The 107,428-nt window shown below is 43.3% G+C and overlaps 5 protein-coding genes, 1 long non-coding RNA gene, 3 other non-coding genes and 1 pseudogene across 13 annotated transcripts; 5 read left to right on the top strand and 5 right to left on the bottom strand.

Annotated features, from left to right (window-relative positions):
* The first annotated feature begins 372 nt into the window (after positions 1-372).
* On the top strand, positions 373-21,173 carry LOC121554384 (immunoglobulin-like domain-containing receptor 2). Of its 4 annotated transcripts, none has more exons than XM_041867949.2 (10): positions 373-513; positions 7,225-7,554; positions 9,116-9,235; positions 15,256-15,312; positions 16,271-16,417; positions 16,518-16,682; positions 17,099-17,212; positions 18,334-18,538; positions 18,771-19,512; positions 20,108-21,173. In XM_041867949.2, the coding sequence occupies exons 1-10, from the start codon at positions 447-449 to the stop codon at positions 20,141-20,143; spliced, it is 1,983 nt and encodes a 660-aa protein (XP_041723883.2). In that variant the 5' UTR covers positions 373-446; the 3' UTR covers positions 20,144-21,173. The 4 variants fall into 4 exon arrangements, with proteins under 4 accessions (XP_041723883.2, XP_041723891.2, XP_041723905.2 ...); XM_041867957.2 differs by having other exon boundaries at positions 18,337-18,538; XM_041867971.2 differs by lacking the exon at positions 17,099-17,212 and having other exon boundaries at positions 18,337-18,538.
* A 3,992-nt stretch (positions 21,174-25,165) lies between these two features.
* Positions 25,166-39,684, top strand: LOC121566664 (annotated as a pseudogene).
* A 6,320-nt stretch (positions 39,685-46,004) lies between these two features.
* On the top strand, positions 46,005-64,224 carry me3 (malic enzyme 3, NADP(+)-dependent, mitochondrial). 2 transcript variants are annotated; one of them, XM_041867990.2, is made up of 15 exons: positions 46,005-46,330; positions 47,167-47,387; positions 52,103-52,233; positions 52,486-52,635; positions 52,735-52,810; positions 52,946-53,107; positions 53,530-53,633; positions 53,735-53,844; positions 54,116-54,213; positions 54,987-55,100; positions 55,395-55,500; positions 55,700-55,842; positions 56,040-56,213; positions 61,243-61,341; positions 61,495-64,224. In XM_041867990.2, the coding sequence occupies exons 2-15, from the start codon at positions 47,172-47,174 to the stop codon at positions 61,654-61,656; spliced, it is 1,845 nt and encodes a 614-aa protein (XP_041723924.2). In that variant the 5' UTR covers positions 46,005-46,330; positions 47,167-47,171; the 3' UTR covers positions 61,657-64,224. The 2 variants fall into 2 exon arrangements, with proteins under 2 accessions (XP_041723924.2, XP_041723915.2); XM_041867981.2 differs by having other exon boundaries at positions 46,005-46,316.
* Positions 63,171-63,244, bottom strand: trnaa-cgc. The gene has a single exon. It is a non-coding gene; the product is annotated as a tRNA-Ala (tRNA).
* An 8-nt stretch (positions 64,225-64,232) lies between the features above and the next one.
* Positions 64,233-65,723, bottom strand: LOC121554416. The gene is made up of 3 exons (XR_005997690.2): positions 65,606-65,723; positions 65,172-65,280; positions 64,233-64,471 (listed from the first exon to the last, which is right to left on the bottom strand). It is a non-coding gene; the product is annotated as an uncharacterized LOC121554416 (long non-coding RNA).
* A 5,917-nt stretch (positions 65,724-71,640) lies between these two features.
* On the bottom strand, positions 71,641-71,714 carry trnat-ugu. The gene has a single exon. It is a non-coding gene; the product is annotated as a tRNA-Thr (tRNA).
* A 2,897-nt stretch (positions 71,715-74,611) lies between these two features.
* LOC121554421 (centrosomal protein of 97 kDa-like) lies at positions 74,612-85,437 on the bottom strand. Its single transcript, XM_041868010.2, has 11 exons — positions 85,300-85,437; positions 84,470-84,612; positions 83,576-83,734; positions 83,383-83,484; positions 83,139-83,252; positions 82,847-83,013; positions 82,375-82,539; positions 79,425-79,597; positions 78,602-79,307; positions 76,015-76,090; positions 74,612-75,931 (listed from the first exon to the last, which is right to left on the bottom strand). Exons 1-11 carry the CDS (start codon positions 85,331-85,333, stop codon positions 75,488-75,490), a joined length of 2,283 nt encoding a protein of 760 aa, XP_041723944.2. The 5' UTR covers positions 85,334-85,437; the 3' UTR covers positions 74,612-75,487.
* A 1,014-nt stretch (positions 85,438-86,451) lies between these two features.
* On the top strand, positions 86,452-90,968 carry LOC121554430 (60S ribosomal protein L24). The gene is made up of 6 exons (XM_041868021.1): positions 86,452-86,544; positions 86,671-86,746; positions 87,441-87,551; positions 88,141-88,277; positions 88,687-88,750; positions 90,849-90,968. Exons 1-6 carry the CDS (start codon positions 86,540-86,542, stop codon positions 90,927-90,929), a joined length of 474 nt encoding a protein of 157 aa, XP_041723955.1. The 5' UTR covers positions 86,452-86,539; the 3' UTR covers positions 90,930-90,968.
* Positions 87,688-87,868, top strand: LOC121556500. The gene has a single exon (XR_005998183.1). It is a non-coding gene; the product is annotated as a small nucleolar RNA SNORA23 (small nucleolar RNA).
* Positions 90,969-96,822: 5,854 nt separating the features above from the next.
* Positions 96,823-105,429, bottom strand: LOC121554438 (mitochondrial pyruvate carrier 2). The gene is made up of 5 exons (XM_041868033.2): positions 104,778-105,429; positions 98,077-98,117; positions 97,884-97,968; positions 97,657-97,768; positions 96,823-97,379 (listed from the first exon to the last, which is right to left on the bottom strand). Exons 1-5 carry the CDS (start codon positions 104,869-104,871, stop codon positions 97,325-97,327), a joined length of 387 nt encoding a protein of 128 aa, XP_041723967.1. The 5' UTR covers positions 104,872-105,429; the 3' UTR covers positions 96,823-97,324.
* Positions 105,430-107,428: the final 1,999 nt, after the last annotated feature.

A 107,428-nucleotide genomic window follows, 5' to 3' on the forward strand; every position in this document is an offset into this window, starting at 1 on the left:
ATAGCATTTTTTGAATGATAATAAAGTGAAGAAGTGGAGGAAAAGCAGAACTGTCTCAGGATTATTTTCGTTTAAATTCTTAAAATTGCAAAGGATCACACCGGAGTTAGTATGACCTGATTTTATATATTTTTAAATAAATACAAAAGTTTTCAATTTTAGTTTTTGTAGACCCGTTTATGTAGTGTTTTATGTAGTGTTTTAAATCACGAAACTGTTTAAACGCGTGCTTGTACGATTATTCTAGGTAAAAGGATGGTAAAACATATTTGTTTACATTTATTTGTTGGAGTGCAGTTGGAGCACACCCGCTGGTGAAGTGGTACACTCCCCCTGGTCTCAGATTAAAGACTTTTGCTCTCCGCATTTATTCTTGTGCGCACTCAGCGGACCAAAGAATGAGGCGAACAATGGGCAGGACGAAAATGTGGATTAATTCTATCTGAATGCGAAACGTTTTTTTCCGAAAAATGAACTTGCTGTTAGGTCGATGGATTATTTTGTCCATAACAGGTAAATGTTTTTTTCTTTACTCATTCAGCATGTTGTTTTGTCATTTGTCTGCGAAAGCCTTGGATGCAGCCAGCAACAGTTTGATCCCTTCACTTTATTCCATGAACTAACGGGTCTACCTTTACAGTAGGCTATGACCTCAACAGTCAACATGACTTTTGGATTCCCTTTATTTTTATTTATATAAACATACTTTTGTCTGCCCACTTGTTTTGGGGGATTCATCTGATTTGCTTTAGTGTTGAATCTGTGCAGTGATAATAGGCCTTAGCTGGCCTACTCTTGTTTTTCTCTATTGTATTTTGTCGTAAATTACAGGAGGAATGTGTGGAATGAGGACGCTAGTGAAAACCCGGTTATTCTTAATATATTTTGTAATTGTGTATATTGTGTGTTTGTATTTATGCAGGGCTTATCTGTAAAATATACCATAGTCTCAGTATGACTTCCCTGTCAAAATAAAGGTTAAATAAAAAATAGAAATAGGTCCCGTTATTCAGACAAGATCCATGTTATGCCTGCACCCCAATGACCCACATACACATTTACTAGGCAGAGATACACAGGTCCTCTATTATAACACACTTAGAACTTTCATTCTGAGAGCCCAATTTCCCACCTTTAATTTGGTAAATGAATAGTAATTTAACCATTATTTAATTTAGTATTTTGGAGAGGTATTTCTGTAGACCTATACAAGAACAAAAAACAGCCCTCTAGGGAGTCAAGTCATTGTGTTGGAATGCCTGGCAGGAAAACGTGTCAGTTGTTTGGAATGAAAGGGCCTGATGTGGTCAGGAAGCATGGAGTGACTCGGAGCTTTGACCAAGAAGAGCCTAGTAGACTGGTTAAACTATAACTTGAATGGTAAACCTCAGTTTGTGTTGTCTACTCTTCAAGAAAAGAGAACACTATTTGATGGAGTAAAAAGAGAACACTATTTGATGGTGTACCACTGAGTTACAGTTCATATAAGGAAATTAGTCAATTTAAATAAATTCATTAGGCCCTAATCTATGGATTTCACTTGACTTGGAACACAGATATGCATCTGTTGGTCACAGATACCTTAAAAAAAAAAGTAGGGGCGTGGATCAGAAAACCAGTCAGTATCTGGTGTGACCACCATTTGCCTCATGCAGCGCGACACATCTCCTTCATATATAGTTGATCAGGCTGTTGATTGTAGCCTGTGGAATGTTGTCCCACTCCTCTTCAATGACTGTGTGAAGTTGCTGGATATTGGCGGGAACTGGAACACGCTGTCGTACACGTCAATCCATAGCATCCCAAACATGCTAAATGGGTGACATGTCCGGTGAGTATGCAGGTCATGGAAGAACTGGGACAGTTTCAGCTTCCAAGAATTGTGTACAGATCCTTGTGACATGGGGCTGTGTATTATCATGCTGAAACATGAGGTGATGGCAGCGGATGAATAGCACGACAATGGGCCTCACGATCTCGTCACGGTATCTCTGTGCATTCAAATTGCTATCGATAAAATGCAATTGTGTTAGTTGTCCGTAGCTGATGCCTGCCCATACCATAACTCCACCGTCACCATGGGATACTCTTTTCACAACGTTGACATCAGCAAACCGTTCGCCCACATGAAGCCATACACTCTATCTGCCATCTGCCCGATACAGTTGAAACCGGGATTCATCAGTGAAGAGCACACTTCTCCAGCGTGCCAGTGGCCATCGAAGGTGAACATTTGCCCACTGAAGTCTGTTACGACGCCTGAACTGCAGTCAGGTCAAGACCCTGGTGAGGATGACGAGCACGCAGATGACGTTCCCTGAGATGGTTTTTGACAGTTTGTGCAGAAATTCTTCGGTTGTGCAAACCCACAATTTCATCAGCTGTCCGGGTGGCTGGTCGCAGACGATCTCACAGGTGAAGAAGCCGGATGTGGAGGTCCTGGGCTGGCGTGGTTACACGTGGTCTGCGGTTGTGAGGCCGGTTGGACGTACTGGCCAAGTTCTCTAAAACGACTTGGAGGCAGTTTATTGTAGAGAAATGAACATTCAATTCTCTGGCAACAGCTCTGGTGGACATTCCTGCAGCCAGCATGCTAAATGTACGCTCCCTCAAAACTTGAGACATCTGTGGCATTGTGTTGTGTGACAAAACTGCACATTTTAGAGTGGCCTTTTATTGTCCCCAGCACAAGGTGCACCTGTGTAATGATCATGCCGTTTAATCAGCTTCTTGATATACCACACCTGTCAGGTGGATGGATTATCTTGGCAAAGGAGAAATGCTCATTAACAGGGATGTAAACAAAGTTGTGCACAACATTTGAGAGAAATAAGCTTTTTGTGCATATGGAACATTTCTGGGGTCTTTTATTTCAGCTCATGAAACATGGGACCAACACTTTACATATTGCGTTTATATTTTTGTTCAGTGTAGTTGCAAGTGTTTTTGGTATTCTGTTGTTGTGAAAATGGATTAGGAAATGTATATTTTGTGAGTTGAATCAGGATCATAGGTATAAATGTGTCATTATTTTTATGTCACACTTGTGGGTATTTTTAGAGGTTTATAAAGATGTGTTTTGGAGTGCCTGGTTACATGCATGGACAGTTTTTGTGTTGTTCTCCATTAGAGATCAAAGGTCCCAGAATAGTTTTCTTGGTGGTACGTGAATCCTGAGGTTACCAAGGTGTCCCACCCTGTCCATTCTCTCTGTCCCTCTCTTTCTCCCTCGCTAGAATGTAAGAAACTCTTCTTCAAATCTCTAACCGCTAATTGGCTGTTTACACCCGACTGGGCCAGATGATATAATCTCATTGGTTGGAGTCCTCCCATCCCCCTCCTCCATTCTGTTGTCCACATACATTGCCTTCATAAAGTATTCATACCCCTTGACTTATTCCACATTTTGTTGTATTACAGCCTGAATTCAAAATGGATTAAATATGGGTTTTTTCTCACACATCTACGCAAAATACTCCATAATGACAAGGTGAAAACATGTTTTTTGAAAATTTCGCAAATGTATTGAAAATGAAAAACAGAAATATCTAATTTACATAAGTATTCACACCCCTTTGCTATGACACTCCAAATTGAGCTCAGGTGCATCTAATTTCTACAACTTGATTGGAGTCCACCTGTAGCCAATTCAATTGTTTGGACATGATTTAGAAAGAAACACACCTGTCTATACTGTATAAGGTCCCACAGTTGACAATGCAGAATGTCAGATCAGAAACTATACCATAAAGTCCAAGGAACTGTCCGTAGATCTCCGATATAGAATTGTGATGAGTATAAAACTATTTCTAGAGTGTTGAAAGTTTTTCCAAGAGCACAGTCTCCATCATTGGGAAATAGAAAAAATATGGAACTACCCAGACTCTGCCTAGAGCTGGCCGTCCGACCAAACTGAGCAACCGGGCAAGAAGATCCTTGGTCAGGTAGGTGACCAAGAACCCAATGGCCACTCTGACAGAACTACAGGGTTTATTGGCTGAGATAGGAGAACCTGCCAGAAGGACAACATTCTCTATAGCACTTCACCAATCTGGGCTTTATGGGAGAGTGGCAAGACTGAAGCCATTCCTGAGAAAAAGGCACATGATAGCACGCCTGGAGTTTGCAAAAAGGCACGTGAAAGACAGATCATAAGGCAAAAGATTCTGTGGTCTGATGAGACAAAAATGTAACTCTTTGGCCTGAATGCAAAGCGCTATGTCTGGAGAAAACCAGACACAGCTCCTCACCCGTCTAACACCATCCCTACTGTGAAGCATGGTGGTGGCAGCATCATGCTATGGTGATGCTTTTCAGCGGCAGGGACTGGGAGACTGGATGGAGGAAACAATAAATGGAGCCAAATACAGGCAAATCCTTGGTGAGAACCTGTTTCGGAGTGCAAACGACCTTGGACCAGGGCAAAGATTTACATTCAACAGGACAATGACCCCAAACATACAGCCAAAACAAAGCTGAAATGGCTTCAGAACAAGAATGTGAAAGTCCTTGAGTGGCCCAGCCAAAGCCCAGACTTGAAACCCATTGAAAATCTGTGGAAAGACTTGAAGATTGCTGTTCACGTCGCTCAAAATCTAACTTAACAGAGCTTGAGAAAATCTGCAAGGAAGAATGGAAGAAAATCGCCAAATCCAGATGTGCAAAGCTGATACAGTAATACCCAAGATGACTCAAAGCTGTAATCGCCGCCAAAGGTGCTTCTACAAAGTGTTGACTCAGGGGTGTGAATACTTATGTAAATAAATGTTTTCTGTATTTCATTTTCAATAAATTTGCCCAAAATTCTAAAAACATGTTTTCACTTTGTCATTATAGGGTTTTGTGTGTAGATGGGTCATTTGTTTTGCACTGTCCAGAGGTAACTGACATCTACCTCTGACTCAGTAGGAGGAGTTGGTGAACTGTTGGTGCAGGGTCAGATATTTATTTAGCCTGATCCTAGATCTGTAGTTAGCGGCAATGTCTAATTGGAGCTCTGTAGGTCATTTGAAGGCCATCATCATGAATCACCCTGGCTCCTCTTCAGTACAAAGTGTGAATCTCAATCTGTGTAAAACTGCTTCCCCTCCTTGTCACATTCCCTTCATCTGCACTAAACTGAAAACTTGGGAAAGTGCTGCTAAGGAGAGGGCCGCTCTGTAGAACCGTTTGCTGTGATTTCCTCTTTTCTGGGAAATGTTTGGAGTGAGTTCCTGCTGCCTGCCCCACCCAGACCTAACAAGACTGGCTACAGAGGATACTGCTCTGGCCACGACCCCCTCACTGTTCCCCTTTATTATGACAACCCCCTACCTCCCTACTACAGTCCTGTCCCTGCCCCCCACACCCGGCGGAATGTAACCTCTGTGACCTCCCGTGTACTGGAGAGAGGAGCCCCCATCCCATCTCTGTCTCTCTCTCCCCCTTTAGATATTATGCAAGTCACCACTTGGCAATCTCCCAGTTGGGGATTGAGTTGGAGTCATCATTACGCATACACACACACACACACATGGTTCTCAGTGGAACCAGACCAGATGTTTTTTGGCATTGGTGAAATCAGGTCATCACTTCCACAACAGAGACAGACCCTCTCCTGAGTTTTGTGGTTTAATTAACTGAGAGGGTATGTCTGGAATCCACCTTAACCTGTTGGATGTGTAGGGGGTATGTAAGGGTGAGTTGGACTGAAATACTTTCGGTTTCTACTGTGGGCTCTACTATGGGTAGAGGCTATGTGTTTGGTTCAAGTGGTGATGGACTGGGTGCTTCTCAAAGCTGGTGTTGGAGAGCGTTCAACTGTAAAGTCTAATCTCCTTACCATTTGTATGTTTCTCTGGCTATTCAAAAGATGCACTACATGGCCAAAAGTATGTGGACATCCCTTCAAATTAGTGGATTCGGCTATTTCAGCCACACCTGTTGCTGACAGGTGTAGAAACTCAAGCACACAGCCATGCAATCTCCAAAGACAAACATTGGCAGTAGAATGGCATTACTGCAGAGCTCAGTGACTTTCAACGTGGCACCGTCATAGGATGCCACCTTTCCAACAAGTCAGTTCGTCAAATTTCTGCCCTACTAGAGCTGCCCCGGTCAACTGTAAGTACTGTTATTGTGAAGTGGAAACGTCTCGGAGCAACAACGGCTCAGCCGCGAAGTGGTAAGCCACACAAGCTCACAGAACGGGACCGCTGAGTGCTGAAGAGCGTAAAAATCATCTGTACTCGGTTGCAACACTCACTACTGAGTTCCAAACTGCCTCTGGAAGCAACGTCAGCACAATAACTATTTGTCGGTAGCTTCATGAAATGGGTTTCCGTGGCCGAGCAGCCGCACACAAGCCTAAGATCACCATGCGCAATGCCAAGCGTCGGCTGGAGTGGTGTAAAGCTCACCGCCATTGGACTCTGGAGCAGTGGAAACACGTTCTCTGGAGTGATGAATCACGCTTCACCATCTGGCAGTCAGACGGAGTAATATGGGTTTGGCGGATGCCAGGAGAACACTACCTGCCCCAATGCATAGTGCCAACTGTAAAGTTTGGTAGAGGAGGAACAATGGTCTGGGGTTGTTTTTCATGGTTCGGGCTAGGCTCCTTAGTTCCAGTGAAGGGAAATCTTAACACTACAGCATACAATGACATTCTAGACGATTCTGTGCTTCCAACTTTGTGGCAACCGTTTGGGGAAGGCCCATTACTGTTTCAGCATGATAATGACCCCGTGCACAAAGAGAGGCCCATACAGAAGAAATGGTTTGTTGAGATCGGTGTGGAAGAACTTGACTGGCCTGCACAGAGCCCTGACCTCAACCCCATCAATTACCTTTGGGATGAATTGGAACGCCGACTGTGAGCAAGGCCTAATCGCCCAACATCAGTGCCCGACCTCACTAATGCTTTTGTGCCTGAATGGAAGGCTGTTATAGCAGTAGAGGGGGGACCAACTCCATATAAATGGCCATGATTTTAGAATGAGATGTTCGATGAGCAGGTGTCCACATACTTTTGGTCATGTAGTGTACGTTAAAGGCCTTATATGCAGACTGCCGTTAGATATTTAAAATGTGATGCCTACTTCTCCAGTCATTGGACTGTGTTAACTTTATATCGGCATAATATAACATAAATATATTGTTTTGATTATTGTATTATTAAATTACCTCTTCCCCTCTATTTTCTCCCTAATTTTCTCACACCCTGTCTGTCTGTGTGTGTATCAGTCTGTGTGTGTGCGGGGGTGCAGGTGAGCGTTCGGGAGAAGAGGCGTTTCGCCATGCTCTTCCAGTCGGTGGTGCTCGAGTGCCAGTACCACACGCCTTCCTCCCAGACCCCTGTGGTGCAATGGTGGTACAAATCCTACTGCCGCGACCGCACACGAGACTCCTTCACCTTCCCCGAGAGCCTGAGGGTCCAGGGGTCCGAGTTGGGCACCGCGGCCCACCTGGAGTGCTCCGACAGCAGCCGCACCGTCCGCATCGTAGCCTCCAGCCAAGGACCCTCCATGACGCTGGCTGAGCACTACAAGGGCCGAGACATCGCCATCGTCAACAGTACTGTGAAGATTTGTTAAGGAGTAGATTTGTGTTGTGATTGGAAGTTGTGTGTGTGTGTGGCGGTGTTTGTAGTTTTAAGAGCTTCTATGACTAGAAGGCTGTGCTTGTGGAAATGTTGTCAGGGAAGACATACGACATGTCCACACACACGCTTCAATGCTGTTTACTTCAGTGTTATAGGCGGTGGCCTTGTCCGTCATAGCCTGTCTATTATCCCAGTCTCTCTACTGTTTATGATCCATCTCCCAACAGGAAACATGGCTGCTTGTGCTCTGCTTCTCCTGTTCCTGAAATAGTCCTTCTCTGTCTCTGCTTCACAATAGACCAGGCCATACACTCACACTCACACACACATTAACGACACTGCCCCCTGTTCACAATGGAGTGGTCTCTTCACACACTGCCCTCTCTTATCCTATTTACAATAAACCATTGAGCTTCTTATCCAAATGAAATACCCACCTTTTTTCTGCCTTTCAATAGAGAGCACCCACATACTTTTGTGTCTCTTTTAACAAAACACCCTCCTGTTGTCATAAATCTTAATAGGAAGCTGTAGGATGTATGAATGTGTCAAATGTCAATGTAATGTATCTTTGAGGTTTGTTCAGTATATTGTTTGACTAACGCCGGGTGTACACTACACGACTTTCAAAATCTTAACTTCACTGAGCCTCTCACATTAAACGACCGTCTTTCCTGTAGTTTTGTAGGTTTGGCACAGACAGGGTGTCACACACTACAAGATTCTTCACTTGGTCGTGAGGATTCTCAATACCACCACGCTGTCTCGCGAAAACAATGATGTGATGATGTGATTAGATTGTTAACATAGCTACAGTAGAACGAGCTGTGGTTCAAACCAGCCTCAAACATTTTCAGTCAGACATTTACGCTTGCCATACAGAGTTGAAATATCTAGCCAACATTTTGAATTAAGTAACATTGCCTGTGAACTTTAGAGGTGTAACGATTTGACACTTTGGTTAAAGGCAAGTACCAACACACATTCTGTGTGATGCGAAACAACGTCATCATCTCACTGGCTTCTTCTCTGCCGAGCTCTCTTTGTCTATCGCTGATCACCTTCCTTAAAAGTTGTCGTTGTACATCTTACACTACAAGAGCATTGTAGATTTTGTGCTGGTGAAATCAAACATGTTTGAAAATATCGGGACGTCTGGGACTGCTCAAAGACGGGATCGGTAGCCCTCAGATTGCGTCTCTGACCCGCTCACATTAAACGAGCACCAGTGACGGCCGCACGCCCCGAGTAGGCAACGACATGGGGATTTTGTCTCCGACCTCAAAAACTTGTTTGGGACAGCTAAATCGGGGCCAAAATCATGTAGTGTACACCTGGCTTAACAGTATATAATTTTGTTACAGTATGCAGTTGTCAATTATTTGTTAAATGGGTTTCATATGTATCGTTTTTCAGAGCTTTTATAGGTTTATAGTTTTTTCATAGGAGATACTGACCATGCTCTCATATCATTTGACCTCTCACCTATGACCCTTGTCCTGACCTCTGACCCTGTGTCCTGTCCCTGTCCAGAGGCGGACCTGCGGATCGGGAAGCTGCAGTGGGGTGACAGCGGTGTGTACTTCTGTAAGATAGTCATCGCTGACGACCTGGAGGGGAAGAACGAGGGACAGATGGAGGTACTGGTGCTGGGTGAGTGACCACAGGAAGTGAACCCTACACACACAGGAAGTAAACATTAAACACAGGAATTCAACCACCTCAACATCAAAGAGGAAGGGATAGAACGGAAATTAACAGAAATCTGAACATTCTGCTGGGGCTTTCTTATTTCGAGGTCCTCTCTGGTTTGAAAGGATTTGGGAATTGAGGAAGTAGGAAACAAGTATACTCATATGTATTGTCTTGTGTCTCACTTTCTGAACCTTACCACAGCAGTAAAACCAATGCACACACTAAAACCAATGGATTTGTGCCATTGCACCAGTCTCATATGCTGACTGTGGTGTGTGTGTTCACGTGTGTGTGTGTGTCGGTGTGTAGGGTAAGTGTATTTGTTTGTTTGATATGGTTCATAATGGAGTGCTTAAATATAAACATCCTTGCTCTAGAGGGCATCTGCCTTCCAAAGTGCACTTACAAGTGCTGCCATGACGACAGGCAGAATGGCGTGCGCTGCTCTACACACGCTTCTGATCCTCTCTGAGAGGACCCATTGTTTGGCAGAGCTTACCCTTGTAGAACAGCTGACATAACCCTGACATAGCCATACATAAACCCTTATAACCTCAGATATAGGCCAGGTAGACTGTTGTGCCACACCATTGAACATAGGCTACATAATAGAGAGTTTACAACATACATTACAGAGAGTAGTTCTATGTAATTGTTGTGAGCTATGTAATCCACTTCTTAAGCTGTTGCCATGGCAACATTCCTTTATTTGGGGGAACGGGACTAAAGCATGTTAAGGGTCAGTGGTGTAGACGTAAAAGGAGAGAGTGAAAGACAGAGCGTTTTGTTGTAACACAGGAGAGGAGCTGACTTTGGCCTTGTACACACACCACCAGAGTTTGAGTTGTTGAACCCATTGTAATTCCTTCAGGGTTAGTCTGTGTGTCTTAGCACCCCCTCCTACTCCTCTCACTCAAGAGGCACCAGTCTCCCTTCTCTCTTTCATGTTACCGTCTGCTGTATTTATGACTGTCGAGGGCTAGGAGAGTTTAGAGGATGACTTTGTCCTTATGGTGGGACTGAGACTGAGTTCCTGAACTCTCTCCTTCTCTTCTTGTTCCTCTTTCCTTCCCTCTCTCCCCTTCTCATGTCCTCTCTTTCTCCTAACTCCCTCTCTCACTCAGTGGCATGTATTCATGGATGTCAAGGGAAGCCAGGCTTCCCAAAATATTTGTCCAATAAAAAAATACAATTGATTAAATTATTTAATCTTTCGTCTCTGCGTTTTCATAATTTTCCATCAATTCGCAAGTGGCTGAATCTCATCAGAAATCATCAGAGCGAGGGGAAACAGCGCCCCTCTGTCTCAGTATATGTAGTCCATATATCTGATGCTGTCTGGAACAAAATAATATGGCATGTTGCCACCGTAGCATTTCATTGATTGATTGATGCCAGCAAGCATTTGGCCTCCCTTGATAAAAAATAAATAAAATAATTAGCCAATCAGCGTTGACCTGAGCTCAACTGTGGGTTGTCCTGGTGCAGCAAAACGCCCCCAAGGGAGGCCAGTTTGGATTTTGCTTCACACCAATCAAATCACATCCTAAGCAAAACGTCATCATTGTTAGAAACACGTGTCAGTTTCTGGTCTGCTTTTGTTGATGTCCTGCAGTAGCTAGCTTGCTAAATCGGCCCTTTCCTAAGCCATGGATGGAGATGTGGATTTGGACTTGTGGTTTTAACGATTGGCGATTCTGATCTAACCATAAATTCAAATATTGTGCCACTGGCCTGAGACGATTGAAGTTCAATATGTAGCCTAGTAGGCTCACGTTAACTAGCTAGCTAACTTAGCTGGTTCATTGTTGCCCATATGAGGAAGTTAGGCTAGCAAGCATTTTAGCTAGGTAGCCTAAAAAACTAAAACTAAAAGTATGACAGCGCCATTTTGCCAAATTGAAAGAGTGGAGGATGGCATTGGCATTCAACTAGTCTACAAGTAGGATGAGTCAACTTTAATTTTTTTCTTGCGCACGCCCGCACGCACACGCACGCACACACACACACAGAAATAAGTACCATGGACAGCCACATGATATTTAGCAACATTGATTGGACTAAATTGTTTTTGGTATCTTTAAGTTTGTTTTCAGTGTATTAAACTAAGCATGTATAGCCTTGTTAATTTGATGATGTTTAAATGTTTAAGTTGAAATGGTGCTGGAATAGCGGAGGCAGTCCTCCTGTTGTCTTTGTGCTGACTTGCGGTAACGCCGTAGTTCTAAATCAGAAGTTGTTTATAAACTGTCAAACATTAACTTGCTTGACCATGCTGCAGGTCATATACAGTGGCTTGCGAAAGTATTCACCCCCCTTGGCATTTTTCCTATTTTGTTGCTGCAAAACACCAGTCTCAACGTCAACAGTGACTCCGGGATGCTGACCTTCTAGGCAGAGTTACAAAGAAAAAGCCATATCTCAGACTGCCCATCTTAATCTTTTCTTTTTATTGGCCAGTCTGAGATATGGCTTTTTCTTTGCAACTCTGCCTAGAAGGTCAGCATCCCGGAGTCGCCTATTCACTGTTGACGTTGAGACTGGTGTTTTGCGGGTACTATTTAATGAAGCTGCCAGACACTCTAATGTATTTGTCCTCTTGCTCAGTTGTGCACCGGGGCCTCCCACTCCTCTTTCTATTCTGGTTAGAGCCAGTTTGCGCTGTTCTGTGAAGGGAGTAGTACACAGCGTTGTACGAGATCTTCAGTTTCTTGGCAATTTCTCGCATGGAATAGCCTTCATTTCTCAGAACAAGAATAGACTGACGAGTTTCAGAAGAAAGTTCTTTGTTTCTGGCCATTTTGAGCCTGTAATCGAACCCACAATTGCTGATGCTCCAGATACTCAACTAGTCTCAAGAAGGCCAGTTTTATTGCTTCTTTAATCAGCACAACAGTTCTCAGCTGTGCCAACATAATTGCAAAATGGTTTTCTAATGATCAATTAGCCTTTTAAAATTATAAACTTGGATTAGCAAACACAACGTGCCATTGGAACACAGGACTGATGGTTGCTGATAATGGGCCTCTGTACGCCTATGTAGATATTCCATTATACACTGCTCAAAAAAATTAAGGGAACACTTAAACAACACAATGTAACTCCAAGTCAATCACACTTCTGTGAAATCAAACTGTCCACTTAGGAAGCAACACTGATTGACAATACATTTCACATGCTGTTGTGCAAATGGAATAGACAACAGGTGGAAATTATAGGCAATTAGCAAGACACCCCCAATAAAGAAGTGGTTCTGCAGGTGGTGACCACAGACCACTTCTCAGTTCCTGGCTGATGTTTTGGTCACTTTTGAATGCTGGCGGTGCTTTCACTCTAGTGGTAGCATGAGACTGAGTCTACAACCCCACAAGTGGCTCAGGTAGTGCAGCTCATCCAGGATGGCACATCAATGCGAGCTGTGGCAAGAAGGTTTGCTGTGTCTGTCAACGTAGTGTCCAGAGCATGGAGGCGCTACCAGGAGACAGGCCAGTACATCAGGAGACGTGGAGGAGGCTGTAGGAGGGCAACAACCCAGCAGCAGGACCGCTACCTCCGCCTTTGTGCAAGGAGGAGCAGGAGGAGCACTGCCAGAGCCCTGCAAAATGACCTCCAGCAGGCCACAAATGTGCATGTGTCTGCTCAAACGGTCAGAAACAGACTCCATGAGGGTGATATGAGGGCCCGACGTCCACAGGTGGGGGTTGTGCTTACAGCCAAACACCGTGCAGGATGTTTGGCATTTGCCAGAGAACACCAAGATTGGCAAATTCGCCACTGGCGTCCTGTGCTCTTCACAGATGAAAGCAGGTTCACACTGAGCACATGTGACAGACGTGACAGAGTCTGGAGACGCCGTGGAGAACATTCTGCTGCCTGCAACATCCTCTGGCATGACCGGTTTGGCAGTGGGTCAGTCATGGTGTGGGGTGGCATTTCTTTGGGGGGCCGCACAGCCCTCCACGTGCTCGCCAGAGCTAGCCTGACTGCCATTAGGTACCGAGATGAGACCCTCAGACCCCTTGTGAGACCATATGCTGGTGCGGTTGGCCCTGGGTTCCTCCTAATGCAAGACAATGCTAGACCTCATGTGGCTGGAGTGTGTCAGCAGTTCCTGCAAGAGGAAGGCATTGATGCTATGGACTGGCCCGCCCGTTCCCCAGACCTGAATCCAATTGAGCACATCTGGGACATCATGTCTCGCTCCATCCACCAACGCCACGTTGCACCACAGACTGTCCAGGAGTTGGCGGGTGCTTTAGTCCAGGTCTGGGAGGAGATCCCTCAGGAGACCATCCGCCATCTCATCAGGAGCATGCCCAGGCGTTGTAGGGAGGTCATACAGGCACATGGAGGCCACACACACTACTGAGCCTAATTTTGACTTGTTTTAAGGACATTACATCAAAGTTGGATCAGCCTGTAGTGTGGTTTTCCACTTTAATTTTGAGGGTGACTCCAAATCCAGACCTCCATGGGTTGATAAATTAGATTTCCATTGATAATTTTTGTGTGATTTTGTTGTCAGCACATTCAACTATGTAAAAAAAAAAGTATTTTAATAAGATTATTTCATTCATTCAGATCTAGGATGTGTTGTTTAAGTGTTCCCTTTATTTTTTTGAGCAGTGTATATCAGCCGTTTCCAGCTACAATAGCCATTTACAACATTAACAATGTCTACACTGTATTTCTGATCAATTTGATGTTATTTTAATGGACAAATAAATGTTTTTTCTTTCGAAAACAAGGACATTTCTAAGTGACCCCAAACTTTTGAACGGTAGTGTAGTTTCTCTCAGGTTACTGAGCTCAGCTGGGTTTATATGACTCAGTGCCAGAGCAGGGTGGTAGGATCTGTGTGTGTGTGTGTGTGTGTGTGTGTGTTTTTTTTGTATCAGAGGAGAGGAGTGTGCTATTTATCTTCATGACTACTGGAGCCTGTCTGGCTGTGGGAGTTCAGTCTACCCCGACAGCTAGCAGGCCTGTTAAATCAAAGAGCCCTTTAGATTGATATGTAGAGACACACACACACACACACTTAATGTGTGTAAACCAGGTATTTTAGCAACCCTGTTGAACCTATCTAGAGAGATAAACATAGAGATTAGAATCAGTTTATTTTGGCGTTTGGGTGAGGCCACAGACCGGTCCCACTATTATTTTTCTCTGTCTCTCCCTCTTTCTCTCTATCTCCATTGCCCTTTATCGTTCTCTCACTCTGTCTCTATCTCCCTTAACTTTTCCCTCCCTTCCTCTGTCTCGCTCACGTTTAGCAAAAACAAAGCTGCCATTGTTACCATGGCGATATTGTTCGTCTGGCCCTCTTTCCCTGATGAGCTCTAATGGTTAATTGGTGTCCCAGAATGCTTCAGAAGTGTCTGTCCCCGTTACACCCTGCCCCATACGGTAACATCACAAAAATACAGCACCCTGCTAAAATTAGGTTCAGTGTGAGATGAGAGGTGAGAGTTTGACCCCTGACCTCAGAACTCGTGGCCTTTAAGACTGGGTTAGTGTGTGTGGAGATCAATAACCCTAAAGAAGGCACTGCGTGCCGCAACGTTGGTTAGGTGTACCCATTGAATTGTTAGGAGCATATTTAGAGTGTGCGACTTTCTTTATATTTATACAGTTTACCCTCCGTTAGCCAGCACCTCAACAAAAATATGTGGGTTTGCGTCAGCTCATGCTTTTTATTACATGAAGATCAATAAGCGACACACTTTGAACTTTGTTTTCACCTCCATTTTTAATCATGGGAAATTATTAATGATGATTATCACTTTGGCTTTAGCATCAGGTGTTGACGAATTGTACTGTTTTCCCCTGGTTCCTCTGTTGATTAATCTCTGCCGGTCTCAATGCATGATCCTCAGTCAATAACTCCATCTGATTGGCTGATTTGCCTCACCTTTGACCTCTGCCCTCTGCTACTTCCTGTCTGCTGCGCCTCACCTCTGATGTCCCTCTCTCTGCAGGTAGGACAGGTGTGCTGGACGATCTCCTGCCAGAGTTTGATGTGGAGATTATGCCAGGTACGGCTGCTTGCCTCCTCATTCGCTGGCTACTGTCTGTCTCTCTCTGTCTGTCTGTCAATCTGTGTGTGATTATGCCTTTTCACCTCACCTGTCCCTTCCTTACCTGTTCCCCTCGGTGACATCCCCGGCTCTGGCTCTGCTACCCCGCCCCCATGCTGATCTCTCACTGTCCAATCATCTTCTGGGAATCTTGATTGATTTAACAACTACAGAGGAAAGAACCAATCAGCTCGTGGCCTCATCTTATATTCTGCCTCTCCACAGTCATGCATTAACTCACTCTCGCTAGCTAGGTTTCCGTCCAATTTGCGACAGATTTTCATGCGAATATTCTCGAATCTGCATTAAACAATATGCACATTTTCCCACCAGAGATCAGAACAAATCAAATGTATTTATAAAGCCCTTTTTACATCAGCAGATGTCACAAAGTGCTTATACAGAAACCCAACAAATGATCTGTCGGCATTTATAAAATGGAAACCTTACTGTCCCAATCATATTCTTACTACAGTACTAAATGCATGGTGTCCTCAATGGAGCAGTGTTATTCACAAGAAACCCTACCCCCAATCTCTTTCGAAAATTAGATGTCTCTCTGAAGAGGTATACTTGGGATGTGTTTTTTCACAAGGGGCTGACTGAAGTATTGAGTTTTTAATTTCTGCTTATGCCCTGACGAAGTTCATCATTAGTGTTGAGAGCCTTCTCGTGATGTGAGGCTGCAATAGGAGTGCAGGCCCAAGCCAGCAAGCTCTGCCTCTCTACACCCTGAGCGTTGGGGGGTTAATATTACCTTTTATGTCAATGATTATTACAGATGTGGAGAGAGGACAGAGATGCAGAAGGTGTAACTTGAGTGAGTCACATGTAGTTACTAACTCAAGTAACAAGATGTGTATCTCTACTGTTTGTGGGATCTGTAGTCTTATTAATCTCTGTGTTTGTGTTCCAGAGTGGGTGTTTGTGGGATCTGTAGTCCTGGGCAGTATCTTGTTCCTTTTGTTGATGGGGATCTGCTGGTGTCAGTGCTGCCCTCACTCCTGCTGCTGCTACCTCCGCTGCTGCTGCTGCCCCGACACCTGCTGCTGCCCACGCCACCGTGAGTAACACACACAACCACAAACACACACAGTCTTACATTCACTTGCTTCCCTTTTTAAAAGTTTAGGATTTTAATATAGTTTTTTATTGTTTTCCAGTGTATGAGGCGGGGAAGATGGCAAAGAGTGGCCAGCCCCCCCAGATTGCTGTGTACCCCCCCTACTACATCCCTGGGGTCCCCACCATGGTCCCGTTTGCCCCTCCATCCCTCGCGGACCCTAAGATGGTCTCCTTCCCCTCAGTGGAGAAGAACCTAGCTGGGGGTGAGTGACCCAACCCACACCTGCGCTCGTCCTTTCAGTCTGCAGGACCTGGACAAGCCATTCTGCATTGTGGGAAATGTCGTTTTGCATGATATATCACAGTAACACTAACTACCATTTGTAGAGGGTCATCTGAGTTAACTAACCCTCTTCTTATGTCACTCTTTATTTTCTGTCTCTATACTGGGTGGAGTTGTATATGACCAGACCTGTGTGGGGGTGCGTGTATGTGTGTGGGTAGGTGGGCCAGGTGTGTGTACATGTGTGCATTCGTATGTTCATGTGTGTGTGTGTGTGTGTGTGTGTGTGTGTGTGTTTTTATGTGTTTTTGTTTGTGTAATTGGGTTTTTACTGTGCCCATAGTGGCTTTTATCCTTAATATAAGTGGGCGTGGGTGTGTGCGTCCGTGTCCACAGTACGCAGTGGCTATCGTCTCCAGCCCAATCACAGTCAGGACTCTATGAAGGTTCTGTACTACGTAGAGAAGGAGCTGGGACAGTTTCCCTCTGCTAAGATGGCTCCTCCACAATGTAAGCCTGTACGGAGTCAGTAGTTCCTCTATAATCCCTGTGTTTGTGTGTGTGCGTGTCTGCGTATTTGTCTCTGTCTGTGTTTAATGTGTGTGTTTGTATGTAAGTATCTTTGTTAGTGCTTGTGTAAAAGTTTGTCATCCTCATCAGAAACCCTCCGTTACATTCTCCATTAACTTGATTTCGCCATTAATAACAAACTAACCCTAAATACACTGAATGTCATTAATTCCATCTACTGAGAGAATCCATCTGTGTTGAATCAGTCAAATGTTGTTTGGTAACTTTTTAAGGACTACTTATAAACTGCTTATAAACCATTATTAAATTATTTATTATCCATTTGTAAACTTTTATCAACATTAGTAAGTACAACACATTTTTGGACGATGTTATCTGTATTATCATAATGTTTTAAAGCAGTTTTTAGTAGATAATCAAATAGTAATACCATGAGGTTACACAGACCATTGGGGCAGGATGATGTCACTAGAACACATTTGGCCATGGATGGTGATTTACTGTAGACAAAAGACATCAGTGCACTGTATTGATTGGACTGTTGCATTTTTATCAGATACTATGAGATGGCATGGTTCTCTATTTCACATGACAGTTCATTTCCAAACCAGTGGCAATGTAAGAAGGTATAGTAATTTTTTGTAAACACACATTTATTTATGGATTGCCGTGGAAAGCATTTTGTCATTGGAAATTCCAATAAGGCGGAGGAAGACAGCCCTTTGGCTGGTGTGTTCCATGGAACGCATTCCCATTCTATGCATTCTGTTTCTATGGGTGGCATATTGTAATTTCATAATTGGCTCAGATTCCTTCTATAATGTCTCTCCCAAGATGCAAACTAAGAGCAACAGACCATGAGCGCCATCAGCAAAAGCATTTACTTTGAAAATGGCCAGTCTATATTTACACTCTGGCTATCAGATGTTGTTTGTGTTAGTTTGGGTGATATTTGATGATGTGTCTGTGACTCAATTAGAAGTGTTGATGCATAGTGATGATGGTGGTGTAGAGGTCGTAGATCAATTCAGATTCAAAACACTATTGTAAAAACTTTTCTTGAAAGCAGTAACGGTCTCCATAGTGATGTGTTGTCCCAGCAGCCAGTAGCCTATCAGAGCTCAGCTCTCTGCATGAGGGAGGGGACACGGATTTCCGGCGGACCTATCGGACAGTCCAGATGAAAGCTCTCCCGCCCATCGCCGACCTAGATGACCAATCAGAACTCATGGCAGCTCCCGTGCACAACAGTCGTCGACCCAGGCATTACCGTGGCAACGACACGGATGACGAACAAGACAGCAGGTACCACTGAGTGTGTGACTGTAACTCTGTAAGACTGTGTGAGGACTGTCTCTAAGGTACTCAATATATTTTGTGTGTCTGTGTGTGAAAGAAAGAGAAGAGGATGTTGTATTGTATATTGTATTCCTGATTATCTTGTATTTAGTGTAGGACTAAAATGTTAGTTAGCACTGTGCCTGCATTTGTGTATATGTTATGTACTCTGATCCCCCCTGTCTTCCCTATGTTTCAGGTGGAACCCTCGCTCTGTGCACCTGGAGAGGAAGACATTGGGCACAAGGGGGCGTACCGGCTCTCTGGATGAGCTGGAGGAGTTTGCTATATCCTACGGCCCCCGTGCCCGGAGGGGCGAGCCCCGAGACCAGGACAGGGACTACGACCTGGAGCTACGGGGGCGAGAGCACTACCCTCCCTACTGGGACCACAGCCCCCCTCGCCATTTCCATGGAGACCGGGACAACGACTGGCACCCCCGCCGCAGCCCCCCTCCCTCGCCGCAGAAGAGGAGGGACACGTGGGATGGCGATCGCGATCGCCCCTCTCGCCCCCACCAGCACGCCCAGGGGGGGAGGGGTTACGATTACGCTTTCCTTAATGACCTATTGGAGCGTAAGGTGAGGGGGGCAGGAGAGAGGGGGGAGAGGGGTGAGAGAGGAAAGTGGCGGGCTGATGAGGATAGTGACACTCCCTCCAAGGGCAGTTCGAAGGGCAAGGGCAGCGATGGTTTCTACAGCCAGTCATCTAGCAACCGGCCCGAGGAGGAGGACTCTTTGCCTCCGTACTCAGAGTGGGAGGTGGAAAGGTATCGGACGGTCGACCCAACCGCTGAACGTTACCGCACTGTCGAACCACCCTCAGACCGGTACCGGACCACTGACCCGGCCATGCAACCGTTCTCCTATACCCGTCCCCCTAAAGGACTGGCACACACCGTACAGGGGGACAGAGAGGACAGGGACCAGAACCGAAATATGGTGAGTTACCTGTAGGAGGGTCACGTTGAAGAACACCCCCCTAACTGTTGTCACAGATAGAAGAGCTCAGACGTAGAAAGCCCAGCAACTCTAACAGTCTCTAACAGACTGCCAACTGTATACCCACCCAAGTGTCTTAGTATTAAAACCAACTGGCCATGGTTAGCATCTTTATTTTTTTATCAGTGGGTGTTTAACTTTTTTTTTTACTATATAAATCAAAACATTTTCTACAAGTATTTCATGTTGATTGATTGTTATGTGAAAAAATAGGCAGAAAGCACTATTTTGATGTTTTAATTTAGTAAATTAGTATATATTTTGTAAATAATGTACTCAAGAATACATTCTCAAGTGTAATGCTTTATTTTAGAGGAAAAGGGTCAAATCTTAATGCCAACAAGAATGTATGTTACTGTATGTGATTGTATCATCATTCTTGTGGAACTCACTCACAGACATTACTAACAGACCATGATCTGCATGATTGGTGTAGATCCCCACACTGCCTCACTGACCAGGCCTGACTAATCGAGCATGAGCAACATGTTTGCAGGGTATCTAACGTGTGGCTCTTGGTGTATTTCTTTAACAGACCCCTGCTCTGAGCAGAGACTCTCTCATAGTGTGATACACCAGAGAGAACCCAAGCCTGTACCTGCACTGCACTGCCAGTATTGAGAATCACGCATCACTCACTTAAAACATCATGCATCAGCCTGGTAGAGACTAACTGCACATCAGGCATCAACCACATGGAGAAAGGCTTATCCAATAGAATGCTTCTATCCACAGAAGGATTGGAAGGCACCTTGCATGGATCATGAAATGACAATGGAATGTGCATTGTTTATGCATGAATTGAGGAACATTTGGAAAATATGATTGTTTGTATGTGTGTTGAGCGTGCATGCATACATACACACCATTTGAATGGGTATGTATGGGTGCAGCGTGTGTGTGTGAAGCATTTGTGTGTATGTGCACTGAATGCCCGTATTCAGGTTAATCTGTCATCTCAAACCAAGCATTCCACAGAGCAGTCCCGCTCTCTCACCTATACAGCATGGTTACAGTTCCCATGAAGTTACCCTGACAGCAATGATGCAATTAGGGGTTAGGGATATTTGTATGTATCGGTAGGTATTATTAGGTGTGGGGAGAGCTAGGACAAGGGGTTAGAAAAAAGGTAGGTAAAGAAGTAATCAAATAACCTTAATGGGATCATTTCATGTGTGTTAAAGTGCAGGATTGTTTTCAGAAATTATCTATATTCTATATCTATATTTACCAATTGGCCATTATAATTGTACCTCCAATACTCCCCCACATGCCAAACATTTTATCACACTATAGGTGTCAATTGGGCCTATAAAATGGCAACTCAGGTTCACCTGCCTTCATTGTGTGTGTGTGGGTGTGTGTGTGTGTGTGTGTGTGTCATATACTGTACCTATTGTAAGTGTACTATACCTACTGAGCTTGAATTTGTATTACAGATTTGCAATTTCACTGTAATGTTATTCTGTATTAGCCCACAGTATTAATTGAACGGGCCCCAGTTAACTGGTTTGAAACTGTGCCATTCAGCCAGAGCAGATGTTTGTATTTCACTTGTTTGACATTTATGATTTTCATATAAACACCTGTTGCCTATCATAGATTGTGCAATTGTGTGTGATTATTACTTCATTTTATGTGTGTGTACATTGGGGTTGGAATCTGTATCTTATCTCTTATCTATGTTAACTGCTTAATACACACAGTGCTTGCTCACAACTTTATCTACACACAAAAACACAACAGATATTCACAACTCTTAACACCCTTCTCTGACAATGACCATTCATTTTGCACATTTTCACACATGCACAGGTGAAACAACAAACAATTTATACCATAGTATCTCTTATTCCCCAAGACACATACAGTGAGGGAAAAAAGTATTTGATCCCCTGCTGATTTTGTACGTTTGCCCACTGACAAAGAAATGATCAGTCTGTAATTTTAATGGTAGGTTTATTTCAACAGTGAGAGACAGAATAACAACAAAAAAATCCAGAAAAACGCATGTCAAAAATGTTATAAATTGATTTGCATTTTAATGAGGGAAATAAGTATTTGACCCCTCTGCAAAACATGACTAAGTACTTGGTGGCAAAACCCTTGTTGGCAATCACAGAGGTCAGACGTTTCTTGTAGTTGGCCACCAGGTTTGCACACATCTCAGGAGGGATTTTGTCCCACTCCTCTTTGCAGATCTTCTCCAAGTCATTAAGGTTTCTAGGCTGAAGTTTGGCAACTCGAACCTTCAACTCCCTCCACAGATTTTCTATGGGATTAAGGTCTGGAGACTGGCTAGGCCACTCCAGGACCTTAATGTGCTTCTTCTTGAGACACTCCTTTGTTGCCTTGGCCGTGTGTTTTGGGTCATGGTCATGCTGGAATACCCATCCATGACCCATTTTCAATGCCCTGGCTGAGGGAAGGAGGTTCTCACCCAAGATTTGGCGGTACATGGCCCCGTCCATCATCCCTTTGATGCGGTGAAGTTGTCTTCTCCCCTTAGCAGAAAAACACCCCCAACGCATAATGTTTCCACCTCCATGTTTGATGGTGTTCTTGGGGTCATAGGCAGCATTCCTCCTCCTCCAAACACGGCAAGTTGAGTTGATGCCAAAGAGCTCCATTTTGGTCTCATCTGACCACAACACTTACACCCAGTTTTCCTCTGAATCATTCAGATGTTCATTGGCAAACTTCAGACGGGCCTGTATATGTGCTTTCTTGAGCAGGGGGACCTTGCGGGCGCTGCAGGATTTCAGTCCTTCACGGCGTAGTGTATTACCAATTGTTTCTTGGTGACTATGGTCCCAGCTGCCTTAAGATCATTGACAAGATCCTCCCGTGTAGTTCTGGGCTGATTCCTCACCGTTCTCATGATCATTGCAACTCCACGAGGTGAGATCTTGCATGGAGCCCCAGGCCGAGGGAGATTGACAGTTATTTTGTGTTTCTTCCATTTGCGAATAATCGACTGTTGTCACCTTCTCACCAAGCTGCTTGGCGATGGTCTTGTAGCCCATTCCAGCCTTGTGTAGGTCTACAATCTTGTCCCTGACATCCTTGGAGAGCTCTTTGGTCTTGGCCATGGTGGAGAGTTTGGAATCTGATTGATTGATTGCTTCTGTGGACAGGTGTCTTTTATACAGGTAACAAGCTGAGATTAGGAGCACTCCCTTTAAGAGTGTGCTCCTAATCTCAGCTCGTTACCTGTATAAAAGACACCTGGGAGCCAGAAATCTTTCTGATTGAGACGGGGTCAAATACTTATTTCCCTCATTAAAATGCAAATCAATTTATAACATTTTTGACATGCGTTTTTCTTGATTTTTTTGTTGTTATTCTGTCTCTCACTGTTCAAATAAACCTACCATTAAAATTATAGACTGATCATTTCTTTGTCAGTGGGCAAACGTACAAAATCAGCAGGGGATCAAATACTTTTTTCCCTCACTGTATCTGTGGCTGAAATACAGTGAGCTCCAAAAGTATTGGGACAGTGATAATTGTATTTGTTGTTTTGGCTCTGTACTCCAGCACTTTGGATTTGAAATGATACAATGACTATGAGGTTAAAGGTATTTTGATTCGTATCGGGTGAACCGTTTTGAAATTACAGCACTTTTTGTACATAGTCCCCCCATTTTAGGGGACTAAAAGTATTGGGACAAATTCACTTATGTGTATTAAAGTAGTCAAACGTTTAGCATTTGGTCCCATATTCATAGCACGCAATGACTACATCAAGCTTGTGACTCTACACATTTGTTGGATGCATTTGCTGTTTGTTTTGGTTGTGTTTCAAATTATTTTGTGCCCAACAGAAATGAATGGTAAATCATTTATTGTGTCATTTTGGAGTCACTTTCATTGTAAATAAGAATAGAATATGTTTCTAAACACTTCTACATTAATGTGGACGCTACCATGATTACAGATAGTCCTGAATGAATTGTGAATAATGATGAGTGAGAAAGTTAAAGATGCACACACACCCAGACATGATATTTTTGCGTCTGTAACTTTCTCACTCATCATTATTCATGAGGAATATGGGACCAAATACAAAACGTTTGACTACTTTAATACACATAAGGGAATTTGTCCCAATACTTTTGGTGGGGGGACTATGTACAAAAAGTGCTGTAATTTCTAAACAGTTCCCCTGAAAATACACTCAAATTAAAGCTGACAGTCTGCACTTTTAACCTTATAGTCATTGTATCATTTCAAATCCGAGGTGCTGGAGTACAGAGCCAAAACAACAACCAAAAATGTCACTGTCCCTATACTTTTGGAGCTCACTGTATCTGTCCCTTCTGAATGTGGGACAACACTGAACATTGATCAGTATGCTGACCATGACAAGGGGAAATAGAGTGTAGCAGGAAATATGACAGGATTATAGATTCCACAAGGTCGGACCAAGATGCATCCTTTCCAGGATAACATCACAATACCAGGAAGGAAGCTTTCACTTCAACATCTGGTCTTCACAGATGCAGAAACCCTTTTCACTGTAAAATGGAGTGCATTGCATTTATAAAGCACTTTTCACAAGGTCTCAAAGCGCTTTACTTTGGGTCCAGAAAAGCTCTTGAGAGTGGAGCTCAAGCTGGCATGTTGTTGTGTTGAGTGAATAAAGCTTGCTTACATGTTGGAGAGAAAGGGGGGAAACTATTAACACAAAAGCACTCCCACGCTTGTTTAACATCACCACCCTTCAACGCTGGGGCTTGGCCAAACTTCATAGAGCGACTGTCTACCTGTATGAATAGAGCATTCAATATAAAACCACCCACAAACAACCAACCTTCATTTCAGAGCAGGATGGTCTGTGACATAACTGTGACCTCTCCACAGTGCCTTTTTCTTCCTGCCTGTAGAAATCCTGATTCACATGGACATTTTGTGTTTTGTTGACATGGAATTCCCACCCTGCTGAGAGTACAAACAAGCTTGGCATTAAGACACAAACCCAGGGCAGGACAGACACTGAAGAGGAGATAGCTGGGGGCCGTTCATTGTAAATCATATAGCCAAGTTGAATAGGCTGGCTGACAGTCCACAACTACTGCACAAATGCTAATACATCCATCTAATGTTGTAAATTAAGTTCTGGTCACGTCAGGGGTTGCATTGTATTGGAGCCTTCCCACAGAGCATACAAAAGGCCAAACATGAGTCACTGTACTTGGACCCTAACTGTTCAATGTATCTGTATGTTCTCCATTATCTGGACACATCCTTTGATACAATTTATTTCACATGGGTCTAGATTATTTCCAAGCAGGTCAAGTTCCTTGCCTCAGCCAGGGTACAATATAAAATACAATATTCCAGTGGTAGACAACACAAGTCGATGCTGTATGCCTTGGTTGCTTCCTTGTGGAGGTTGTGATGTATTGGAAGCATTGGATATAATCAGATGTTTGTACAGTCGTGTTGATTTTGAGTTGATATTATATAGAAATATATATCTGATTTTCTCAAGACACTATGTAAAAGGCATTTCCAGAGGCTTTATCTTGTGAAGATAATCCATTTTAAAGTCCTAGTTCCCTGAACTATTTGATACATTTAGGCCTATATGTATTTCAAAATTCGTTTCCACGTGCACGAGTCTTCCATACGCACCTGCATTGTGTTACACCTGTTACCGGAACCCGCAGACGCATTCTGCATGGTAAAGTTCCCTTGACACCTGGGGTGTATTCATTACGTCTTGCAACAGAAATAGTTTACCGTTTAAGAACCAAACGGAAGCAAACAGAGCAAACGGAACGAAACGGAGAGGGACCGACTAGAATATGTCCAATAGAAACTCTGGTTTTCATTTCCAGTAAATGGTTTGATTCGTTTTGCAACAGAATCGGCGTAATGAATACACCCCCTAATCGTTCGAATGAATTTATTTGAAGGACTATTATTTAAATAAAATGAAGAAAGTACGCGTATGAAGCGTTGCATCGACAAATGTCTCATGGTTTGATCAAATAGTTTATTTCTGTATCGATTGACTAAAGGTTAGTCGTCTTTTAGAGGCTTCTGCGTTGGAATGGTGAAGAACAAAATGGGAAATATGATCTTGCTTGCGCTTCTTGGTTGGTTTCCTACGGACAGTTAAGGTTTTATCTAAAAAAAAACTTTCAGACACGCCTCTACCATTTCTTAAACAAAAAAACAAAAAAAATGAGATGTGCGTTTTCTTGTTTCTTTCCAAAATAAGCATGGTGAATGGTGTAAACATGACAAGGCCAACCCAAATCGTGGTCACGTTTGAACTTTTAACATTAAATGTTGCTAAAAATTATTACACGATAGCACTTATATGCGAATTAAGCAGTTTGAAAAACCGTTGCTATTAAACATTTGAATGCTCACAAACAGATGTCTTAACAATTTACTATCCTCTCTTTCTTTCTCTCTCTCTCTTTCAGAGGTGTTTTCCATCCAGGTGATTGTTCCTCAGACAGAGAGGAGTACAGCTGTCACACTCTGGCTCCAGGACTTGTGTATTTGAGCCAGGGTGTATGTTGTTTTGGTGGGTTTTGGGTGATTGTTTATGTTTGCATGTCTGTCACGTTTATTTCTAGGTTGGGAGTTCTGGGTGTCTATTTCTAGGTCGTTGATTGGTGTCGTGTGACTCCCAATCGGAGGTAACGAGTGTCAGCTGTCGGCTCGTTATCTCTGATTGGGAGCCATATTTAAACTGTTGTGTTTCACTGTTTGTTTGTGGGTTTTTGTTCCATGTTTCTGTCAGTGTTACAGAGGACTTCACTATCGTCATTTGTTGTTTTTTCGTGGTTGCTTTATTTAATAAAGTCATTATGTTCACTCCACGCGCTGCGTATTGGTCCGCTTCCTCAGACGATCGTGACAGAAAAACCCACCATAAAAGGACCAAGCAGCGTGTCAAGCGGCAACAGGATCCACCTACACAGGATTTATATCCACCCATAAAGGATTCATGGACATGGGAGGAGATACTGGATGGTAAGGGTCCTTGGGCACAACCGGGAGAATATCGCCTCCCTCGTGAAGAGCTGGAGGCAGCTAAAGCCGAGAGGAGGCGATATGAGGAGGCAGCACGGAGGCAAGGCTGGAAGCCCGGGAGTACTACCCAAAAAATTTTTTGGGGGGGGCACATGGCTTGGGCGCCTGGGCAGCAGGAGGCTGCCACAGGGAGATGTGGAGAGAAGGCTATCGGATTACGGGAGCCATTGGCGAGTAGAGGGAGGGAAGTTGTCGCACGGCATGAGAGACTGAAGTGTGTTACCAGTCCGGTCCGGCCCGTTCCTGATCCCCAGTTAAGGCCAGTGGTGTGTGTTCCCGGTACGGACCGGCCTGTTCCTGCTCCACGCACGTATCCTACGGGGTGCGTCACCAGCCCAGCCCGGCCTGTTCCTTCAGAGCCGTCCGCCAGACCGGAGCCGCTAGAGCCTTCCGCCAGACAGAATCATACACCTGCTATGGAATCAGCAGGAGCCGACGCAGCCTATGCTGGACTGGAGGCTCGGGTTCGTGACCGGCAGGAGCGGCTCATGCGGATGGGAGCCGTCCTGCTGGAGGTGATGACTGCAATCCGAGGCTGGGGTCCGCCTCCACCGCTAGCCGCCCAGCCAGCACCATCAGCCAGCCATGAGCAGCCAGACCCGTCAGCCAGCCATGAGCAGCCAGATCCGTCAGCCAGCCATGAGCAGCCAGATCCGTCAGCCCGCCATGAGCAGCCAGATCCGTCAGCTAGCCATGAGCAGCCAGATCCGTCAGCCAGCCATGAGCAGCCAGATCCGTCAGCCAGCCATGAGCAGCCAGATCTGTCAGCCAGCCATGAGCAGCTAGATCTGTCAACCAGCCATGAGCAGCCAGATCCGTCAGCCAGCCATGAGCAGCCAGATCCGTCAGCCAGCCATGAGCAGCCAGATCCGTCAGCTAGCCATGAGCAGCCAGATCCGTCAGCCAGCCATGAGCAGCCAGATCCGTCAGCCAGCCATGAGCAGCCAGACCCGTCAGCCAGCCAGGATCCGCCAGAGCCGTCTAGCCAGGATCCGCCAGAGCCGTCCAGCCAGGATCTGCCAGAGCCGTCCAGCCAGGATCCGCCAGAGCCGTCCAGCAAGGATCCGCCAGAGCCGTCCAGCCAGGATCCGCTAGAGCCGTCCAGCCAGGATCTGCCAGAGCTGTCCAGCCAGGATCCGCCAGCCAGCCAGGATCCGCCAGAGCCGTCCAGCCAGGATCCGCCAGAGCCGTCCAGCCAGGACCCGCCAGAGTCGTCCAGCCGGGACCCGCCAGAGCCGTCCAGCCGGGATCCGCCAGTGCCGTCCAGCCGGGATCCGCCAGAGCCGTCCAGCCGGGATCCGCCAGAGCCGTCCAGCCGGGATCCGCCAGAGCCGTCCAGCCGGGATCCGCCAGAGCCGTCCAGCCAGGAGCCACCAGAGCCGTCCAGCCAGTATCCGCCATTCAGCCTGGTACTGCCCCTTAGTCCGGTACTGCCCCTTAGTCCGGTACTGCCCCTTAGTCCGGTGCTGCCCCTTAGTCCGGTGCCGCCCCCTTAACCCAGTGGGGGTTTAGTTGGGGGGTGGTCATGTGGAGGAGGCTAGGGAAGCGGGTGGTGACTAAGGTGGGATGGGGACCACGACCAGGGGCAGAACCGCCACCGTGGACAGACGCCCACCCAGACCCTCCCTAGACTGTATGCTGGTGCGCCCGGAGTTCGCACCTTTAGGGGGGGGTACTGTCACACTCTGGCTCCAGGACTTGTGTATTTGAGCCAGGGTGTATGTTGTTTTGGTGGGTTTTGGGTGATTGTTTATGTTTGCATGTCTGTCACGTTTATTTCTAGGTTGGGAGTTCTGGGTGTCTATTTCTAGGTCGTTGATTGGTGTCGTGTGACTCCCAATCGGAGGTAACGAGTGTCAGCTGTCGGCTCGTTATCTCTGATTGGGAGCCATATTTAAACTGTTGTGTTTCACTGTTTGTTTGTGGGTTTTTGTTCCATGTTTCTGTCAGTGTTACAGAGGACTTCACTATCGTCATTTGTTGTTTTTTCGTGGTTGCTTTATTTAATAAAGTCATTATGTTCACTCCACGCGCTGCGTATTGGTCCGCTTCCTCAGACGATCGTGACAACAGCTCTCTTTGCCTCGGTCATCATACGCTGTGACTACTCCACCTCCCACCTCGGCCAACCAACAGGAGGTCCTGGTCACCTGGCGCTATAAGTCCTTCTGCAAGGACCCCGTGCTGGAGTTCTACTCCACAGGTGAGATACATGTATTACAGGACAGACGAAGGAGTGAAACCTGAGTGACCATGTGAACCATGAGTGGACACTAGTGTAGCCCTCCCGCTGTCTATACGGTATCATGTCTTCTTATAATGGGGCTCTAGCCATTGTCTTATCATAAATCGTAACAACAGGGCTGTGGAGATTGATGTCATACTGTAATAGAGCAGTGAAGATTGTGCTGCTACCATGTTGTGTTGCTACCATGCTGTGTTGCTACCATGCTGTGTTGCTACCATGCTGTGTTGTCATGTGTTGCTGCCATGCTATGTTGTTATTTGTTGCTGCCATGCTATGTTGTTGTCTTAGGTCTCTCTTTATGTAGTGTTGTGGTGTCTCTCTTGTCGTGATGTGTGTTTTGTCCTATATTTTTATTTTATTTTTTATTTTAAATCCCAGCCCCTGTCCGCACAGGAGGCCTTTTGGTAGGCTGTCATTTTAAATAAGAATTTGTTCTTAACTGACTTGCCTAGTTAAATAAAGGTTAAATAAATAAAAGATTGTGATGTAATAATAGAAATGTGTAGCTTTGGGCTGTGGCAATTGTAATGTCATGCTGTGGAGATTGTGCTGACATAATGGGAATATGACAATTGTGACTATAATGGAGCCTCAGAGATTTAATGGGATGTCATAATTGTATAGGAATGTCATAATGAGGCTTTGAAGATTGTATGATGTCATAATGGGGCTGTTGAGCTTGTACTGTCATAATGGGGATGTGGAGATTGTGATATCATAATGGTGCTGTGGAGATTGTGATGTCATTGTGGTGCTGTGGAGATTGGGACACCAATATTATAAGGGAGCTGTGTGTGTATAATGGTGATAATGCTCCCATTCTCCTCCTGCTGTAGCCTATCAGGCTGCTCTGCAGCTGGGCCAGGACCCAACCAATGACTGTCCAGACCGCCAGCGCACCAATGAGGTCATGCTTGGCTCTGAGTATCGGGAGCGCAAGATATCCATCCAAAACAGTGAGTCTGTGACCCCAACATACCCAAAATCTCTTCAGCTGAAACACAAGGAGATGTGTAAATGTTATCATGCACATGTACAGTAAGTGTTTCTGTGTGTGTGTCCACAGAGGCCGACCTGGTTATCAATGACGTAATGTGATGGGATAACGGTGTGTACTTCTGCTCCTTCGACGCGCCCGGAGATACTTCAGGAGACTCAGACCGCGAGGTCAAACTCATTGTTTACCGTAACTGACTATTAGACATAGGCCTAGTAGTGTATATTTAGGGCAAGTTTTAATTGCAAGTTCTACCAATGCTTTACTTTAATTGACAAACTATGGGTTGTCTTTGGCGCATCATTAAAAAGGACCCTCGGGCTTAAGACGAACTGTGCAGCTAAGATGTTACGCAATATTGGATCATGTTTCATTCTTACATAACAACTATCATGTAAACTTCCTCAAATTATTTTGAGGTTCAGAGGTTCTCTATGTAAAACATGCAACGGGTATATAATGTAATGGGCTATTTTGTCTTTATAAGAATATAAGTGACATTATATCAGGGTAGAGACTTGCTATAGTTGTCTGTGTGGCACTTTAAAATCAATGTGAGTAACACAGGCCTTTTTGGCACTAGCGTCATTTTTATGCTTTTAAAATTGCCCAATCCCAAATTAACTCCACTACCCCCTATGCATTTCTGTAGATCTAAAAGTATAAACAAAATGGTAGTCGCTCCAACACCATGCGTGGCATACGGCGGAGGCACGCGTGAACATACAAATCGAAATGAGAGGGGCGAGGGGAAGGGGTTAGTTTGGGATTCAGCATCCTGCTGTATCCACTGTGGTGGTATGTGTCCTAGTATGTGACCCGTGACCTCTGACCTTGGTCCAGATTGGCTGACGGTGCTGTTTATCATCATCGGGGCTTTGCTTCTCATCATGCTGTTCTGCATCTGCTGCTGCCAGTGCTGCCCCCAGAAGTGCTGCTGCTACATCCGCTGTCCCTGCTGCCCACAGACCTGCTGCTGCCCAGAGAAAGGCGCGCACACACACACACACACACACACACACACACACACACACACACACACAGTGTACACACACACACACACACACAGTGTATACACACAATTATTCACACCTCTCCTCTCTTCTAAGCGGTGATGCAGCACAAGATGATGCAAGAGGCCCAGAAAGCCATGGCCCCCTGGATTCACATCCAGCACATCTACGCCCCCATCAGCAATCACTCCTCCCTGGGCAACGCACGGATGTACTCGGGTCAGTCTTATAATCTTGAAACCCAACCCTAGGAAACAACAGTGACTAGGGTCTGGGAATCATGACAGATTCACTCTCCCATGACAGACAACTCTCCCAACAAATCACAAGGCAGACCTTTGCAGTGGTTTTATGGAAGGTAGTTTATGCAAACTAGCCACTTGCGAAAGGCACTCATTAAAAATAACCTCCGTGATCTCCATCTTTTTTTGTGACCAACTTTGTATTTATTTAGCCATTTTTTCAGAAGGGGGTTACAGGTATAACATACAAAATCATGTTAATTCAGATATATTCATACATTCAGTTAAAATATTTGCATTTCATACTTTCCTGTACCTGTGAGTTGCCACTTGAAAGAAGCAGAAAAAAAAATCTGAGAAATGCATACAAAGACAAAGAACAGCATCAACAGTTTTGTAATATTCTGTATGCAAGGAAATTAAACTAAAAAGGCTCCCCATTCCCCCCCAACCCCCTCAGTCCCCATCCACCCACCCGGATCCTCTCTCCCCATCCGGAAACCATGTTTCCCACCCCGCCGATCCCTCCTCCTCCTGCATCTTCATCTGCCGCCCCCCCCACCCACCCCCCCACCCAAAGAAAGCATGCCTCCCACCCCCTCCTGTCCCACCCAGCAATCGAGGTTGCTTATCAGTCCCCCGCCCACCCACGCATCCATCCATCCATCACCTTACAGTGCCTTCAGAAAGTATTCACACCCCTTGACTTTTTCCACATTTTGTTGTGTTACAAAGTGGGATTACAATGGATTAAATTGTTATTTTTGGTCAAGGATCTACACAAAAATACTCTATCAAAGTGGAAGAAAAATTCTAACATTTATTTAAAAAAAAAAATTAAAAAAAATACTAATATATCTTGATAAGATAGGTATTCACCCCCTGAGACAATACATGTTGGAAACACCTTTGGCAGTCTTTTTGGGAAGTCTCTAAGAGCTTTGCACACTGGGATTGTGCAATATTAGCCTATTATTCTTTTGAAAATTCTTCAAGCTCTGTCAAGTCGGTTGTTGATCATTGCTAGAAAGCTTTTTTCTTTGACTGGGTGTATTGATACACCAATCAAAGCCTAATTAATAACTTCACCATGCTCAAAGGGATATTCAGCGTCTGCTTTTTTTTTTACACATCTACCAATTGGTGCCCTTCTTTGTGAGGCATTGAAAAACCTACCTGGTCTTTTTGGTTGAATCTGCGCTTGAAATTCACTACTCGATTGAGGGACCTTACAGATAATTGTATGTGTGGGGTACAGAGATGGGGTAGTCATTAAAAAATCATGTTAACCACTAATATTGAATTCAGAATGAGTCCATGCAACTTGTGTGATTTGTTAAGCACATTTTTACTCCTGAACTTATTTAGGGGTTGAATATTTATTGACTCGAGACATTTTCATTTTCATTTTATTTAGAACATTTTCTACAAACAAAATTCTGCTTACATTATTGGTTATTGTGTGTGGATCAGTGACACAAAATCTAATTTTAATAAATTTTCAATTCAGGCTTTAACACAACAAAATGTGGAAAAAGTCAAGGGGTGTGAATATTTCTGAAGGCACTGTACATCCCCCCCAATCCCCCTGCCCTCCCCACACAATGACCACCGCTGCCTACCAGCAGTAATCTTCTCTGATTGAGAGATTCAAGGGGCTAACATCATTAAGTAACATAATGGTTGGGGAGCATTGAATATTTACATTAATCCTCTGACATAAATTGTAACTTTGTCCCAAAAGCATTTAACCGCAGGGCACTCCCACATCGTATGAAGGAATGTGCCTACCTGATTTAGGGTACATTTGGAAGTTCGGGCCAATTTTATTATAAAACATTTATTGGGTGTTAGATAAAGTCTGTGAACAAACTTTAAGTGAATAAATTGATTGTTCGGATTACAGGTTGCAAAGGTCATATTTTTCCATATTCTGGTCCAGTTAAAGGATGATTCAGTTACACTTAGATCTGTGGGCCATACTTTTTGAATGGCTAGCTCAGAGTATGAGCTTTCCAATAGTTTATACTTTATATTACAGAGATTAGTCCTTTCGGGAGACCATATAATCTCTTTATAAATTCTGCAAACCATTACTATCCATTATATCGCCAAGGGTACGGATACCACATTTGGACAATTGGGGCAATGTGAAAGGCCGTCCAATAACGGTCATTCCTTCCAGTTCTCTGCTGCCAATGACTGGAACGAATTGCAAAAATCTCTGAAGCTGGAGACTCTTATCTCCCTCAATAACTTTAAGCATCAGTTGTCAGAGCACCTTACCGATCACTGCACCTGTACACAGCCCATCTGAAATTAGCCCACCCAACTACCTCATCCCTATATTGTTATTTATTTTGCTCATTTGCACCCCAGTATCTCTATTTGCACATAATCTCTTGCACATCTAGCATTCCAGTGTTAATACTATTGTAATTATTCTGCACTATAGCCTATTTATTGCCTTACCTCCATAACTTGCTACATTTGCACACACTGTATATATATTTTCTGTTGTATTTCTGACTTTATGTTTTTTACCCCATATGTAACTCTGTGTTGTTGTTTTATTGCACTACTATGCTTTATCTTGGCCAGGTCGCAGTTGTAAATGAGAACCTGTTCTCAACTGGCTTACCTGGTTAAATAAAGGTGAAATAAATAAAATAAAAAAATAATAACGCATGGCGTTATTGTTCAATCTTGGAGTCTGGGCGTGCCATTTCGTTTTCCAGTTGCATGGTTTTTCAATTTTGCGCCAAATTGAAATTGTGTGAGCAATAATAGGACCAAAGCGTAGTTTACATTGTTTAAGAGAGTGATCAATGAACACCACTTCTTCCAGGGCAATGGGAGCCACCATATTTCTCTCTATTCTCAGCCAGGGAGTGGAAGGGTCATGTCTCAACTAATGTATAATTGGGCAAAATGCGAGTGCTTGAAAATACTATTTAAAGTTTGGAACAGATAGCCCTCCAGTGTCTTTCCCTCTCTGTAAATTTATTAATTTAATCCGGGATCTCTTACCTTTACATATACCATTTGAAAAGACACTGTGGATTTTATCCCAATATCTGGAAGGGGGAGACATAGGAAGCATTGAGCTCACGAAATTCAATTGAGGTAATATATTCATTTTCACAATAGAAATTCTGCCGGTTATAGCTACTACTACTACAGCTACTATTTTGTGTCCAGGGGGTGTGGGCAACAAGCGGATGAGGCAGTGATGTAGGCAGTGACGTAGTTTCTCTATGCCAAACTGACGTTCTATTATGTACAGATGTGTTAAGCTGGAACATTGGTACATTGCCGGAAGCAACATGTCTGTCTAGAGCAGGGGTGTCAAACGTACGGCCCGCGGGCCGGATCAGGCCCGCAAACGGGTTTAATCCGGCCCGCGAGATGATTTCGGAAAAAAAAAAAACATAAAAAAAAAACATTTTTTTAAAGTATAAAAATGCGCTGCAATTTTTCAATAAAATAAACTGCTGTTCCAATTGCGTCCACTGGATGGCGCAATAGCAATTGTGTTAAGCAAGCAAACTGTTTATACCGGGGCAGAGCAAGTAGGTCAAGCACGTGCAGCCAATGAGCTACTTTGTTTTGCCCGCGATATTTATTACGGCTTCTACTTTTAACATTATGTGCTTTGGCACCCTCATTGCCCCAATATGTCTCTGTCAAAAAAGAGAAAAGTGGACGCAGAGTGCAGAGTGTTCCAAGAAAAATGGTCATCCTATTTAATCACGGAATTGAATGGGAAAGCTGTATGTTTGGTGTGTTCAGAGCATGTTGCAGTGCTGAAAGAATATAACCTTCGTCGCCACTATGTGAGTCTTCATGCCGACAAATATGACAACTTTCAAGGACAGCGGAGATGAGAGAAGGTGAATGAACTGTTGGCGGGTCTGAAGAAACAGCAGTCTGTGTTTACTCACAGCCGAGACATCAGTGACGCTGCAGTGAATGCTAGCTACCTCATTGCTAATGAAATCGCAGTGGCTTCAAAACCATTTAGTGAGGGTGAATTTGTAAAAACATGCATGATGAAGGCAGCGGAGATTGTGTGCCCTGAAAAGCGGCAGGCTTTTGCAAATATCAGCCTGACAAGAAACACAGTTGCAGACAGGATTTCCGATCTTTCAGTGGATTTGGACAGCCAGTTGAAGCAAAAAGTAAAGTCATTTATTGCGTTTTCGGTTGCAATTGATGAAAGCACGGACATTACAGATGTTGCACAACTGGCCATTTTTTCATCCGCGGAGTTGATGACACATTGACCGTCACCGAGGAGTTCGTGGAGTTGGTGCCGATGACAGATACAACGACAGCAGCTGATATTTTTACCGCACTCGTCGGCGCGCTGGACAGGGTCGGAGTGGACTGGTCCCGCGCTGTCAGCCTGGCTACAGATGGTGCGCCCTCAATGATCGGGAAAAAAGCAGGCGTTGTGACAAAGTTCAGAGAGAAAGTGCAATCTGCAAATGGAGGACGTGATTTTTTTTTGTTAGAATTTCATTCCGCAGAATGGATGCCGGACCTTGCAAATCGCTCCGCCATTTCCTGGTTGCAAAAATGCTAATAGTTCGCTTAACTTCCAGTTATGTGACAAAACAAGCAAGTATAGTGTAGAGAATCAGTGTACTATCTAAACCGCTGTGAAATATATTTTCCATAACCAAAAATATTGTATTTTCAGCTGTTTAAAGCTGGTGTTAAAAATCGAAAGTAAAAGATGCAAAAACAAAATGTAAGAACGGAAAGCATAGAAATAGCACACACAGAACAGATCTACGCTTCATAGACTTGCTTTCAATGAGAATGACAGATCTATAACCAACATTTCTATGTGAATATTGCAGCTTTAAGTCTTAGTCACATTTTTGTCATTTGAATAATGATTTAGTCTAGTTATTTTCAAAATGATGAAAACTGGGCCAATTTTGTCAACTTAAATACCCTTTCATTTTAGTCACATTAACCTATAGTAAACATAAATCACTGACTTCCATGTGCACAAACATACATAGCTTTATCCTACAACATATCTTTCTCCATAACATCCTATCGCATGATTCTCTTCCCAACAGCCAAATTGGCATAACAAATTACTCTGCAGCAGATTTTAAAAAATCACACCCCTTGACATACTGTAGCTATATTGTAATCAAAGCTGTGTCATAAGTAGTAGTCTGATAGGTTGCAGCAAACAAACTAGCTAGCATTATCAATCTGTTATTACCTGAGCGTATATATTGGGATGACACTTTTTTTTTTTTTTTTCTTGAGGTTGGTAGTATTTTTCACTGTCAACTTGTGGGTAAATATGATGCATCGGTCTTGTTTGAATAAGTAAAGTGGCTCCAAACGTCGGCTCTTTTTCTACCGGGAGCTTGTTCCACCGGGAGAGTTGCCATGTTTGCATCAATGATTTGTTGCCGCTAGGGTAGCAAAATTCAGAGAACTTCCAATAAATTCCCTGCTTATTCCCTCCTGATTCTGGTAATGCTACAACCGGGATTTCGGGGAAACCAGGGAATTTATTGAACGTTCAAGGAATTTTGCAACCCTAGATTGGAGAAGTGTTATTAGGCAGAGAGCTGACTTGTGAATGACCTGGGCATGGTATTTATTTTCCACCAATAACAGCATTGCAACATTGCAATGAGAAAGCCCTACAATTCTGCTAATGTCATGCATGCTTTTGATTGGACCAAACAAATAATACTGAAAAACTCTCAATCTCACCAAAAACTATTGTCCAGTCCACTTACTGGTCAGATTTTAGTCAGAGAATTTAGTCTCATCTCGTTTTCGTCAGCCGAAATGAAAAATCATTTTTGGTTAGTTATTGTTTTTTCTGGGTCTATTTAATCAGTTATCATCTCGTCAATTGCCACCGAAAAATAGGTGTTTGTTGAAATTCACTGCCCTGCATGCTGTAAAACTATCTACTGAACTCAGGTCAGTCTTATAATGGTGCTAATGCTGTGTCATCCATTATGTCTCTAGGCTCGTTCTCTGATGGGTACCCTACCAAGTCCAACTTTGCCATGGCCCCGATGGGCTCCTCACCCCTGCCCCTCCAGCAGCAGCCTCCCCCTATCCCCCACCACCACCACGGTAACGGCAGCGTGCACGGCACCAACCAGATGTTGGACTTCCTAGAGAGCCAGATGAGGGGGATGGACGTGTACGGTCAGATGCCTGCCCCTCATCATCAGCACCTGCCACCCCAGGCCCACCAGTACCAGCCCCAGTCTCAGCCTCAGCCCCAGGGGGTCCCCTTCACGGCCGGCCCCCCGAGTATGCTGTCTGCCCTGGATGAGAAGGGGGTGAGGGGGGTGGCGAGGAGGGTGATCACTTTGCCCCCTATCGTCCAGCGGGTCCCCAGCTTCTCCTCTCGCAGGGGGACTAGAAGGGGAGGAGGAGGGACCAGGGGGTTCCCCAGAATATCCAGTCAATCCAGTGGCAGCTCCAACCGGACCAGCGTTGACGGAGGGGGGGGGGGCGACAGTGGGCATTACCGTGACACGCTGTGTGAAAACCGCCACCCCTCTCCTCCGCGGCGAGGCATTCTGCATAGCTACAGCGATGAGTCGGACTGGGACAACAGGAGAGGAGGGCCGAGGAGGGAGGGGCGAGGTTCGGCCGGGAGTAGGACGGGTTGGTCCGGGTCAGCACAGCGGTCCTGTAGTCGCGATGACCTGATGAAGGAGCTGCATCGGTCGGCCCCAGCCAGGCAAGACGGGAGCTACTCACCTCCTCCCCTTCTACAAGGGTCCTTGAGCTCGGATGAGGAGGACAGCAGGAGAGGGGGAGGAAGGGACGGGACAGGGGGAGGCAAGGGGAAGCTGTGGCCAGAGAAACGCCCCAGCTACTCCTCCATCGATATCCAGAACGACAACAGGAGGAACTACGACCGCTACTCGGTAAGAAACACACACGAGTGCTGATGTACGACTCCTACCCATATACAGTGCATTCGGAAAGTATTCAGGCCCCTTGACTTTTTCCATATTTTGTTACGTTAAAGCCTTATTCTAAATTGGATTAAATTATTATTTTTCCTCATCAATCTTCACATAATACCCCATGATGACAAAGCAAAAACAGGTTTTTAGAAAATTTTGCAAATGTATAAAGATATAATAATACAGAAATATACATTTACATAAGTATTCAGACCCTTTACTCAGTACTTTGTTGAAGGACCTTTTCTCATGGTCTGAGAGACCTTTAAGTGCCTTTTGGGAAACTCTTTTACTGAGGAGTGGCTTCCATCTGGCCACTCTACCATAAAGGCCTGATTGGTGGAGTGCTGCAGAGATGGTTGTCCTTCTGGAAGGTTCTCCCATCTCCACAGAGGAACTCTGGAGCTCTGTCAGAGTGACCATCGGATTCTTGGTCACCTCCCTGACCAAGGCCCTTCTCCCCCGATTGCTCAGTTTGGCCAGGCGGCCAGCTCTAGGACGAGTCTTGGTGGTTCCAAACTTCTTCCATTTAAGAATGATGGAGGCCACTGTGTTCTTGGGGACCTTCAATGCTGCAGACATTTTTTGGTACCCTTCCCCAGATCTGTGCCTCAACCCAATCCTGTCTCGGAGCTCTATGGACAATTCCTTCGACCTCATGGCTTGGTTTTTGCTCAGACATGCACCGCCAACTTTATATAGACAGGTGTGTGCCTTTCCAAATCATGTCCAATCAATTGAATTTAGCACAGGTGGACTCCAATCAAGTTGTAGAAACATCTCAAGGATGATCAATGGAAACCGGATGCACCTGAGCTCAATTTCGAGTCTCATAGCAAAGGGTCTTAATACTTATGTAAATAAGGTATTTCTGTTCTTTAAAAAAAAAGAAATTTACAAACATTTCGAAAAACCTTTGTCATTATGGGGTATTATGTGTAGATTGATGAGAAGAAAAAATAAATTTTATAATAAGGCTGTAACGTTATAAAATGTGAAAAAAGGGAAGGGGTCTGAATACTTTCCGAATGCTCTGTAACATTGTGTACTCACACATACACTACATTCGGGATCGTACTGTCCTGGAACGGACATACTGTACATACAGAATGGTACAGTACACACACGCATCCAGACATTCACATGCACTCTTTTGACCACACAAATTACACTAGCGTAATAAACAGATTTCGTTACCCTCTCCTCTCCTCTTTCTCTCTCCCCATCCCTTTCTCTGTTTCCCTCTCCCTGTCTTTTTCTCTTTTTCAGGATAAGAGCTCTCGTTGTGGTACCAGTGTGGTGATCTGAAACCTACCTACCTACCTGAAACCTACCTGCCTTTCTGACTTTTCCTCAGTGTAAAATGATGGTTTGTGTCTCCACAAACTGTCTGTCTGTCTTCGGAAGAGAATTGAAGAAAATGGGTTCGTAAACCAAAATCATTAAAAGGATATGCTGTAGTTAGGTGGCTCAAATGCCTTTTATACCTGTATAGACTTACAGCTTTAACAGTACCTACACTCCCCTAAGTATTTATTTGGACAGTGAAGCTATAACTTTTAATTTGGCTCTGTACTCCAGCAGTTTGTATTTGAGATAAAATGTTTTATGAGTTGACATTACAGAATGTCACCTTTTATTTGAGGGTATTTTCATACATATTTGTTTTACCGTTTTAGAAATGAAAGCCCTTAATGTATCTAGTCTCCCCATTTGAAGGTGTCATAAGTATTTGGACAAATTAAATTATAGTGTATTAAAGTTGTATTTGGTCCCATATTCCCAGCACACAATGACAACATCAAGCTTGTGTCTACACACTTGTTGAATGCATTTGGCAGTTTGTTTTGGTTATGTTTCGGATTATGTTGTTTCTGAACAGTTCTACATTAATGTGAATGCTACCAGGATTACTGATGATCCTGAATGAATCGTGAATAATAATGAGTGTGAAAGTTACAGATGCACAAAGATCATGGCCCCAAAACATGCTAACCTCTCACCATTACCATTACATTAACAGGGGAGGTTAGCATTTTTGTGGGGGTATGATATTTATGCCTCTGTAACTTCCTCATTCATTATTATTCACGATTTATTCATGATTATCCGTAATCATGGTAGCATCCAACTTAATGTAGAAGTGTTCAGAAACATATTATATTCTTATTTACAATAAAAGTGACTGCAAAATGACACTACATTATTTACCATTAATTTCTATTGGATACAACATCATCTGAAACACAACCAAAACAAACTGCAAATGCATCCAACAAGTTTGTAGTCACAAGCTTGATAGTCATTGGGTGCTAGGAATATGGGACCAATTACTAAACTTTTGTCAAAATGTATTACACTAGAAGTGAATTTGCCCAAATACTTGACACCTTCAAATGGGCGGACTAGATACATAAAGTGCATTCATTTCTAAACAGTAAAACATATGTAGAAAAATACCTTGAAATAAAAGGTGACATTCTGTACTGTCACCTTATATAAAACATTTGATCCTCAATCCAAAATGCTGGAGTATAGAGCCAAATTAAAAGTATAGCTTCACTTTCCAAATAAATACGTAGGGAAGTGTATGTAGTAGTCCTGTATATTGAATGGGATTGAAGGGCAAGGTCTATATGCAAAGGGTTTATTTTTATTTTATTTATTTAACCTTTATTTAACTAGGCAAGTCAGTTAAGAACAAATTCTTATTTACAATGACTGCCTACACCGGCCAAACCCGGACGACGCTGGGCCAATTGTGCGCCGCCCTATGGGACTCCCAATCACGGCCGGTTGTGATACAGCCTGGAATTGAACCAGGGGGTCTGTAGTGACGCCTCAAGCACTGAGATGCAGTGCCTTAGACCGCTGTGCCACTCGGGAGCCCAAGGGAGAAGATGGAGGGAGGGTGGCTACAGGAAGACCTTGCAAGTAAGCATTTCACTGTGGTGTTTACACCTGCTGAATCCTGTGCACATGATAAATACACTTTGATTTGATATGATTTAGAATACAGGAACCGGAAGGCACATATTTTACCTTTTGAAATCATGTACGTTTTTATTATTTTAGAATACGTTTTTTTTTACCATATAATTTACGTATAGGACAATGAAGAACATATAGCACGTTTATCATCAGTTGAAGGAATATAATTTGTTTATTATTGTACAATTTGTCAAGTGTGTTTCTCTCTTTTCTTTATAGATATAGTTTTGTATAGAGTATTTTGTTGTAGATTCTGTAGTGTGAGACTGTTTCTTGTTCAGGTTTGCCCAAGTAGGCCTACCTCTCTCTGTCTGTTGTTTATACAGTTGTCTGTTGTATGGTGAAAGTGAAGTGAAATCTTCATTGGCCTTGCTTTGTGTGGCATGTTCGAGCGTACTGTACAGTGAAAATTGTTATACGTCTATTACATTTTTACATTTCAAACCTGTCTGAAGTTTTTATAAAATATATTACAGATGGAGATGCTTTAGGTAAACAAAGTGCTGTGTGTACATGTGAGTCTTTTTACTTCTGCCTATGTACAGTATATGTAGGTTTCGCATCAATTAGGTTCGAACAAATATTTTCTACAGGGAATATACTATAAATGTAACACATTTTAAATAAATAGGTTTAGAGAACTGATGTGTGCCTTTTTAATTCTTAATACCATCGTTTTCATCTACACTGGTTCTCAGATGTTATTAAACTAATAATAGCTTGAGACATGCATAAGATAGAAATGCTGGTAGAGCAGTTGGTAGAGCATGGCGTTTGCAACGCCAGGGTTGTGGGTTTGATTCCCACGGGGGGCCAGTATGAAAAAAAATTAAAAATAATGTATGCACTCTGGATAAGAGCGTCTGCTAAATGACTAAAATGTAAATGTAAATATTGGTCCAGCAGAGGGAGACATTGACTTAACACGCTGCAGTACTTCTCTGCATGGTGGTGCACTCCTTGGAACAGCTGCACTTTTTCTCAATGTCGCTGTGGGTATACAGTGCATTCTGAAAATATTCAGACCCCTTGACCTTTTCCACATTTTGTTACATTACAGCCTTATTCTAAAATTGATTCAATCGTTTTTCCCCCCTCATCAATCTACACACAATACTCCATAATGACAAAGCAAAAACAGGTTTTTAGAAATGTTTGCTGATAACACTCATTTACATAAGTATTCAGACCTTTTACTCAGCACTTTGTTGAAGCACCTTTGGCAGCCTATACAGCCTCGGGTCTTCTTGGGTATGACCCTACAAGCTTGGCACACCTGTATTTGGGGAGTTTCTCCCATTCTTCTCTGCAGATCCTCTCAAGCTCTGTCAGGTTGGATGGGGAGCGTCGCTGCACAGCTAATTTCAGGTCTCTCCAGAGATGTTCGATCGGGTTCAAGTCCAGGTTCTGGCTGGGCCACTAAAGGACATTCAGAAACTTGTCCCGAAGCCACTCCTGCGTTGTCTTGGCTGTGTGCTTAGGGTCGTTGTCCTGTTGGAAGGTGAGCCTTTGCCCCAGTCTGAGGTCCTGAGCGCTCTGGAGCAGGTTTTCATCAAGGATCTCTCAGTACTTTGCTCTGTTCATCTTTCCCTCGATCCTGACTAGTCTCCCAGTCCCGTCCGCTGAAAAACATCCCCACTGCATGACGCTGCCACCACCTTGCTTCACCGTAGGGATGGTGCCAGGTTTCCTCCAGATGTGATGCTTGGCATTCAGGCAAAGAGTTCAATCTTGGTTTCATCAGACCAGAGAATTTTGTTTCTCATGGTCTGAGAGTCCTTTAGGTGCCATTTGGCAAACTCCAAGCGGGTGGTCATGTGCCTTTTACTGAGGAGTGGCTTCCGTCTGGTCACTCTACCATAAAGGCCTGATTGGTGGAGTGTTGCAGAGATGGTTGTCCTTCTGGAAGGTTTTCCCATCTCCACAGAGGAACTCTGGAGCTCTGTCAGAGTGACCATTGGGTTCTTGGTCACCTCCCTGACCAAGGCCCTTATCCTCCAATTGCTCAGTTTGGCCAGGCGGCCAGCTCTAGGAAGAGTCTTGGTGGTTCCAAACTGCTTCCATTTAAGAAAGATAGCGGACACTGTGTTCTTGGGAACTTTCAATGCTGCAGAAATTTGTTGGTACCCTTATCTCTGCCTCGACACAATCCTGTCTCAGAGCTCTACAGATAATTCCTTTCGACCTCATGGTTTGGTTTTTGCTCTGACATGCACTGTCAACTGTGGGACCTTACAGTGAGGAAAAAAAGTATTTGATCCCCTGCTGATTTTGTACGTTTGCCCACTGACAAAGAAATGATCAGTCTATAATTTGAATGGTAGGTTTATTTGAACAGTGAGACACAGAGTAACAACAAAAAAATCCAGAAAAACGCATGTCAAAAATGTTATAAATTGATTTGCATTTTAATGAGGGAAATAAGTATTTGACCCCTTCTCAATCAGAAAGATTTCTGGCTCCCAGGTGTCTTTTATACAGGTAACGAGCTGAGATTAAGAGCACACTCTTAAAGGGAGTGCTCCTAATCTCAGCTTGTTACCTGTATAAAAGACACCTGTCCACAGAAGCAATCAATCAATCAGATTCCAAACTCTCCACCATGGCCAAGACCAAAGAGCTCTCCAAGGATGTCAGGGACAAGATTGTAGACCTACACAAGGCTGGAATTGGCTACAAGACCATCGCCAAGCAGCTTGGTGAGAAGGTGACAAAAGTTGGTGCGATTATTCGCAAATGGAAGAAACACAAAAGAACTGTCAATCTCCCTCGGCCTGGGGCTCCATGCAAGATCTCACCTTGTGGAGTTGCAATGATCATGAGAACGGTGAGGAATCAGCCCAGAACTACATGGGAGGATCTTGTCAATGATCTCAAGGCAGCTGGGACCATAGTCACCAAGAAAACAATTGGTAACACACTACGCCGTGAAGGACTGAAATCCTGCAGCGCCCGCAAGGTCCCCCTGCTCAAGAAAGCACATATACAGGCCCGTCTGAAGTTTGCCAATGAACATCTGAATGATTTAGAGGTGAACTGGGTGAAAGTGTTGTGGTCAGATGAGACCAAAATCGAGCTCTTTGGCATCAACTCAACTCGCTATGTTTGGAGGAGGAGGAATGCTGCCAATGACCCCAAGAACACCATCCCCACCGTCACACATGGAGGTGGAAACATTATGCTTTGGGGGTGTTTTTCTGCTAAGGGGACAGGACAACTTCACCGCATCAAAGGGACGATGGACGGGGCCATGTACCGTCAAATCTTGGTTGAGAACCTCCTTCCCTCAGCCAGGGCATTAAAAATGGGTCGTGGATGGGTATTCCAGCATGACAAAGACCCAAAACACACGGCCAAGGCATTAAAGGAGTGGCTCAAGAAGAAGCACATTAAGGTCCTGGAGTGGCCTAGCCAGTCTCCAGACCTTAATCCCATAGAAAATCTGTGGAGGGAGCTGAAGGTTTGAGTTGCCAAACGTCAGCCTCGAAACCTTAATGACTTGGAGAAGATCTGCAAAGAGGAGTGGGACAAAATCCCTCCTGAGATGTGTGCAAACCTGGTGGCCAACTACAAGAAATGTCTGACCTCTGTGATTGCCAACAAGGGTTTTGCCACCAAGTGCTAAGTCATGTTTTGCAGAGGGGTCAAATACTTATTTCCCTCATTAAAATGCAAATCAATTTATAACATTTTTGACATGCGTTTTTCTGGATTTTTTTGTTGTTATTCTGTCTCTCACTGTTCAAATAAACCTACCATTAAAATTATAGACTGATCATGTCTTTGTCAATGGGCAAATGTACAAAATCAGCAGGGGATCAAATACTTTTTTCCCTCACTGTATATTCCAAATCATTTCCAATCAATTGAATTTACCACAGGTGGACTCCAATCAAGTTGTAAAAACATCTCAAGGATGATCAATTGAAACAGGATGTACCTGAGCTCAAATCCAAGGCTCATAGCAAAGGGTCTGAATACCTATGTAAATAAGGTATTTCTATTTGTTGTTGTTTTTTTAACTTGTTTTCGCTTTGTCATTATGTGGTATTGTGTGTAGATTGATGAGGGGAAAAATTATGTTATCCATTTTAGAATAAGGCTGTAATGTAACAAAATGTGGAAAAAGTCAAGGGGTCTGAATACTTTCCGAATGTACTGTAAATCTGAATCTGCAGACTGGACAGGAACATCCCAGCAGGGCAATAAAGTAGCATATGGCTGGAAAATATATTTAGTTTTGTCTAGAATTTTTTTTTTTTAATTACAGAGATGGGGTTGATTGTCCTCTTCAATTTATTTTCATGTATTCTTAAAATATATATATGTTTTACTCCCACTGCAATGGTCTGTATGGTATTAATTATGACAGAAAGAAGTAGTGCACTTTCCTCTCTAGCTTCCAAAATAGACAACACCCCCAGTCAGTGAATTAGAGGTATAAAGAGCATCTGTTCAATTCAGTTATGTGGATATGATCAAAGACTCCTACACTAGTACCGAAGATAGTTCATCTATGTCGTTTACAGTGGAAGCAAATGAAGCATAGTGGGCGGAACAAGCAAGTAGGTAGTGCGCGTGTGCACAAACTCGACATTGCACTCCTAAACAACGCAATTTTTGAAAACTTTGGCAAAGCGTCTATAAAACAGTGCACTGTGTTTGTAACAGATTTAAGTTTTGGGAACAGAAAATGTATTGAGATCAGAAGTTTCATCGATGAGAAAATTATCTAAACGTAGGCACAGTTTCACCTAGTTCCATCCTCTCCCACTACCCGCGACTGGACTTCCTCTCACTACCATATTTGGTGGTGAGAAAACGTTCTAAACGGATGCTTCAGCTTTATAGCCCCTGTGATGTGTCTGGGTTATCCCTTCTGTCTGTGCTAGTAGGATACAGGAAGAGCTACAAATTATAACAATGGAAAATACAGTACACAGAAACAGGAGGGGAGGAGCGTAGGGTAAGGACATGAACCACATTTCGCTTTATCTGATTGGACGGTCTTGACGAAAAGGGCGGTTCTTCTACAGATTCAATGGGAAGTGAAAGCCTCAATGTCAACGAAGCTTGTATCAGCTGTTTCACACTGTTCTCAACATCCACTGATAAAAACATCGCGACGGAGAGAGATAGTCGTCTGCCACCAAACCATATGAAGATTGAAGCTTTTTGCAGATAGGAACTCAAGGGCAGCGTCAACGTTTTCAGGTAGCGAGTTTAAGGTACTTTGTTTTGTAAATAACACAATGTGTTCTGCTGCCTATATTTGGAGCGCATATATATAGCTCACCATTGCCTAACAAGATGCAAAATTAACTTGTCGATTAGGATGGATACTGATAAACACCGTATTTACACTGCCATCATCATCATCGTGGCACCTGTTGTTTACCAACTGCGAGTGTTGAATTACATATTGAATTAAATACTTTGCCATAATTGATAGATTCAAGGCCTAACGTTGTTTAGGCTACTGTATGTGGAGGCCAACTGTATGCTGAAATTGGATGGTATGCATATTGCGTGCATGGAATTCTAGGTCTTTTTTTAATTAAACAATAGTGTGTAACTGCAGCCCCAATTCGGGGCGTTCCTGCATGTGCCCTCGAGCATCCCATTGGTTACTGCATATGAACGCCCGCTCCGGCCTGCCTTCTGTGTACCCGTAGTCCTCCTTAGGACTAGTTAACACAGTGTCCTTCGCTCATGCCTACAGAACCCCTGCCTTCATTAACAGAACAGCAGGAAAACAGTGCCCATATAGCTAGCAACTGTTGTCGCCCCCGCGTTTTATTGTGGGGTTTATCAACAGTTTGCAACCAACTTTATACTGCATTACCGCCACCTACTGTAATGGAGCTCCCCCAGCCTCCCGCCTATGTACCGGAGTCATAGCTTAAAAATGGACCAATAGAAGTATATAGAGGGGTTTCTGCAGATGCAGGAATGCCCACATGCAGGAACGCCCTGAATTGCGGGCTGCAGTTGCACCCTTCTCTTTTTAAACGGGTGATTTAGGAAAAGTCAACATCCCCTCTCCCGCCCTCTCTCTTCACAGGAAATATGAACTCCCTAACAGGCAGGAGTGTGTCGCTTGGCAGACGCATGACAGCGGGCGCTATGAGGGTCCTCGCGGGCGCAACGGGCCACCCTGACACCGTGGCCCGTGCGACCTGCCTCGAGGCAGTCAGAGTGTGTCACTCTGGCTCGAGCCGAAAGGGCAGCGTCAACACCAAGAAGCGCGGCTATGACATCACCAGAAACCCCCACCTGAACAAGGTAAAACCCTAGACCTCTACAGACAGTCCAGTGCCATCAGATGAAAAGCCACTGCTCTCGTTTAGAAAATCTAGATTATAGGTTGCTTTACAAAGGGTAAAGATGCACCGTACACTAAACAGGTGATCTTCTAAGGCAGCACAGGTGTCACAAAGTTAAAGTGTGTGTGGCTAGTTGATGCATAGTATCTCTGATATGTGCACTATCTAGAATAAGATGTGTAGGAGTTTAGTGAGGGAGAGTGTTCTGTTCATGTGCAATATGCCACGTGTGTGCGTCAGAGAGCCAGGGTACAGTATTTGTTTATATTAATGGTCCGTACCCAGGTTAAAAATACATGCTGTTGAGAAGTCATAGTTAAAGGGATACTTCCCCAGTGTCAGATGAACTCGTGGATACCATTTTTATGTCTGTCTCCAGTATGAAGGAAGTTGGAGGTAGTTTTGCGGACCAATGCTAACTAGCGTTCGTGCAATGACTGGAAGTCTATGGGTATAGTCATTGCGCAAAAGCTAGTTAGCATTGGCTCGCAAAACTACCTGTAGATATCAGGCCAATCAAAGTTCCCATTCAAAGTTCCCATTGATAAGAGAGCTTTAGGTTAAGGGGGTGTCTAGTGTGGCTGTCTGGTGTGGGACGTCGTAGTAACATAGACATAAAGGGTGAAGAGTGAAATGCTAGTATGGTTCAGGTTCTGATTCTGATATTGTTTGCCCCTTCAGATGTAGGTTCAATTGGGCCCTGGGATCTCTATAGCCCGGTCCAAAATGGGCCATGTGACACACACCTCTTCAGGTTATTCTAGGTCATTGTGTTGAAGCCAATGAGACTAAACTGGACAGGAAGTGTCCATTGTTAAAACTGCTATTCTGCACTTTCTATGTGAGCAAAACATGATTTAAAAAACACTCAAAGCACCTGATGGCCTTTTTAGACTGCCTGTTTTGTACACCAGACGTTTTCATATTATAGGGCATAGGTCTATATGTTAATGTTAATCAGAACATGTGTTTTTAGCCTGCTCTTTGCATTACCCACCTCTCTCTCCATCTACTTATCTATCTATCTATCTATCTATGAAGGTGTAATTGCCGTGACTACATTTTTACATTTTACATTTTAGTCATTTAGCAGACGCTCTTATCCAGAGCGACTTAGTTAGTGAGTGCCTACATTTTCATACTAGTCAGCTGTGCTTCCTTAATGGGTTTACTTTAGGGCCTCCTTAACTGCTCTCTATCTCACAGGGTTACTTTAACTCTGTTAATCTGTGTGTGTGTATGTGTGTCAGATTGATATATAAGTGTGCGAATAATGTATTTCCATCTTGTGGTTGAATTACTTATGTGTTTGTTTGCACTTAATTTCATTTTTTGTGAATTTAAGTTGTAGAAAGGGACCAATATATGACCTTTCATCCTCTAGGCTACTGTTCCAAAGTCTGCTCTCAATTATGATCATTAATCTCTAACACAGTCCCATTCACCCCTCAGCGTATTGAAGGATTTGCCAAGGATATATTACTGGACATTTTATATCACCAGTTATCAAACAATTTTAACAATCACACCATCAAACAGTTCTTAGATTCCTGAAACAATGCACTCAAGTTCAAATTCCCCACTAAAATTAGGTTCCATAGCAGATACCCATAGACTTCCAGTCATTGCACTAACACTAGTTAGCATTGGCTTGTGAAACTACCTCTAACTTCCTTCATACTGGACACAGACACATAAAAATGGTATCCACGAGTTCATCTGACTCTGGGGAAAATCCCCTTTAACATCACATAGTAGGAGAGAGTAGCAATTTATCCGCCATTGAAATCCTTGGGCAGGCCATCTAAGCATTTTTTCAGGGCACCTAAATCCAAACAGTGTAAAAAAACAAACACATATAATGTATGTAGAAAAGATTATGGACAAGAAAGTATTCACACCCCTTGACTTTTTCCACATGTTGTTGTGTTACAGTCTGAATGTAAACTTGATTTAAATTGATATTTTGTGTCACTGGCCTACACACAATACCCCATCATGTCAAGGTGAAATTGTGTTTTTAAAGCCTAAATAAGTTCAGGAGTAAAAATGTGCATAACAAGTCACATAATAAGTTGCATGGACTCACTCTGTGTGCAATAATAGTGTTTAACATGGTGACGTTATTAATTACAATTGGGATGGTGTAGCAATACACCCATTCCCTACAAAGATACAGGTGTCCTTCCTCGGTTGCCGGAGAGTTAGGAAAGCACTCAGGGGATTTCAGTATGAGGCCAATGGTGACTTTAAAACAGTTACATGGCTGTGATAGGAGAAAACTGAGGATGGATCAACAACATTTTAGTTACTCTACAATACTAACCTTAATGACAGAGTGAAAAGAAGGAAACTTGTACAGAATACAAATATTCAAAACCATGCATCATGTTTGCAAAAAGGCACTAAAGTAATACTGTAAAACATGTGGCAAAGGAATTACCTTTTTGTCCTGAATACAAAGTGTTTGGGGCAAATTCAATACAACACATTACTGAGTACCACTCTCCATATTGGCTGCATCATGTTATGGGTATGCTTGTAATCGTTAAGGACTGGGGATTTTTTCAGGATGAAAAAATAAACGGAATGGAGCTAAGCACAGGCAATATCCTAGAGGAAAACCTGGTTCAGTCTGCTTTCCACCAGACACTGGGAGATGAATTCACCTTTCAGCAGGACAGTAACCAAAAAACGACACTGGAGTTGCTTACCAAGAAGACAGTGAATGTTCCTGAGTTAAAATGGTTGTCTAGCAATGATCAGCAACCAATTTGACAGAGCTTGAAGAATTTTGAAAAGAATAATGTGCAAATGTTGCACAATCCATGTGTGGAAACCAGTTAGAGACTTACCCAGAAAGACTCACAGCTGTAATCACTGCCAAAGGTGCTTCTACAAAGTATTCGCTCAGGGGTGTGAATACTTATGCAAATGAGATAGCATTTACATTAAATTAGCAAAAATATCTAAAAACATATTTTCACTTTGTCATTATGGGGTATTGTGTGTAGATGTGTGAGAATTTTTTAAATATTTAATCCATTTTGAATTCAGGCTGTAACACAAAAGAAATGTGGAATAATTCAAGGGGTATGAATACTTTCTGAAGGCACTGTATATATTTTTTCATAATATAATCTTTGAGTACTAACAATTACCAAAATAAAAGCTAGACAGTCAGGGTGAATTGAAAATTCCAAGAAGAACACGGAATTAGCCATGGCAAAATGCATGGAATTGCAGGAAATTAACTTTAAAACTGCAAAATTTTCTTTCAGCTCCATGTGAAAATGTGTAGAATTGCAGCAAATCTGCTTTAAAACGGCAAAACAATTCTCTGAACTTTTTTTATTTTTGTATTAATTAATTAATTTATAGGGGACAATGCACATTAATCAACATCAATATTACAATAATGCAACATCCATGTAAATGTGCCGGGGTTAGCCAAAAGCTAATTTACACCCGTGGTCCCAGGGCAGGTAAGGGCAATTACACAGCCACAATACAAATACTCACTAAAACAATACAAAATACAAATATATTACATCCAATAATATATCATTCTAACAACAATTTATTCGTAATAAAAACACTATCATCAACTGTTGTCTTTACATATGAGGAACCACAGATAATTCATGTGTACAGGTTTGGATAGATTTGATCCATGTTTTCAATTTAAATTTAAAAGTACAATAATCAGTGCAGGTTCTCAAGTCCCTAGGCATTGCATTCCAGTATATTGTAGCTCTAACAGAGAAGGCCAATTTGATCGAATTTACTGTGTCGAAAAGGGACAATGCAATCCCCTCTAGTTACTTCCCTTGCTATCCTGGAGGTGCTTTCCTTGAGCATGATATGCCGGCATAGGGGTGGAGGGGCAAGACCATGCAGATCTTAAAGACTTAATTTCATGGAGAAATTAGTAGAATTGTACAAAATTGGCTTCAAAATTCTACGATTTCTCTACACCGCCAAGATGGGGACCTCTAAAATGTTCTCTTAAATTCAGCCTCACCAACATTGCAACGCCCCCTGCCACGCCCACCACCTAAGTCCCTTTTTGATCCAGAAAACCCCCGGAGATTGTCACTGTGATTAACATATTAGCCGTTTATTATTAATGGACCAAACCCCAGGTGCAAGTGTCACATTAGACTATCACAACTTGACATAGTGACACTACAATAGTGGTACATTTACAGTAGCAAGTTCCTGAAAACGTTTAAAAATGCGATTTATTTCCATGACGCACCTCTTGCTTTCAGAATAATTATTTCCATTGAAGAAAGAAAGAAGAGGTAGAGTGAGTGTGTGAGAAAGAGGGAACGCCAGAATACTGACATGACAGAGTAGTGGCACTAACCACAACCAGACCACAAAGTCGGGGTCCGGTCAGCCCACTGAGCAACTATATGAATTTCCCTTCATGCAATGACCTAATTAAAGGAATGCTCAAGACATGATCAGAACCACAACACAGCTAACGATCTAAAGCTTCTCTATTGAAGACAATAATTGTAAAGGCCTGATAACTGGGTGTTTATGTGAACCAGAGCTAGCTAGATCAATGCTAGCTAGACCAATGCTACAACATTGGATGGTGTCTGTGACACAGAGCGATCGTTGACCCTTATGTTGGATGTGTGCTCCTCCAATCTTCTGCAGGGCATGGCCTTCACCCTGCAGGAGCGCCTGCAGCTGGGCATCCACGGCCTGCTGCCCCCCGTCTACCTCTCCCAGGACGTCCAGGTGCTCCGCATCATGAAGAGCTACGAGGGCCGCAACCCCCTTGACAAGTGAGCACACACACTCTGATACAAATAAAACACACACACAACACACATAGTCTATGATGGCTAAAAATACACAGAAATACAGTAGCTTTCCTCCCTCTCTTATCACTTACTGCTCTCTGTTTCACCTTGTCCTACATCTCCTTCTGCTCTCTCTCTCCTCTCTCTCTCTCTCCATTTCCAACTCTCTCAATCTCTCACCATTTCTCTCTCTCTGTCTCTCTCTCTCTCTTCCTCTATCTCTCTCTCTCTCAGGTACATCTTGCTGATGACTCTGCAGGACAGGAATGAGAAGTTATTTTACCGCCTGCTGACGTCTGATGTAGAGGAGTTCATGCCCATCGTCTATACCCCCACTGTAGGGCTGGCCTGCCAACAGTATGGACTGGCCTTCAGGAGACCACGGTAGGCATGAAACGCACGCACACACACACGCACACACAGTGAATTGTTGTGTGATGATAGTGGCTCAGTGGTTCTGAAGTGTTAGCATGTATCCCACAGAGGTCTCTTCATCACCATCCATGATAAAGGCCACATTGCCACCATGCTCAACTCCTGGCCTGAGGAGAACATCAAGGTAAGGAGTACCTAACACACACACTTTACTCCGTGGTACAGGATGTTGACATAAGGATGTAAACAGCATAAGGCTCCCATAGGTGGAGACTACAAGTTTCACCATGTGAACCAAACCATGTGTGTGTATCCCCAGGCCATTGTGGTGACGGACGGAGAGCGTATCCTGGGTCTGGGCGACCTGGGCAGCTACGGCATGGGCATCCCCGTGGGTAAACTGGCCCTGTACACGGCCTGCGGAGGAGTGCCACCCCAGCAGTGTCTGCCAGTTCTGCTGGACGTAGGCACCGACAACCAGGTACTTCTACCGGGACACTCCATCAGGAAACACCCAGGCCTGATGGACCTCCGTAGGCCAATATCATGGTCCTTATCATTTGATCCAGCCATATAGAAGAAAAAAAGTATCTTACCTATGCTAAATGACTTAAATGTAAATGAACTAAATATGCTGCTGGAAGTTGTATGGCAGTGAGATCTAAGTAGGCTCAAGGTAAGAATACAATAATTTAGGGATTCACCAAGATTGCATAACAGTGTTGTTCAATTCCAAATGGACCCCTAGCCCCTCCCCCCTATCCCCTCCTGTAGCTCTGAAGGGGTTGGACAGGTGCTAGATGTTGATTTGGAATTCAGGGCTCCACTATCACTTAGTTACTTCCCTTATTTCCTAGAGGCCCTCGTCATAGAGCTTGAGGGTGACATTTTATCTTTGATCAGGCACTCCTGGAAGACCCCCTGTACATCGGCCTGAAGCACAAGAGGATCAGAGGAAAGGAGTACGATGACCTCATCGATGAGTTCATGCAGGCAGTTACTGACAAGTGGGTAGTGTGTGTGTGTGTGTGTGTGTGTGTGTGTGTGTGTGTGTGTGTGTGTGTGTAATTTGACCATCAGACCGACTGTTCACTGCTCCACGCTGCAGGTACGGAATGAACTGTCTGATCCAGTTTGAGGACTTTGCCAACTCCAACGCCTTCCGCCTCCTCAACAAATACCGCAACCACTACTGCACCTTCAACGACGACATCCAAGGTAACTCTCTCTCTTTCTCTTTGTCCCTGTAGAAAATCTACTCGCACTCCATACCCCCTATTTGCTATATGGATTACTGATGCCCTCCTGTGGTCTTAGTCAGAAACACATTATAGAGTTTTGTGTACTGTTGAAAGATGGATGTGCCAAACCATTCTGACTTCTGAACGCAACTGTAAAAACCCATCCCTTGTGTTTCTCACCCTCTCCCTTCTTTCTCCTGTGCTTGTCTCTTTCTCTCCCTGTCTCATTCACTCTCTCCCTCTCCCAGGCACAGCCTCAGTAGCAGTAGCTGGGGTCTTGGCTGCTCTGAAGATGACCAAGAACAAACTGTCAGACCACACCTTTGTGTTCCAGGGGGCAGGGGAGGTAAGAGGACAAACGTGCTGATCTGTGTTAATTATAAACTCCAAAACTTGTTAACGTTTGGAAACCTCACTCTCTTGAATCAAGCCTTGAAAGATAACACAAGCATGCAGATGAAATGGCTTGATAATCATCATGTTGCATGGCAGTGATTGGGTAGATTGCTTGGTAGCAGGATGCATCATGTCTTGGAAAAAGTACCCAATTTGTCATACTTGAGTAAAAGTAAAGATACCTTAATAGAAAATGACTCAAGTAAAAGTGAAAGTCACCCAGTAACATACTACTTGAGTAAAAGTGTTTGGTTTTAAATATACTTAAGTATCAAAAGTAAATGGAATTGCTTAAATATACTAAAGTATCAAAAGTATAAGTTATTCAAGGTCCTTATATTAAGCGGACCAGACGGCATCATTTTATTTTTGTATTTTATTTACGGATAGCCAGGGGCACACTCCGACATAATTTACAAACAAAGCATGTGTGTTTAGTGAGTCCGCCAGATCAGAGGCAGTAGGGATGACCAGGGATGTTCTCTTGATAAGTGCGTGAATATGACCATTTTCATGTCCTGCTAAGTATTCAAAATGTAATAAGTACTTTTGGGTATCAGGGAAAATGTATGGAGTAAAAAGTATGTTTTTTTCTTTAGGAATGTAGTGAAGTAAAAGTTGTAAAAAATAGAAATAGTGAAGTACAGATACCCCCAAAACTACTTAAGTAGTACTTTAAAGTATTTTTATTTAAGGACTTTACCACTGCTTTTTTTTACCCAGGCTGCACTGGGCATCGCCCACCTGCTAATCATGGCCATGGCGAAGGAGGGCGTGTCAGCCACGGAAGCCGCAAAGAAGATCTGGATGGTCGACTCCAGGGGCCTCATCGTCAAGGTAACGGCAATACCATAATATCATAGATAACCTCCTAATACACTTGAATAGCTTCAAAACGCTGATCTGATCAGCCTTCTCCTGAGCTGTCCACCAAGACATGGGTCGTGTTCAGTAGGATGCAATGTTACAGAACTTTCAGATAGAAATATCATGTAGATCAGTTATGCTGCACTGTCATGTAGAATAGGGAATAATGTCAGTCAGTTCTATGGGCAACGTTCAGAACGCTACCCCCTCCTGAACTGGATCCAGTTGTATGTCAGACTGACGTTTCCATGGTGTGACCCACAGGGCAGAGGAAACCTGAACCATGAGAAGGAGGAGTTTGCCCACGACCACGCCCATATCAAGACCCTGGAGGAGGTGGTGCACACCGTCAAGCCCACTGCCATCATCGGTCAGTCACCATGATCACTTATTGGCTAACCTGTGTAAATAGGGCTCATCTGTCATGGACTCTAGGCACAAAACTTCTTCAGAATGTTTCTTTAGAAATGGACCAGAAATGGACACTGGACAGATAATCAACATTGCAGAGCATCTCAGGAAGATATGCTTGTTTTGTTCTCACACTCAGTACTCTTTCCTATGTGCAGGAGTGGCGGCCATCGGAGGGGCTTTTACTGAGAATATCATCAAGGACATGGCGTCCTTCAACGAGAGGCCCATCATCTTCGCCCTGAGCAACCCCACCAGCAAGGCAGAGTGCACCGCCGAGCAGTGCTACCAACTAACCGAGGTACTGAAACTCTGACCCTAACCTAGAGAATAGACATTCACTTACTGTTCCCTTGTTTGAGTGCCAATCAATGTGCGCTTACTAAATATGCTTGCTGTCATAGAAATAGAATGATCTGAAATAGAATGAATGCTCTCTCTCTTTGCCTCTTTTGCTCCCTCTCTCACTTTCTGTCTCGCTCGCTCCCTCTCTCCCAGGGGCGGGGCATCTTTGCGAGTGGCAGCCCCTTTAATAAGGTGACCCTGGCTGACGGGCGCTCCTTCATCCCCGGCCAGGGGAACAACGCCTACGTGTTCCCTGGCGTGGCGTTGGGGGTCATCGCCTGCGGGGTGCGCCAAATCTCTGACGACATCTTCCTCACCACAGCCGAGGTAACTGTTTGTCTTTTAATTTGACATTTTCAAATAAAGACATAAAACATTCGTAAAACATTTCAACTAAAGACATACAAACATTCCCAAACAGTAGAGGTAAAGGGTGCGTGTAATACTTATCAATCCAATTATCTAATACTATTGTTGAAGTTGAATAATATAATATTAGTTTCAATTTCAACATTTTCTGATCCACTTGTAAAATTGAAACAGTTTCTATTTCTAATTTTTCTACCCTGTAAAAATTAAATGTTGATATTATTTTTCTAATTTACCTTGTGTCGTTTGAAAAATGAAAGTAGAAATATTGGTGCGGTTGGAAAACTGGGTGATTTCTAAATACGTGGTTAAAGTGTGCAGGGAGACACATCCAAAATGCTAAATGAATGAGAGGCGAGGTTTGGCGCACATGCACGTATAACCGGCGTCACTGTGCACACACACACACCAATTTCCCCCTGGCAACTTCAGACTATTGGCATACACTCTAGTAAAACGGCCATGATGCGTTATTAGCACAACCAAATGAAGAAACTCTCTTGTCACTGACTGCGAAGAGACCTACGTCTGAGTCCCTGTCAGTCTGCCCTCCGAATTCACTGCAACGTTCTGCTGCGTAGCCTAGACGAACAGCTAGGCCTAAATTATGAAAGGGATGTTCAGAATAGGGGGAGGGAACAAAACATCTGTGCATAATTGCAAATAATGACCTTATCAATGGTGCTTAACTAACAGTAATTCCCCCTTATGGCAACTATCCTTTTAACGACTGTAGGTTAATTATCTTGGGATCCTGGAGACCAGGAGCTATGAGTGTGTATGTGTCCCATGTCGAGCTGCCCTCCAAATTTGCTACAACATCGCTATTTTGCAGCCCATACTAAACCTACAACGGCCCACTAGATTGAGGACCCATAACATGTAGGATAACAGTAGGTTACAGTGGGCAAGTGAAAGTAAATTAGACTAGCATATCGGCATTATAGGCCTATCCAACGGCTGCGGGAGGAGTGAAGCAGGGATTTTACGGAAACGTGTCTGTGGGAGGAAAGGCAACTCAAGGACCACACCTGCAAAGTAGCAAATAGGCACTCTTTCAATATACTGTGCGTATTCAGACCCCTTCCCTTTTTCCATATTTTGTTACATTACAGCCTTTTTCTAAAATGGATTAGATTACATTTTTTCCTCATCAATCTACACACAATACTCCATAATGACAAAGCGAAAACAGGTTTTTAGATTTTTTTGCAAGTCTATTAAAAATATTAAACATAAATACCTTATTTACATAAGTATTCACACCCTTTGCTATGAGACTCAAAATTGAGCTCAGGTGCATCCTGTTTCCATTGATCATCCTTGAGATGTTTCTACAACTTGATTGGAGTCCACCTGTGGTAAATTCAATTGATTGGACATGATTGGGAAAGGCACAGACCTGTCTATATAAGGACCCACAGTTGACAGTGCATGTCAGAGCAAAAAACAAGACATGAGGTTGAAGGAATTGACCAAGATGCTCCGAGACAGGATTGCGTCGAGGTACAGATCTGGGGAAGGGTACCAAAAAATGTCTGCAGCATTGAAGGTTCACAAGAACACAGTGGCCTCTATCATTCTTAAATGGAAGAAGTGTGGAACCACCAAGACTCTTCCTAGAGCTGGCCGCCCAGCCAAACTGAGCAATCGGGGAAGAAGGGCCTTGGTCAGGGAGGTGACCAAGAACCCGATGGTCACTCTGACAGAGCTCCAGAGTTCCTCTGTGGAGATGGGAGAACCTTCCAGAAGGACAACCATCTCTGCAGCACTCCACCAATCAGGCCTTTATGGTAGAGTGGCCAGACGGAAGCTACTCCTCAGTAAAAGGCACATGACAGCTTGCTTGGAGTTTGCCAAAAGGCACCTAAAGGACTCTCACCTAAAGATTCTCTGGTCTGATGAAACCAAGATTTAACTCTTTGGCCGGAATGCCAAGCATCACATCTGGAGGAAACCTGGCACCATCCCTACGGTGAAGCATGGTGGTGGCAGCATCATGCTGTGGGGATGTTCTTCCGTGACAGGGACTGGGAGACTAGTCAGGATCAAGGGAAAGATGAACGGAGTAAAGTAGAGCGCAATCCTTGATGAAAACCTGCTCCAGAGCGCTCAGGACCTCAGACTGGGGCAAAGGTTCACCTTACAACAGGACAAAGACCCTAAGCACACAGCCAAGACAAAGCAGGAGTGGCTTCGGGACAAGTCTCTGAATGTCCTTGAGTGGCCCAGCCAGAGCCCAGACTTGAACCCCATCGAACATCTCTGGAGAGACCTGAAAATAACTGTGCAGCGAAGCTCCCCATCCAATTTGACAGAGCTTGAGAGGATCTGCAGAGAAGAATGGGAGAAACTCCCCAAATACAGATGTGCTAAGCTTGTAGATGGGATATTTTATTTTTAATACATTTGCAAAAATGTCTTAACCTGTTTTTGCTTTGTCATTATGGGGTATTGTGTGTAGATTGATAAAAAATATATATACAGTGAGGGAAAAAAGTATTTGATCCCCTGCTGATTTTGTACGTTTGCCCACTGACAAAGAAATGATCAGTTTATAATTTTAATGGTAGGTTTATATGAACAGTGAGAGACAGAATGACAACAACAAAAATCCAGAAAAACGCATGTAAAAAATGTTATAAATTGATTTGCATTTTAATGAGGGAAATAAGTATTTGACCCCTCTGCAAAACATGACTTAGTACTTGGTGGCAAAACCCTTGTTGGCAATCACAGAGGTCAGACGTTTCTTGTAGTTGGCCACCAGGTTTGCACACATCTCAGGAGGGATTTTGTTCCACTCTTCTTTGCAGATCTTCTCCAAGTCATTAAGGTTTCGAGGCTGACGTTTGGCAACTCTAACCTTCAGCTCCCTCCACAGATTTTATGTGGGATTAAGGTCTGGAGACTGGCTAGGCCACTCCAGGACCTTAATGTGCTTCTTCTTGAGCCACTCCTTTGTTGCTTTGGCCGTGTGTTTTGGGTCATTGTCATGCTGGAATACCCATCCACGACCCATTTGCAATGCCCTGGCTGAGGGAAGGAGGTTCTCACCCAAGATTTGACGGTACATGGCCCCGTCCATCGTCCCTTTGATGCGGTGAAGTTGTCCTCTCCCCTTAGCAGAAAAACCCCCCCAAAGCATAATGTTTCCACCTCCATGTTTGACGGTGGGGATGGTGTTCTTGGGGTCATAGGCAGCATTCCTCCTCCTCCAAACACGGCGAGTTGAGTTGATACCAAAGAGCTCCATTTTGGTCTCATCTGACCACAACACTTTCACCCAGTTCTCCTCTGAATCATTCAGATGTTCATTGGCAAACTTCAGACGGGCATGTATATGTGCTTTCTTGAGCAGGGGGACCTTGCGGGCACTGCAGGATTTCAGTCCTTCACGGCGTAGTGTGTTACCAATTGTTTTCTTGGTGACTATGGTCTCAGCTGCCTTGAGATCATTGACAAGATCCTCCCGTGTAGTTCTGGGCTAATTCCTCACCGTTCTCATGATCATTGCAACTCCACGAGGTGAGATCTTGCATGGAGCCCCAGGCCGAGGGAGATTGACAGTTCTTTTGTGTTTCTTCCATTTGCGAATAATCGCACCAACTGTTGTCACCTTCTCACCAAGCTGCTTGGCGATGGTCTTGTAGCCCATTCCAGCCTTGTGTAGGTCTACAATCTTGTCCCTGACATCCTTGGAGAGCTCTTTGGTCTTGGCCATGGTGGAGAGTTTGGAATCTGATTGATTGATTGCTTCTGTGGACAGGTTACTTTTATACAGGTAACAAGCTGAGATTTGGAGCACTCCCATTAAGAGTGTGCTCCTAATCTCAGCTCGTTACCTGTATAAAAGTCACCTGGGAGCCAGAAATCTTTCTGATTGAGAGGGGGTCAAATACTTATTTCCCTCATTAAAATGCAAATCAATTTATAACATTTTTTTCTGGATTTTATTTGTTGTTATTCTGTCTCTCACTGTTGAAATAAACCTACCATTAAAATTATAGACTGATCATTTCTTTGTCTTCATCTAATCATTTTTAGAATAAAGCCGTAACGTAACAAAATGTGGAAAAAGTAAAGGGGCCTGAATACTTTCCGAATGCACTGTATTCATGGATGGATTCTCCCTTTCTTTAAATAATCATTGATCTAAATAAATACAGTGGGCTCCAAAAGTATTGGGACAGTGACACATTTGTTGTTGTTTTGGCTATGTACTTCAGGGCTTTGGATTTGAAGTGATATGATGGCTATGAGGTTAAAGTGCAGACTGTCAGCTTTATTTTAGGGGTATTTCATCCATATCGGGTGAACTGTTTAGAAATTACAGCACTTTTTGTACATAGTCACCCCATTTTAGGGAACCAAAAGTATTGGGACAAATTCACTTATGTGTATTACATTTGTCCAAAGTTTAGTATTTGGTCCCATATTCATAGCACACAATGACTACATCAAGCTTGTGACTACAAACTTGTTGGATGCATTTGCTGTTTGTTTTGGTTGCGTTTCAGATTATTTTGTGCCCAACAGAAATGAATGTAAATAATGTATTGTCATTTTGGAGTCACTTTTATTGTAAATAAGAATATAATGTTTCTAAACACTTCTACATTAATGTGGATGCTACCATGATTACGGATAATCCTGAATGAATCGTGAATAATGATGAATGAGAAAGTTAAAGGAATAAATATCATACCCCCCAAGAAAATGCTAACCTTCCCTGTTATTGTAATGGTGAGAAGTTAGCGTGTCTTGGGGGCATGATATGTGTCTAACTTTCTCACTCATCATTATTCACGATTCATTCAGGATTATCCATAATCATGGTAGCATCCACATTATTGTAGAAGTGTTTAGAAACAGTCTGCACTTTAACCTCAGTCATTGTATCATTTCAAATCCAAAGTGCTGGAGTATATAGCCCTTATTTCTTTACTCCTCTTTTTCATTTCCTGTTTCTCTCTCTCTCTCTCAGGCGATAGCTGACATGGTAACAGAGGAGCACCTGGCTGAGGGAAGACTCTACCCTCCACTCAACAGCATCAGAGAGGTGTCCTTTAAGATCGCTGTCAAGGTTAGAGACTGACACCACCCCACAAACCATCAATACCAGTATTACATTCCCACATCCACACAGATGTGTTACTGCAGAGAAAGACACTTTCTCCATGTCAATACATCAGCGCTCTGTGTAACTATTTTATCTTTCTCTCTACCCATCTCTCAGGTGGTGGACTATGCGTACAGACACAACATCGCCTCCCTGTACCCGGAGCCCAAGGACAAGGAGGCGTTTGTGCTCTCCCATGTCTACAGCCCCAACTACGACTCCTTCGTCCAGGACACCTACAACTGGCCCCAGGACGCCATGAAAGTCCAGGACGTGTGAACTCCATCTCCTATCAGCCATCTCTCTTTCTATCCCCAACGTTCAATCCCTCTCAGTACAGCACAAGGGAGCTACACATATCAGACATGTGCAGCTGCCCTCCTCTCCAGATTTCGCATTATTTCAACAATCATCACTCAACGGTTGCGTTCCCCTGCTCAGACGTTGCATGCATCAACCAATGGTTGCGTTCCACGTCATCAACTGTGCCTTTGGGCACCAGATTGCTATAACATGTGGTTAACTCATACATAAAATACCTATCCAGCCGTTGTAAGATCTGGCATGTGTCAGCAACGCCTGGGCAGAGGAACGCGCCCAATGCCTTCTGCAGTTAGGTCATCAAGACGAGACGCCTTTAGACACTCCCCAGTGCCCAACGAAATGTAATACATAGGATGTACATCTGTAGATGACAAATGGTTAGCCAGCAAAAATATTATTTTTAAGGGGTATTTTTGAAGGCTCAGTCATTTGATGTCTCCCTTGACTTTTGTAATTGCTTTGTTTACCATATATATCTACAACAGTGTATCCATACAATCGAATTGCCAGGTTAGTGCCACAACGTTTCATGTATAACTTGAGGGAACCCTATCTGTTCTATACATTCTATTTCTATGTTTCTATATTCCATTACCTTGGAATAATTTATCTGTGATTGATACAGAATCTGGAGACAGACTGTAGACAGCACTATGTTATCCTATCACCAAACCCCTAATAACACACTCCGTTGAGCATGTGTGGACTAGCTTTAATAACTAATAGGCTAACATTGGGAAGAAATTGCATATTACGAAAGGTCTCTGTCATCTATTGTAGGGTGTATCTCAATAGTCTTACCTCGCTTCCTTCGCTTGGAAAAGTGGACAGGTGAATCCCATTAGTCATGCACCATATCACCTTTACCTGTCCATTTTTTTTAAATTAGTCTAGATAAAAGAGAGGAGACAAGAATAGGAGGAGACCCCCAGTTTTAGACTATTAAGATGGACCTCTTGTCCGGACATAAACACACAAACCCTCATAGTGCCTGCTTCTGTTTGACCTCCTGACCTCACAATGTAATATCCTGCAGATTATAGTCTTTAGTTGGAGGATTCTATCAGATAGTAGCAAAGAATTATATGTACAAGCCAGTTCACACGGCAGTACCTGCTGTATCATTGATTTTAAAGCATAACTCCAATATATAATTAATTGACAACTTCTTGCTCCCTGTTATCACTTCATACTTTAGGCTACACTCCTGCCAAAGCCTGGGTTAGAAGAAGGCCAGATAGTCAACCTATAGAATTTAGGATCTAAAATAGAACACTCCCTGTTCATCTTGTATTTTTCCTCTAGACTTTGTCACAGATTCTCTGTTGATGCGTGTCAGAGTTTTAATGAGATGCCTAGCTACATGTTTTTATCACTACCAGCAGGAACTGACTTTTACACTCTTATCCAGAGCAACTTACAGTAGTGAGTGCATACATTTCATACTTTTTTATTTATTTCTCCGTACTCGTCCCCTGTGGGAATTGAACCCACAACCCTGGCATTGCGAGCGCCATGCTCTACCAACTGAGCCACAAGGGACTTCAGGTTTGTGAGGTGCCCAATGTTTGTGTACAGAGGAAGCTTTAACAAGCACTAATGTACCGCTAGCCCATTCATAGACGCTAACTACCTTTAGTGTCTATTCATGAAGGTAACTTCTGGCTGGGGGAGTTTTGTTAAGAGCCCCGACGCTTGTTCTGAACGTTAACACGCATCGCTTATGGTATGATTTTGGGAACATAAGGAAAGTAGCTTTCATATCAGCAATTATTTTTCTGAAAACCAAACTTTAAATTGCTACACACCTTTTCTTGGGTTAGTGTTCCCACAGGGCCATATCTCCATGTTACAGCGCTTGTTTACAGAAGACCGAGGTGACCACCTGTGCTTATTAGCAATCTATCATGCTCGAACACCTGTGTAAGCATAACTGAAGAGGAAGTGTAGCGGAAGTGTAGTTTGTCGGCTGGAGGCATACAGCTGTATGGATGTCTGCAAACCTGCTACAGTAAGTTAATCTTTTTTATTTGAAAGATTATTTCTCGCTGATATGAAAGATAAGTTCCATATGTTTCAAAAACCGTATCACAACGATGATTATTGACGTTTCTAAACGTTAAAACAGAGCATTGATTATAGTTCACATGGTCTCACCGGTAAGCAGTGCTTATAGCTGAGAACCCTTGGGAGAAGGCAGAATGCCTTGTTAATGCCTTGGGTTCTCGAGAGCAAGTGTAGCGCCATAATGATTACATATGTGATTGACCCTTTGGGTATGCTTTTTTAAATAATGGAGGGGGTTGCATCTTTTTTTTGTGTTGTTTTTTTGTATAAAGTGTTGCCTGTTTCGGTTTAGGTGTTTTTGCCAAAGGTAATGACAGACATGGTAAATCTTATCTTTCCTTTTTCTCCAGAGAATATTATGCTCTGCTTAGGTGTGATGCACCACAGAAGGAATTCTATTTTGGGTTTTCAAGGAAGAATGTATGTTTTTGAAGGGAATAAAAAAGACTAAGTGAATATTGTTAACAAAACTATTGAGTGTTTTATTGATGATTAACACTGATTTAGCTGACTCATTGTCGTGTGTGTGTCATGTGATGGAGGGGGACAGGAAGCTGGTGACGTCTACACCATGAGGCGGGAGCTGCTGATGTAGCGTGTCTCCTTCCACATGTTGGTTTCTCCACTGTAGCTGGAACGTCTCTTAAACTGCAGACAGCGCTGCAGCTCCGAGCACTGGTCTATCAGCAGGCAACAGCCAGCCCTGAAACAAGAGGAACAACACTTTATATAGGCCTTATTCACTGAGAGACAGGAACAGGAAATAGAAGGGCAACACTTTACATTACATAGGCCATATTATTCCAGGATCACTTGAATAACCACGGCTAAGGGCTGTTCTTATGCACGACGCAACACAGAGTGCCTGGATATAGCCCTTAGCCGTGGTATATTGGCGATATACCACAAACCCCCAAGGTGCTTTATTGCTATTATTAACTGGTTACCAACGTAATTAGAGCAGTAAAAATAAATGTTTTGTCATACCCATGGTAAATCACTGCTGTCAGCCAATCAGCATTCAGGGCTTGAACCACCCAGTTTATAATACACATTATATTGCATATATGGATTATAAGGACTGCGCAATATAATGTGTGTATCATCCTAGGGGAGGGAAACAATCATTGGTGCTGCTCTCCATCAATCATAACCATTCTTTAGTACATTGCTATGTCATTAATCTTCAAACCCAGAACCAGATCTTGCGTGTGCTGGCCATCTACTCGATTTGGTTCTGGGTTCTGATGTACACAGGTACGTTCTGCTGAGCATGGTGCTTGCACAGAAAACACGACTCCTACAGGACACACAACAGCAGTAATGTAACAAGCTTTCCCAGGGATCAGTAACGTATTTCGGTAACAGCTGTGCCAGATTACTCTCTCACTCTTCTAGCTCACCTGTTGGACACTGTGGTCCTCGCAGAGTTGATGTCCCTCTACCTGCTCCTCTCTCTCATCCACATATTTTCTCAGAGTGCCCTCTAGTGGTGGTAGGAACACTGTCGACCTAGAACAGGTAGTATGTTTATTTTACGCACTTTGTTTAGTTCCAATGGTCACATTAGGCCAGTGTTTCCCCAACTCCAGTCCTCGAGTAGCCCCAACAGCACACATTTTTGTTGTAGACCCAGACAAACATACCTGATCCAACTTGTCAACAAATCATCAACAAAAATGTGTGCTGTTGGGGGTACTCGAGGACAATTCTGATCTTTTACCACTAATTGGTCTTTTGACTAATTAAATCAGATTTTTGGCTAATAATTGGGCAAAAGATCAGAATTGGGCTGCCATAGTGCCAGGAGTTTTTCCTGATCAGGTCACGTGAGCACCTGTCCACAGGTATGGTTGGGGTCGAGATCTCCAGCTCCGCTATGAGGCAGATTCCACTGACTTTGGCCGGCTGGAGGGTCTGGCGGGTGTTGAGACGCCGAGAATTCTGGGTATCTGTGGCACAGGTGGAGGATGCATAATGCATTATGAAATACAGTTCAACAGTCAGTACTACATAATATAGACCACAGTGAAGGCTGCTGAGGGGATGACGGCTCTAATAATGGCTGGAACGGAGCAAATGGAATGGCATTAAACACATGGAAACCATGTGTTTGATGTATTTGATACCGTTACACTAATTCCATTCCAGCCATTACCACGAGCCCGTCCTCCCCAAATAAGGTGCCACCAACCTCCTTTGAATGACCAGGGATGGGCAACTTCAATGGGGGTTGGGGCCACAAAAAATCTGAACTCATCATGAGGGACCACAGTGGCTTGTGGGTCTGCATACCCAAATCCATACCCACCTTGCAAACAAAACATTTTAGCGGCCCCCCTCTTGACAGCGTTTTTTATTTATTTTTAGTTCATTTCCTGCAATTCTACACATTTTGCCATGGGGCAGAGAGAAGATTTTGCAATTTTATAACTAATTTCATGCAATTCTATTCATTTTGATATGGGGCGGAGAGAAAAATTTGCAGTTTCACTGAAATGTTAGCTGTTTTTAATATGTTATCTGAGTAGAGAGTGACTAACAAAATCAATGGGGGCCCACGGTCAGCAATTCGACCATAATTACCACAAGTTTACTAATTTACCAATCTAAAAATGTTTAGCTGACATGGGCTAGTTGAGTGATTGTCAGTGACTGACATAACAAGACAACTGCTGATGCACAACCAAATGTTGAAATTGCACCCTGTGTATTTTCTACTATTCTCAACATTAAGTTGACTGAGCTCAAAAAAATAAAAAATAAAGAACAAAAAAAGATCAGCGGGCCTATGGGCCGCCAGTTGCCCATCCCTGATATAGACTGTACAATGTAGAAAAGCACAACTTTTACTAAAGTGGGACCCACTTGGTCATCGTCTCGTCTGCAAGGCCTTTTTCAAGACAATTCTCATTATACTATTCTCATAATGGACACAAATACAGAAACAAATACTGTATCTACAAAGTTCTTGTGCAAAAAATCTATCGCTTCAGCAACTGTTTGAAGCCATTCAATGGTCCTGATGAATGCAGTCCGTCCCCCTCAGTTACAGTGGGGAAAAAAAGTATTTAGTCAGCCACCAATTGTGCAAGTTCTCCCACTTAAAAAGATGAGAGAGGCCTGTAATTTTCATCATAGGTACACGTCAACTATGACAGACAAATTGAGGAGAAAAATTCCAGAAAATCACATTGTAGGATTTTTAATGAATTGATTTGCAAATTATGGTGGAAAATAAGTATTTGGTCACCTACAAACAAGCAAGATTTCTGGCTCTCACAGACCTGTAACTTCTTCTTTAAGAGGCTCCTCTGTCCTCCACTCGTTACCTGTATTAATGGCACCTGTTTGAACTTGTTATCAGTATAAAAGACACCTGTCCACAACCTCAAACAGTCACACTCCAAACTCCACTATGGCCAAGACCAAAGAGCTGTCAAAGGACACCAGAAACAAAATTGTAGACCTGCACCAGGCTGGGAAGACTGAATCTGCAATAGGTAAGCAGCTTGGTTTGAAGAAATCAACTGTGGGAGCAATTATTAGGAAATGGAAGACATACAAGACCACTGATAATCTCCCTCGATCTGGGGCTCCACGCAAGATCTCACCCCGTGGGGTCAAAATGGTCACAAGAACGGTGAGCAAAAATCCCAGAACCACATGGGGGGACCTAGTGAATGACCTGCAGTGAGCTGGGACCAAAGTAACAAAGCCTACCATCAGTAACACACTACGCCGCCAGGGACTCAAATCCTGCAGTGCAAGATGTGTCCCCCTGCTTAAGCCAGTATATGTCCAGGCCCGTCTGAAGTTTGCTAGAGTGCATTTGGATGATCCAGAAGAGGATTGGGAGAATGTCATATGGTCAGATGAAACCAAAATAGAACTTTTTGGTAAAAACTCAACTCGTCGTGTTTGGAGGACAAAGAATGTTGACTTGCATCCAAAGAACACCATACCTACTGTGAAGCATGGGGGTGGAAACATTATGCTTTGGGGCTGTTTTTCTGCAAAGGGACCAGGACGACTGATCCGTGTAAAGGAAAGAATGAATGGGGCCATGTATCGTGAGATTTTGAGTGAAAACCTCCTTCCATCAGCAAGGGCATTGAAGATGAAACGTGGCTGGGTCTTTCAGCATGACAATGATCCCAAACACACCGCCCGGGCAACGAAGGAGTGGCTTCGTAAGAAGCATTTCAAGGTCCTGGAGTGGCCTAGCCAGTCTCCAGATCTCAACCCCATAGAAAATCTTTGGAGGGAGTTGAAAGTCCGTGTTGCCCAGCGACAGCCCCAAAACATCACTGCTCTAGAGGAGATATGCATGGAGGAATGGGCCAAAATACCAGCAACAGTGTGTGAAAACCTTGTGAAGACTTACAGAAAACGTTTAACCTGTGTCATTGCCAACAAAGGGTATATAACAAAGTATTGAGAAACTTTTGTTATTGACCAAATACTTATTTTCCACCATCATTTGCAAATAAATTCATAAAAAATCCTACAATGTGATTTTCTGGTATTTTTTTTCTCATTTTGTCTGTCATAGTTGACGTGTACCTATGATGAAAATTACAGGCCTCTCTCATCTTTTTAAGTGGGAGAACTTGCACAATTGGTGGCTGACTAAATACTTTTTTTCCCCCACTGTACCTCTACCACTCTCCTGTGCGGACTCGACTGGGACTGGAGCCGAGGCTGGGGGGCCTCCCATCTCCTCTGCCGCCCTCCCCTGCCCCTCCTCCTGTGCTCCGGTGGGGTTGCTAGGCAACAGAAGGGCTGTTCTGCCTTGTGTCTCTGCTGGCTGGCGGACACCAGAGATTTACTGGTAGCCAGCCTCTGGAACCACAAACACACACATTGACACAGATCAGGACATAGACACACCAAATCCCCACACATACAAACGCTGAAGGTGCACCAGAGGTTTGCACACAGCGCTCATCTCATAGAATCTTTCACAAGATAAAAAAACACACATACAATCTCCAAAGTTATCTCTTATGATATCCCAACCTCTCTAGGATCATCTACTGGTGTCGCATAACCAATTGTGTAGTAGTGTTACAACCAACCAGTTACAAGGGGGTTTATAAGGGGTGAGTGAAGTTACTCACATTGGAGAGAGTCCAGAGCACTCTGCCTGAGCCATCAATGGCGGTGACAAAGTCCTTGTAGAACTTCATCCTGACCCTTGTGATGAGACAAAGTAAAGACAGACACAGACATGACATCTTCAGATAAACTCTGGACCTCAAACTGATTAAATATCTCTCTCATCCCTTTCAAACTTAACCCACTGCTATAGTCTTGTTGACCCCTATACCGCGTCAGTAACTTAGTCTATGCAGTGCAGTAGACACAAACGCTACTACAACAAGATCCCAATTGGGATCAAAACGTTCCACGTCTCACTAACAAATCACTGTTTTGGAAGCATATCAGAATTGTGGACATCTACTTTTTCCATATGATTTTTGTTTTGCTATACACCTGAAACAATGGTCCCAAATATGTATACTGTATCATTTCTAGACTATTCCATTAGCCCACCTGGGGTGTTGGAAGGAGAGGAGGCCAATGTTGTGGAAGGAAAAGAGGATGGAGCGCTGGGTGGAGATGGCCCGCCGCAAGAGGAGCAGCGTCTCCCTCACACACCCCTTTCATTTACATTTACGTCATTTAGCAGACGCTCTTATCCAGAGCGACTTACAAATTGGTGCATTCACCCTATAGCCAGTGGGTTAACCACTTTACAATATTTTTTTTTTTTTTGGGGGGGTAGAAGGATTACTTTATCCTATCCCAGGTATTCCTTAAAGAGGTGGGGTTTCAAATGTCTCCGGAAGGTGGTGAGTGACTCCGCTGTCCTGGCGTCGTGAGGGAGCTTGTTCCACCATTGGGGTGCCAGAGCAGCGAACAGTTTTGACTGGGCTGAGCGGGAACTATGCTTCCGCAGAGGAAGGGAGCCAGCAGGCCAGAGGTGGATGAACGCAATGCCCTCGTTTGGGTGTAGGGACTGATCAGAGCCTGAAGGTACGGAGGTGCCGTTCCCCTCACTGCTCCATAGGCAAGCACCATGGTCTTGTAACGGATGCGAGCTTCAACTGGAAGCCAGTGGAGTGTGCGGAGGAGGGGGGTGACGTGAGAGAACTTGGGAAGGTTGAACACCAGACGGGCTGCGGCATTCTGGATGAGTTGTAGGGGTTTAATGGCACAGGCAGGGAGCCCAGCCAACAGCGAGTTGCAGTAATCCAGACGGGGAGATGACAAGTGCCTGGATTAGGACCTGTGCCGCTTCCTGTGTAAGGCAGGGTCGTACTCTCCGAATGTTGTAGAGCATGAACCTGCAGGATCGGGTCACCGCCTTGATGTTAGCGGAGAACGACAGGGTGTTGTCCAGGGTCACGCCAAGGCTCTTCGCACTCTGGGAGGAGGACACAACGGGAGTTGTCAACCGTGATGGCGAGATCATGGAACGGGCAGTCCTTCCCCGGGAGGAAGAGCAGCTCTGTCTTGCCAGGGTTCAGCTTGAGGTGGTGATCCGTCATCCATTCTGATATGTCGGCCAGACATGCAGAGATGCGATTCGCCACCTGGTTATCAGAAGGGGAAAGGAGAAGATTAGTTGTGTATCGTCAGCGTAGCAATGATAGGAGAGGCCATGTGAGGATATGACAGAGCCAAGTGACTTGGTGTATAGGGAGAAAAGGAGAGGGCCTAGAACTGAGCCCTGGGGGACACCAGTGGTGAGAGCACGTGGTGCGGAGACAGCTTCTCGCCACGCCACTTGGTAGGAGCGACCGGTCAGGTAGGACGCAATCCAGGAGTGAGCCGCGCCGGAGATGCCCAGCTCGGAGAGGGTGGAGAGGAGGATCTGATGGTTCACAGTATCAAAGGCAGCAGACAGGTCTAGAAGGACAAAAGCAGAGGATCCTGGTCATGGTCAAACGGGCTCTCCAACGATAGGGCCGTGTAGTTCAGTTGGACCACCGGAACCTCACATGTGCAAATAGGACACCCACTCTTACTTTTATGTTTACACACACCTGTACACTGTATGTTCCCAAAAACTATCTCTCACACTCTCTCAAACACACACACACACACACACAGGAGAGCAGGGAGTTAAGGAAATACTTGAGGTTGGGCCAAATAGCATACAGTAGGTGTGAACGACAGACAGACCTGCTGGAAGGGCTTTGGCCTGATTTAGGCCGTGGGAGTAGGCCAGTCTCTCTGACAGCAGGAAGATGGGTCTCTGGATCAGGATGTGTTTGACCATTTTCTGCTGGGAGAACGTGAAAGTGCCCAGCCCAGACACATGGACCCCCTAGAGAACACCCCTCTTCTTTTTGATGTGTGTTCCATACTTTGAAAACATCACTTAGAATAGTCTAGTATTCACTCTTTATCATAAATATCATATTATAATATGCCATTTAGCAGACGCTTTTATCCAAAGCGACTTACAGTCATGCGTGCATACATTTTTGGTGTATGGGTGGTCCCGGGGATCGAACCCACTACCTTGGCGTTACAAGCGCTGTGCTCTACCAGTTGAGCTACAGAGGACCACATTTATACACATTTATATTATTGCAAAAAGTGTCAGCCTATTGAGAAATGTTGCAAACTTTTACTGAAACTATTGTAATTTGTTCATCTAGGCCTAATATCATGACACTCATTAGATTATTACAGGATTGCTGTTATCTCTTGGTTAAATGTGTTTTACCTTCTGAAAGGACATCTGCCACTTGATAAATGACGACACGTTACATTTTCACATTTTAGTCATTTAGCAGACGCTCTTATCCAGAGCGACTTACAGTTAGTGAGTGCATACATTTTTTTTTTCATACTGGCCCCCCGTGGGAATCGAACCCACAACCCTGGCGTTACAAGCGCCATGCTCTACCAACTGAGCTACACGGGGCAAATGTTATCAACATCTGAAGCAGAGAGGACATCGATGAGCAATTCATTATATTAACTTCTATGTTACATCTCTCCTCTGTTTACTTACACTCTATTACTCCAACAGCATTTTATTTATTAATTGGTCCTGAGCAATTTCTGAGAGCATGGAGAGCGTTGGGAAAGCGTTCCTCTCTGCTTCAGACCCCACTGAGAGGAGTATATCAGTCGTGTTGATATTTAGCGAATTATTTCCCCAAAAAGATCGGTAGCACACATGTCCATATTCCTTACTTTATCCCATGATGAATGAATGACAGGCGCACGCTTGAATTCACGAGATGTGCCTGTATATTATATGTTGTTGAAAATGTATGCAATCAATAACTGTAAGTCGCTCTGGATAAGCGCTAAATGACTAAAATGTAAATGTGAATGTTGTTGTCGTTGATGACGTCATAATGTCTAGTCGGCAATTATTGCTTAGAATTCGAACCACTGAGTTTATAAATGAACGATTCGAACCAATGATTGGAAAAGCTACACAAGCAGCAACATGCAAGAGGTGCACACATGCTTGAACTTGGACTGCAGTTATCCTAAAACTAAAAGCAGAGTTAAAGTGCAGTCAAAATTATTTTTTTTGCTGTGTTTTGTATCATATTGTACAACAGCTGATGAAACTAACACTGTAAAAGTATGGAAAGAAATGTATCAGTGTTATTCCTGATTGTATTTGCAACCAGCAACTATCTATACAGGACCTTGTGGGAAATTGGTTAATAGACCAATAATAAAGAGTTGCAAACCTCTGCCAACAACAGCTAGTTTTCAGGTTCCCCCTCCCACTGGCCTGGGAGGGCATAGGCCCACCCACTTGGGAGCCAGGCCCACCCACTGGGGAGCCAGGCCCAGCCAATCAGAATGAGTTCTCCCCACAAAATGGCTTTATTACAGACAGAAATACTCTTCAGTTTCATCAGCTGTCTGGGTGGCTGGTCTCAGACGATACTGCAGGTGAAGAAGCCGGATGTGGAGGTCCTGGGCTGGTGTGGTTACACGTGGTCTGCGGTTGTGAGGCCGGTTGGGCGTACTGCCATATTCTCTAAAACAACGTTGGAGGCGGCTTATGGTAGAGAAATTAACATTCAATTCTCTGCCAACAGCTCTGGTGGACATTCCTTCCTACAGTCAGCATGCCAATTGCACACTCCCTCAAAACTTGAGACATCTGTGGCATTGTGTTGTGTGACAAAACTGCACATTTTAGAGTGGCCTTTTATTGTACCCAGCACAAGGTGCACCTGTGTAATGATCATGCTGTTTAATCAGCTTCTTGATAATCCATCCACTTGACAGGTGTGGCATATCTTGGCAAAGGACAAATGCTCACTAACAGGGATGTAAACAAATGTGTGCACAACATTTGAGATAAATAAGCTTTTTGTGCATATGGAACATTTCAGGGATATTTTATTTCAGCTCATGAAACATAGGACCAACACTTTACATATTGCGTTTATATTTTTGTTCAATATACATTATGAGATCATTATGGATAAGAGCGGTATTATTTGTATTTGTCAAACGGCAGCCATGCATCGATCTTCATGTCACCAGAATAAGACTCTCGATATTTATTGAAAAGGAGAATCAAGCTTATCACTTTGCACATTCACCACCCTGTGAAGTTAATAATTTATTTAATTTGTAGCCTAATAAACTGCACGCTTTCCCGAGTTGTAGTGGGAGGACCACACAATATATCATCGCGTGACTCCAACTTTCGTGACGCCATTTCTCGCATAATTAATTTTACCGACACAAAATGTCGAGCTAACAAATTCTGTAGGCATTTATAAAATTGTAACAGCAATTAATGTTTCCATCTGCCCAGTCGTGACTTTTTTAATGCGTCAGGTCATCCATATGAAATGGTTGGATGGAAATGTGGTTACAGTCAACTTTTGGCATCTCATAGTTGTTTTTAGCTGTGTAGATTATTTATTTTTTCAGTGTGTTTTGAACGCATTCAGACAATGCGATTTTAAAAAATGGTGCACTAAAATTACAAAGTGTTAACTGGAGTTAACACTGACAGCCCTATAAATTATGTTTAACGTTACTGACTGCTGATCTGGGTTATACTGCCACCGTGGGTTATCGGTGATAACGCATAATGAATGCCAGAAAGCGAGGGTCCCGTTTTTGATATACATTCACACACAGAAAAGGCAGCGAGGAAGGTTTGATGTTGGGTAATGGAGGTTTAGGGTTTGGTGGTTAAGGGGTTTGGAATTGGCTTTAGGAGGGTTGTGGTCTGTGAAATGGAGAACAAGAGGGAAAAGGACAGATAACATAAATACAGATACCATTAAGTGATGGATAAATAAATAGGGATAAATACAGATAACATAACATGAGCACAGTGGTGTAAAGTATTTAAGTTAAAATACTTGAAAGTACTACTTAATTCGTTTTTTGGGGTATCTGTACTTTACTTTACTATTTATATTTTTTAGTTATATTTTTTACAACTTTTACTTCACTACATTCCTAAAGAAAATTATGTACTTTTTACTCCATACATTTTCCCTGACACCCAAAAATACTTGTTACATTTTGAATGCTTAGCAGGTCAGGAAAATTGTGCAATTCACACACTTATCAAGAAAATATCCCTGGTCATCCCTACTGCCTCTGATCTGGCGGACTCACTAAACAGATGCTTCGTTTGTAAATGATGTCTAAGTGTTGGAGCGTTCCCCTGGCTATTTGTAAATAAAACATTTAATGATGCGGTCTGGTTTGCTTAATATAAGGAATTTGAAATTATTTATACCTGTACTTCTACTTTTGATACTTAAGTATATTTTGGAAATAACAATTACCTTTGATACTTAAGTATATTTAAAACCGAATACTTTTAGACTTTTACTCGGTGACTTTCACTTTTACTCGAGTCATTTTCTATTAAGGTATCTTTCTTTTTACTCAAGCATGACAACTGGGTACTTTTCCACCACTGCGTGAGCATGACAGACAAGGAAGTTCCAGGTGACCAAAGTTGGAGGGTAAATGGACTTAATACTTAAAGGAAGTGTAGATTCGACCAGCAGAACAAAACCGTAGGCATAGGGGTCGAAATGAATTAAGGTTAGGTTTAGAAAAGGGGCTTACGTTAAGGTTATGTATAGTTTCAGTGAGGTCAAGGAAAGGGTTACTGAGTACTGTGGGATGCCTTTCTATCCGATTCTCCTGGAGAATCTTGTCACCGGACGTGCTATTACTTCACATTGGGGCACGTCATGGATTAACATTTTTAGCACCGGTATAAATTGCATGTCTGCCGTGTACGGAAGAACTCAGAGGTGTCGAAAGCTGGGACTATCGTTCCCACATCTCCCGAATGTAAATCAAGCATTAGCCAAATTGTCCTTGGACTGACAAATCATGGCAATCAACAACATAGCATTGTTGAATGCAGGAACAGTCAGGTCTCCAGGCTAGCAGCAGTCCAAGAGATTTAAAGTAAAAATGAGAAAAGTCATCCAGGCTATATGAATGTATCCACATTCATGAGTCCATATGCCACTCGCTATATGGATGTTAGTAAGTTCTATGAGGAGCTGTTAGAGCTATCAATAACATTCATCAGCACAGATGGACTGAGTTTATGGGCAGTCTCTTAGCCAATCCCAGAAGACTAGAAAAGGGACAGGCACTTCAGATTGGACTTCCCAGTGTGTGTTGCTGCTCTGTGTCTTTGTCTCCTGTGTTCTGAGTGGGGGAGTCAGCCTGTGCTGTTTCGGCAGATGAGAGGGTTGAGGGGGAGCTGAGGTGTGCCTGTTCTGTCGCTGGCACCGCCCTCCTCTGCCTCCTCCTCTCTCTGTTGCACGGAGGACAAGTACTGCTCCAGCAGACTGCAGTCCTGACTGCTCCCCCCACCACAAGGAGCCAGCGGCCGCACAGTGTCCAGAGAGTCGCCGGTCCCACAGCTCAGGAAGGTGTCTTCCTGCCCTGCCTGCAGTTCATCTGTTGACTGGAAGCCTGAGTCTGGGAAGGAGAGGACTGTGCAGGCCGGGTTTGCAGTGCTGGAGGCCACAGGCTGTGGGAGTTGAAGAGCTGGGGGGTCACAGAGCCCGGGGGTCGGGGCTGGGGCAGGAGATGACCCAGCCTGAGTCACGCTGGCCAGCTGCCCCTCTACAGAACGCTGCCACTGCTGCATGGACTGAAGCTGCAGAGAGATGGGGAGAAGGAGTGAGAAAGGGTGTGTGTATGTGCATCTACATTTGATGCATGACCTTGTTTATCACTGACCTGCCTCCATAGAAACTTCACAGCCTCCTCCTGTACCAGTCTCTTCAACTTCTCCTCTTCATGCTGCTGCCTCACCCTGTACACACAAACAACAATGTATTATTTGGAAGAGTTTGACATATTTGCCTGATATATACGTGATCTTCAACAGAAACAGCTAGATACCTTCATCCTTTAGACCTATCTGGCTGTGCCTTCAGAAGTGTTGAAAGACAGCTAGCTACAGTGAGGGAAAAAAGTATTTGATCCCCTGCTGATTTTGTATGTTTGCCCACTGACAAAGACATGATCAGTCTATAAATGTAATGGTAGGTTTATTTGAACAGTGAACAGTGAGAGACAGAATAACAACAACAAAATCCAGAAAAACGCATGTAAAAAATGTTATAAATTGATTTGCATTTTAATGAGGGAAATAAGTATTTGACCCCTGTGCAAAACATGACTTAGTACTTGGTGGCAAAACCCTTGTTGGCAATCACAGATGTCAGACGTTTCTTGTAGTTGGCCACCAGGTTTGCACACATCTCAGGAGGGATTTTGTCCCACTCCTCTTTGCAGATCTTCTCCAAGTCATTAAGGTATCGAGCCTGATGTTTGGCAACTCGAACCTTCAGCTCCCTCCACAGATTTTCTATGGGATTAAGGTCTGGAGACTGGCTAGGCCACTCCAGGACCTTAATGTGCTTCTTCTTGAGCCACTCCTTTGTTGCCTTGGCCATGTGTTTTGGGTCATTGTCATGCTGGAATACCCATCCACAACCCATTTTCAATGCCCTGGCTGAGAGAAGGAGGTTCTCACCCAAGATTTGACGGTACATGGCCCCGTCCATCGTCCCTTTGATGCGGTGAAGTTGTCCTCTCCCCTTAGCAGAAAAACACCCCCAAAGCATAATGTTTCCACCTCCATGTTTGACGGTGGGGATGGTGTTCTTAGGGGTCATTGGCAGCATTCCTCCTCCTCCAAACACGGCGAGTTGATTTGATGCCAAAGAGCTCCATTTTGGTCTCATCTGACCACAACACTTTCACCCAGTTCTCCTCTGAATCATTCAGATGTTCATTGGCAAACTTCAGACGGCACTGTATATGTGCTTTCTTGAGCAGGGGGACCTTGCGGGCACTGCAGGATTTCAGTCTTTCACGGCGTAGTGTGTTACCAATTGTTTTCTTGGTGACTATGGTCTCAGCTGCCTTGAGATCATTGACAAGATCCTCCCGTGTAGTTCTGGGCTGATTCCTCACTGTTCTCATGATCATTGCAACTCCACGAGGTGAGATCTTGCATGGAGCCCCAGGCCGAGGGAGATTGACAGTTATTTTGTGTTTCTTCCATTTGCGAATAAACGCACCAACTGTTGTCACCTTCTCACCAAGCTGCTTGGCGATGGTCTTGTAGCCCATTCCAGCCTTGTGTAGGTCTACAATCTTGTCCCTGACATCCTTGGAGAGCTCTTTGGTCTTGGCCATGGTGGAGAGTTTGGAATCTGATTGATTGATTGCTTCTGTGGACAGGTTTCTTTTATACAGGTAACAAGCTGAGATTAGGAGCACTCCCTTTAAGAGTGTGCTCCTAATCTCAGCTCGTTACCTGTATAAAAGACACCTGGTAGTCAGAAATCTTTCTGATTGAGAGGGGGTCAAATACTTATTTCCCTCATTAAAATGCAAATCAATTTATAACATTTTTGACATGCGTTTGTCTTGATTTTTTTGTTGTTATTCTGTCTCTCACTGTTCAAATAAACCTACCATTAAAATTATAGACTGATCATTTCTTTGTCAGTGGGCAAATGTACAAAATCAGCAGGGGATCAAATACTTTTTTCCCTCACTGTAGTTACATTAAAAATGTCACTCTGTTGCAGGACAACATATCCCCCAAGTCTTCCAACATTCCAATAGCTATAGCTATATTCTGAAGCATGGCCAAAGACACAATGCTTTGTGAACTCTTTACAAAAGGCTAAATGTCTGCTCTTTATAGTGAAAATTGAAGTTTTGTATGTAGAAATCAACTTATCTAGCCTACCAACAAGTCTATAAACAAATGTGTGACCATACCTTTTAGACAACAACATCCAGACATAGTAATGAACCATGCGCATGACATTGGTAATCCCTCATGCACAATCACAATTTGGCTGGTTGTGTTCAAGCCTAGTACCAACTGACGTGATTCAATTAATTGAGGGCTTGATAACTAGTAGCAGTTCATCTTTTATTCTATGCGCTTTGAGATTATTTTTGTAATTAAAATCAATTTACAAATGTAATACATTATCATTAGTTGACTGATTGAAACTGGTGAAGTCTGCACATTTTGTGGTTCCATAAGACCAGGACTGGAGAACAGTGTCTACACTCCAATTCTCTACCCTTCTCCTTAAGTGTGCACTTGTACACTGCCCATCATGAATTTGAAAGGAATGGACTGGTGTGAGGAATATGGTGGAAACTCCCTTCAGCCATGTACGCAGCAATCCAATGCTTTTAAATGCATGAGGGGAGTGAATGAGAGCACCCTTCTGGAGAAGAGTAGAGAATAGAAACGCAGCCCTTGGATTTATTGGGGACTGTTCCATACCTCTCAAACTCTCCAGAAAGGAAGACTATGTGCTCCTGCATCCTGCGCAGGCGGATCTCACACCGCACCTCTTTGGCCAGCGGGTGGCAGCGCCGAGTCCACATTCCCCTCCACCATGCCTGGATACTGACGGCTGCCCTGTCTGCTTCACAGTGGCCCAGCCTATCACATCTCACCACTGCTTTAACTTCCTGCTGAGACCCGGCCCTCACCTCTGCAGCACCGCAGTTTGAGTATGCTCCCTGGAGCAAAGCGCTGTCATTGGTCTGTGATTGGTCATCTCCCATCACAGGTAGACCGGCGGTTGAGGTTAAGGTGCAGGTGAGGTGGCTGTCAGCTGACACCCTTTCTCCCTCTGTCTCCCTCTCGCTCTCCCTCTCCTTCTGGCTCTCACTCTCCAAGGGTGCCTGGAGGGTATTTTCAGCAAGGGTATTTTTGGGACGAATGAGGTGTTCAGGCGCCAGCGAGTCGGGCTCAAACGTCTCCGTCTCATCCTCACTGTCGGAGCGGGGGGGGTCAGAGGTGACTGGGAGGAAGGTGGACTCGGAGGAGAGCAGGCTGCCATTGAGTTTGTCCTCATCTGTCTGGCTCTGGACGTCCTCCAGGTAGAGGCGCTCTTCCGCACCCCTGAGGGCACGGAGAGGAGGTGCGGCCGCATGGGAGGGGTCGCAGCCCAGCCAGGTGTTCACCTGCAGCGTCGCCAGCTCTGGACACACACACAGAGAAGAGAAAGGAACAGATTACATTTACACACCAGACACACACTGGGATTGATGGGAGTTACAGAATTGAGAAAAACACAGGTAGAGTTCATGTCCTCTACCTGTCTGTCTGGCTAATGGAGCAGTCACAGGCGTTGTGGCTCTGTCTGCCTCTCTGGCTTCCCTTAGTGGAGGCACATGGAAGGGGCTTTGAGTCTCCACATCCAGTTGGGTGGGGCGGGGAGGGCTGGGGGAGCCCCCCTGGGTCTGCTGCAGGAGCTGCCTCTGGTGGAATCTGTAAATATACACAGGTCCCCTGGTTAACTAACATGATACAAAGGAGAGAGGATCCCAATAAAACAGTCATCTCAATGATTGTGCAAGCTGTCTCATCTGCTTCATATTTCTCATCTGGTTAAAAGATACCTTGCGGTACCTTGAAGTTAAATGACCAAAACTAAGCAGAAAAGCCACAGAGGTGCATGGATCCAGTTTAGTGTCAAATTGATTGTAACAATGGGTTGGACTTACACTACCAGTCAAAGGTTTGGACACAACTACTCATTCAAGGGTTTTTCTTTATTTTTACTATTTTTTACATTGTAAAATAATAGTTAAGACATCCAAACTATGAAATAACACATGGAATCATGTAGTAACCACAAAAGTGTTAAACAAATTCAAATAGCCACCCTTTGCCTTGATGACAGCTTTGCACACTCTTGGCATTCTCTTAACCAGCTTCATGAGGTAGTCACCTGGAATGCATTTCAATTAACAGGTGTGCCTTCTTAAAAGTTAATTTGTGGAATTTCTTTCCTTCTTAATGCGTTTGAGCCAATCAGTTGTGTTGTGACAAGGTAGGGGGGGGTATTCAGAAGATAGCCCTATTTGGTAAAAAACCAAGTCCATATTATGGCAAGAACAGCTCAAATAAGCAAAGAGAAACAACAGTCCATCATTACTTTAAGACACGAAGGTCAGTCATAACGGATAATGTCAAGAACTTTTAACGTTTCTTCAAGTGCAGTCGCAAAAACCATCAAGCGCTATGATGAAACTGGCTCTCATGAGGACCGCCACAGGAATGGAAGAACCAGATTTACCTCTGCTGCAGAGGATAAGTTCATTAGAGTTGCCAGCCTCAGATATTGCAGCCCAAATAAATGCTTCACAGAGTTCAAGTAACAGACACATCTCAACATCAACTGTTCAGAGGAGACTGTGTGAATCAGGCCTTCATGGTCAAATTGCAGCAAAGAAACCACTACTAAAGGACATCGATAAGAAGAAGAGACTTGCTTGGGCCAAGAAACACGAGCAATGGACATTAGACCGGTGGAAATTTGTCCTTTGGTCTGGAGTCCAAATTGGAGATGTTTGGTTCCAACTGCCGTGGCTTCGTGAGATGCGATGAGGGTGAACGGATGATCTCCGCATGTGTAGTTCCCACCGTAAAGCATGGAGGAGGAGGTGTTATGGTGTGGGGGTGCTTTGCTGGTGACAATGTCTGTGATTTATTTAGAATTCAAGGCACACTTAACCAGCATGGCTACCACAGCATTCTGCAGCGATACTCCATCCCATCTGGTTTGGGCTTAGTGGGACTATCATTTGTTTTTCAACAGGACAATGACCCAGCACACCTCCAGGCTGTGTAAGGGCTATTTTACCAAGAAGGAGAGTGATGGAGTGCTGCACCAGATGACCTGGCCTCGACAATCCCCCGACCTCAACCCAATTGAGATGGTTTGGGATGAGTCGGACCGCAGAGTGAAGGAAAAGCAGCCAACAAGTGCTCAGCATATGTGGGAACAAATTGGTGCATTCACCTTATGATAGCCAGTGGGACAACCACTTTACAATAAAACACAATTTTTTTTTGGGGGGGTAGAAGGATTACTTTATCCTATCCCAGGTATTCCTTAAAGAGGTGGGGTTTCAAGTGTCTCCGGAAGGTGGTGAGTGACTCCGCTGTCCTGGCGTCGTGAGGGAGCTTGTTCCACCATTGGGGTGCCAGAGCAGCGAACAGTTTTGACTGGGCTGAGCGGGAACTGTGCTTCCGCAGAGGTAGGGGGGCCAGCAGGCCAGAGGTGGATGAACACAATGCCCTCGTTTGGGTGTAGGGACTGATCAGAGCCTGAAGGTACGGAGGTGCCGTTCTCCTCACAGCTCCGTAGGCAAGCACCATGGTCTTGTAGCAGATGTGAGCTTCAACTGGAAGCCAGTGGAGTGTGCGGAGGAGCGGGGTGACGTGAGAGAACTTGGGAAGGTTGAACACCAGACGGGCTGCGGCATTCTGGATGAGTTGTAGGGGTTTAATGGCACAGGCAGGGAGGCCAGCCAACAGCGAGTTGCAGTAATCCAGACGGGAGATGACAAGTGCCTGGATTAGGACCTGTGCCGCTTCCTGTGTAAGGCAGGGTCGTACTCTGCGAATGTTGTAGAGCATGAACCTACAGGATCGGGTCACCGCCTTGATGTTAGCGGAGAGCGACAGGGTGTTGTCCAGGGTCACGCCAAGGCTCTTTGCACTCTGGGAGGAGGACACAACGGAGTTGTCAACCGTGATGGCGAGATCATGGAACGGGCAGTCCTTCCCCGGGAGGAAGAGAAGCTCCGTCTTGCCGAGGTTCAGCTTGAGGTGGTGATCCGTCATCCACACTGATATGTCTGCCAGACATGCAGAGATGCGATTCGCCACCTGGACTGTTGGAAAAGCATTCCAGGTGAAGGTGGTTGAAAGAATGCCAAGACTGTGCAAAGCTTTTATCAAGGCAAAGGGTGGCTATTTGAAGAATCTCAAATATATTTTGATTTGTTTAACACATTTTTGGTTACTACATGATTCCATAGTTTATGTCTTTACTATTATTCTACAATGTAAAAAATTGTAAAAATAAAGAAAAACTCTGGAATGAGTAGGTGTGTCCAAACATTTGACTGGTAGTGTATATCTGCCGCTTTTTCCAAGTGATCACAGGGAGGAGAACACATCCACTACCCGTGTGATAGTTAACCTCATTGAACAGCTGTTGGCATCACAGTCCAGTTGTGAATGTATTCTCCTACCTCTGCTTGCTGAGGATCTTCTCCAGCTTGGCATCCTCCACCGTCTCAAGGGCTGGCGTGGAGGTCAAAGGGCACACGGTGGCCAAGTACTGGACCAGCTGCACGTGCTGACCTGGCCGGTATGATCGACCTTTGCCCTGGCTGTACAGCCACTCCGCCTTCAACCTGAGATCACAGACATTAGAAACATTAAATCACCAGCAATAAGAGTGATCATCACTCAACACCTCAAACATTTTAAGTAGCTATTTTCACATAAAACACAGGGGAGGAACCAGAAAGACCAGACTACAGGAATTTTTTGCATTTTGGTTGTAATCAGTAAATAAATAAAATCTCCTGCCTAATGGGGCAACTGCTCAAGTCACTTCCCTGGGCAATAAGGCAACCCTTAATTTCAATCTCTGCCTACCCCCCTTCCCCTGCCTAGTTGGCATTTGTAACTTCAATGGAGTTCTGGACATGGTCTCACCCTTCTTTCTGTGACACCACATATCCGTCCAGGACCTTGAGATTCAGACACCAGCTCATGATGTATGGCCGGTAGTCGTATTTAGGCAATGAGAGGGTTGCCATGACACAGGGGTTAGTCATAATGGAGAGCTGTTCCAGGTCGTGGAGGGGTGCCAGGTAGGATACCTGTGGGAGGCAGAGAGAGAGAGAGAAAGAAAGAGAGACAAGCAGGTGAGAGAGAAGTAGGAGAGAGATTGTTGTAAAAGCAGAGCAGGTGAGAGTACAAAGGAACAAAAAGGCGGGGTCTTTACCTCGTTGAGGTCTCTAATTTCATTCTCTGCCAGGGAGAGGATGGACAGATGGATGGGCAAATGAGCGGGAACGGTCCGCAGCGTCGTAATGCTATTCCCGTGGAGGAGAAGGGTCTACAAGAGAAATGGCAGCCATTCAATCAACACCACAACCAATCACTTAAAAACTCTCCTGCTTATTGCTCCAGAATTCTATCTGCATCCCCATAACTCTGAAAAGCCATGAGACAAGACCTGTTCTCACCTTTAAGGCTAACAGCTTGGTAACATCACCAATGTTGGAGATGTTGTTATCAGACAGGTCCAAGTGTTGGAGAGCCACACAGTTGTTGAGCTGCTCAATGACCTGAGTGAAAAGTGGACATCCAGATTGCATGATCAGGAGACAAAATGTACACAAATACAGAGGGAGTACCTTGTCCACTTTTTCCCCTCACCTTGATGTTGTTGCCTGCCAGGTTGAGCCACTCCAGGTGTGGCAGGTCTCTCAGACCTTCAATATAGCCAATACTGTTATTGGGCAGGTTCAGAACTCTCAGCTCGGTCAGACGACACACACCCATCATTCGCACCAGGCGGTTTCCAACAACAGATAGCTGCACAGCACAGAAAACAGGAAAGAGCGAGGCAGAATGAGACAGCAAAACAATATAGAGGGAACAAATCCAACCCAATGTGGTACATTGCAAGTTTGCAACAAGATATAGAAGTAGTAAATGCCCATTATACAAATTAGATTAGGAATTCAACAATATTCAACAATTAAGTTGAACATATTCCATCAAATGTGCTTTGGTGGAAATGCAAATTTAGTCACACAACCAATCATGTAAAAGTACCCAGTAAGAGGGTGTGTACGAAAGGCTGTGACGTATTTGTAGTTAATCATATCAGTAATGTTAGTTCATCATATCAGAGCTGTAGCTCCGCCCACCGGTGAAGTGGAGCAGAGCATGCTGGGCGATCTCCAGCTCAGAGAAGAAGATCAGGTCAAGAGAAGTCAAGTGAGAGAAAGTTCCAGCCATCCTTGTTTTCCCCACCAGTTCCCTTTCATTGTGTTAGCCAAGGCCAGTGTGCGTCCTTGTTGATATACCACACACACTTTGGTTGAAGCAAGTTGCCATACCACTAAGTGCCTTAGCCCATCCATACGACATACACTGTGTGGTGCTGTTCTGTGCCTGTGCATCTTCAGCGTTATTAAACCACCTCAACTGGTATCCTACCTGTCTATCATCTGTACCCTTAACAGCACATGGGAGCAAACACATAAAGTAAACCTAACCTAAAGAAAATACAGTCCACCAAGTCCTCACTTACAAGGAGCCTACCTGTTGGAGGCCTTGGCTCCTCTCCAGATGGTCCAGTTTCATGATATGGTTCTGGTCCAGGATGAGCGTGTGTGTTTCATCAGAACAGGTGAAACTGGGCTCCAGCTTCTGCAGACCCTGGGCTGACAGGTCCACCACAGGACCTGAAGGGGAAACCGGGAGAAACATAAACATGGGAGTGGATGGATGGATGTATAATCTATTATGTACATGTTGGTAGTATCACCATGAACATGAACGATGCATATAAACAATATCAGCCGGAGGAAAGCTTATACATCTATTATGTACATGGACACACCTTTAAGCAAGATACAGACAAGGAGCCAACTGAAACATGCAAGCTGTCTTGGAGAACTTCTTCATTATGATACAGTTTATTTATACTGGGCCTACTATAGTCTACTATAGTCTGAGGGATGATGAATCATTCACCTTCACTCTGTTGATTGAGTAGCTGATAAAGCAGTGGGTTTGGAGACATGATGGTTGTGAAAATCCAGCATGATATTGGGAGACTTGCTCAGACAATGAAAACGATTTGTTTCACATATCCAATGCAGCATAGCTTTACTAAAAACACAAATCAATAGGGCCATTGTGATCTGTTGGCCATATATTAGTCCTCCAGTCCTGTAAGCATGACTCTGGACTATCAGTTGACCACATTAGCTGGACAGAGGACAGGATGAGTAGCTACAAACAGTAAGTAGCTCCAGCTAGTTAGCTAGCTAACGTAGGACCGAGACAATCATTTCAAACAAACGTTATAGCTAAATCGTTGACCTGTAAAGTCGAACATCACACAAAGGGCGCTGTCATGCACTCACCATTTGTGTCAAATGTCAAATCTGATATTCCCATTCTGCGAAGAATATACGATAATGCACAAAGTTCGCTAGCCTGGTTCCAAAGTTCGCTAGCCTGGTTCCCAGCGCACAACTGTCTTGTCAGCCAATACAACAGAAAAACGATTAAGAATTTACCGGAATATGTAGTTCAGAAATGTCCGTTCGCCATAAAGGACCACTATGCTTGGCTTCAAAAAGACTACAAATTAGCTTTACGGCAGCGCGCCACTGTTGTCGATCCTCCTGTGGGAAATTGATAGCAATCCCGAGTGGGACTATCATTAGTGGGACTATCATTTGTTTTTCAACAGGACAATGACCCAGCACACCTCCAGGCTGTGTAAGGGCTATTTTACCAAGAAGGAGAGTGATGGAGTGCTGCACCAGATGACCTGGCCTCGACAATCCCCCGACCTCAACCCAATTGAGATGGTTTGGGATGAGTCGGACCACGAGTGTACACTGATCAAATATATCTCTTCAACTTTAAAATACCTTCATTTTGTTCAATTTGTTGATCGGTTCCTTTGGGTTGCCTTTCTATCAAGGTCATACTTCAACGGCTAGAGAAACTTCCAAATGGCTTTTGTTTTTGTTTTTGATAGTCCAAGATTCTCCACTAACGAAAATCCATAAAATGTAATTTTTAAGGAAAAAAACAACGTATTAAATATTTGTTTAAGTTAGACTTAAATAATTACTTTGCCACATTAAATAGAATGCTCTGTAAGAATAAGAAGGTATTGAAATCAATTGATACTCTTAAGCTTTTCAAATTTCTTTGAATGTAAAAACCCTGTACGTTTCTGTTTTTGTGTTTATCTGTTTGTGACGTTTAATGTTCAATTTTTAAGAAGGATGTATAGATTTTTGTAACACATTTGAATTTGTATCCTTCAAAATGTATTGAATTTCAATAAAACAAAAAATATATAATAATAATAAAATACAAATAAAAAAACAATCAAGGCCATACTTCCTGCTTGTGTCAACGCCAAGCAACCGGTCGAGTTGCTGATTGGTCAACTACTTTTTATGAACAACATTTATATTTGAAAATCAAAATACTGCTTCTGATTGAATTTAATGAAAAAACTACATGCTGTGTAGAAAAAAAATCGGTGGGAAAAAAATATATAAATTATGAAGAAATCTTACCCATAACTTCGTTTCCATTTCCGCCATCTTTCTTTTCGGTTTTGTGTCCCACTGAATCATCATGAAGTGAGTTTACGGAATAATATCTATTGCCATCAACGCTTTAAAAGAACAGTTTTATTGATAGAAATGCACTATTATACAGAATGACACGTTGATCTTCTAATAATTGTTTATATTACTCCGCTACAGGGTCGAGCTGTGCAGTTTCAGTGGGTACAAAATATACCCCGGCCATGGTGTCCGATACGCCAGAATAGATGGGAAGGTAGGGCGCTCTATATGTCTACTCATTTCCTTCTTCTAATGCCACTTAGTTAAGTTTGGTTTATCGTGGTTGATCACAATAAGCCGTGGCTGACATTGTGTTGAAATTCTTACAGTAGAACTGTTCATGGAGTGTTTACTCGGTTCTTGGCCTGTCCCTTGGACAGACGCTGCTATGCAATGCATTCATTGTTGTGACTAAGAGGAGCACAACCACGACCGGAAGTGACTTTTCGTAGTAGTTTGAGAACATTTTAGGTAACTCTTACCCTAATTCCATTAACCTTCTACAGTAATTATCCTAAACTGCTGTGTAAGTTCTCCTAACCTACTACGAAAAAGTCACTTCTGGTCGTAGCTGTATACCACCTAGTCAAAACCTTTATCCACGGCAGGTATAACAATATTACAACTAGACATGTGCATGTCAACATTACATTTTAGTCATTTAGCAGACGCTCTTATCCAGAACGACTTACAGTTAGTGAGTGCATACATTTTCATACTGCAATCAATGTAGTTAAGGTTCAATGAAGGGAGTCAGTGTTCCTCCGGTCATCCATCATCACAGCTGGAGACTAATAACTGCATCTGAACCAAGGACAGGAGGCACCTTGACATTTAAATTAGCTGCCAAATAACTGTCATATGCTACAGCTCACTCATGTATAGTTTAACTTACCCCACCCACCCAGGTTTTCCAGTTCCTGAATGCTAAGTGTGAGGCTGCCTTCCTGGCCAAGAGGAACCCCAGACAGATCAACTGGACTGTGCTGTACAGGCGCAAGCACAAGAAGGGCCAGTCAGTAAGTACCATGTGTGCATAATTTCCCCTCAAATGCTGACAAGCAGTGGCTAGTGTGAGTGTTTACCTTGTGATTCAGTTATACAACACAAGTTCTGACATGGTGTGTTTTGGTGTGCCTTTGTTTTTGGCTGCGGGTGGGACGGAGTGCGTGGTTGCCATCTGCGTTATGTGCTGTTGCTAGGCTGTGTCCTACAGCTTGTACGGCAGTGCTCACGCCACACACCTGCGGCCATAGAGCCACTGGAGATCATAGTACTGGCTCTGTGACGTCTCTGACTCCTTACCACTGGCCAGCCTCCATACTCTCCTACAAACCTTATATGTGAGAAAGATGTTAGGGGTTTGCAGTAATGCCGTACACCTGCGTGATTATTACTGTTCATTTGGCACAAAACTATAGTGTTAATGAGCATTCTTATTGGACTAGTTCAGCTACATGAGTGCTACTTAAATTGCAACGTTTTCTCCTGGTGTTGTGCCTACTAATATCCTAACACTCATCAACACTACCAAACTGCCCATACCTGATCCTGAATGTGGCCATGCTGTTCCTGACTGCATGTTGTGTTCATTTCTTGTCCTAACAGGAAGAGGTGACAAAGAAACGCACACGCCGTGCCGTGAAGTTCCAGAGGGCCATCACTGGCGCCTCTCTGGCTGAGATCATGGCCAAGAGGAACCAGAAGCCTGAGGTCCGCAAGGCCCAGCGTGAGCAGGCCATCAGGTGAGGACCTCACCAAAACCATGCTTGACCAGAAACTTGGCTTTAGATGTAAAATGTCAATGGCTGGCATTTTGGTGCCATAAAAAGTGAATTGTCTACTGCTGTAGTGAACTGTTGTGTAGTGTTCAACAATTTAGTGTTGTCAGTTGATCTGTGAAGCACATCTAGCTGTTCACACTGTGACACTGAATTTCCTGTGGTACTGCTGTTTTTTATTGTATTTTTCATCTTCAACAGTGAATTGTCAGTCTTGGTTTTTTAGCCACGTAAACGCAATAGATACGCAATAATGGCGTTTTATTACTCTGGTGAGTCAAGGTGTTATTTCTGCAGTCTGGACTCTTGTCTTGTTGGGTTGTTTTGTGGATGTGTGGCATTGGCCTAATTTCTATCGTTCTTTTGTCACCAGAGCTGCCAAGGAGGCCAAGAAGGCAAAGCAGACAACCAAGAAACCCTCTGCCGCTGGTGCTAAGGTAAGCTTAATATAGCCATGTCCATATATAGGACAGTGCGAATCTGATTGGTCAGAAGCCGGTCAGAAAGTAAAACCATTTATGACCTGCGTTTATTAAACGCAGCAAGCCAATTTCTGCAACTGAGCATGTAGCAAGATGCTCCGCAGTTATCATGTTGCAGGAGAGTGACGGGACCACTCACAATCGCATCCTCTTGGATCGCTCTACAATATCTTTGCTTTACATTGCTGCTCTTGGTCACCTCATATCGCTGAGCCTCTGGCATAAATGTATCACATGGTTTTCATTTATGCTTGGAATTCTAATGGCACAAAGTGGTTTATCAAGAGCTGTAAAAAAATAAAACCAGTACTGTGGTCAAGTACTAAATTAGATTCTTATTGGAGAGTCCGAAGGCGTTTTCCTTACGTCCCTTTCATATTGACAGAAATCTCACTTTTACCATGCCTGCATTGTTATACCAGCTTTTTCATCTGAAAGGAGTAGGGCTACAGAACTATCGGTTGGGTCGATTTATTAGCCTTTCCTAGTGTATCGGCTTTTCCCATTTATAGCGAGTGCACTTGCCTCGTGTGACACTCCTGCAAGCCGGCGCCACTCATTGCTAGTTAGCCTGTTCTCGAGGAACCTCAGAGCTGCATATAAATGTAGCACACTAATAATGCCACACGGAATGTAGAAATGTTGAAAGCGATAATTCATTTACTGTTACTGCAAAACAATGTCCATACAGGCTGCAGGACTTTACAAGGCAACATACCGCTAGCTAAACAACATTCATTTATAGAGCTAACTTTGCTAGCTATAAAGCTAAGTCAGTTCACTACCCTAGAACTGTATTTGTGATAGCTAATATGCAATCCATAATGCAAAATATGCTAATTTCAAAGCTGATTGTCACCAAATCCCGTGTAGCTCAGTTGGTAGAGCATGGCGCTTGCAACGCCAGGGTTGTGGGTTCGATTCCCACGGGGGACCAGTATAAAAAAAGAATCATGCACTCACTAACTGTAAGTCGCTCTGGATAAGAGTGTCTGCTAAATGACTAAAATGTAAATGTTGTGAATTCGAAGCTGGTGAAATTACTTGGCTTTCCCTTACCAAACTGCCCGAGCTGAACTGCTTGGTTACATGACACAAGTGGTGTCTTCTCTCTTTAAAGAGACGGTGCACATTTTTATAAACGACAATGGGCTACTTCTATAATAATGTTGATCAGGTGGCCTAACATGGTCCCAAATGAAAGGGAAACAGATTGTCATCTGTAGCCCCATAGACTAATGAAATCAGCCAAACACGCTCAATAACTCAATGCATGCACAGTCCTATTGAATATGAATTCACCTGTATTGTGAGTAGGCCTATGCCATCTTGATTTACCCAGTTTATCAAGAGATTTACCATTCAAAAAAGTATTACCGTTATGTAGTTTATTAAAGGCAAATTGACTGTAATGGATGTGTAATTGATTTGTTAATGCATGCATACATAGCATCTCGGAAAATGTTCAAATTAAATATTTATTGGCATAAAGTAGCCTCCTTGAACCCCAACATCGATATCGGCACTTAAAAACCCATGTCGTTCACTAGTAGGGAGTAAAAAACATGGTACATTAAAAGCCACCTAAAGACCTAGTCATGATTCCCGCATTTTCACAGACCCTGTAACCAAAATAGTTTAGTTTGGATCCCCATTAGCTGTTGCATAAGCCGCAGCTATACATAAGACTACAAAAGAAAATGAATAGAACAAACGATTACACATTATACAAATCCAAAACCAACTATATAATACCTGTAACCAAAATACAGGTATCGGGTCTGAATGGTTCTGCTTTTTCAGATAAAGTCATTAACACTTCCATTGTTTAATACATTTGAAATGCAAATAGACCCCATGGTTTAACACCACCCCTCCCAATTTGCCAGTAACCCACAGTATAAAAGAGGTGTACCTGCAAGAAAGTGTTAAAGGGGCTGTTTGAAAGGGGGTCATCAACATTACCTTATATTTTTTACAGGTAATAAATATACCACATGTCTAAAAGGGGTATTAGTACTTTGTCTAATCTGTACTTTGTCTCCCTCTGTAGGCCCCTGCCAAGGCTGCACCCAAACCCAAGGTGGCAAAGCAAATGAAGGTCAATGCGCCTCGCGTTGGCGGGAAACGCTAAAGCTTTGTTGATTGTGAATAAACTTTCTTGGTAATCAAAGATGTTTGGTGTGTGATCACATTTCTCAGTACTTTTATTTTCTGGATTTGTGTAATTGACAATTGTCTTACCTGATTTGGTCATGCACCCTGAACTGTCCTTCCTTGCTAGTGGACAACAGTTGGGGTTAGTTGGTCATAAGACTCTGAACATTCACATGGTACAGCCAGAGGATGGGCCTCCCCTTGGATTCTGGTTCCTCAAGGTTTCTTCCTTCTAGGGAGTTTTAACTTGCCACTGCTTCTACTTGCTCTTTAGGGGTCTAGGATGGGTTACTGTAAAGCACTTGGTGACATGAATAGAAATGTAGTGTGTATACAAAGGTGGACCAATCAATGGACTACATGAAGGTCACGTCAAACCAGTAATTTATGCAGAGGCATGGCCATTTCTGTTTGTTCCACCCTTGTGCAACATTTATAAGATGCACTATTCAAACCTCAATAGCCAATTCCAAGTTAGGTCAAACCATGTTTTGAAATCTGAGCCTGCATACTCGCCCTCCAAGCAATCACCTATTTTAACGATCATATGCTATCTGCGCAAAAATGAAACTGGAAACTGCTGCAGAATATGCCAAGATTGAATTCAAACAGTTAACACAAGGGCATATCCATTATAAATACACTAAGTTCATGTTCAATATTACAGTAGGTTTTCTGTGCATTATGGACAATGTAGTTTGCCAGTTATTGCTTAAAGTATATCAGGAGAGGATAACTTTCCAACGTGTAGGATCGATAAACAAAATGTTAAATTTCCATCTACACTATAGTTACATTTAACAGATTATACATCTCCCAATTACCGAGAACTAACCAAAATGAGACAAGGACCTTAACTACAGGGCCAATACAAACCGTGCCTATAGAAAGTCTACACCCCCTTGAACATTTTCATTTTGTTACAAAGTGGGCTTGAAATGGACTTGTAAATTTGTCATTGATCTACACAATACTCACGTCAAAGTGAAAAGCAAATTCTACACTTGATTAAATATAACAAATGTAGTCGTTGCGTAAGTATTCACCCCCCTTGTTTAGGCAAGCCTAAATTAGTTCAGAAGTCAAATTTGGCTAAACAAATCACAAGTTATATGGACTCACTCTAGGGGTTGACATTTTTTTCAAGCACATATTAAATTACAAAGTCCAGGGAGCTTTTTGAAAGCCTCAAAGGGAAGTGATTGGTAGATGGTTAACAATAACAAATCAGACATTTAATTTATCTTAAAACATGGTTAAGTTAATAATTAGGCTGTGGATGATGTATTAAACCACCCAGACACAAAGATGCAGTCGTCCTTCTGGAAACTGCTTAGGGAGGCCATTGGTGATTTTAAAACGGCTACAGAGTTCAATGGCTGTGATGGGAGAACGGAGGATGGATCAACAACATTGTAGTGACTCCACAATGACCATAACATAGCAAAAATAATACAAATATTCCAAAACATGCATATGTATGCAACAAGGCATTCAAGTAATATGAAGGAAAAAAAATACACAGCAAAATAATACACTTTTTGGCCTAAATGCAAAGCCTTATGTTTGGGGCAAATCCAACAACACATCACTGAGTAACTGCCTCCTTATTATGAAGCATGGTGTTGGCATGCTTGACATCAGCAGACTGGAGTTTTTCAGGATGAAAACAAACAGGATGGAGCTAAGCACAGGCAAAACCTGTTTGTCTGCTTTACACCAGACACTGGGAGAGGAATTCACCTTTCAGCAGGACAATAACCTACAACACAAAGCCAAATCTACAATGGAGTTGCTTACCAAGAAGGTAGTGAATGTTCCGGAGTGGCCATGTCAGTTTTGACTTAAATCTGCTTGAAATTCTATGGCAAGACTTGAAAATTGCTGGCTAGCCATGATCTCCAACACCTTGACAGAGCTTGAATAATTTTGAAAAGATTAATGGGCAAATAATACACAATACAGGTGTGCAAAGCTCTTATAAGACTTACCCAAGACTCACAGCTGTAATTGCTGCCAAATGTGTTTCTAACATTTATTGATTCAGGGGTGAATACTTATCTAATCAAGGTATACAGTTGAAGTCAGAAGTTTACATACACTTAGGTTGGAGTCATTAAAACTCATTTTTCAACCACTCCACAAATTTCTTGTTAACAAACTATCGTTTTGGCAAGTCGGTTAGGACATCTACTTTGTGCATGACACAAGTAATTTTTCCAACAATTGTTTACAGACAGATTATTTCACTTATAATTCACTGTATCACAATTCCAGTGGGTCAGAATTTTACATACACTAAGTTGACTGTGCCTTTAAACAGCTTGGAAAATTCCAGAAAATGATGTCATGGCTTTAGAAGCTTCTGATAGGCTAATTGACATAATTTGAGTCAATTGGAGGTGAACCTGTGGATGTATTTCAAGGCCTACCTTCAAACTCAGTGCTTCTTTGCTTGACATCATGGGAAAATGAAAATAAATCAGCCAAGACCTCAGAATTTTTTTTGTAGACCTCCACAAGTCTGGTTCATCCTTGGAAGCAATTTCAAAACGCCTGAAGGTACCACGTTCATCTGTACAAACAATAGTACGCAAGTATAAACACCATGGGACCACGCAGCCGTCATACCGCTCGCGTTCTGTCTCCTAGAGATGAACGTACTTTGGTTAGAAAAATGCAAATCAATCCCAGAACAACAGCAAAGGACCTTGTGAAGATGCTGGAGGAAACAGGTACAAAAGCATCTATATCCACAGTAAAACGAGTCCTATATCAACATAACCTGCTCCAAAACCACCATAAAAAAGCCAGACCACAGTTTGCAACTGCACATGGGGACAAAGATTGTACTTTTTGGAGAAATGTACTCTGGTCTGATGAAACAAAAATAGAACTGTTTGGCCATAATGACCATCGTTATGTTTGGAGGAAAAAGGGGGTTGCTTGCAAGCCGAAGAACACCATCCCAACCGTGAAGCACGGGGGTGGCAGCATCATGCTGTGGGGGTGCTTTGCTGCAGGAGGGACCGGTACACTTCACAAAATAGATGGCATCATGAGGAAGGAAAATTATGTGGATATATTGAAGCAACATCTCAAGACATCAGTCAGGAAGTTAAAGCTTGGTCGCAAATGGGTTTTCCAAATGGACAATGACCCCAAGCATACTTCCAAAGTTGTGGCAAAATGGCTTAAGGACAACAAAGTCAAGGTATTGGAGTGGCCATCACAAAGCCCTGGCCTCAATCCTATAGAAGATTTGTGGGCAGAACTGAAAAAGCGTGTGCGAGCAAGGAGGCCTACAAACCTGACTCAGTTACACCGGCTCTGTCAGGAGGAATGGGCCAAAATTCACCCAACTTATTGTGGGAAGCTTGTGGAAGGCTACCCGAAACATTTGAGCCAAGTTAAACAATTTAAAGGCTATGCTACCAAATACTAATTGAGTGTATGTAAACCTCTGACCCACTGGGAATGTGATGAAAGAAATAAAAGCTGAAATATATCATTCTCTCTACTATTATTCTGACATCTCACATTCTTAAAATAAAGTGGTGATCCTAACTGACCTAAAACAGGGAATTTTTACTAGGATTAAATGTCAGGAATTGTGAAAAACTGAGTTTAAATGTATTTGGCTAATGTGTATGTAAACTTCCAACTTCAACTGTACAGTGAGGGAAAAAAGTATTTGATCCCCTGCTGATTTTGTACGTTTGCCCACTGACAAAGAAATTATCAGTTTAATTTTAATGGTAGGTTTATTTGAACAGTGAGAGACAGAATAACAACAAAAAAATCCAGAAAAACACATGTCAAAAATGTTACAAATTGATTTGCATTTTAAATGAGGGAAATAAGTATTTGACCCCTCTGCAAAACATGACTTAGTATTTGGTGGCAAAACCCTTGTTGGCAATCACAGAGGTCAGACGTTTCTTGTAGTTGGCCACCACGTTTGCACACATCTCAGGAGGGATTTTGTTCCACTCCTCTTTGCAGATCTTCTCCAAGTCATTAAGGTTTCGAGCCTGACGTTTGGCAACTTGAACCTTCAGCTCCCTCCACATTCTATGGGATTAAGGTCTGGAGACTGGCTAGGCCACTCCAGGACCTTAACGTGCTTCTTCTTGAGCCACTCCTTTGTTGCCTTGGCCGTGTGTTTTGGGTCATTGTCATGCTGGAATACCCATCCACGACCCATTTTCAATGCCCTGGCTGAGGGAAGGAGGTTCTCACCCAAGATTTGATGGTACATGGCCCCGTCCATCGTCCCTTTGATGCGGTGAAGTTGTCCTGTCCCCTTAGCAGAAAAACACCCCCAACGCATAATGTTTCCACCTCCATGTTTGACGGTGGGCATGGTGTTCTTGGGGCAGCAGTCTTCCTCCTCCAAACACGGCGAGTTGAGTTGATGACAAAGAGCTCGATTTTGGTCTCATCTGACCACAACACTTTCATCCAGTTCTCCTCTGAATCATTCAGATGTTCATTGGCAAACTTCAGACGGCCCTGTATATGTGCTTTCTTGAGCAGGGGGACCTTGCGGGCGCTGCAGGATTTCAGTCCTTCACAGCGTAGTGTGTTACCAATTGTTTTCTTGGTGACTATGGTCCCAGCTGCCTTGAGATCATTGACAAGATCCTCACGTGTAGTTCTGGGCTGATTCCTCACCGTTCTCATGATCATTGCAACTTCACGAGGTGAGATCTTGCATGGAGCCCCAGGCCGAGGGAGATTGACAGTTATTTTGTGTTTCTTCCATTTGCGAATAATCACACCAACTGTTGTCACCTTCTCACCAAGCTGCTTGGCGATGGTCTTGTAGCCCATTCCAGCCTTGTGTAGGTCTACAATCTTGTCCCTGACATCCTTGGAGAGCTCTTTGGTCTTGGCCATTGTGGAGAGTTTGGAATCTGATTGATTGATTGCTTCTGTGGACAGGTGTCTTTTATACAGGTAACAAACTGAGATTAGGAGCACTCCCTTTAATAATAAAAAATTATATGCCACTTAGCAGATGCTTTTATCCAAAGCGACTTACAGTCATGCGTGCATACATTTTTGTGTATGGGTGGTCCCGGGGATCGAACCCACTACCCTGGCGTTACAAGCGCCGTGCTCTACCAGCTGAGCTACAGAGGACCACAGAGTGTGCTCCTAATCTCAGCTCGTTAACTGTATAAAAAACACCTGGGAGCCAGAAATCTTTCTGATTGAGAGGGGGTCAAATACTTATTTCCCTCATTAAAATGCAAATCAATTCATAACATTTTTGACATGCGTTTTTCTGATTTTTTTGGTTGTTATTCTGTCTCTCACTGTTCAAATAAACCTACCATTAAAATTAGACTGATCATTTCTTTGTCAGTGGGCAAACTTACAAAATCAGCAGGGGATCAAATACTTTTTTCCCTCACTATGTGTTTTCTTTTTCATTAATTTTAAAGATTTTGAATTTTTCTTCCACTGTGACAGATTGTGTAGCTCGTTGACAAAAAATTACAATTCAATCCATTTGAATCCCACTTTGTAACACAAAATGTGAAGAAATCCAAAGGGGGTGTAGACTTTCTATATGCATTGTATCCCTAAAGTTTTCCTTATTGGCTCTAAGTACCACACTAGATTCAGCCCCAAAGACCGCAACACCTAACATTACCAAACGATCAGGGAAAGAAAGCTGGTGATTTCATGTTACTATTAGCAATAGGCAGGGTGCCATTTACACTAGATCTACAGTTAAAAGCTACTATATGAAATGTTTTTTACCTGATATTGGTTAAAGCAATTACAACACGTTGAAGGAACAGTCAGCCACATGGCATGCGTGTATGGCTTAATCATCCTTCAGGTATGAATGTAGAAATAGTTACCAAAATGATTTAATAAATAGTTGATAAGCATGTGGTATGAAAAAGTGACACGTCTAATAAAATAAATACTTGGAGACATTCCTTTTAACCACATTCAACACAGATTCAAGATCTTCATTCTTAGGAAACCACTCCATGAGGTATCATGACTACAAAAAAAAAAGTTTGGAAAAAAGCTACATCTTCCCAAAAAATGCATTATAAATATTAATAATGAAATTTGTATATTCTTAAATTAATATACAATCATACAACTTGTCGCATTAAGTAAAACTTCAAAATACAACATATTGTGCATAGATGACAACCATTTGAGTGTGTTTTGGTAAGGGTTAATATGCCATTATAAACCTGAAGAAATCCAGGCAAATTACATGAACTTCAGCAATGAACATTGTTTTTTTTCTACTGTAAAATTGAACGAGGGTGGAGGGGCTGGGTTTGTGCCAGTGATGAGGCTCCCTTTCGATCAAGGGAGTTGGATTGGTGACACTCAACACTCTGCAGGGTGAGCCTCCTTTGCTAGTGTCTTCTTCCCTTGCTCATACCTATAGTGTGGGATAAGGCAACAGACGAAAAAAAAAAAAAAGTAGGTTTATGTCAACTTATTCTAATACATTTGCCCTCATATACTTCCAAGGAAATAAAGCTAAATATTAAGAAAGCAAAGAAACTAAAACACAGACCTTTAGTTACAACAGTTTATGAGCCTTCAGATTAATTATTTAGGAATCAACAAGGATAGAACATTTACTGGGGCTGTTTATGGCAATGCCCAATCAATAGGTCTTCATTCCATTTCTGTGCTCTGAGAGGTTCACTTACTGGAAGATCCTGTAGAGCTGGGATATTCCAGCACTACCCACAAATAAATTGACAGCGAAGAGGTTCCAGTTCTTTGGAATGATGACCAAAGAGTATCTGGACCAGGTCAGACCTGAGAAAGTGGGAAATGGGATTAGTCAAGGACTGAAGTTGTTTGACTAAAGAATACAGGATTAATTTAAAACTATACCTGTTGCTCACTGAAGAATATAGTAACTCCACTATACCTGTGGCTGTCAGTACACCAGACTGGGAAAGACTCAGTTTCTCGGCTGGTCGACTCATATCTGCCAGACCAGCCCCAACCAGCCCCTATATAGATGAAGAGATGCATGTGACCTGGAATTAGTTTCATTAGACAATACCTTCCTACATGTTTACGTAAGGCAATAGCTCAAGTTTAGCAAATGCAGCCCTTACCCATTTGAACATTGGGGCCCAGAAGAAAACAGTCCTTGGACCTGGAATGAGAGAAGAGAAGACACAATCCATGAGAAAATGTTACAGAACAGAAAAAATATCAGACAATACTTTGCAAAAAAGTTAGTGTTGTCACAACAATGTTATAACATACGATAATCTTCCATGAAGCACTCTTTTACCACTACCATAGACTCATTTAAAAGGGCAATTCCGCCACTTTTTAACCTCAGCTCCATTATCTTCAGCACCATACCAGTGTCTACATTTGTGAAAACTGCACGTTTCTATGATCTGTGGTTAAAAAGAATAATGGTCCTAAAACATTATTCTCTGTGACATCACAGTATAGGATTAAAATTAAGAAAAACAGTGATTTTCTAAATTTGCAATGAGTTTCTAGGCAGAGGGAGGGTATTTTCTTGCTCCCTAAGTCACCGCGAATCTCAGTGTTTGAAAATCAGTTTTTTAAATGTAACTTTTGATGTCGTCATCGGGTATTAATCTTTTCACTTTATATATTTGTTTATACAAAACGTAAATCTGCCATTTTCACATATGTAGACACTGGTATTGTGCTGGAGATAATGAACATGAGGTTGAAAAGTGGTGGAATTGCCCTTTAACTGACATAACCACAGTGCTTACAGTGGGGGAAAAAAGTATTTAGTCAGCCACCAATTGTGCAAGTTCTCCCACTTAAAAAGATGAGAGAGGCCTGTAATTTTCATCATAGGTACACGTCAACTATGACAGACAAATTGAGAATTTTTTTTCCAAAAAATCACATTGTAGGATTCTTTATGAATTTATTTGCAAATTATGGTGGAAAATAAGTATTTGGTCACCTACAAACAAGCAAGATTTCTGGCTCTCACAGACCTGTAACTTCTTCTTTAAGAGGCTCCTCTGTACTCCACTCGTTACCTGTATTAATGGCACCTGTTTGAACTTGTTATCAGTATAAAAGACACCTGTCCACAACCTCAAACAGTCACACTCCAAACTCCACTATGGCCAAGACCAAAGAGCTGTCAAAGGACACCAGAAACAAAATTGTAGACCTGCATCAGGCTGGGAAGACTGAATCTGCAATAGGTAAGCAGCTTGGTTTGAATAAATCAATTGTGGGAGCAATTATTAGGAAATGGAAGACAAACAAGACCACTGATAATCTCCCTCGTCTGGGGCTCCACGCAAGATCTCACCCCGTGGGGTCAAAATGATCACAAGAACGGTGAGCAAAAATCCCAGAACCACACGGGGGGACCTAGTGAATGACCTGCAGAGAGCTGGGACCAAAGTAACAAAGCCTACCATCAGTAACACACTACGCCGCCAGGGACTCGAATCCTGCAGTGCCAGACGTGTCCCCCTGCTTAAGCCAGTACATGTCCAGGCCCGTCTGAAGTTTGCTAGAGTGCATTTGGATGATCCAGAAGAGGATTGGGAGAATGTCATATGGTCAGATGAAACCAAAATAGAACTTTTTGGTAAAAACTCAACTCGTCGTGTTTGGAGGACAAAGAATGCTGAGTTGCATCCAAAGAACACCATACCTACTGTGAAGCATGGGGGTGGAAACATCATGCTTTGGGGCTGTTTTTCTGCAAAGGGACCAGGACGACTGATCCGTGTAAAGGAAAGAATGAATGGGGCCATGTATCATGAGATTTTGAGTGAAAACCTCCTTCCATCAGCAAGGGCATTGAAGATGAAACGTGGCTGGGTCTTTCAGCATGACAATGATCCCAAACACACCGCCCGGGCAACGAAGGAGTGGCTTCGTAAGAAGCATTTCAAGGTCCTGGAGTGGCCTAGCCAGTCTCCAGATCTCAACCCCATAGAAAATCTTTGGAGGGAGTTGAAAGTCCGTGTTGCCCAGCGACAGCCCCAAAACATCACTGCTCTAGAGGAGATCTGCATGGAGGAATGGGCCAAAATAACAGCAACAGTGTGTGAAAACCTTGTGAAGACTTACAGAAAAAGTTTGACCTGTGTCAGTGCCAACAAAGGGTATATAACAAAGTATTGAGAAACTTTTGTTATTGACCAAATACTTATTTTCCACCATAATTTGCAAATAAATTCATTAAAAATCCTACAATGTGATTTTCAGGAATTTTTTTCTCACTTTGTCTGTCATAGTTGACGTGTACCTATGATGAAAATTACAGGCCTCTCTCATCTTTTTAAGTGGGAGAAATTGCACAATTGGTGGCTGACTAAATACTTTTTTTCCCCACTGTACATCCTGATCAAGAGGTCAGTTAGAGCTATGTCAGAGGCACACTAAATGAAACATCATTGCACTGACTATTCCTCTGACTTAGTTCAGGGCAGGGAAATCTTCGACACCTAATACTTCATATGACTGATGGTTGTGGATTGGTAGGCTTAACTATTTTAATTGTTCCGCTATCACCATCTACCCCATTGGTAACCAAAGTAGGCTGAATGACCTCTCCTAAGAAACATCTCACACCCCATGAATAAGATGATAGATCAAGCCATGGTCATGCTAGGCTGCCACAATAAGGTCCTGATAATGAGGAATTCATTGAAGAAAAAAAAAAGATCTGTGCAAGGTTTCCCCCTCCTATATAAAAAAAAGTAACATTGGCAGCATGCAACTATTAGTGATAACCACAACAGAGCAGCATGCTGTTCAGCAAAATATACACACCAGATAGGCCTACATAGGATGCTATGCAACAGGTTATACCAGTGTTACAGCTTTGGCCCTTTACAACATTTGTCTGCCGAAGGCACATTCAGGTAACTGCCAAAATAATGGAAACACCAACATAAAGTGTCTTAATAGGGCGCTGGGCCACCACGAGCCGCCAGAACAGCTTCAATGCGCCTTGACATAGATTCTACAAGTGTCTGGAACTCTATTGGAGGGATGCAACACCATTCTTCCATGAGAAATTCCATCATTTGGTGTTTTGTTGATGGTGGTGGAAAACGCTGTCTCAGGCACCGCGTCAGAATCTCCCATAAGTGTTCGATTAGGTTGAGATCTGGTGACAGACGGCCATGGCATATGGTTTACATCGTTTTCATGCTCATAAAACCCATTCAGTGACCACTCGTGCCCTGTGGATGGGTACACTGTCATCCACTCCCATCAGGATAGAAATGATTCACCATAAGCTGAAGGTCATCACTTAGAAGCATTTACCTTGCCCTTGAACATATAACACATCTTATCACCTGTGCACAATGGTGAGTCTGTCCTCTCCCAAGATATACACAGGTTATAGAAAACATATCAGATTTTGTAAGGACAAAGGTTAGTAACAGCTGTAGCTAAATATACTGGTGTAGGTGAGTGTTCAAAGACCACAAATGATGACAAGGAGCTTGCTCCCAACTTCCTTGAAAACATTAAACCACTCATTCTGTGAGGAACCATGCCAATGCTGAAAATGCTACACTTAGCTACCAATCTCTTTGGTATTGGGCAATTCCACAGTAACAGAGTGATGCTGAGACTCAGATATTTTACTTTAAAATGTATATGTCAAACAAAAACCAATCACTGCAAAGTTGATCAAACCATACAGCTCTATGCACAAGGACTATTTTAACAATTTCCACCGAAAATTTTAGAAAAACATTTACTTGAAAAACACCTGCAGATGCAAAGTTTAGTAACAGAATGACAGCACAAACTATTTCCAATTTCAGTGGAAATTGTTAAAAGTAGTCTTTGCATATAGTTGTATGGTTTGTTTAACTTTGCAATCGTCGTTTTTTGTTTGACATACATTTTAAAGTGAAACATCTAAGTCTCAGCATCACTCTGTGACAGTGGAGTTGCCCTATTGCATTCCAAAAATCCCTCTCACATACACAAACCTACACGTGACCTGCAACCAATGATGTCCATGTCTGCGCTGCAACCCCACTCATGCAGCCAGCTACTGTGTACCATAATATGTACACACTGGGATAACTAATCTGAAAAGCAGTTGGCTGGTGCTAGCTAGCTCTTTACAGATTTAGAGGCTCCAAATCTGTATTTTACCATTTGTTTGGGTTTAAAACACTAAGATAAGCAAGAGTGGCGATAATAGTAGCTATTGGTTGCATACATCAAAAGATTCAGCAAGGTATTTTGACATCAATCACTAAGCAAGGCCACTTCAGCAACAACAGCGGTCATCAGTCTCGCTAGACATCCGTGTAGCCTCCCACAATTCTCAAATGCTCTGGCCTAGGGTCTGGTTTCCAAGACTATGGAGGTTACTCAGAAGAGGAAAGGGAGAACCATCCTACTTAGTGAATTTCAGAAAATGTTTAAAAAATAACAAATTTAAATGTAAAGTGTCCTTTTTAGTTAAAACTACACAAATATATTCACATCACCAAATACCTGATTAAAACACTTTTGCAATGAGGGTCTACCGTAGTCTCAACAGCACCCTCTAAGGTAGCGCATGGTGTTGCCGGAAGACATCTATTTTCTGTACTCTGGCTACATTGACTTCAATAAATAAATAAAACACGAGGCTCGTGCTCCTCACCCCTTCCATAAGCCCTATTCGGATGGGATAATATTTACTGGGGGAGCTCAGGTAATGTAATAATGTGCACGATCACAAATCACCACATCCGTCATTTCAGTCCCGTCCGAATTTACCATGTCAGTAATTCTTACTTGGCAGGAAGGTTATTATCCTAGCCCTAACAACCTACTGTTTTTTGGCAAACTCCCAGGTCCCCTGATAATACTTATCCCGTGCTTAATTCGTGTGTTTTGAGGGATATTACAGAGTTTAACAGGTGCTGCACCCAGTTTGGGTAAGAACATGGTAACAAATTGATGCTTAAAACAAAGTGCTATGCACGTAGCCTACAGATGAATTAACTGTTTTGTAACAAACTTTCCTAATGCCATTCTTCTCATTTAAAATATGAAGTGGACGATATTGTGCCAATTAATTGATAAATTGTCAAATACGTCAGGTAATTCAATGTCTGCATAGGTTACTGTTCATGGTTCTTACTGATATGCATTATTATTTTGACTTTCTCCGAACTGAAGGCCATTAGGCCAATATTAGGCTATCCCTAGACATTTGAAATATCTTCACGCCTAGAAGAGCCTCGAGGCTTCCGTCATAACGGTCAATTTTGAACGAGGGAAACAAATAATTACAGGGGCAGTTTGGTAAAACTAATCCATGTCCGAATCGTCCACTGGAAAAATGTACCTGCTGGGGTAATAATTACATAACCGACGTTCTATAGTAATACAAGTCCCGTGCGAATAGGGCTATAGACCTACATGGTAATCATGACGACTTCCAGAGGACATCCTCCAACCAATCAAAGCTTTTGCAGTATGAACTGACATGTTGTCAATCCAATCAAAGTGTGTGCGCATGTAATTTAGAAGCTTGGTGAGTTGGTGACATTGTTGGACAGATTAAGACACTTGAGCATTTTTTGGATATTATACAATTCAAATTAGTTTCTTCAAATTACAGGAGACAGAGGTAGATTATATATTGTTTTCTTGGTTTTAGAACATAATGTGTCCAGTTAGTGCAATGTATTTCAATTTGCCTTGATAACTTTAGTAGCAAGATGCTAGCTAGCTACAGAGTGCAGTTTTCTCCACCAGAATGGCTAGCTAACACTGACGATAATGTAGTGGATTTTTTGTTGACAAATTATTTTGATAGCTTTTTTTTTTTTTTTTATAGCTTCCATCACATCATCCATTAAAAGAGGTTGGCGTATAATTTGTTTTTGCAAATGGATGAAATCACAGACATCAGCTGTCGCTCGCAGTTGTCAGTTACTGTCAGGTATGTGGATGATCAGGGCTTTATTCAGGAACGTTTCTTCTGCTACTTTGATGTGTCAAGTGGGCGAAATACTCAGTCTGTGTTTGACTTTGTGAATTCTGAGATGTCCGAGTTTAACTTCATGGAGAAACTTGTTGCCCAAACTTACGATGGTGCAACTAATGGAATGTACCCGCTGTTTGTATTTACAGCTAAATCCCCTCCTGTTCCCTGATTAAGAGGTGATGACCACTCCACTACCATTGTAAACTCTCTCCTGACATCAACTGAAGCCATGTCTCATGTGCCCTCTCATCCACTGGCGCATTGAATGTTTCCTCTCCAAGCACTGCGAGTAGCCCTGTCAATCACATACACAATCGCATTATTACACAATGTGATTTTAATCCTTTCTTGGACTAGGCTAAATCATTCTTAGCTCTTTTGTCTAAAGGTCTTGTGTTATGTCTTTTTGTCTTCCCAGTCAAATCCTGTCCTGCCCTCAGTGGAAGAGTTGAGCTCTTCTCCAACACCATCCATGAGGAGCCTGTCCTGAACTAAAGCCTAGACTCTGAACACCTCAACCCTTATCATGCACTGAAGTCAAGCCTCTGAAGAACACATGCCTCATACCCTTCCCAACACTGTAAGTAGCCCTCTCATTCAGCATAATATTTTACTATAGTATAAATGTCTTGAAATGTTTTAGGTTAAAATAATTCGTATTTGACTTTTTTCAACAAACGTTGTCTCCGTGCTGTCAGCGCCTATAACGTGGGCTTCCCATCCTCCTCAATTTTTCAAGTCACCAGCCTCCACTGTGGTCTAGACACCAGTAGCTAATGATAATCCATGGCTAACGCTGGCTGTCACACAGTCTAATAGCATTTACATTACCTGCAGGGTGATTGTAGAGAGGTCTCAGTTTGGCTGGCAAAATAAGCCCGATCTTGTCCAGGAGCTTGTGATAGGAAGCTCTCATCGCAGCCATGTTTGCAAGAGGCTAATGTTGTTGTCTGCTACAGTACACTTGACCTAGCAAGCTAGCTTGCTAAATATGTAGCGTAGCTTGCTAGCAACGAAGCAGGTCGAGTTTGACTTTAACACGCTCGAGTATTGCCCTGTATCTTAAATGTACAACAATGTTTTGCAGTCATAAAACGGTTCCGATTTGTCCTGCTTTCGACACAAACCGACTGCCATGTAGCTAGCCATACGTGCTATGCTAGCACAGCGCTCGACATCCCTGATTGCCTCGATTTGAGAGCTATTGCAAGGTGGTGACTTTTCTTCACTGCGCAACCTATCTAGCACAGTACCACAACAAGCCGCCCCTGATTACTATTGGTGCATTGGTCCAATCCTCCCAAAAATGATTATTCTTCTTCTGTGGGTTTTATGGCGGACTACATCCCCAAATTGGTGTATTCTCCCGACATGATTGGTTTAAAGTAAACCGTTAATATAAATAGTGTACAAAACATTAGGAACACCTTCCTAATATTGAGTTGCAACCCAGAACAGCCCCAATTCGTTGAGGAATGGACTCTACAAGGTGTCGAAAGCGTTCCACGGGGATGCTGGCCCATGTTTACTCTAATACTTCCCACAGTTGTGTCAAGTTGGCTGGATGTGATTTGAGTGGTGGACCATTCTTGATACATACGGGAAACTGTTGAGCGTGAAAACCCCAGCACCGTTGCAGTTCTTGACACACTCAAACCGGTGCGCCTGGCACCTACTACCATATCCCTCAAAGACACTTAGCTAAATATTTTGTCTTGCCCATTCACCCTCTGAATGGCACACATACACAATCCATGTCTCAAGGCTTCAAAATCCTTCTTTAACTTCTTCTTCGATTTGGTTTAATGGCGGTTGGCATCCAATAAATGTTGCATTACTGCCACCTACTAGACTGGAGTATAACTACCTTATACTTTGCTTTAAAAACAAAAAAATACAACAAATACCCTACCATCTAACACTACACTCACAAAAAAATAAAAATAAAATAACTACCATACTCTACTATTTAAATATATTTATTCCTACTTCAGGCCAACAGCCTGAAAGGATGAGACACCACCACTTAACACACCCTGTAACTCTTCTGATGTCAAGTCTCGCACACCCAAATACCTCTCTGCAGCTGCCCCCACAACCTCTATGTTCTGCGACTTAAGTTCCATCCCTGCAGTACAGTTGATAACCATTGCTATAAATGCCAAAAATCCAATCTTACAGAAACATATATCACTTGTTGGTTTATCCCTCTGTACTGGTACAGATCTACTACTCACACCATTCCTCTCAGGATCCCTCCCCCTTGACCCATCTTCCTCTACTTTCTTCACTGCCTCAGCATATGACAACTTCTGCACTACTCTAACCCTGGAAACCTCAACCTGCCTCTCTCACACCGGACATTTCAGATCCCCAGACCCATTGGCACCCCTACAATTAACACATACTGCTTCTTTCCCCAATACTACACATTCCTTTGTCTCATGCCCTTCTGCACACTTCTCACACCTAGGAACCTCCCTCCTACACACTGCTGCCACATGCCCATAAACTTGACACCTGTAACAACGTAATGTATTCAGCACAAAAGCTCGTACCGGATAACTTATATATCCTAACATCACTTTGTTGGGCAAAGACTCAACATCAAAACTCAAAAGAACAGACAATGACTCTTCTGTTTCTCCACTCACGCCACCCTGTCTGCGTCGCACCAAACGACGAGCATCACAAACACCAGGAATATTCCCCTTCAGTTGGTCAGCTTTCACATTTACCGCTACCCCAGTAATCACGCCTTTCAATGGCACTTTTCTTGAGAGCAAAACAATTCACATCTCTTGCCCCCATTCGTTTAACACAGAGCGCCTGCTCCCTCTGACCAGCAAAAACACAAACAATTATCACTAGACCACTTCTGGTTACCCTCACCGATTCCACAGCACCCAACTCTGTTTTCACCCACCCTGAAACCACAAATGGATCAGCCAAAAGGTAAGGGTCCACTTTTTCCAAAAACGTCACTCCTACTGTCACAGACTCATCTTTATCCTGACCCTCGGTGCAAACCTCGGGCTCTAAGAACTTCGCCACACATACCACCACCGATACTTCGCCGTCATTCACTTCCATTTCTCCTCATGTCTTCAACTCACTCTGCTTACACTTTCTTCTTTAACAAACCATTTCCCTTTTTACCGCCATTTTTAACTGACTACCGCCATTCTGTTGCAAAACGTTTCTTAAACGGAGGCAAACGAAACGGGGAGGGACCTACCTGAATTTGTCTAATTTCCGTTTTGCAATTGTTTGGATTAATGAATACACACCAGGGCCATGTTTATTACGAAAACATTATCGAACATGGCAGATACAAGTAGAGCCGACGTGATTATACATGTCATAGATGCCCGTTTGTTCTACATAGCTTATTTCTATCTTTCAAATTAAATGTTATTGGTCACATAGAAATATTTAGCAGATGTTATCGCAGGTGCAGCGAAATGCTTATATTTCTAACT

Source organism: Coregonus clupeaformis, chromosome 4 (genome assembly GCF_020615455.1).
Source record: "Coregonus clupeaformis isolate EN_2021a chromosome 4, ASM2061545v1, whole genome shotgun sequence".
Taxonomy (NCBI): domain Eukaryota; kingdom Metazoa; phylum Chordata; class Actinopteri; order Salmoniformes; family Salmonidae; genus Coregonus; species Coregonus clupeaformis.

What these genes read in the sequence shown, in the direction of transcription:
- LOC121554384 (XM_041867949.2), top strand. Translation starts at nt 447, where the DNA reads ATGCGAAACGTTTTTTTCCGAAAAATGAACTTGCTGTTAGGTCGATGG. An exon ending in GATTATTTTGTCCATAACAG is followed by an intron (nt 514 to 7,224) that starts GTAAATGTTTTT and finishes TGTGTGTATCAG; the next exon opens with TCTGTGTGTGTGCGGGGGTG. An exon ending in GGAGAAGAACCTAGCTGGGG is followed by an intron (nt 16,683 to 17,098) that starts GTGAGTGACCCA and finishes CCGTGTCCACAG; the next exon opens with TACGCAGTGGCTATCGTCTC.
- me3 (XM_041867990.2), top strand. Translation starts at nt 47,172, where the DNA reads ATGAACTCCCTAACAGGCAGGAGTGTGTCGCTTGGCAGACGCATGACA. An exon ending in GGCCGCAACCCCCTTGACAA is followed by an intron (nt 52,234 to 52,485) that starts GTGAGCACACAC and finishes TCTCTCTCTCAG; the next exon opens with GTACATCTTGCTGATGACTC. An exon ending in ACGTAGGCACCGACAACCAG is followed by an intron (nt 53,108 to 53,529) that starts GTACTTCTACCG and finishes ATCTTTGATCAG; the next exon opens with GCACTCCTGGAAGACCCCCT.
- LOC121554421 (XM_041868010.2), bottom strand. Translation starts at nt 85,333, where the DNA reads ATGGGAATATCAGATTTGACATTTGACACAAATG. An exon ending in CCAAGCTGTTAGCCTTAAAG is followed by an intron (nt 83,253 to 83,382) that starts GTGAGAACAGGT and finishes TTTCTCTTGTAG; the next exon opens with ACCCTTCTCCTCCACGGGAA. An exon ending in TGAAGTTTCTATGGAGGCAG is followed by an intron (nt 75,932 to 76,014) that starts GTCAGTGATAAA and finishes ATCTCTCTGCAG; the next exon opens with CTTCAGTCCATGCAGCAGTG.
- LOC121554430 (XM_041868021.1), top strand. An exon ending in ACGCCAGAATAGATGGGAAG is followed by an intron (nt 86,747 to 87,440) that starts GTAGGGCGCTCT and finishes CCACCCACCCAG; the next exon opens with GTTTTCCAGTTCCTGAATGC. An exon ending in AGCACAAGAAGGGCCAGTCA is followed by an intron (nt 87,552 to 88,140) that starts GTAAGTACCATG and finishes TTGTCCTAACAG; the next exon opens with GAAGAGGTGACAAAGAAACG.
- LOC121554438 (XM_041868033.2), bottom strand. Translation starts at nt 104,871, where the DNA reads ATGGCTGCGATGAGAGCTTCCTATCACAAGCTCCTGGACAAGATCGGG. An exon ending in GGGCCCCAATGTTCAAATGG is followed by an intron (nt 97,969 to 98,076) that starts GTAAGGGCTGCA and finishes TCATCTATATAG; the next exon opens with GGGCTGGTTGGGGCTGGTCT. An exon ending in TGGTGTACTGACAGCCACAG is followed by an intron (nt 97,769 to 97,883) that starts GTATAGTGGAGT and finishes CCACTTTCTCAG; the next exon opens with GTCTGACCTGGTCCAGATAC.